The sequence below is a fragment of the Rana temporaria genome, chromosome 9 (assembly GCF_905171775.1).
Source record: "Rana temporaria chromosome 9, aRanTem1.1, whole genome shotgun sequence".
In the NCBI taxonomy this organism is placed as follows: Eukaryota; Metazoa; Chordata; class Amphibia; order Anura; family Ranidae; genus Rana; species Rana temporaria.
Genome location: NC_053497.1, coordinates 151,918,138 through 152,062,316, shown reverse-complemented (window position 1 = coordinate 152,062,316; position 144,179 = coordinate 151,918,138).

The following is a 144,179-nucleotide window of genomic DNA, read 5'->3' as shown; positions in this document are numbered from 1 at the left end:
TATCTCTGCGCTACCAGAGGGACAGAGTGGCACAGCAACAGACACATTGCAGACGTCACTTTTGTTTAAACCAGACTGTGGTAATACATTTTTAACCAGAGCAGGCTGCAATACCACACTCTCACCACCTTGCTCTGGTGGCGCTTCATTAAACACATGAACACCTTCACACCTGTCATTGCCAGACAGCATTAAGACACGTCCATCATGAGTGTTTTCAAACATATCAGTTTTAGCATTTAACATTTTGTCATCACCATGTTCAGGTACTGTCTTATCCCTCAGAGCGGCACCATAGCTGTCCCAGGCAACCTCCGGCTCCAAAACGCAGAGCTCCCTGGGGGTTTCTAGGGACACCTCTGTGGCATTCATCATGGTTGCTAGGGGAGATAACACATCTTTAACTGCATTCATAGCAACATTGTTATCTCTAGTGAGCTGCACTAGCCCATTAGCAGCTGGGCCATCAACTTTAGCCAATACAATATTATCAGTTTTACCTATCACATTGTCATATTCAACTTTACCACTTGCCTCCCCACTGAACAGGGCACTGCAGCGAGGCAAGTCCTTTTCCACACAGACAGTGGATCTCCCATTTGGGGTCACTGCAACTCCAGTGTGCACATTCACATAGAAAAACTTTTCCATGCATTTACCAGCAACAGTCTTACCGATCACTGTAACGGGGGCTGCCATGTTCATTTTAGTACGTTGTCTGTCCTTTATCGCACTTACACTGGCCAACTCTCCCTGGGATGAAACTGCAGCAGCCACTGCTGACTCCTTAGCACCCCCTGCAGGCACAACGGGTACTTCCTTACTGTTGCCAGAGGTGATTGCAAACACACTTGCACAAGGATCTGGGCTTGCAGACAAAGACTTGTGCCCAGTAGCCATATCTCCAGCCAAGTTCCATAATCTGGGACAAGAAAAAATGCCATGCCCCAGCTGACCACATTCCAGGCATGGTACATTTTTGCACACATCTTTAGTGGGACGCCTCTCCATATCTCCACTGTAGCTCCTCCTTCCGGTTACCATTTGATCTCTCGTTGCTAAGGGAGACGGCGCTCTTCCAGCTGTACTTTGCTGACTCTCCCAAACGCAGCGACTTTGCGATCCTTGACGCCTTGTTGCTTTCAATTTACTACGCTCCTCTGTCGGCAATACGTTTCTCACATGGTTTGCAGACTTGATATCACCACCGTTGCTACGGGCAACCACATACCTCTCAAACTTCTGATCCGCCTTTTGGACACTCCCGGCACTCAAATCAGGTTTTCCAAACATTGTTGCAGACCTTTGTCTGGCTGTGTCACTTTGTATTGGAGACTGAGACAAAGGGCATTTGGAGACAACATGCCCCCACTCACTGCACCACAAACAGCGCTCTTGCTTCAGAGCCTTAGCAGGGCTTCCCCAACTGCAGCCGCTTTCAAACTTAGGACTTTGCACATTAACAGCTGGCCTGCTTGTACTAGCGTTACCAGGGGCAACCACATGCACTTCCCCTTTAACTGGCGTTGGTTTAGCAAAAAACAGTCGGCAATGCTCTCCAGCAGGCTCAAACCCTTGCATCATCTTTGCAGTCACTCCACCAAACTTTTGCACCGTCCAGCAAAAATGAAGCACTGTCACTTTAAAGCAAGTTGCTTTTCACTTCATGCAATCTCTCCTCAGCTGCACACACAGATTGTGCTGTCTCAAGCACACAAACACAGTTCATATAACAGATGAACTTACTTTTGCAGAGATCTCCAGTTCTGCCAAGATTCTCCTTTCACAGGTACATAACCTGCAATGCCTTTTGCCTGGCTGCACTTCCACACACAGCCAACAGTTCCTGACGTGAACTCACTGTAGAGCAAGGACCCGGATACCACCGTCTTGTGCCCGCTGAATCCACCACTTGTAATATTGGGGGTGTTTAGCTCAAGTGGGATTTTAAGCGATTCACGCCAAACCGGAACTATGTTTAAGGGCTTGTTGGCCCACTTTTATTGAAAAGGCAAAAATAAACAAAATCCAAACATAGGTTTCCCACGCAGGGGGTTTTCACTGTCCACACAGAATGGTACCTTCAGCCTCCTGGCTTATACGTGCCAAAGAAAATACCAAGCCATCTGGCTCTTGTCAGCAGTAGCACAACTGCTCAGGCTCCAGCATGGAGCTCTCCTGACTCCTGTCAGCAACCTTAGACTCAGGTCTCTGGGGTTTCACAGTGCAGCCTGCACTCTCCAGCTTCTCTAGCCACTTCACAGTGCACACCTGCACTCTCTGAGTTCCCCCTTGCAAGCCTGGACTCCTCGGGAGGGTGGAGCCCAGAATGCTGGTCCTGAGTCTCCTATCAGGCCCACACACACCTGCACAATCAGTGTGCTGATCAGCTCTAAAGCCTGAACCCAGGACTGGGGATTTTTATTAACAATTGAGGAAACTTGAATGCCAGTTTCCTCTGTAAACTGCAAGCTCCCTGGAGCCCCTCAACCAGTTCAGTTGAAAACTCTGGGTCACCACACCCCTGGGGTACCACACTACTACAATATATATATATATATATATATATATATATATATATATATATATATATATATATATATATATATACATACTGCTCACTTACCCAGAGTAGTACAATGTTACTATGGTAACATTATATTGCTCTGCTCAAGTGTGTTAAAAGAAATAGTAAAAATTATATATAATATAAAATAGAAAGACAAATTAAAAGCCACCAGTTAGTGTCCCAATCACTGCCCCATATGATGAAATTGTACTGTGCTTGTGACATAATATAAAAATAAATAAATTATAAATAAATAAATATTTTATTTCTCTATTTTCCAAAATATTATGACAAACATTTTTGCTTATTCATCAAAAAATAAAAATTCCAGTGCTGATTAAATACCACCAAAAGACAGCTCTATTTGTGTAAACAAAATTAAAATAATTTAGTTTGGGTACATTGTTGCATAACTGCGCAATTGTCATTGAAATTGTGAGATCGCTGAAAGCCGAAAATTGGCCTGGGCAGGAAGAGGGTAAAAGTGCCTGGTATTGAAGTGATTAAAGCCTAAAGTATATATATTAAATGTAACTCGTAGGCCCTGTAAAATGTAGATTAGTTTTTCATAGATTATTATTACTCTTAGTACTATTGTAGTCTTTTACTTAAAGTGGTTGGACAAGTAAAAGTTTTTTTACCTTAATGAATTCTCACATAAAGGTGAAAAACTTTTCAACAGCTGCACCCCAACCCCCCCCCCCCCTCCCCAAACACTTGGGGCCAAAGTTTAAAAGGAAGTCACACTGGAACGCAGCTACCACACTCAAATGATCAAATGAGACAGAGGCAATAAAAAACTAAATTGGGGAGCGCAGATCCAGGGAGTTATAACAGATCAAATAAAGATGAAAATCCATGCAAAATTAAAGACAGTGGCCCGGATTCACATACATCGGCGCATATTTATGCGGGCGTGGCGTATCTAATATACGCTATGCCGAGGCAGCGCACAGAGGCAAGCACTGGATTCACAAAGCACTTGCTCCCACTCGCTCTTAAAGATACGCTGGGTTTCCTCTGCGTAAGCCAGCGTAGGTGGAAGTGGGCGTGAGCCATGCTAATGAGGCGTGACCCCATGCAAATGATGGGGCAAGCGCCATAGAAGTACTTAAAATGAACGGCGCAAGCGCCGTCTAATGGCCGCATCCCTGTACGCATGCTCAGAATCACGTCAGAACTACTCCCTAAGATACGACGGATCACTGCCTACGACGTGAACGTAACCTACGCCCAGCCCTATTCACATACTACATAAACGACGTAAAATACGACGGCTGTGTTCCCTGGTCCATACCTTAGCATGAGTTGCGCCTCATATATGGGGAATAACTTTACGCCGGACGAACGACTTACGCAAACCGCGTATATTATGCGCCAGGCGCAAGTACGTTCGTGAATCGGCGTATCTCCCTCATTTGTATATGTGCATAGAATATCAATGGGAGTGGCAAATGCGCCCAGCGTAAATATTCGCCCGCAATACAACGGCGTAGGCAAGTTACGTCGGTCGTAGGAAGCCTATTTTTAGGCAGATCTCAGATTGTGGGCATGGCGCACAGATACGATGGCGCATAATTACACTTACGCGGCGTATCTCGAGATACGTTGGCGTAAGTGCTTTGTGAATCCGGGCCAGTGTTTTTAAAGGTTTAGAGTTACAGAGGGGATCTAGTGCTAGAATTATTGCTCTCACTCTAACATTTGCGGTGATACCTCACGCGTGGTTTAACTGGCTCGTGGGGACAGGGGGGGCTTTAATTTTTATCTTATTTTGTCTTCTCTTATTTTGTTTATTGTTGGATTCTAACATTTATAGGTAAAGTTGATGCAGGGAATATCTGATTGCCTCTTGGGGGATCAGGAAGGACATTTTTCCTCTGCTGAAGCAAATTGGATCATGCTTTGCTGTTTTTTTTTTTACATCCTTGTATCAACTGTGGGTAAAGGGTTGTATATCTATTATTGTATATTTTCCCCCTTTTTATTGGTTGAACTAGATGGATTTTTGTCTTTTTTGACCAGACTTTAACAATGTAAATAGCTAGCTATGTAACTATGTAAGAAGCAGAATTACAAACATTCATCTACCAGCAGGTGGGTAGCTGTCTGATCTACGAAGAAGTGGATAGGGACTTGCACAGTTTGGTGCCAACACTTGACCAATTGTGAGCCCCTTACAACCGGGACATTTTTCCTCTGCTGAAGCAAATTGGATCATGCTTTGCTGTTTTTTTTTTTACATCCTCGTATCAACTGTGGGTAAAGGGTTGTATATCTATTATTGTATATTTTCCCCCTTTTTATTGGTTGAACTAGATGGATTTTTGTCTTTTTTGACCAGACTTTAACAATGTAAATAGCTAGCTATGTAACTATGTAAGAAGCATAATTACAAACATTCATCTACCAGCCGGTGGGTAGCTGTCTGATCTACGAAGAAGTGGATAGGGACTTGCACAGTTTGGTGCCAACACTTGACCAATTGTGAGCCCCTTACAACCAGACTGGTGACTGTAATAACATTTCTTTGCAATGATGGCTCTATGTGTATTGTAGCATCATCCCCGCCACTTTATCAGGAGCTGAAAGATTGTAGGGCAGGTGTATAAATACCCTAAAGGAAAGTGTGACACAGGCAGTGCTGGGACAAGGCCATTTGGTGCCCAGGGCGAAGATGGCAAACTGTGACGCCCCCCCCATTTTTAAGAAAGAATCAATGTTGTTTCAAAACATGGCTCAAAATAAAACAAACACTTTTTTTTTTATCTGCCATTTTTTATTAACAAAGTGCTGGTCACCTCAGTCAGCCTCCTCCACCAGCACACTGGTGGCAATTGATAGGGAAAACTGGCTGCACACTGGCGGCAATTGATAGGCACACTGGCGGCAATTGATGGGGCAAACTGGCAACAATTGATGGTTACAGTGGCTGTGTTTGATGGCACAGTGGCTGCGTTTGATGGGCACAGTGACTGCGTGTGTTGGCACAGTGGCTGCATGTGATGGCACAGTGGCAGCGTTTGGTGGCATAGTGAGGCTGCAATTGATGGTTTTTTTTTGCTAGTCAGAGAAGGCAAGCATGGCTCAAAATAACACAAACACGTTTTTTTTAACTGCCATTATTTATTAACAAAGTGCTGGTCACCTCAGTCAGCCTCCAACCCCCCCCCCCCCCCCCCAAAACAGCCATTTAATTATTTGCTTTAACAGGTTCTGTTCTGCTTACTTTTTAGACAAGTTCAGTAGTCTTCTTTGCAGTAGCACACTGCAGGCTCCTCGTGACTAGTCCTTGCCTTGCCGGCTCAGCAGACACAGCTCTTTGCGCAGTGCTCCGTGTCCTCCCTCTCTCACCTCGCCTCTGGCCGTCACGTCACGCGGCTTACGCCACTGGAATGGACCAACTGACTCCTCCATAGGGGCAGTAAACAAACAGGAAAGGGAGCCAGGAGGTGACGTCCCAGATGCTGAGGAGCGCACTCGGCAGCCAGTCGGCACACAATTTGTACAGTGCCACTGCCGCTGCCCGCGCTGACTACTAGTCTGACACACACAACAAGTGTACTGGTCTGGCGGCCGCGGCTGCCTGTGTGTCAGAACTGCGCCCCCCTCCTATACGAAATGGTAGAGCCCAGGGCACTCGACCCATCCGCCCCCTGCCTTATACCGGCCCTGAACACAGGTCTGTTGAACGTGAACTCTCCTTCACTACATGAATGATGTGATTGTAAGGCCAACTGTGACCAGTTGCTGAACCAAGTTCAAGATTTTGTATCCAGGGTTTATATGGTCATTTTACTCAATTTTTTTAACCAAAATTAATCCTATATGACTCTACTCTATCAAATAGTAAAGACCTGATGGGAATCTTAGAAAAATACATAGGCTTATAATCGATTAGATCAGGGGTCTCAAAGTACCGGCCCGTGGGCCATTTGTGGCCCGCGGACTAGTTATAAATGGCCCGCAGGCAGGGCGGGGGGTGCCGTGGAAGCGCCCCCCTCTCTTCGCGTCCATCCCTATTTGCTTGTGATATCACCTGGGATGGACGAGAAGAGAGGGGGGGGGCGCCGGAGGGCGGGGAGCAGCTGCAGCGGGACATGAGAGAGAAGTGAACTTATGACAGACGCTTCCTGCTTTACTCTGCACGTGAAGAAAACCACAAGTAAACACTGACCTGTGCCCCATGTACCCTGATTGTGCCCTCATGTGCCCCATGTACCCCTCATGTGCCCCATGTACCCTCATGTGCCCTGATTGTGCCCCATGTACCCTGATTGTGACATCATGTGCCCCATGTACCCTGAGTGTGCCCTCATGTTCCCCATGTACCCTGATGTGCCCCATGTACCCTGATGTGCCCCGATTGTGCCCCATGTACCCTATGTACCCTCATGTGCCCCATGTACCCTGATGTGCCCTGATTGTGCTCCATGTGCCCCATGTACCCTGATGTGGCCCATGTACCCTGATGTGGCCCATGTGCCCCATGTGCTCTGATGTGCCCCATGAACCCTGATTGTGCCGTCATGTGCCCCATGTACCCTGATTGTGCCTCATGTGCCCCATGTACCCTGAGTGTTCCCTCATGTTCCCCATGTACCCTGATGTGCCCCATGTACCCTGATCGTGCCCTGATTGTGCCCCATGTGCCCTGATTGTGCTCCATGTGCCCTGATTGTGCCCCATATGCTCTGATGTGCCCAATGTACCCTGATTGTGCCCTCATGTGCCTTAATGTGCCCCATGTATCCTGATGTGCCCTGATTGTGCTCCATGTACCCTGATGTGGCCCATGTGCTCTGGTGTGCCCCATGTACCCTGATGTGCCCCATGTACCCTGATGTGCTGGGCTCTGTACCCTGATGTTCCATGTGCCCTGTCCTGATGTGTTGTGTCCTGATGTGCCATGTGCCTTGTCCTGATGTGCATTGCCATGCCCCGTACCCTGATGTGGCCTGTTGTGCTGTGCTCTGATATGCTGTGCCCTGTACCCTGATGTGCTGTGCCCTATACCCTGATGTGCGCTGTGCCCTGTACCCTGATGTGCACTGTGCCCTGTAGCCTGATGTGCGCTGTGCCCTGTACCCTGATGTGCGTTGTGCCCTGTACCCTGATGTGCTGGGCTCTGTGACCTGATGTGCTGTGCCCTGATGGTGAGTGGTCAGTGTGTAGTGTAGTGGTCAGTGGGGTGTGTAGTGGTCAGTGTAGTGGTCATCGTGCAGTGTAGTGGTCATCGTGTAGTGTAGTGGTCAGTGTGTAGTGGTCAGTGTGTAGTGGTCAGTGGTCAGTGCAGTGTGCAGTGTAGTGGTCGGTGTGCAGTGTAGTGGTCAGTGTGTAGTGTGTAGTGTGCAGTGTAGTGGTCAGTGTAGTGTGCAGTGTAGTGGTCAGTGTGTAGTGGTCGGTGTGCAGTGTAGTGGTCGGTGTGCAGTGTAGTGGTCAGGGTTAATGCATCCACTGACACCAGTGCTGGGGGTAATAATGCGTCCGCTCACACCAGTGCTGGGGGGTTAATAATGCGTTCGCTGACACCAGTACTGTTGTTTTTGAAGTTTGAACGTTTGCATGCGGCCCCCCATGGGATATGAAAACTCGTCTTGTGGCCCTCAGGTAATTTGAGTTTGAGACCCCTGGATTAGATAATAAATATTTATCTTGGTTTCTCAACAAGTGATGTGATACTCCATTGTTCTTTTGTCCCCGTTTTGTTCTTTTGGTTGTCAGGGGTGGGAAATATGCCCCTCAGGAGGTTTATTTTTTTTTAAATACATAAAAGAAGAAAGATTTAACAATTCCTTTAGATCAGCAGAAGTGAACCCACTGTATTGCTGGGGTGGATCATTGATATCATGAATTGCCATTCAAGTTAGATTTAAACACATTTTATTTCCTATTCTTGCTGGATTTTAGGTACTTTTCAATTAATCCCCAAAGGAAAATATAACATTTTTTAGGATGACAGAATTTCATAAACGGTAAAACAGAAATGGCTTCAATAATGATAGCAATGCCAGATGAGACGACTGTAAATACTGTTTGTGAGTTGTTGCAGCAATGTATCACTGTCTCTAGATAGGAAGATTATTATGGCTATTGATTACTTTTCTTGTGGCAGAGGAGTTTTAGCAATTATACACAGCACTCTCCCCAGGTATCAGAACCAGCCAATTTACTCATTACAGGAAGAAATTGGATGGAGGGTAAGTGTTCTAACAGCAGGTTACTTTATCGTGTTATCTGTAGGACAGACACAGAAAGGCACATTATTGCTAAAATGAATGGAAACTGTATTTAATGGCACCTTACCATTTACTTTATTTCAATTTGGTTTGGTAAATTTGAAGCTCTTTCATAATGTATTTGTAATTACGGTACATATAATGCCTTTTCACATTATGTTCCTATCAGCTGTGCACTCTAGCTGAATTTTTAAACCAGTTGAAAGGATGAGTACCTGTACTGGGTGCTGAAATAAGAGGAAAGGCAAAGAGCTAAAGTGAACGATTGCTTCATTTGCTCCAAATCTTTTACAGACAATAACTAAAGGTAATACACTAAACATTGAAGATAACCATTCTTAAGAGCTAAGAAGCAGGGTTAAAATAAAGGAATACAGCTAAGAAATAGAGATATTTCAGGCAATATTTAAATATTGAAAATTGAACAATAGCAAATTCAGATAATATATGTGGAGGGTTTAGTATCTGTCTCCAACCTGGGGTAAATTATTTTGATCGTATTCTGAAGCAAACTTAACATTTTTGTACTAAGCATATGAATATGAAACATTGGTTCTCTACCTAATGTTAATAAACAGCAAACAGCTGCCACCATCTCACATGTGATTTTAAATATGAAAATGTAAAGGTTACAATCATTGGCAGTACGCTTACAATTAGAGCAACATCACATCAAAAGTAGCTCCCTACCACTAACTATTAGCAGCCAATAACAAATGTACTCGTGATTGTGCAATACAATGTTTCTTGAAGTGCAAATCGTCTTAGTTGTTTTAGCTATATAATAACTGAAACCACAAACAAGCAACAGGCATTTATTAAATCTTGAAGCCCCATTCCCTCAAGAATTGCACTTCATGCAATTACTTTGTATTACATTTTATAACAATATTAATCTCATTGATTTAGGCCTCATTTATACTTCCATTGCCCTTAAAATAGCAATCCGCATTTACACTGTTTTTTAGTAGGTATTTGACAGATGGTGAGAAGGCAATAAATCTCTTCCTCCAATAAGTAATACTCTACTGTATATTCTAACTTCACTGACACTGTAGGAAAAGCCCCACTTAACTCTCAGGTACAGTTCTGTTCCTGTTCGGTTCGCACCAGAACTTTTGAACATTGCAAAAGTTTGGAACCGATTAACAAACCCCATTGAAGTCTATGATGTAAAATTTGCCCATTTTGAAGGCTTATATGCAAGTAATTGGATATACAATAGTTATGGGTGTAAGGGTACTGCCCTGGGGGACATATATCGATGAAAAAAAAAATTGTAAAACATTTTTTTTTAAATGAGCAGTGATTTATTGATGCTTGAAGTGAAAGCATAAAAATCAAAAATTCCTTTAAATATAGTGTCTTGGGATCCCCTTTGTCTACCTGTAAAGTGGCACATCTGTACTGTGTATAGAAGCTGCTGCAGAAATAATTGCATTTATAAAGCCAAAAAAAATAAATTTTCCCTGCAAGCTTTCTTTATTTTATACGCAACTTGCAGAGCCAGTCAGTATGATGAAGCCACAATGTAGTGCACTGAAACAATATTAAAGATTTTTTGGATGGTGCAGAAAAATTGGTCTTTGGGTGTCGGTGGCGCCTTCACACCGTAACCCTATAAAGGTACTCTTGATGAAAGCAAGAATCGGCCTTGCTGTCAAAAATTTTAATGATATGCACCTGTCAAACAGGTGAGGAAAAATTGGTCTTTGGGTGTCGGTGGCACCTTCACACCGTAACCCTATTGAGGTACTCTTGATAAAAGCAAGATTTAGCCTTAGTTAAAAAATTGCAATGATGGGCACCTGTAAAACAGGTGTGGAAAAATTGGTCTTTGGGTGTTAGTTACATAGTTAGTCAGGTTGAAAAAAGACACAAGTCCATCAAGTTCAACCACAAGAAATAAAACAATAATAATATCGTACAATCACATATACCCAATTCATTGTGCATTGTGTGACTATTTATAAAAATGTAAAATGGAGTCCAGTTTCTGTAATGGCTTCTAAGGACACGTTGCTTTAGCTCTTCTAGTTCTATTGTTTGTTTTACTTCCTTAAATCAAACTTTGCTAAGAGTTGTAAAAAGGCACTGGATTGGCAAATAAAGCTGTTTGCGTCATGAGCCACCGGTGGTCTTTAAGCCAATAGTACACTTTCTGTTGACCATATAAGAAGGGCATACACCTCGTGTCTGTATGGGACTTTTGCTTTTTCACTTAGCATGTAGATTTCCATCCAGTTGTACCGGTGCAACTGAAATAAAGTTATCTTGCTTCTGGAACACTTGAAGTTTGACTGATCACAGGGGAAGAATTATACTATCATTTTGGTCCTTCGAGCCGCAACCTATGCGTGAAGCCCCGGTCCAATGGTTCTGATCGATCAGAAATCGGTGAGTATCGGATCTCAAAACTCACTGAGAAAATATGTCCCCCCACTTAACATTAGTGGTCAAATAGGGGTCGATTGCTACCAGGACCCGGGTCCAACCATCTGGTTCCGAACCTGCCATGATCCAGTCCTTCTAGTGTGTTCTGGAGGTAAGATACTTTAAATTACATTTTTTTTCTCTCTCTAAGTCTATTCTTTTTTTCTCTTTTTCTCTGCTTGATTCTGGTTATGAGTTATAGATCAGACATTGGGACTGATTGTATGAAATCTTAATAGTTCGCTGATGAGTTGTGATAACAGACATTGAGACTGATTGTATGACATCTTAATAGTCCACTGTAAAACAGGCATTTGGGGCATTGCCTGAGGTAAAAATGGACGTCGCCTGCTGTCCAGGACAGATAAAAAAAAAGATTTGAAGGGTATACCAAATGTCGTAGGTTGCGGACCCGACAATTTAAGCGCTAAAAGTAGCTGAGTTATCTAAATAGATTGCGAGGCCTACTGTTTTCTTGGTGATCACTTTTTCTCCTTTTATCTCTTTTAAATAGTTAACCTTGCTAACTTTACCTTTTGTTTGAACAACAGTACTGCTGCACACACAGGTTTTAACTATTTTTTTGTTTTTCCCCATAGTGTGGGGTGTTTTGATATATATTTTTTTCCCCCTGTATTCTTATTGTTATCGTGGCCAAGGATTGCTACATCAGTGATTTACAAATTATTGGAAACCCCAATTAATGCTAACAACAGGGACATTTTTTGTTAAGGCAGTGTCTGCAATCTGGTGTTTAAACACTGGGCTCCCCCCCCCCCCATTCAGACATTGCTAAGTACACTTGATCTTTTGTGTGTGTGTGCACGTGTGAATTTAGACCAGGTCATTTTTTTTTCTCTCTTCTTTTTTGTTTGTTTTGTTTGTTTTTGTCTGTGTTTGTTTTAAACAAACTGTGCTTCTAAAAAAAAAAAAAGAGGGGAAAATGGTATAGGAAATATATGTGTGCATAGGTTTCCTGTTTGGGGAATTTAGACTTTGTTGTTTTATATAGATTTTGGTGGGATTTGTATTCTAAACTCAACACTGAAGCAAAAGAAGTATTGTGTGTGTTGCTGTTGTGTTCCTAATGCACCATTAGAAGGTGATAAGAAATGTATGCATAACAAAGACCCTAAAATTGTGATATACTGTGCTAAAAGGAAAAGAAAATGTGTTTTTTAGAATAATTTAACTGTAAAAGGTTGCCAGAATTTGGTGAAAAAAAGCTTAAATTGTTAAGATCAGAGAAGGTGTAAGTTAGAAATGGCGGCATGCTGGCTTGAACATGCTAGAAGAACAAAAGAAAAATACCAAGCCCAACTCCCCCTGGTGGACAAAGAGGATAATTTAATTTGTAGCACCCAGAGACCACCTCCTTATAATGGTCCTCCCCCTCAGGTGCAAGCCACTGCCCAGAGTACCACCCTCCCTGTGACATCCACCCCTGTCAGAGGAACTGCCTCTGAACAAGACCCTGACCCTACTTCCTTAATCTCTCCAGATAGCAGCATGATCTCGGAGCTGAACAGATCAATCCTTGAAACTTTAACTGACGCCATAACCTATACACTAGGTGTCCCTGCAGGTGCCAAGACATCAAGTAAACCTCCTATTAGATATGGTGTAGATGATGGTGAAGTATACCCTTTGATAGAAGTCCCAAACCCCAGGGGAGGACAGGCTGACGGGTTGGGAGGACAGCATCCCCTGACAATGACTGTTTTCAGGCCATGGACTGAGAAGGACATACAAAAGGCTACAGAACACATAAAACATCCAAAATTAGGTCCAGTGGAATTTATTGAAAACATAGAGGGATTACGGAACAGTTACAAGTTGAACGGGTGGAGGTAGAGAGAGCCCTGAGGAGAGTGCTGGGATCAGATTGGGCTTCCGTAAAGGGGGATTGGGACCCTTGCGGCCTAGCAGACAGACAGGGGCGAAGAGATCCATTACCTCCAGATAGCCCAGACTTGGGAAACAGGTTGACTGCATTACTGAATAGATGTCAGCTTAGATGGATTCAAAGGACTGATTGGCAGAAAATAAATATGACAGTACAAGAAGACAAGGAGAGTGTCAGTGACTACCTAAATAAACTACAAGAGGTTTTTAAAGTGTTCTCCGGGATCCCCGAAGCGGAGGATGTGAATAGTGCATATCAGCAACAGCTAAAAATAGCTTTTGTAAATGGATTAAAACAGGATCATAAGGATTACATTGTAAAAAATATGGTTACTTACCGAACTGTATCAGTTCTAGATGTTTTACAATATGCTAAACATTCAGAGAAGTATCTGAAAACAATGGGAAACAAATTTGAAAGTAAAGGTTTTTGTGCAAAGTGTTGAAGGAGATGAGGATGTAGAGGAGTACACTGCCGAGGCGGAAACAGAGGAGTCCCATAGAAGGAAGCAGAGGAGGGTATTGCCTTTGTAATAGATACATTTTTACAAACAGGGGTGGTTATTCTGTGTCCTGACAGCCCCTGTAACACCCTTCTTTTCCCTGTTAAGAAGGCTCCGCCTTCCACAGGCTGGAGAATGGTACAGGATTTACAAGCTGTTAACCAGGCAGTTATACCAAGAGCTCCTGTGGTACCAGATCCACACACACTATTGAATGATTTGGATCCAGGGAATGAATTTTTCTCTGTGATTGATATCAGTAATGTTTTTTTTAGCTTTCCAGTGCACCCCGACCATCAATTTTGGTTTGCCTTCACTTACCGGGGGAAAAGGTATACCTTCACCAGGTTGCCCCAGAGCTATTGTGAGTCCCCCACCATCTTTTCACAGGCAATGTCCACAAACTTGGCTCAATTTGTGCCCCTAGGGGGAAGCCAACTTCTCTATGAAGACACATTCTAGTGGCGTCTCCCTCAGAGGTTTGTAGGACTGATACAATGGCTCTGTTGTATTTTCTCCATGATCAAGGGCATAGGTAAATAACACAAACTCTAGTTGTGGCAACAGCAGGTCAAATACAATACAATAGGGTATAATATCTCAAAAGAAGGTCGGCACCTGGATGAAGCGAGAATTCGAATCCTCCTACAGGTGTCGAGACCAAAAAAACTAATTATGTATTTTTTGGGCATGAGGAATTTTTGTAGGGTTTGGATCCCTGGGTATTCAATATTGACCGCCCCGTTGGTCCATGCCTTACATGGTAAACCCATGGCCCCACAGGATGCTATTAAATGGAGTGAGGAAACAGAGATAGCTTTTACTGACCTAAAACAAGTCCTTTCTAGTTCATCAGTGCTAGCCTTAACGGAATATGATAAACCTTTTTCAAACAAACAGTAGATTTAAGGGAAGGTCACATGACATCAGTACTTACACAGTCACATGGTGAGCGCCAGAGGCCAATTGCTTACTATTCTACAAAACTAGACAGTGTAACTAGAGCACTTCCACCCTGTGCACAGGCAGTGGTAGCTGCAGCCGAAGCAGTTAAGGCCTCAGCAACTATAGTGCTATATCACCTGCTGACACTCATAGTACCTCATGCAGTATCTGTTATTCTTTTACAACAAAAGATATCACATTTGAGCCTAGCACGACACCTTTCCTGTATGACAATACTCTTAACACAACCTCACATAACAATACAGAGGTGTACTACATTAAACCCATCCACACTACTACCACTCCCTACTGATGGCCATAAACATAACTGTACTGCTGCCATCGCTGAAAAGGTACTGCCTCGAAGTGATTTGAAAGATGTACCTTTATCTAATCCTGACATGACACTTTTTGTTGATGGCTCCAGTAGGAAAAATCCAGATGGCACAAATGCAACTGGATATGCAGTAGTGACACTGGATGAAATCTTGGAAGCCAGGCCATTACCAAAACATTATTCAGCACAAGTATCAGAACTTGTAGCACTGACAAGAGCATGCATAATTACAAAAGGAAAATCTGTAACCATATACACAGATAGTCAATATGCATTTTCAACTGTACATGTTTTTGCACAACAATGGAAAAACAGGGGGATGGTGACCTCTAGTGGTAAGCCAATTTCACACACGGACTTCATTCTAGAACTTATAGATGCAATACAGTTACCAGAAGAGCTTGCAATATGCAAATGTCAAGCACACACAAAACATACAGACCCCATCTCGGAGGGAAATAAAAGAGCAGATGAAGCGGCTAAAATAGCGGCACAAGAAACACATCAAATAATGACAGAACTGGAAATCATAGAGATAAGATCATACAGTCCTTACTGATATGCAGCAGAATGCTCCCCCCGGGGAGAAACAATATTGGAAAACAAAAGGTTGCACATTGATAGAGAACATTTAAACATCACCTGACGGAAAACAAGTATTGCCAAAATCCCTATTTAGGTATGCAGCAGTGTTGACACATGGAGTAACTCATGTGTCAAACAGGGGGATGACTGAGATGTTAAGTAAGGTATGTACAGCCTATGGCTTCACAAACTACTAAAACACTTTTTGTTCTCAATGCATTGGATTTTTATTGAATTGGACAAATGTGGAAGGAATAAGGATTGCAGACAGGTCTACCTGGACTCACCAGTCCCATTGCAAAAAGGTTTTACAGGCAGGTTTTGTATTGTGTGACTATTTATAAAAATGTAAAATGGAGTCCAGTTTCTGTAATGGCTTCTAAGGACACGTTGCTTTAGCTCTTCTAGTTCTATTGTTTGTTTTACTTCCTTAAATCAAACTTTGCTAAGAGTTGTAAAAAGGCACTGGATTGGCAAATAAAGCTGTTTGCGTCATGAGCCACCGGTGGTCTTTAAGCCAATAGTACACTTTCTGTTGACCATATAAGAAGGTCATACGCCTCGTGTCTGTATGGGACTTTTGCTTTTTCACTTAGCATGTAGATTTCCATCCAGTTGTACCGGTGCAACTGAAATAAAGTTATCTTGCTTCTGGAACACTTGAAGTTTGACTGATCACAGGGGAAGAATTATCCTATCATTATCACAGGCAATTTTTGGATTTAATCAAAATGTATTTCATGCAGTATTATATGTTAACTCATATGTTATATGTTTTTCCCTTCCTTTAGACCATCCTGGGTCCTCCTCCATTTCTCCCTCCTTCGTGTTCACTCAGATCGATCCATTCAGCCAGAAATTTGTGGTGAGTACCATTTCACTTATAATCTATCATGGCACTTTGAAACATTCTTTCCCTGAATGTTCAGGGTATTAATATACCGCAGAAACGCACTAAAGGCTTCAGTTTCTTTCAAACACAGAATGCACATATAGTATGCTTACAGGAAACTCACTTTACAGTGAGTTCCATGCCTAAATTTATGAGCTCCTCTTACCCGCAAATTTACACGGCCTCAGCTACCACCAAACAGTGCTGAAACCCTTATAGCTTTTCATCGCTCTATCCAATTTACTCCTAAATCAAAGTCCCCAAAGGGAGATATATTATTCTCAAGGGACATATTATGGACACAACTGTCACAGTTGTCTCATATTATGCTCTAAACAAACAGCCAACACCTTTTCTATCTCACCTTTTACAAGTGGTATCCACACACAAGATGGAAACAATTATGTGTGGAGATTCGAACCAGGTCCTCCTCTCATTCCTAGACAAATCACCTTATATCCCCCCCAAGAAGCCAAACCAAGCTATCCTTTTCACAGCCTCTCTTGAGACATAACCTAGTTGACCCTTGGAGAGAAAGTTACCCGACTAAAAGAAAATATACTTATTACTCGCATCCATACCAAACCTTCTCTCGTATTGACCACATTATTCTAACTATTGGCATGATACCTGAGATTCTTACATCAAACATTATCCCAATCCCTTGGTCAGATCACAACACGTTCTGTACTACTATAGCCTCCACTATACCTAAAGAACATGACCCATCTTGGTACCTCCCTAACATCTTGCTTAAAAACCCATTTCACCGACCTAATCATCTAACAAGCCCTAAAAGAATATCTGATACACAACCGCAAGTGTGGATACCACTTGCCTTGATATTTCTCCACATAGGCCCTGTACACATGATCAGTCCAAACTGATAAAAACGGACTGAAGTTCAGTTTCATCGGTTCACCGATGAAGCAGACTGATGGTCTGATGTGCCTACACACCATCAGTTCAAAAACCGATTGAGTTCAACGCGGTGACGTAAAACACAACGACGTGCTGAAAAAAATTAAGTTCAATGCTTCCAAGCATGCGTCGACTTGATTCTGAGCATGCCCGGGTTTGGAACCGATGCTTTTGCGTACTAACCATCGGTTTTTGACCTATCGGTCAGGCGTTCATCGGTCCAATTTTAAAGCAAGTTCTCTGTTTCTGGACTGAAGGACTACAGACCGATGGGGCGTAGACACGGTCGGTTTGAACTGATGAAACTGAACTTCAGTCCATTTTCATCGGTTTGGACTGATCGTGTGTACGAGGCCTAACTCTCTGGGAGGCACATAAGCCAGTTCTACGTGGGGTATTTCAGCAACAATCTTCAGTGTTTAAGCATGAACGAATAAATCTTGCTCAAAAACTAGAACTAGAATACAACACTTCTTTTGTAATCTTCAAAGATAACCCCTCAGCAACAAAAACACGATTAGAAAAGGCCCGTCTGGAATATGATTTATTTCTCACAGAAACTGCTGATAAATCCTTGCGCCATTCTAGACATTACGGCCTGGATTCACAAAGCACTTACGCCAACGTATCTCGAGATACACCGCGTAAGTATAACTATGCGCCATCGTATCTATGCGCCGTGCCCACAATCTGAGATACGCCTAAAAATAGGCTTCCTACGACCAACGTAACTTGCCTACGCCGTCGTATCATGGGCGCATATTTACGCTGGGCGCATTTGCTGCTCCCATTGATTTTCTATGCACATATGCAAATGAGGGAAATACGCCGATTCACAAACGTACTTGCGCCCGGGGCATAATATACGCGGTTTGCGTAAGTGGTACGTCCAGCGTAAAGTTATTCCCCATATATGATAAAAGCAATATGGGGTGCAGGTATAGCTTGCTATACCTGCACCCCATATTGCTTTTATCCATTTTTATGCTGAAGTGATCACTTTTATGTAATTTGGTTTTATTACAATAAAACCTATCCTCTTTTATCTGCACCATCCGGAGCATTGTCTTTTTCTTTCTCCTGCATGACTTGCTTGGACACAAAGTTTTTTACACTCCACGATTGTGCTCACCTTCCTTCAGTGGACAGCACTGTCTACACCATTGTTTGTCGCTTTGAACAAGCTGACCTTCTGTTTCTGTCTACGAATCTGAGTTATAGCAAGTACACCCACGGTGAGGTTCCAGTCCAGGCTTACAGCCATCCATCGGGATATCCTGTGTGGAGTCTACTATTGGGCCATCGTCCAGCCGAGCAGATTCGAGTGGAGTCCTTCCATGCGTTTACGATCTGTTGTCGCTGACAAGCAGATCCACGCTATCCGGTAAGAGTATTCCATCTACTCCTGTCTTCACCGTGCAGAAAGTCTTTCCTATCATGAGGATGTGGCCATATACTTTCTATTAATGGACTTTTGTTTTGTGTGTTTTTTTTCATTTTTATGGACACATATTCACAGGTCACTGTGATCCTATCACATTGATGCATGGTTTTCATTTATATATTCCTTATAAGTGTTTTTTACTAGCGCTGCATATATTTTCCACAATTATCTGCATGATCCCTAAGCCTAATTCCGATAACACTTCCTGCACAAATTATCACCCCATTTCCCTTCTAAATCTAGACATAAAAATATTTGCAAAAATCCTGGCAACTCGCCTCAACAAAATCATAGGCAATCTTGTTCATCTGGATCAAGTAGGCTTTAGCCTACAAGCCAATGGAGTGACAATGTGCGCCGAAAAGTCCTTTTGTCACATTCCCTTTTGCTTCCTTTCCCTTGATATCAAGAGAGGCTTTATGCCTACAAGCCAATGGAGTGACAATGTGCGCCGAGAAGTCCTTTTGTCACATCCCCACTTGCTTCCTTTCCCTTGATATCAAGAGAGCTTTTGATTCTGTTTCTTGGCCCTATTTGCAACACACCCTCCAAAAATGGGGGTTTGGCCCCCACTTCACTAAATGGATAGCTGCACTTTATGATAGACACCTCAAGCATATATAAATAAAATACGCAGGTTACAAATCTGACTCCTTCAATATAGAAAGAGGCACACATCAGAAAAGCCCGCTCTCCCCCCTTTTATTTACCCTTTTAATAGAACCCCTTGTTTAATATATCAAGTCAGATCCAACGATAACTGGAATAGAACTAGGAGGCTATCAACACAAACTTTGTTTATTCACAGATGATATTCTATTATTTTTATCGTCTCCTCATGTCTCAGGCCCCAATCTCTTACCTATCCTCAGCAGGTTTGCCAACATCTCAGGACTAATAATTATTACCAAAAAGTGCCTAGCACTGAATATATCTCTATCTGACTGAGCAAAAATAGCGCTTCCCTTTACCTGGGCGGAAAAAGCAATCCCGTATCTAGGAATTCACCTAACAGCTTCCATTTCAGATCTCTTTTCAGCCAACTACCCATCTGCCCTAAAGCATGCAACAAATTTAATGAAACAATGGTCATACCTTCCATTATCATGGCTAGGTAAAATTATTACTTTAAAAATGTCGATCCTACCCAAATTATTATATTTACCGATCACAATTTGTAGTAGAGCTATTGACCTTTCGCCCTAGACAATAACTTCTTCCAATTTGATTGCACATTTTATCAACAGATCAAAGGAACCTCTATGGGGGCCCCTTGGGCTCCTGCCTATGCGTGTCTACATTTAGGATTGTGGGAGGAGGACCTTGTGTTTACTCTTCCGATGTACATGAGCCATGTACATACCTGGCTCAGATACATCGATGATATACTGATGGTGTGGAGGGGTGATGTTACCTCCCTTGAGACTTTCATGTCTGAACTTAATTGCAACGACCGCAATATCAAACTAACTTTCACACATGACAAAGAATACATTGCATTCCTGGATCTTAAAATAAGTGTTGGATAACAGACTTTGACGACTAAGACATTTTGGAAAGATACAGCGGCGAACACCCTACTGAGGGCAGATAGTTATCATCCAAAAAAACTGAAGGATGGGATACCTATAGGCCAATTTCTTTGTATAAAAAGAAATTGCTCTAATCCCAAGGACTACAGAGATGAGAGTGACGCTCTTTATCTCAGATTTAGAGAAAGAGGATACTCTCATAGAAAACTCCGTAGAGCAAAAAGCAAAGCAGGGAATCGTGATCGTAAGGATCTACTCTCTGATACCAAAAAAGAGGTCTCTGAACCCAGTCCTGTATGGGTAATTACCCAGTTTGGCACACAATGAGAGTCAGTGAGAATGATCCTAAAGAAGCACTGGAATGTACTAACTAATACCCCAGGTCTAGCGAAAATAGTCGGACCAGCTCCTCTTATGACGGCTAAAAGAGCCAAAAACCTTGGAGGTATTTTGGTACATTCTGAGTTTACGAGATCAGTGGAAGGTAATTGGCTTTCAAGTTATCCAAGAAGTAAGGGCATGTTCCCCTGTGGACATTGCCAGATCTGCCCATATGTGGATAGAACTGATACCTTTCATGACTCTAAGAATGAACATAGTTACAAAATTAAAGACCTGATTAACTGTTCTTCCTCTAGAGTCATTTATATGCTAACTTGCCCATGTGATAAGATCAGAGTAAGACTTGGAGAACATATGAGGGAAATAGAATAGAATAGAAGGAAAAGAATCCCGAAAAACCTCTAGCTAAACATTTTGCGCTTTTTCATGATGGTAAACTGAATGGAATGAAATTGAAAGGTATATATTCCCTCAATCTCCCCCTCAGAAGAGGGGACTTTGATCAAATTCTCCTCCAGAAGGAGAAAATGTGGATATATCGCCTCGATTCCCTCATTCCACTAGGCTTGAACAATGAACTTAATTTACAACCCTTTTTACCAACTTGACATATTTGATCAATATATATTGTTTTCTAAGAATGTTCTCCAGGTATACCTGTTGCAATCTTGGAATAATATCCATTCAAGTCTATGTGATTATACTGGCAAGGATGTATTTTAGCTGGTTATACGACAATATCTCCTCGATATATCCATGCTAAATTTATATGCAACTTTAATTGCATCGGAGTTCACTACAGATGCAATGAAAGTATTTTTTAGTATCATATTGAGCTTGAATGCTCTAAATTGTACTATACACTTTATTTATTTATTTTTTTGTGAATACTTTTTGGTTTATTTTAAGTAAACTAATGCTCAGATGTCTTTGCGTACCTCTGAGCATATCTGGAAACTGTTCCTTCTGTCTTTTGATTTTTGATTAAAATATTATTTTATCTAAATGACATATACTAATCTATTTTTGTTCAGTTTAGAGAATATCTGTATGTCTGTGATCTGTCTGGTCTTTGCTGTATAATCTTTAACTATCTTAACTGTTATTTCCTTCTACTGCATTATTTCTCCTCTTGCTGTACATATCTCTTCAAGAATGTCTATTAATCAAAATGTGTATATATTAATGATACACTGCTACTATGTTTATCTACATATGGGATAGATTTTTCTACTGTTTAAACTCGGATGATCTTATTGGAGAAGCCGTTATCCTGAGCGAACACCTGTGCTAAGCATACACATTTCTTTCTTTTCCTCTTCTCTAATTAAAATACAATCAAGACGGCTTTCAGGAAAGGACACTATAAAGAGGGAATCCCTGTATCCCGTCGCTACGTCCAGATGAAGCAACGCATTCCCTTGCGAAACTAGTCAACGTCATATCTGGTTGTCCGCCAGTCATGCAATACAATGTTTGCACGATACCCCTATAGAGACGCCGAGCCCCAAGGAGATGAAACCACTAGTGGGTTTATAGACGGAGACAGCTAATGAAGCAGCCTTCCACAGAGCAAGCTATCTCTGCCCCAATTTGGGACTGACAACTTTGCTGCTCGATCCGCTTTGGGATTGGTCTTAATCATCATATCTATCCACTCGGCAGCAGGCCAGCAATCAGCTGCCCTGTCTGATTTAATTCACGGAGCACACCCGCTATTATTGAATTGTGCCATAGACACTATGTGGTCATGAATTTCCATTAGAGAATAATCTCTGGAAGTAACACAATCTTCAGCAGGTGAAATGTCTGGAATTCTCCAGGAGTGGTAATGTACTATCCATGAGACTGTGCGTTATTTGAATTAATTTTCTGATCAGCTGCTGACCAGATGTCAAACACGCTGCACTATTAAGACTTTGATGATAACAGCCCAGGAAATAGAATCAACTTTATTTAACTGGTTCCCTATTTTCCACGGATCCCCAGGAAAAACTACTTCAATTAGTTTACAACGCATCATATATTTTGGAACTTGTACAGTATACCATACTTAGTTTCATACTCTATGGCTGCAGCCAGTACTGTCTTCTCTTTTACTTAATTTTCCTCCTTACCTTTAGTGGCTCGAGCCTCCAGGGGGTTAGGGAGGTGGCCCTATCTCTTCATTATACAGTTTGCTGTTTTCTCGGGAATTCCCGTAGCAAGAGATAGACATCCATCCACAGACACCTGACGTTCGGACTCTTTCTAATTGTTTTATGTCATGTCTTTTGTCCTCTATGTGTATGCTCTCTGTTGACCTGCCATAAACTCGTTGGTTCAGGCCTCATTGTATTGTTTTTAAGCCCCCCATCACATATATCCTTCCACCTACCATGTTTTGCTACAATAAAATAATTATATTTTTAATAACTTTAACAGTCAGTGTGTTTATATAGTCCCTCTTGTTTTTCAATCATCTTGGATTGGAATATTTTTAATTTTTTTTGATAATAATAATAATAATAATAATAATAATAATAATGATAATAATAAAAAAAAAGATAAACAGAGTAAGCGTAGTCAAAACATAGCCAGAGTTCAGGAACCAGATCGGATACTCAGACAGGCCAAAGGTCAGGGAGTCAGCGATGAATGTAGTAGAACAGCAAGCAGGATCAGGAGCCAGAAGGAATGTCAGCCGAGCAAAGTTTTCCTCAGGAACGCAGGAGAAAGTCTCTGTGATGTTGACCAAGGCGAAAGCAGAGAGCAAATGCACTGGAAGGCTTAAGTAGGCAGGACTGACGAGTCGGATCATCAAGAGGTGAGTCACTGTGGAGAGATAAGAACTGGATTTTAGCCAACAGCTGAGCGGCCAGCTCAGAGAAGGAAGGGCTGAGCCCAGCCCTGACAGTACCTCCTCCTCAATGACCCCTCCCCCTTGGAGGACCACAGGGCTTGAGGGGCAAACGTCTATGAAAATCACAGAGGATGACAGGGGCATGCACGTCCGAGGATGAGACCCAAGAGCGTTCCTCCGGACCCGTACTCTTTCCAATGCACTAGGTACTGTATGCGCCCACAGAACCTATGGGAGTCAACAATGGACTGTACTACATACTCCTCATGGTTCTCAACCTGTATAGGGGGAGGACGTGGCACCGAGGTGGTAAAGCGGTTGCAGACTAAAGGTTTCGATAAGAAGACATGAAACACATTTGAGATACTCATGCTAGAAGAAAGGTCCAACGCGTAAGCCACTGGGTTAATCCTGCGAAGGATACGGAAAGGCCCAATAAACCAAGGTGCGAACTTCAGAGAAGGAACATGAAGTCGGAGGTTACAAGATGACAGCCAGACCCTGTCCCCAACCTAGTAGGAAGGCGCAGGCAGGCGTCTGCGGTCAGCATTGAGTTTGTACCTATTGTACAGGATTCCAAGGTTGGGTCCTGGACAGGTGCAATACAGCACCAGTATTTGGGTTGTGGTCCCTTTAAAGAGAGCTGTGAGAGTGTTCAGGGGGTCACCCAAAATTGGTGAGGGATTCCCGGTGAAAGAGTTAATCCATAGAGGGCTGGCTCGCAGTCCTCTCTGTCTTGATAGAGTCATTTTGGGCCCGGAATATCGGAGGCTCTAAAGTGCTAGTCGGGTGGGAAAGAGCCTCCGCCCCTGACCACTGGGAGTCAGCACACAGGGGGTTAAAACCTCCAGAGAACAGCTCATAAAACAGGAAGTGGTGCTAGAGGTGTGATGAGGAGGAGTATGGGATTGTACCTGTGGGGATGAGCTGTGCGTCTGCTGGGAGCTGTTAAGGATACAGCAAGGACTTTTGAAGATCTGGGGCAAAGACTCATCTACAAACAAACTGTGTTTTTTCTTTAATTTATTTTTGTGCTGAAGACAAGAAGACTTTTTTTATGCTGAAGCCAAGTGGACTGTTTTATAGTTTTCCCTGTGTTCTGAGTGAAGCCTTATTTACACTATGGTTAGCATGTCGAAAAGCCTCCTGGACTTGTGCCCAAGTAGAACGAAGACCACGGAGATGCTCCTCTAACGCAGGAATGCTCTGCGGAACAAACAAGTCAGGCAACATGGAAGGTTGGAAACCATAGTTCGCCATAAATGGGGACAATCGGGAAGCAGAATTCAAGGCACTATTGTGAGCAAACTCCGCCCACGGTAAGAGGTCTGATAAAGATGTTATGATGGTCAGAAATATAGCAACGTAGGAATTGCTCCAAGGACTGACATTCTGCGACCCCATTAGACTGCGGGTGATATGCAGAGGAGAAAGGAAGCTGAATTCCCAACTGTGCACAAAAAGCTTGCCAGAACCGGGACACAAACTGACTACCCCTGTCTGAGACAATCACCTTGGGTAGCCCATGTAAGCAAAAGATCTCCGAGCAAAAATGGAAGCCAGTTCCTTAGAAGTGGGCAACTTCTTAAGTGGAATACGAGACATTTTCGAGAACCGGTCAACCACCATAAGGATAGCTGTATTGCCCTGGGAGTTGGGTAACTCCAGAATGAAATCCATAGACAGGTGAGTCCAGGGCCTCTCTCCATTGGGTATGGGTTGTAAGAGGCCCACTGGAAGGTGTCGTGAAGTCTTACTCTGAGCACACACGGAACAGGCAGCTACGAATTCGGTTATATCAGCACGTAAACTAGGCCACCAGAATTGTTGGGAAATGGCCCAAAATAGCTGATTCTTCCCAGGGTGTCCAGCAGCCTTGGGAGAAAGGTAAGTTTGGAGCACAGCAGTACGGAGACTCTCTGGAACAAAGCAGCGGTCACACGATTTCTCAGGAGGAGCATCGACATGAGCAGCAAGAATTTTGTCACCCAAAGGAGAAGTGAGACTGGTGTGAACCGTCGCCAGAATACGATCAGGAGGAATCACAGGAACCGGAACTGACTCCATCTTGGAAGTGGGGGAAAATTGTCTTGTCAAAGCGTCAGCCCTTACATTCTTAGTACTGGGTAAGAATGAGACAATGTAATTAAAACTTGACAAGAAAAGAGCTCATCACGCCCTTCTGGGAGAGAGGCATTTAGCCTCAGACAAGAATGTAAGATTTTTATAGTCAGTAAGCATGAGAACCGGAACAGTGGTACCCTCGAGGAGATGTCTCCATTCTTTCAGGGCTAAAATGATCCCCAATAGCTCTCGATCACCAATCTCGTAATTGCAATCCGCAGGTGACAGTTTCTTGGAAAAGTAGCCACACAAATGCATTGTGCTCTCAGAGCTAGGACATTGAGACAGAAGGGCGCCAACTCCAGTCTCTGAAGCATCAAATTCAAGAATAAAAAGCAAGGGGGCGTGGCCGGGATGGCGGACTGAGAAGACGTGTGTCCAGAGCTCTCCTGGAGTTGAATCCGTCTATGACATCCGTGCACCGTGACTAAAGGGATCTAAGGGTTCCAGGCACTGCTGAATGCCTTCTAAAGCTTCCGGGCAGCATAGGAGGAGCAGGCGGATAAAATTTGCTCCGTGTAGCCCGGCGGAAGCATCTCCGGTCGTCTCCGAGTTGCGACCTGCTGCGCGCCATCACAACATGGCCTCACAAACAGACCACGAGGAGGACTCTCCCTCGGCGGCTCCCGGTATACCGGAGGTCATGGCGGCTATTGCTTTGTGCCAGACTGCTCTCACGACTAAAATCGAGGAAGTGCAGCTGGACATCAGCCTAATTCGGCAGGACTTAGACAAGATCCGCTCCCGGGTGGCCGAAACTGAGCGGTGTGTCGGCGAGGTGGAGGATGTGGTGTCTGATCATGCGGCCTCCATCCGGGCATTGCAGACCAAGGTCAGGGCGCTGGAATACAGGGCGGAGGACACCGAAAATAGGAGCCGCAGAAACAACTTACGGCTTGTCGGCCTCCCGGAGGGGGTCGAGGGCGGTTTCCTGCCCTGTTCACCGAGGAACTCCTCCGTTCGCTGCTGCCGGCGGCGCGGCTCTCCCCCTATTTCGCGGTCGAACGAGCCCATCGTGTTCCTCCCAAGCCAGGGCCGGAGGGGGCCCCGCCGCGCACCTTCATACTGAGGCTGCTCAATTTCCGTGACCGGGATGAACTGCTTCGGGCGGCGCGAGCGGCCGGAGACTTACCGTACCATAACGGCAGGATTCTGATGTTCCCGGACTATACTCTTGAAACCCAGCGTCAACGCAGGTCATTCGATGGGGTGAAGGCGGCTCTCCCTTCTAAGGGCATCAAATACAGTGTTCTGTTCCCGGCGAAACTGCGGGTGGTCGATGGGGAGACTGTTCGCTTCTTCACCTCCCCTAAGGATGCTGCGGCCTGGCTGGAGGCCCTGCCGGCCTGATATGGTTGGAGCTGTGCTGCTTTTCCATGGTGAGGACGGGTGTCGGATAATCGATATGGGGGATGGCTGCTGCGGGCCTATGGATCTTCATGGCGTCCATCTACCGTGATTTTTTCTTCCCTCCATCTAATGATGATCCGGCTAAGGGGTGTTTTGTGCTGGGACTATCTGGGATTGTTTTTTCCATCCCCCCCCCTTTTTTTTATTCTTTTTTTTTTTTATCCCTGTTTTTCCTTTTGCTGTATCTTGAAAAACTACATTCCTTGCACACACCCAGCAATGCTCCTGTCCTCTGAAACTGACTTAAGTGTTTGTGCCCCTGCTCAGTCAGGTGTCAGATAGTGCTGTTTCTGTTTACTCCAATGAGTAGCTCGAGACTGACTTGATGTTTAACTCCACTGCTCTCCATGCTGTCAGGTGATCGTGACGGTTCCTAACCTGGTGGCACGTCCCAAGCCAGTGGCTGTGTTCCTGTTGAAGGGGGGTTATGGGTCTTAAATGTGCCTCTTTGTTCTGGGGTGCATGGGGTGGGGGGGTGGGTGGGTTGGACGTTGCCGACCCGGGAGCTTCAAGGTTTTTCTGTTTTTTTCTTGTTGTTTTTTTGTTTTTAAAGTTTAGTTGGTCTTTTGGAAAATATGTGCATCTATGTCATTTCATGCCTGGGTTTGACTTGTGGACGGGAGGCTGGAGCACTGGTATCTTACGCTGCACCTGGGGGGCCGGCTGGCTCCGGGGGGTTCAGGGTCCCTGGGAGGTTTTCCCTCCATGCATTCTTCTGTTATTTTCTTGGCAACAGCCATGGCCAAGTGCTTGATAGTGTCCTGGAATGTGAGGGGGCTTAATTCGGCCGTTAAGCGTTCCTTGGTCCTCAATTACTTGCGGCGGCTCCACCTCCAGATCTGTATACTGCAGGAAACACACTTGACAGGCTCTAAGGTTCTGAGTTTGAAGAGGGCATGGATCGGTGCACATTATCATGCACCCTATTCTAACTATGCTAGGGGAGTGAGTGTCCTGGTGCACAGATCCCTGCCCTTTCAGCTCGTGGCTGTCAAGTTGGATCCTCAGGGCCGGTACCTCATTTTACATGTTATGATTTCAGAGATCCCGTATGTGTTGGTGGGGGTTTATCTCCCTCCCCCAGCGGATGTTGGGGTACTTCACTCTCTAATGCAACAGATTGTTATGTTTAATGTAGACAATGTTCTGTTAATTGGTGACTTTAATCTTGTGCCGTCTAGGGATTTGGACAGACTCCGACCAACTGGTCCCACGCAGCATGGTCTATCTCACTGGGCATCTGCCTTTCACATGACGGATGTCTGGCGACACTTCCATGCGTCGGACATTGAATTCACCTGCCTTTCCGCCACCTACCGCACCATGTCTCGGATTGATTTGGCCTTTGCCTCCCCGATGCTACTACGGAGGGTGATCTCTACTGAGATCCTTTCCCGGGGTATATCCGACCATGCTCCATTGTCCGTTGTTCTTCGGACTTCGCAGGTGGAGGGGACAGGGGTTTGGTGGCTGTCTAAGTACTGGATTGCAGACCCTGAAATTCAGGAGGTAATGCCAGAGGCTCTATGTAACTACTGGGTGGACAATGATGGTTCTGCAGGCCCTGAGGTGCTGTGGGACGCTTTCAAGGCATGGATACGGGGGGGAATTTATCACTCGCATAGCTCAGCGGAAGAGGCATTCTGTGCAGTCTCTGCAGTCCTTAGAGGATCAGGCGAAGCTCCGGGAGGCTGAATATGTGAGGGCGCCTATTCAGGCTAATTACATTACCTGGCAGGACTCGGTGAGGGACATATCTCTCCTTAGAATTGACCTTACCAAAAAATCTATGCTTGAATCTTCCCAGAGGGTGTTTGAGTTTGGGGACAAAAATGGCAGGCTGTTGGCATGGTTGGCGAGGGGGCAGCAGGGGGTGACCCACATTGCCCGATTGAAGGGACCAGATGGCCAATTGTTGACTAGCCAGGGGGAAATCAGGGAGCGCTTTCTGAGCTTTTACCAGAACCTCTACGCCTCTAGAGCTTCTTATAGTCCCGTGGAGCTTCAACAATATTTAGATCGAGTCTCTCTCCCTTCCTTGGACTCGGACACTAGTGGGAAGTTGGACAAGGATATTTCCTTAGAGGAGGTGCAGGAGGCGTTGTGCTCCATGCAGGCTGGGAAGGCCCCCGGCCTGGATGGGATTCCTATTGAGCTGTATTCCACTTATCAAGAGCTGCTGGTCCCTAGGCTTACCGCCTTATTCAAGCGATTCACTACTTCGAACACTTTGCCTGACTCAATGTATGAGGCGATAGTGGTTCTGATTCTCAAGACAGGCAAGGACCCGGAGGAGTGCGCCTCCTATAGGCCTATTTCATTAATCAACGCGGACGCTAAGTTGTTGGCAAAAATTCTGGCTCGTCGGCTTAGTGGGGTGATGGAAGATCTTGTCCATGTGGATCAGACGGGGTTTATGGTTGGGAAGGGGACCGACATTAACATCCGCCGGTTGTTCCTCAACCTGGCTACCACCCAAAGCAATAGTGGATCTAGAGTCATAGCCTCATTGGATGCCGAGAAGGCTTTTGACTCTGTGGAGTGGGGTTATCTGTGGGAGGTACTGTGTCGGTTCGGGTTCGGTCCGCGATTCTTACACTGGTTGGGTCTGTTATACCGGGCACCTAGGGCAAGAATACGGGTAAATAACTCACTGTCAGATTTTTTTCTGCTCGGGAGGGGAACCCGCCAGGGGTGTCCGCTGTCGCCTATCCTATTTGCCCTGGTGCTGGAGCCCCTGGCGGTTTTGGTTCGGGACTCTAATCGCATAGTGGGTCTACGGGTGGGCCCCCCGGAAGAAAAATTTCGCTATACGCGGATGACATCCTGTTGTATTTACACGACGCAGACTCTTCGTTGACTGCTGCCTTGGAGATATTTGATGTATTTGGGAGGTTTTCAGGGATCCGTATTAATTGGACCAAATCTTTTTCCCTTGGATGTACAGGCTGGGGCACCGGGGACACAGACTCCGCTTCGGTGGGTGGACGAGTTTGTCTACCTGGGAATTAGGGTGGCGAGGGACCTACGGTCCTTCCAACGCCTCAACCTTTTGCCTGTGATTCAGCTTTTTAAAGATCACTGCTCCCGCTGGGATGACCTTCCTCTTAATCTCCTAGGATGTATAAATGTTCTGAAAATGATCTACCTTCCCAAATTAACATATATTTTTAGGAATTGCCCGGTATGGGTGCCCACGTCTTTTTTTAGAGAGGTGGATAGTTGCATCGGCTCCTTCCTGTGGCGGGGTTCTTCCCCCCGACTGGCTAGGACGACCCTCCGACTCCCTGTGAGTTGTGGGGGTCTTGCCCTTCCCGACTTATTGACTTACAGAAAACAAAAAATGCAGCGCTGAAAAAATAAAAAATAAACAATGATGTCTATATAAAACACTTATATGTGTAAACGTAAAGTGTATAAGTCCATAAATTGGTGGAAATAATCTTAAATTGAAAAAAGTCAATCAGTATATATGAAACACTTTAGACGTATATTCCAATTCCATAAAAAGACAAGTCCACAAAAATAAACGTGAAAAATAAGAGTGAGATGATCAGTCAAATAATAGTGACACGACACCCGCGGTGATCCAAAATGAACTGTAATGAAAGTGATATCGCCCGCCACCAATGGAGGCTTACCGGATGCGATGGACCCAAATGAGCTTATGCCCAAAGGATCAATAAAGCTTATAACTCGGTTGAGTATGGAAATGTACCGAACCACGCCAAACGTTCGATCAGCAGACAACGGTGAAATCCTCACTAAATAACAGGTGAGCAGGATGACTCCAGTTGAAAGATGACTCATAGAAGTGGAAGTACTTGCACGGAGTATGTGGAGGAAAATAAAAGGCACATAGCGTAACTCCGCAAAAAAGGGGAAGTTTAATAATGGTTAAAAACACTTACAATTATGTAGGCATTAAAGGACATCAATGTAGGATAGTGCATGGCAGCAGTAGAGTCCCGACGCGTTTCGCTACAACTAGCATCGTCTGGGGTAAGACTCTACTGTTGCTACCATGCTTAAATGAGAAATATGACCTGTTTGGGAACACTCCCCTGGGGGATCACCCAATGAGAGTGCACTTCCGGGTCAACACACTGTCTCACACAATGCTGAATATATAGAACCTGTATTGTACAGAGTCTATAATAATATATTTTAAAATTGAAATATGGCCAGTTAAATGGTTAAAATTGACAAACCTGGTGTATATAAAATAAATGTCTGATGGCGCCTGGTGCACGAGTTGGATGGAAAACACATATCATGATCTCGTGTACATCTGAGGCTAGTGACTAGGACCAATAGAAAGGGTCTACGTCACTGCACGGTGCCACAGTATGGACGGCCAGCCAATAAGCGATGCTGAGGTCCCGGTCACATGACCGTGTCTGGAGGGCGTATAAACAGATCGTCCCCCGGTGCGTCATTGGTCACATGGATGCAGCGTAACGTCGCATAGTGACGATAATGGTGGGCGTGTTCACAATGATATAGAACAGTCAACGCGTGCGTGCGTGTATACGCATACACACGTTGCGTTCCAGAATGGTTAAACGTGGAACGCTGCGTTCCACTATGCGTTCCGGAAGGTCAAAAAATGACAAACAGCATAGACGCCATACAGTGGTAGATGTTTGTAACAGAACACCTAGGGAAAGGAAAGTGGAATCAGATTTTAACTGCCACAGCGTGTAAATATTATATTTAAAATATTAAAAAATATATATATAAGAGCATGTCTGCTGCATTATAATTATAGCGCCAAAAGGGGAACAACAGGTCTTTTTAAAGAAATGTTATATATCAAAATCCCTGGATATTAGACATTACAATTCCAATAAGAATGCATTGAATATAAAAAGGGATAGAAATTAAAAAAGGGAAAAAAATGTTTCATTCAATTATTAATTTCTAGAAGGGCTGTTGTTTATGTATACAAAACATAATGTGTGCAATATTGTGTCCAGAAAGTGACTCTGCAATGGACGAACCCCCAAGAAGGGTGGTACAATATAAATATAATACACACCATTATATGTATTTACATAAGAGAGAAATATTAAAAAAATTTAAAAAAACAATTAAAACATATATGCAAGAAAGAAAAGAAATAGATCAAATTTCACAGACCCACATTATATGGACCGCAAATAAACCCAAGTGTGCTGTAAACGGCACCGATTGGGTTTAATTTATGGAAAAAACTTGAAAATAATGGACTAAGACATTATCAAAATATTTAGGATTTGTTAATAAAAGAATTGATGTCCCACTCTACATTAAGGCCTGATGGTGTGTGAGTACATAGCTCATAAATCCAGAATGTCTCGAGTTGGGACACCTCGCGAGTTTTTGGACTACCTCTCCAGGGGGACACAAATTGGTCTATAATGAGAAATTGTGTGCCAATGGGGTTTTGGGCATGATGTTTTTTATAATGCCTTGGTACAGTATGATGAATATCGCCAGCTAGAATGAGAGCTATATGTTCAGCAACTCTAACAGAGAATTTCCGAATGGTGCGACCAACGTATTGTTGGCCGCACGGACAAGTGATAAGGTATACCACGTACTTGGTTGAGCAGGTACAAAAATGTTTTATGGGGTAGATTTTCCCGGTTACTGTGGAACGAAATTCAAGGTTTTCAGTTCTACTGGAGATGTTATATTTACATACTGTACACTTTTTACAGGGATGATACCCAACTAACTGGAAAAAGAAAGATGGACGTGTTGGAGGGTTGATGATATTCGGGGCTATCTTACTCTGAAGTGTTGGTGCACCCCTGAATATCACTTTGGCTTGTTCAGGTAGAACCGTTGCTAGAACTCGGTCATTTCTTAATATGTTCCAATGTTTAGACACTATGGACTTAACCAGTTTGTGTTGTTTGGAGAAAGACGTCAGCAGGGCCCATTTGTAACTCTCGTCTTGTTCCCTTTTGGGTTTGACCTCTAGAAGAGAGCTTCTATCAACTTCAAGGGAGGTTTTGAGAGCAAGTTCAATGTTGGCAGGATCATATCCCTTATCAATGAATCTATGCTTGAGAATGTTAGCTTGCATAGAAAAGGTGTCCAAGTCTGTGCAGTTCCTTCTCAACCTAAGAAACTGACTTCGAGGTATCGAGTTCAGCCATGACGGATGATGACAGCTGTCAATAGGGATAAAGCTGTTCCGGTCAGTTTTTTTGAAAAATGTTTTGAATTGAAACCGGTTGTCCACAATGCTAATCTCCAGATCCAAGAATTGAATTGTATCTGTACTAGCTGTGTGGGTGAGGGATATCCCCCTATCATTAGTGTTCAGATGGTTTATAAAGGTCTCGAGTGTTTCGAGACTGCCATCCCATAGGAGGAGGATGTCGTCTATGTACCTTGCCCAGAAAACCAATGAAGAGGTATCATAGGCATAGACGACATCCTCCTCCCACTTGGCCATGAACAAGTTAGCGAGGCTTGGGGCGTATTTAGCCCCCATAGCGACACCTCTCTGTTGTAAATAAAATTGATCATTAAACCAAAAATAACTATGTTTAGTGGCAAATTTTAACAATTCCATTATATAATCTGTCTGAAATGAAGCTAATGTAAGATCCTTTTTTAAATAATAATGTACGGCTTCAAAACCTATATCATGTGGGATACAGGTATAAAGGGATGCCACATCGGCCGTCACCATAATAAAATTACCCTTTACCTCAACATTATCCAATTTATTTATGGTTGCCCTCGTATCTCTAAGATAAGATGGGGTGCGTTGTACCAAAGGTTGTAAAAAATTGTCGATGTACCGACCAATTCTAGAGGTTATTGAGTCGATCCCACTCAAAATGGGTCGACCAGGTGGGTGTACAGGATCTTTATGGACCTTTGGCAAATAATATATCGTCGGTATCCTAGGGACCGTGGGAACTAAATATTTCTTTTCTTTCAAGTTTAAAATCTCTCTTTCAAAGCCACTATTGACTAGTGTTTGTAGCTCTGTTTTGAACCTGGATGTAGGATTAGAGGCCAACTTAAGATAAGTGTTAGGCTCATCAAGCAATCGGAGCATCTCAGTTTCATAGTCAGGTTTGTCAAGGATGACTATACCGCCTCCTTTGTCCGCTGGGCGGATAATGATGTCCTTATTCTGACATAAGGATTTCAAACCATTGCTTGATACCGGATGATGAGAATTGCGTCTATCAGGTATCTCTGCTAGATCTTTCAAAACAAGATCTCTAAAAATGTTGACTGCGGCCGCAGCAGGAACAGATGGATTAAACAATGAAGGGTTCTTAAGCCCTGAATGTACTGTACCAGAGGTGGCCGCTCTAGGTTCATTTCTAATGGGATTAGTAATTAAGTACCGTTGTATATTAATCTTACGGATGTATTTTTGGACGTCAATGAACGTTCCAAATTTATCTAGACGTTTCGGAGGGGCAAACTTGAGGCCTTTATCCAAAACGGATAGTTCATCCTGCGTGAAGATTTTTGTACTCAAATTAAAAACTCCTTCTCCTTTTATGTGCGTCTTCTTTATTGATCCTTTGGGCATAAGCTCATTTGGGTCCATCGCATCCGGTAAGCCTCCATTGGTGGCGGGCGATATCACTTTCATTACAGTTCATTTTGGATCACCGCGGGTGTCGTGTCACTATTATTTGACTGATCATCTCACTCTTATTTTTCACGTTTATTTTTGTGGACTTGTCTTTTTATGGAATTGGAATATACGTCTAAAGTGTTTCATATATACTGATTGACTTTTTTCAATTTAAGATTATTTCCACCAATTTATGGACTTATACACTTTACGTTTACACATATAAGTGTTTTATATAGACATCATTGTTTATTTTTTATTTTTTCCGCGCTGCATTTTTTGTTTTCTGTTTGTATTGCTTTCCTTTTTTTCACTGGACTGTATGCAGCTGCTCAACCACTTTGATAGCGCAGATTTATTTTTTATTTTTTAATTCCTTTTCTTTGTGATTGAATTTTTGCTGCTATCACTTCTCCGAGTCCACTTTTCACATGGATGTATTTGATTATAGAGCTTCACGTAAGGTGGATACCGATGGCGTCTTCACCATTACGGGAAATGATTCGGAGATAGGGGGTCTGTTCACCAGACTCAAGAATGTTATGTCATCCGAGTTGCATCTCCAATGGGATCTTGTATTTTTGGATCAGTATCTCACTGATCGAATGGTACCACGGAGTCTCAGGTGGGAGGTACAACCGCAACAAGGGGATCTAGAAATAGACTCCTGGTTCAAGTATTTTAATGATGCTGGAATAGCCTTTTTAGGTGTCTTGATCTCTAAAAAGAGGACTAGGTTGGCTGTGCTCGATAAAGAGATAAAGGAGCTTAGGGAGAAATTGTTATCTCATAAGAAATCTATCGAGTATATTTCCCTTTCAACCAGCCTCCAATCTTTCTTGGAGAAGGAAGATAGAGACCAAAAGTTAAAAAAACACAAAAAGTACGCCAGAGATGCAGGCGATTATAGAAATCATACTGTTTTCCATTGGCAAAAACTTTTTTCAACAACATCAGGTGTTGATATGGATTTAACTCCAGCTACAGCATCTCCTTCTGGTATTGCCTCCAATTCAAATGAAGCCCCTTCCACCAGCCAAGGCATTATTGGCACTCTACGAGTTCCATCCATGCAAGTGTCTCGAGCAGGTGAGACATATTCCTCCCAACCTAGGGCTCAACACTCTTCTCCTCATGTCTCTGGTCAGCCCCATCGAGGGAGGGGCAAATCCAGAGGCAATAGAGGAAGTAGAGGACAATCCAGAGGTAATTCCCATCCATCCTATCATCAGTACAATTATGATGATAGATCGTATGGACCTTCCCCCGCAAGACATAGAGAGAGATTAGGTCCCTATAGAGAACCCTCTCCCTATTATGGCTTTCAACACATCCCTGTTCATAACAGGTTCTCCCCTTTGGGTGAAGTTCATAATGATAGCTACTATAATCGCAGCTGGGACCATTATGAACCACCTAACCGGGGGTTTACCCCAGTCCATCAAGATTCGTATGTTGAACGGGATTTTCATGTGGACCAAGCCACAAATGTAAGGGGTTCCGATCAAAGAGAGGGACCCGAGGGGGGAAGAGAGTTCAGAAGAGGAAAACGAAGACGCACATAAAAGGAGAAGGAGTTTTTAATTTGAGTACAAAAATCTTCACGCAGGATGAACTATCCGTTTTGGATAAAGGCCTCAAGTTTGCCCCTCCGAAACGTCTAGATAAATTTGGAACGTTCATTGACGTCCAAAAATACATCCGTAAGATTAATATACAACGGTACTTAATTACTAATCCCATTAGAAATGAACCTAGAGCGGCCACCTCTGGTACAGTACATTCAGGGCTTAAGAACCCTTCATTGTTTAATCCATCTGTTCCTGCTGCGGCCGCAGTCAACATTTTTAGAGATCTTGTTTTGAAAGATCTAGCAGAGATACCTGATAGACGCAATTCTCATCATCCGGTATCAAGCAATGGTTTGAAATCCTTATGTCAGAATAAGGACATCATTATCCGCCCAGCGGACAAAGGAGGCGGTATAGTCATCCTTGACAAACCTGACTATGAAACTGAGATGCTCCGATTGCTTGATGAGCCTAACACTTATCTTAAGTTGGCCTCTAATCCTACATCCAGGTTCAAAACAGAGCTACAAACACTAGTCAATAGTGGCTTTGAAAGAGAGATTTTAAACTTGAAAGAAAAGAAATATTTAGTTCCCACGGTCCCTAGGATACAGACGATATATTATTTGCCAAAGGTCCATAAAGATCCGGTCGACCCATTTTGAGTGGGATCGACTCAATAACCTCTAGAATTGGTCGGTACATCGACAATTTTTTACAACCTTTGGTACAACGCACCCCATCTTATCTTAGAGATACGAGGGCAACCATAAATAAATTGGATAATGTTGAGGTAAAGGGTAATTTTATTATGGTGACGGCCGATGTGGCATCCCTTTATACCTGTATCCCACATGATATAGGTTTTGAAGCCGTACATTATTATTTAAAAAAGGATCTTACATTAGCTTCATTTCAGACAGATTATATAATGGAATTGTTAAAATTTGCCACTAAACATAGTTATTTTTGGTTTAATGATCAATTTTATTTACAACAGAGAGGTGTCGCTATGGGGGCTAAATACGCCCCAAGCCTCGCTAACTTGTTCATGGCCAAGTGGGAGGAGGATGTCGTCTATGCCTATGATACCTCTTCATTGGTTTTCTGGGCAAGGTACATAGACGACATCCTCCTCCTATGGGATGGCAGTCTCGAAACACTCGAGACCTTTATAAACCATCTGAACACTAATGATAGGGGGATATCCCTCACCCACACAGCTAGTACAGATACAATTCAATTCTTGGATCTGGAGATTAGCATTGTGGACAACCGGTTTCAATTCAAAACATTTTTCAAAAAAACTGACCGGAACAGCTTTATCCCTATTGACAGCTGTCATCATCCGTCATGGCTGAACTCGATACCTCGAAGTCAGTTTCTTAGGTTGAGAAGGAACTGCACAGACTTGGACACCTTTTCTATGCAAGCTAACATTCTCAAGCATAGATTCATTGATAAGGGATATGATCCTGCCAACATTGAACTTGCTCTCAAAACCTCCCTTGAAGTTGATAGAAGCTCTCTTCTAGAGGTCAAACCCAAAAGGGAACAAGACGAGAGTTACAAATGGGCCCTGCTGACGTCTTTCTCCAAACAACACAAACTGGTTAAGTCCATAGTGTCTAAACATTGGAACATATTAAGAAATGACCGAGTTCTAGCAACGGTTCGACCTGAACAAGCCAAAGTGATATTCAGGGGTGCACCAACACTTCAGAGTAAGATAGCCCCGAATATCATCAACCCTCCAACACGTCCATCTTTCTTTTTCCAGTTAGTTGGGTATCATCCCTGTAAAAAGTGTACAGTATGTAAATATAACATCTCCAGTAGAACTAAAAACCTTGAATTTCGTTCCACAGTAACCGGGAAAATCTACCCCATAAAACATTTTTGTACCTGCTCAACCAAGTACGTGGTATACCTTATCACTTGTCCGTGCGGCCAACAATACGTTGGTCGCACCATTCGGAAATTCTCTGTTAGAGTTGCTGAACATATAGCTCTCATTCTAGCTGGCGATATTCATCATACTGTACCAAGGCATTATAAAAAACATCATGCCCAGAACCCCATTGGCACACAATTTCTCATTATAGACCAATTTGTGTCCCCCTGGAGAGGTAGTCCAAAAACTTGCGGGGTGTCCCAACTCGAGACATTCTGGATTTATGAGCTATGTACTCACACACCATCAGGCCTTAATGTAGAGTGGGACATCAATTCTTTTATTAACAAATCCTAAATATTTTGATAATGTCTTAGTCCATTATTTTCAAGTTTTTTCCATAAATTAAACCCAATCGGTGCCGTTTACAGCACACTTGGGTTTATTTGCGGTCCATATAATGTGGGTCTGTGAAATTTGATCTATTTCTTTTCTTTCTTGCATATATGTTTTAATTGTTTTTTTAAATTTTTTTAATATTTCTCTCTTATGTAAATACATATAATGGTGTGTATTATATTTATATTGTACCACCCTTCTTGGGGGTTCGTCCATTGCAGAGTCACTTTCTGGACACAATATTGCACACATTATGTTTTGTATACATAAACAACAGCCCTTCTAGAAATTAATAATTGAATGAAACATTTTTTTCCCTTTTTTAATTTCTATTCCTTTTTATATTCAATGCATTCTTATTGGAATTGTAATGTCTAATATCCAGGGATTTTGATATATAACATTTCTTTAAAAAGACCTGTTGTTCCCCTTTTGGCGCTATAATTATAATGCAGCAGACATGCTCTTATATATATATTTTTTAATATTTTAAATATAATATTTACACGCTGTGGCAGTTAAAATCTGATTCCACTCTCCTTTCCCTAGGTGTTCTGTTACAAACATCTACCACTGTATGGCGTCTATGCTGTTTGTCATTTTTTGACCTTCCGGAACGCATAGTGGAACGCAGCGTTCCACGTTTAACCATTCTGGAACGCAACGTGTGTATGCGTATACACGCACGCACGCGTTGACTGTTCTATATCATTGTGAACACGCCCACCATTATCGTCACTATGCGACGTTACGCTGCATCCATGTGACCAATGACGCACCGGGGGACGATCTGTTTATACGCCCTCCAGACACGGTCATGTGACCGGGACCTCAGCATCGCTTATTGGCTGGCCGTCCATACTGTGGCACCGTGCAGTGACGTAGACCCTTTCTTTTGGTCCTAGTCACTAGCCTCAGATGTACACGAGATCATGATATGTGTTTTCCATCCAACTCGTGCACCAGGCGCCATCAGACATTTATTTTATATACACCAGGTTAGTCAATTTTAACCATTTAACTGGCCATATTTCAATTTTAAAATATATTATTATAGACTCTGTACAATACAGGTTCTATATATTCAGCATTGTGTGAGACAGTGTGTTGACCCGGAAGTGCACTCTCATTGGGTGATCCCCCAGGGGAGTGTTCCCAAACAGGTCATATTTCTCATTTAAGCATGGTAGCAACAGTAGAGTCTTACCCCAGACGATGCTAGTTGTAGCGAAACGCGTCGGGACTCTACTGCTGCCATGCACTATCCTACATTGATGTCCTTTAATGCCTACATAATTGTAAGTGTTTTTAACCATTATTAAACTTCCCCTTTTTTGCGGAGTTACGCTATGTGCCTTTTATTTTCCTCCACATACTCCGTGCAAGTACTTCCACTTCTATGAGTCATCTTTCAACTGGAGTCATCCTGCTCACCTGTTATTTAGTGAGGATTTCACCGTTGTCTGCTGATCGAACGTTTGGCGTGGTTCGGTACATTTCCATACTCAACCGAGTTATAAGCTTTATTGATCCTTTGGGCATAAGCTCATTTGGGTCCATCGCATCCGGTAAGCCTCCATTGGTGGCGGGCGATATCACTTTCATTACAGTTCATTTTGGATCACCGCGGGTGTCGTGTCACTATTATTTGACTGATCATCTCACTCTTATTTTTCACGTTTATTTTTGTGGACTTGTCTTTTTATGGAATTGGAATATACGTCTAAAGTGTTTCATATATACTGATTGACTTTTTTCAATTTAAGATTATTTCCACCAATTTATGGACTTATACACTTTACGTTTACACATATAAGTGTTTTATATAGACATCATTGTTTATTTTTTATTTTTTCAGCGCTGCATTTTTTGTTTTCTGTTTGTATTGCTTTCCTTTTTTTCACTGGACTGTATGCAGCTGCTCAACCACTTTGATAGCGCAGATTTATTTTTTATTTTTTAATGACTTATTGACTTACTACTGGGCAGCTATGTTGGTCACGATCTGGTGGTGGTTTCAGCAGTCTAGGGCCAACGCAGCTGTCTGTTTGGAGGCAGCCATAGTGGGTTCCCTCACTGAGCTTACCAATCTCGTGTATCGCGGTCCCTCGGCCTCCCCTCTGTTACAGACTTCGACTGTAGCGACCCTTCGGGTCTGGGGGGTGGCTAGGAGACGGTTTCTAAGTCCCGACCGGCGGTCCCCCTTTACCCCCCTGTGGGGCAACCCTGCCCTACCTCACTTCAGAACCATACCGGATCCGCAGCTATGGGCCCGGTTTGGCATTCAGTTGCTACGCGATGTATACAGCACCTTGGCTCTTCTCTCTTTCCGTGCTCTGGCGGATAGGTTTGGCCTCCCTCCCTGGATGGCGTTCAGGTATCAGCAGCTCCATCACGCAGCCAGGGCACAGTTCCCGTCCCCCCCTACCCTGAAAGCGGATCCCATAGAGGACCTGTTGGCGCAGGAGACTCTGGCTAAGACTTTGTCTGAGCTGTATTTTGCTCTCCAGAGGAGGGACTCACCAAAGATGGAGGCCTTGTGGGAGAGATGGAGGGAGGATCTGCCCGACTTAGATAGGGAAACCTGGGAGGACTGTTTTGAGGCCAGTTCTAGGGCAGTTATATCTTCCAGGGACAAGTTGATCCAAACAAAATTTCTGCATAGGGTGTACTTTACGCCTCAGAGGCTGCACAGAATTTATCAGCTCCGCTCTCCGAACTGCCCTTGATGTCAATCTTCTGAGAGCACCTTTTTACACATGTTCTGGACCTGCCCGAAGCTGGCGAGGTTCTGGGCTGCAGTGGGTGAGACTATTAATTTCCGCCTTCAACTGGAACTACCCTTGTCGGCGGAATTGGCCCTATTGGGTATACAGGATGATGAGCAGCGCCCTAGATTTACCAAGACGTTGATTTCTTTGCTGTTCTTCTATGCAAAAAAAGAGATTCTGTTGAAATGGATCTCCCCCTTGCCCCCCACTGTGGGCTCCTGGAAAAGTGCGGTTAACGCAGTACTCCCATTGTATAAATTGACGTACATAAGTAGAGGGTGTCCTATGAAGTATGAGAGGGTGTGGCGGCTATAGACTGATCCCTCATATGTTGCTAACCCCTGAGTTGCATGCGGATGGGCTATCCCTGGCACCATGGGCGGGCCTTCCCCCCCTCCCTACTTTAGGGCGTTAGCTCTTGTGCCTGTGGTGTCGCTTATTGAGAAGTTGCCTGCTGTCTTATTTGCTTGGTATGACCTCCTTCTCTCAAAAGTGTGCCTTATTAATTATTACCCTTTTTTCTTTTAAGTCGTATTGTGCCTTGTCAACCCGTGCACTTCTTTGTTTTTTTTCTTTGATATGTAATCAATGTATTGTTCTGTTCTTACCCAGAATGATTTGTCATGTACCATTTTTGTGTTTTTTCCAATAAAGACCAACCTTGTTGTTAAAAAAAAAGAATAAAAAGCAACATAGGATCAGGATGTGCCAACACAGGAGCAGAAACAAAGGCAGCCTTTAGACTTTCAAAGGCCTTAATGGACTCGAGAGACCAACTCTGTGGGTTACTGTCCTTTCTGGTCATATCAGTCAGGGACTTGACCATAGACAAGAAGTTACGAAAAAACTTCTGATAATAGTTGGCAAAGCCAAAAAACACTGCAGAGGCCACTGTATGACTGCAGAAAGTTTCTCTGGGTCCATCAAAAAAACAACAGTGGAAATGACATCACAACAGAGAAAGTTTCCCGAATGGGGTTTTTAGGCAGCTCAATTAGACAAGTAGGATGCAATTTAAGTGAAAAAAGTATTTATTCCCATGTATCAAAAGGGGAAAAAGGGAATAAATAGGATATGAGTTGCGGCAATACAAAAGACATAAAAGATTCATACAATATTATGCAGTACACAACAAATCATTTATACAGCTGAATACAATTATTGCATGTATAAACAATATCCTAACGCGTTTCTACCATAATGGTCTTCTTCAGAGGTTTAATTGGTTGAGATTGAAAGAGAATGTATAAAAGGTTACATAAAGTGTTTCACATATTTTAGTCCAATCACCTACCCTGCCCACAGCTCCATTTGTATAGAGACATCTTCCATTTGGAAGGAGGGGTGGGGGGTGGAGGACAGAAAACATAATACTATATCAATAAGGCAAGAAAGATTAATTAAAATCGATCATTACCGATAATGAAGTAAGAAAGTAGTCTCGATGAGGCTTTGCTGTCACAGAACAGGGGGGTCCAGCCGTTCTCCCACGAATCGATTTGTTGTGTACTGCATAATATTGTATGAATCTTTTATGTCTTTTGTATTGCCGCAACTCATATCCTATTTATTCCCTTTTTCCCCTTTTGATACATGGGAATAAATACTTTTTTCACTTAAATTGCATCCTACTTGTCTAATTGAGCTGCCTAAAAACTCCATTCGGGAAACTTTCTCTGTTGTATATACCAGGATGAGCAGCACATTCTCTCCACTCTATGGGCCAGATCCACAAAAGAGATACGCCGACTTAACTCGATTTTTCTAATTTTACACGGCGTGTATCTTTGCGCCCGATCCTCAAAACGAGAAGCGCCTGAAATTCCGGCTTTTCCGTCCTACCTAAAATAATTACACCGGCGCATTCTCGGGCGCAAATTACGCTAGGCACGCCGCTTTATTTGATAGGCAAAGATGCAAATGAGGGAGATAGGGCGATCCACAGAATTAAGTGTGTGCGCCGTAGATTACGCCCTGTGCGCACCTGTTAGTTTCCCGGTGGGAATTTACACTTTATAAAAGCAGCCCTAATTTTACACATGCCGTCTGAATGTCTGCTGAAGCAACACCATTGAGGAAGAGCTCAGCACACACACACTTTCAGGACTAAAATCTGTCTGCCAAAATGCCAGGACCATCAATGATCCTAGCTGCATTAGTGTCTATAGAGGCACAAAGAAGGAGGAGGGCACAGAGGAGGAGGAGGAGGGCACAGGAGAGGGTATACCGCCCACGCCAAGATTTGTTTGGCATGCCTGCTTCTGAAGTATTCCGCAACTACAGATTTACCCGTGAGGCCATCCTGGAATTAACAATACTTCAGGATGATCTTACCAGCCCAACACAACGCTCCCATGCACTGCACTCACCAAAGTACTGGCAACTTTGCATTTTCTTGCCACTGGCTCTTTCCAACGCACAAGTGGAGGCGTGGCTGGGATGGCACAATCCTCCATCAGCAGGTGTGTGCACCAAGTGGTCCCTGCAATCCTGCGGCGCATGGGAAATCAATTTCAAAAACCCACCCAGGAGGACCAGCGTTTAAAGACCATGACAGACTTCTATCACATTGCCAGATTTCCACGCACCATCGGGGCCATTGATTGTACCCATGTGGCACTACAACCACCCCATGATACTGAGCACTAGTGTTGCTCACGAATATTCGTATTGCGAATATTCGGCTCGAATATGGCATATTCGAGTATTCGCGATATATTTCGAATTTCGCGGTGAATATTCGCAATTCCGAATATTCGCATTTTTTCAATTTTATTTTTAAAACAGATCACATCCTATGGACGTCTAAAAGCATTGCTGGTATGATTAGAGACCCTGGGCCGAGTAGCTAAGCTGAGGCGATCCTTTTATGTTGCCGAATTGAAAAAAAAAAATTGTGAATTTTCGCTAATGCGAATGCGAAAATTATTGCGAATTTTCGATAACTGTGGTAGGAGAACTCTGATTGTCTCTGATGCAAAAGTGGGGGGCTTTGTGTATGTTTCTGTTATGAATATTTGTATGTTTGATATTATTTTTTTTTGTAAGAAGGAAAAAATTGCGCATACCTTAAAAAAAGGGGAGAATACAGCAGCAACTCAAAAATGTTATACAACATAAATTAATACAAGACAGAAAATGGAGTCGCTCTACAAGAATAAAAAATATGTCTAGTGACAAGACATGTGGGCAAATTATAAAATAAGCAAGCACAAATAACTTGTGAAATACACAGTGAAACAAATATATAAAGAAATATAGTCCCAATAATAGAAAAATAATCTTTCATAAAAATGTCTTTGATATGTGAAGTGAAAAAAAGTCCAAAGCATGCAGCATGAACGTGTTCAATCTTCAAGGTGTTTGATTGACAAACGGCTGTGACAGATGGATAGAGTAAAGAATCACCACCAATGCAAAACACTTTTTATTTTCTATTGTAAAATATCAAGAATATTCTGAGCCAATCAGAGTGCTCCTTCCGCATTTGTCGAATATTCGCAATTATTTTGTATTGTAAAATATCAAGAATATTCTGAGCCAATCAGAGTGCTCCTTCCGCATTTGCCGAATATTCGCAATTATTTTGTATTGTAAAATATCAAGAATATTCTGAGCCAATCAGAGTGCTCCTTCCGCATTTGCCGAATATTCGCAATTATTTTGTATTGTAAAATATCACAAATATTCTGAGCCAATCAGAGTGCTCCTACAGCATTTGTCGAAATTGCGCAGTAAATATCGCATTCGCATTTTGCGAAATTTCGAAAAAATATCAAGAATATTCTGAGCCAATCAGAGTGCTCCTACCGCAGTTATCGAAAATTCGCAATTATTTTCGCATTCGCAATAGCGAAAATTCGCAATCATTTCATTTAGATAAAATATCACGAATATTCGAATTTAGCGAATATATCTCGAATATTCGACTATATATTCGAGATATATCGCGAAATCGAATATGGCGTATTCTGCTCAACACTACTGAGCACATGTTCCGGAATCGTAAAGGCTGGCATTCCATAAATGTGCAGGTAATAGTAGATGCCCATGGCCTCATCTGGCACGTCTGTGCTAAATTTCCGGGATCCTGCCATGACAGCTATATTTTCAGGCAAACACAGATCTCCAGAGATTTGGACCAGAACATGTATGGAGACAGCTGGCTGATTGGTGAGTGACATGTGTGTCAGGTATGTCCCCCCCATGATGCTGACATCACAAGGGGCACATGCATGACTAATATCCTCCTGTCTTTTCCCTTACAGGTGACTCAGGATATGCCTTGGGACCTCACATGATGACCCCATTCAGGAACCCCCAAACCCCAGGAGAGCAACGCTACAACCAGGCGCACATACGTACCCGGGGAGTGGTTGAACGTACATTTGGGCTTATGAAGTCCCGCTTCAGATGCCTGGATAAGTCTGGGGGTACACTGCTGTATTCCCCTGACTTTGTGTGCCAAATAATTGGGGCATGTTGTATACTCCACAACTTTGCCCTCAGAAGGGGACTGCATATTGACTTATGTGATGACCTGACCCCTGACCCAGGCAATACCCCCCCAACCAACTCTACCCGGTCTGCTGAGGGCACAGCAGCCAGGAGACGCCTTGCAGAAGGCATTTTTTCCCAGTAAACGTACATGATTAATGTCACAATAAGAATGTATCTTTTCCCTGTAAATGCACATCAATAAAGTCACAATGATAATGCATGAATGCACACCACTGTGGTTCCTAGCACAGACACATCACATGCACATCGAATTGGATTAGATCCAAGTCCCCCCCCCCTTTGGGACTTGGGAGCAGTAACGCCACGCCACGGCTCCAATTATGTCACTGTGCATTCATACACCATTCAGGAACCTGGGATTGCACTTCTCCCTGGTCCTGGGGATCCCTACTCCACCAAAACTGAGGGTGACACCCTTAATTTCTCAAGAATGCCACCCCCCCACATTCACACATCATTCACACACATAAATCAAATCATAAGTACAGAAGACCAAATTAAATAATAAAAAAAAAAAAATGCATAAACCCAAAAAAAAAAGTATCCCAGCAAATTAATTAGCGGCGGCGATTGCTACGCCTTGGCTGGGCAGGGGCACGGGCAGGGGCACGGGCAGGGGCACGAGCAGGGGCACGGGCACGGCCACGGCCACGCCGTCGCGGAGGATGTCCATTGGGGGGGTGAGCTGGGGAAGGAGGAGCCTCCTGGGGGGGGGTGAGCTGGGGAAGGAGGAGCCTCCTGGGGGGGGTGAGCTGGGGAAGGAGGAGCCTCCTGGGGGGGGGGTGAGCTGGGGAAGGAGGAGCCGCCCCTGCTGGCCTGCACTCCATGGCCCCTGCAATGCGAGTGAGACAGGCAGTGAGGGCAGCCGCATTGGCCTGGCCAGACCTAGTATTGTCCTGCACAGCCTGGGTCAGGGCACTCAGCTCATGGGCCACGCGTGTTGTGGCGGTCTGTATGTCGTTCAAACATGTAATGACCGCCGTTGAGTTGGTGGCCACATCACCGAGTGCCTCCATCATTTCACCCTGGCTGTGCTCCATCTGCGTAATTTTTTCAAGTATTTTCCCAAGAGTGCGGGTCTGCCGGGCATTGTCCTTCACCACACTGGCCGACAGACGCTCGCCCACAGCCACGGTCTCCTGGGTTGGCCCCCTGGCTGCCGCTGAGTCTTGCGGGCCTGGAGGAGGGGAGAGAGTGACCCTGGTGACTGGAGGCCTGTTGGGGGAGAAGTGGGAGGGGCTACCCCTGATGGTGGCCTGACTGGTGCCAGCCTCAGGGGTAGCCTTAGGGGAAGACTCAAAGGTCATCATATCAGTGGCCAGGAGGACTTCCCGGCCAATCTGCATATTTTCGTCCTCCTCCCCCTCATCATCCTCCTCCCACTCATCCTCCTCCCCCTCAACCTCCTCCCCCTCAACCTCCTCATGAGTGGAGGTTTGGCCAATCCCCTCCCCTGGGGAATCCTGCCCTTCTTGGGACTCATCATCAGCCTGTCTTGGGGGTGGTGCTGCAGCCTGGCCCGATGGGCCTGCAACCTCCTGGCCTGCAACCTCCTGGCCTGCAACCTCCTGGCCTGCGAACCCCTTGCGTGTAACCTCCTGGCCTGCAACCTCCTGGCCATCTGTGGAGGACACAAAACAATCACATGTTTGAGGAACCACACACTTGGCACATCTTCCCTTCCCCCACCCACACATGCTAATCAACAGAGAATAAACAAAAAAACGTACCTGTCCTCCTAGGAACATCTGACGTATAGCCAGGCAGGCCCACCACCTGCTGTGGGTGGAAACACTGGGCCATTGCCCATTCCTCCTCCGCCAGTCTGACTGGGCAGGGTCCCCCTCCTCCAGTGCCCCTGATATGGGCGTCGATCCTTGCCATCTTATTCCGGACGACGCTCCTCAGATCATTTATTTTTTTCTGTATGCCAGCGGGGGTCCTGGTCTCCCCCCCCCGCCGCATTGATCTGGTCCGTGATTTTTTTAATAAGCTGCCTCCTCCTGGCCGGGGTGGTGTTCTGGCTCTCAGGGCCATGCAGAAATCACCCATATTTCACAATGCCCCGAGCAAGAATTTGCTTCTCTCCCAGGGTGAAATTAAGCTTCCTGCGTTTGGGGGGCATCACATACACCACCCAGCAACAACAAACACACCCGACAAACAATCTACAATACACACCCAAAAACCAGACAAAAATATACACCACAAAAAACTAACCAAAATCACAGCTAATAGTAATTCAAAAACAAACACGCACCAACAAACAAACAAAAAACAAACACCAAAAAACAATCAGCAAAAACACTAACAAACAAATTAAATAAAGACACTTCGCAAAAACAAACAACAACTAGACTCTCCAACTCCTCAAACACTTTTCTCACAAACACAACTTACCAACACACAAACAAACAGAGCAGAAGCATGGAAGGGAAACAATGGGATATACTTTTGCAAGGAAAGTGTGTGTGTGTGGTGCTTTTTACACACAGGGCGATCCTCAAACTAAGTACACTTGGCCTTTTACCTATCTCACTGATTGCGCCGAGACCAGTTCTGCACATGCCCAGTGAGGTCCCGATTCGTGCGCGCATGCGCAGTACGGCCGGCGCCTCATTTGCATGGGGTCACGGCTCATTACAATGAAGCACGCCCACTTCCTTCCCACTTGCAAAAACCCCGCCTTACGCCTCTGAATTTAAGTTACGCTGGCGCAAATTTAGACGCAAATGCGCTGTGGATACGGCACTTACGACACCAACTTAGGGCAACGTAACTTAAATGACATAAGTTAGGACAAACTAAATTTGCACCGCTGGCTGAGGATCTGGCCCCATGTGTTTTGTCCCTTCTACAGTGGAAATGACATAACCCAGGAATTTAACCTGTTCACGATGGAATTCGAACTTCTCCAATTTACAATAGAGATTGTTCTCGCTTTGTTTCTGAAGCACATGACAGACATCTGTGTTGTGGCATTCCAGGGACTTGGAAAATATGAGGATATCGTTGAGATAAACCACCACACATAACTGCAACAAATTTCGGAGGACATAGTTAATAAACTCCTGGAATACTGCCGGAGCATTACAAAGGCCAAAAGGCATTACGAGATACTCATAATGACCTGTTCTGGTATTAAACGCAGTTTTTCACTCATCGCCCACCTTAATCCTGATGAGATTGTTTGCCCCTCTCAAATCAAGCTTCATGAAAACCGTTGCTCCCTTTAGGCGGTCAAATAACTCCCATAAGACCCCTATAATCAATACAAGGTTTCAGTTCATCACTCTTCTTCTTCACAAAGAAGAACCCGGCATCAGCAGGAGGCGAGGATTTTCGGATGAAACCTCGAAAAAGTGTCTGCGACATACTCCTCCATGGTCTTATTCTCCAAGACTGACAAAGGGTAAACCCGGCCATAAGGGGGTATGGCACCAGATTGAAGGTCAATTGTACAATCATACGACTGATGTGAAGGCAAAGTGCCGGCTTTGTTAAAGACATCACTAAAATCGTGGTACTCCTCCGGCAGGGAGGAGAGCGAAGAGGTACACAGGACCTTGGCTACCTTCTGGAAGCATCCCATACTGCATTGTGGTGACCAGGACAGAACCTTGGCACAGAGCCAATCAAAAGACAGGTTGTGCCTCTGTAAACAAAGAATAACCATTAACCAGTGGAAACTTAGGAGAGCAAATAACTTGGAATTGGATTATCTCATGGTGAAAAGCCCCTACGCCATTTGACAACGGAACCGTCTCGTGAGTCACATGGGTAGGCTGTAGAGGTCTCCGGTCAAGAGCCTCAATGGCAAGTGGAGTGTCACACAACTGCAGCAGAATTGAGTGCTTTGATACAAAGGCAGCATCAATGAACAGGCCTGCAGCCCCAGAGTCGATTAGAGCCTGTATCTCGACGAACGACTCAGCCCAAGAAAGGGGCTTATCCTTCTGGATAGCTGGAGACGAAACAAAGCCACCTAAGGTCTGTCTGTGACATGACCTCAAGGTTCGGGTGTAACCTGGACGGGTAGGACAAGACTTCAAAAAGTGACCAGACTGGCCACAATAGAGGCACAATCTTTCCCTCCTCCTAAGGGTTCTCTCATCCGCAGAGAGACGCGTGAAGTCCAAGTGCATGGGTTCACCTTCACTGGCTGACTTGGTACCAGGAGGCATGGATGGTGAGGGAGGCAAGGGTGGGACTGCAAAGCTTTGCTGTGTCTGCAAATTAAGCCCTGTTACAGCACCTGTGTCCTTTGGCTGTCACTTTTTCTCTCCTCTACTCCTTATGAAGCCACTCCTCTGCTCACTCACTGGCAGCCAGGGTGGGGTTACAGCTGTAGTGTGCTCCCAGCTACCACCCACCCCCACGTGTAAGAGATAACTATACCCCTACTCATTCACAAAAAAAGTGTAAACAGTGAAAAAAAGACACAAAGTTGTTGATAAGTCCTTTATTAAGAAATTAAAAACAAAACAAAAAAAGGCTCACAATGTATATCCATCATCAATCACACCGCCGATGCAGATCCACATTAAAAGCGAGGAATGACACCCATCAAAAGGAAAAAAATACTCCAATCAACAGACAAAACAGATCTCGACTACTGCTTGTGCCAAATGACAGATTTCTAGAGCCCCAACAATAAAAGTAAACACAAAGGTGGGGTCTCCTGTAGGATGTCATTCGACAAATATGGCCATGTTTGGACAGTGATGTAGGAGCTATCCCTATGCCTTTATCTACATTGCCAGAGATTCCCAGCCAGTAGAAAAATGGGGCCAGGTGACCTCACTAGTTTCTAAGACAGAAGGTAGAAATCGGTACTATATATGACTTTTAGTTCCTGCTGAATGGATGCAAAGATCAGTGTTTGAATGATCACCCAACTTCGGTCTGAACCTTTGAGTTCATCCAAACATTAAAGAACCAATATCGGTTACCAGTAACTGATAGCTAGCTCTTTAGTTTGTCAACATTTTTAGCTATTATTTCTCTTAAGGCATGTTTCACAAGGGCTTCAGCTTGTATAAGAACAGTGTGACAAAGCATTTGCAGTGCTTTTGGCAATCTTTTTTAAAGCTTTTAAAGTACTATTCATATCCAGTTTGTAAATGCTGAACATAGAAACCTAATAGGAGTGTTGATTGCCACTTTAAGCAGGCTGCTAGCAGGCTTCAGCAGGCTTTCAACAAGCTTCAGGAAGTTCCGAAGCCTGCTAGGAGCTTGTTTAAAGTATCAGTCAACACTCCCATTTGGGATCTATGTTCACAGTTTCAAACTGGAGTGATACTTTAAAAGCTTCAACAAAGCAGTTACAGGCATCATTTAGATATTGTCTTTTTCAGCCGGTAATTCCCTACACCATAAGAATGATCACAGTGGGTGTTCATGCGCTTGATAATTACGGGCGGTGAGAAGGGACCCCCCCTCCTGCCCCCCATGGTGATTCTACCGACTCACCGCTGCCATCGGTGAGTCGGAGACAGGATCCGCTGGACCAGATGGTCCCCAGAGTCTCTATGATCGTTTAGTGGCTTATGACGTCACGCCTGGCCTCTGCATTAAAAAAAATAGCGCCGCCTTGGCTGGGAAGCCGAGATATTTTTTTCATTTCAGGATTCCCAGCCTAGAGGTAAGATGTGGGGTCTTATTGACCCCATATCTCACTGTAAAGAGGACCAGTCATGCCATATTCCTATTACAAGGGATGTTTACATTCTTTGTAATAGGAATAAAAGTAATCAACATTTTTATTTTTATTTTTTTAAAGTGTGAAACTAAAAAAATTTAAGTAAAATTAACCAAAAAAATGTAAAGTACCCCTGTCCCTGTGTGCTTACACACAGAAGTGAACGCATTTGTAAGTCACGCCTATATATTAAAATGGTGTTCAAACCACGCATGTGAGGTGTCGCTGCGAACGATAGAGCAAGAGCAACAATTCTAGCCCCAGACTTCCTCTGTAACTCAAAACATGTAACCAGTAAAAAAAAAAATTAAAGCGTCGCCACGAGCGCGTGCAATTGTGAAGCATGACATGTTAGATTTCTATTTACTTGGCGTAACATCATCTTTCACATAATGCAAACAAATTTGGGCTAACTTTACTGTTTTTTTTTAAAGCATGAAAATAACGCATTTATAAAATTGCTGCTCAAATACAGTGCAAGATAAAAATTTGCAATGACCACCATTGTATTTTATAGGGTCTCTGCTAAAAAATATATATAATGTTTGGGGATTCTACATGTAGGAGAGAAATGTCAGAATTGGCCTGGGTGGCAAGTGGTTAAAAGAGGCTCTAAAAGTTTGATATAATGGCTTTAAAATAACAGAGCTCAACTCTTTAAGGACATATGGGTGTAAGCCATCTGTTCCAGGTACTTTTTCACCTTTGTTTCCTCCACAGGAATGTGCTTTTGAACGATATCAATTTTGAGTTATTGTGGTTCATTTGGGGCTAGGTCAATACTTTCCCATCTATGAGCTTGAGCTTCCCCATCCCCTTTTTTATACACAGAACTGAACTAGGTATTTAATAAATATTGCCTTCTCTTTCTCCCCAATCACTAACACTAGATTATTTTGTGAAGGGTCTCCATGCTCAGACCTGACATTTTTACTAATAATATAATTAATGAAAGTCTGGAGGGTTCTCCTATTCTTTTTTGCAACCCGTTATTCCTTTTGAATATTTGTAATCTTGATTTCCTTTTTTTACAGTATATCCTGTTATATTCTATGTAGCCTTTAAATAATGATAGTGTCCCTTTCATTTTTATATTTTTTAAATGCTCTTTTCTTATTACTTATAGCTTTTTAACTTTGGACGTAATCAACATAGCTTTTGTTTTTAGTCTTTTAAACCTCTTGACCATGGGTCTTCAAACTACGGCCCTCCAGTTGTTCAGGAACTACAATTCCCATCATGCCTAGCCATGTCTGTGAATGTCAGTGTGTTACAATGCCTCATGGGATGTGTAGTTCTACAACAGCTGGAGGGCCGTAGTTTGAGGATCCCTGCTCTTGACCATGGGAAATGTTCCCTTGATTCTTGCCCCATTTCTTCTTCCTCCTCACTGCCAACAGCCCAATTCTCCTCATATTCTTTCTCTGTTTTCCCGTTTGCCCCCTTTTATTCCACATGCTGATGAAGGATTGGGATGGACTTTTGGGCACAGTAATACTGACTGTATACTTGCTACTGCTGAGAGAATTAATTCCATGAGTTGGAATTAGATCAACTGCAAAACCAGCTGGACATAGGGGCAATTTGTGAACATTGTTTTCTTTTTCTGAAGCAGTTGTGGAAGAGACCACTGCCTTGGGAAGTATGCTGATAGAAATGGCAGGATGTGATAGAATAATTCTGAAGAAGTTCAAACCTTTGTTTGACCCTCAGCAGCATGGTCTCTGCTTGACATGGGTTATGCTAAGCCTGTGAAACCTCTCGAGAGACTTTTCTGCATCACTAAATGCTGCAAATGTTGCTAGGGATGAAACAGTAGACTGTTGTGTAGAAAATAAGGAACAAGGGTGTGGGCCCTTTGCTGCTGACATGTCTCATTAAGGTACTGTTCACACCAATGTGATGCAAAGTTCTGCGTTTTCCCATAGATGTGAAACCAAAATTGCCAGTACATTTAGCATTGTATACCATTCTTGCATTGCTGAAGGGAGGGCAGCCTATGGCCATATATTTTTCCCCTGAAGTCAGTGCATTGGCTATTATGAAATAAATACATATAAAATGAAATATAGAACTGCCTTCTGAGTTAAAGATTATGCTGGCAAAGCAGAGGACATGTATCAACACCAAAACATATATAAAAATATAAATACCGTACATACAAAAAATAATAAATAATATCACAGGTAAAAAAGAGGAAATTGCAGATGGCAATCTGCCTTTTTTTGAGCAAACCAGATCAGGAAATTTCCACAAAGTTATATAGATGAGGGGTTGCAGTGCAAAGAACTTGAACAAAAGTGGGGCTCAGACCACCAGGCTTGGGAGGGGGGTACATTTCTTGCAACTTCAAATGGCAGTGATGCCCCATTTCATCTGAAGTTGTGCTGCCCAACCACTGTGCAACATTTGTAGCTATTGTCTCTCAGATAATACACTCTCATTTTTATTGCAAGATAAAACCTGTATTGTCTTTCTATTTGCTGCCTATTTAAATTCTCTCAGTTTGGGAATATTTGGGGTTTTGATATATTTTTGCACACTCTGTTATGACATTGTATACACTTTTAAGACCATGCAGCATGATACTAAAAAAAAAAGTTCACAAGCTATACTAATAAATTTTTTGCCAGTGGTCAATTCGTAGTAGGTTGAGCACTTAAGCGTTTTTTTAAATAATTTTTTAATCTTTTTTTAATTTGGTCCTTTGTGGCTGCTACTTTCAATGGTCAATTCATGCCTACTACTGCTAGATAAAAAAAAATAGGTGACACAGCTAAAACTACCTTAAAATGTTGTAATGGATCAAATTGAGGTATTTGGCCTAAATACTTGACTGCAATTAAGCCAAGTTAAATGTAACAGTTAAAAGAAAATCAATGATACATCCAAAAGATATGATTCCAGAATATGGTGTTGCTGACATGTTTGTGAAAATTCTTTCAGAACACCATAAACAGTCTAAAAGCAACTCCAAAGCATGTCAATTAGAGATTGGTGTATTTTCTCACATCACCCTCTAAGTCACATTAAAAGTACTCTCTCCCCATTGTTCTGTACTTGTCACACACCTGGTTGAGGCCGAGTTGATGAGAGGGCTTCCCTTACATTTCCCCTGGAGTTAATGACACGATATAACAGGGCACAGTTTGGCACAGGTGCCTGTAGTAGATTTGGGCCATGATATCTTGTAGTAGATTGTAGAGCTAAAGAGTTTGCAGCAGGCAAGCTGGCGGATGGCAGATGCTGCATCCCAGATTCATGGTCAGGCAGGCAGAAGTCATGTACAGAATCAGGAACCAGGAGCAGAGTCAGAGCCAAGCAAGGAAATTATCGGGTGAGCAGAGAAGGTACCAGAACAGCAGGCAGGAATCTAGGTCGGGTCACAGGCCAGAGTCAGCAACAGAGTTTCAGGAGTGAGTGGAGTCAAACAAGCCAGGTGAGAACATAGACGTAAACACGGGATAAGGTCACAGGCAGAAGAGTCTGACAACCACTGAGCAATGATCCTAAGTCTTGTAGTGCTTTAAATAGGCCATTAGGTACCAAAGTCCATACAAATATACATGCTCACACTCATGTGATACACTTACGGTCCTGATTCCATGTACAGTTCTGTGTACCTCATGTGCACAATCGCATTTCTTTGAGCACCGGCATGAATTTGAATTTCCTGCCAGTAATTTTTTACTTTGCTTTGTTAAATCTCCTCCATGGCATTGCCAAACTACTCATCCTTTTTTTTTTTTTTGCCTATTAACTTTGAAAGTATACAGAATTTAGTATCAAGGGTGTCCCTCCACTTTAGACTTTATTAAGTGCCGATGCTGCTTAGTAAGTGCCATATAGCCATATTGTGAACATACTGTTATGCCCCGTAAACACGATCGGTTTTCCAGGCGGTAAAAATTTAGCCAGGGAAACCAAGGGGAAAGCTGAGAACCTGCTTGGCAGCTTTTTCCCCCTACGCACGGCCGGTTTTCCTGGCAGGAAAACTGCCATGAGAGCTTTGGCTGGGAATCCCGGCCGTGTGTATGCTCCACGCAGTGTTTCCCATAGGAAAACTGCCAGGAAAAACACCCCCGGGAGTCCCGGCAGGAAAAAAGAAAACATGCTCTTATTTTTCCCACTGGGACTCCCAGTGGTTTTCCTGTCGGGAAAACTGCCATGGAGCATACATGGAGCATACACACGACCGTTTTTTCCGGCCAAAAGCTGTCATGGCAGTTTTCCCAACGGGAAAACTGGTCGTGTGTACGAGGCATAAGTGTTAATTGCTGTGAGCTCTACAGCACCTACGGTGAGATTGAGTCAGGAGCAGGGTGATAGATAAAGTGCTTGAGCCAACATGGGTTAGAGGCATTGACCAGAAACATGATGTGCAGGGGGAGGATAGGGAGGGAGTTGCACAGCAGCAAGATCCTAGGAGAAGGCACAGGGTGCTAAATAACAACATTGTTCCCAGGCAGTGCCTATCAATTAGCAGGTGCATCAGGCCATTCTCATATTTCAGCAGAGGTACACAGGAACAGCTGTGGCTCATGGCTAGGTCTGCTTACAGGACCTCTGCTGTTTTGGAATTCTGTCATACCTTGGCTCCTGACATCTGCAACATCTGTGCTCAGCACTTGAAATGAAGTGAGAGTCTTAACAACCTGGGCACCACATATGTAATTAACCATATGAAAAAAACCTCACCCAGCTCCGTGGAGGGCCTAGAGAGCAGCTGTCTCCCCCTGCTTCTTCTCTTGCCACTGAAGCTGCATCTTTCTCCTCTATCTCCCCCCTTTCTCACATCAAACAACTAGCCTCTGCTGCCATTTTTTAGACGGAGGCAACTTTGTCTAGGGAGTTTGGCAGGAATGTAGCCTCCTCAACCTCCAACAGTGATTAAGGGGAGGATGGCAAGGCTTCCACTCTATTACTGGTCTCCATCCCTGTGACACTGATGGAGGAAAATGTGGAGGAGGGGTTTGTTGGTACAAAAGAAGAGGAGGAAGGCTATACAAGAACCATTCAATTTCCTGCAAAACCCAGCTATTGTTTATGGATGGGGCTCCCAGAGGATATTGCTGAGCTGACTGAGCCACAGGAAATTGGGTCCTCAGCAGAAGACAGTTTGAGTCACGTGAGTTCCTATATGTTCCTGTGCTTCTAGAACAACCCTCTTAGATCCATTGTACAAGAAGACCAAAAAAGCTGAATTTACCTCAACAGAGGAGGGTGAATCTAAAATAAAATACTATGAGGAGGTAATTTTAAGGTGCTTGAGCAGAGCCTTTCCTGATGGCAGCGGGGATGCATCCCTACATACGTGTTGCAGTGCCACAACTCATAGCAAGCAAGCAGGAAGCATCAATAGCACCACCATCTAACAAAGGTGTCGCAAAGTTTTTTCAGGCCACAGAGGCCAGAACTAGCCCCGCTAGTCTCCACTTGTTTATGATAGTTAACGAGTATTTCAGCTTCAGCCTGAATACTTTTGATAGCTTTAGAAGTAAAGAACCCATTAACTGCTTAGTGTCCGTTAGTGTGGTTGGAGCTTGCAGAAAATGTGCTAGAGTTGTTTGCCTGTCCTGTTACAACTATCTTATTAGAAAGGGTGTTCAGCGCAGCTGGGGGGGGCTGACACATCTGCTTATCCACAAGCAATGTGGACTGCCTGACCTTTATCAAGATGAACCAGGCTTGGATCCCAAATGACACCCCCAATGATGGATTCCAATGATTAGCTGCAACACACTACCAAGTCTGTCTATGACCGAGCAATTAAAAAATGGCAAGCATTTATGCTATTATTTATTAAGCTATTATGGTCACTGCCCTTATTGTGCCCATATCCCCCTTGCTACAGCTTATATGTATTAATTGTGATTAATTACTTGTGCTGCACTGACCACCAATCCCAGTGTCAACCTAACCAACTCCTGGCATTGCTTTCATTCTTCTCCTTTCAACCCATCCTCTCCCCTAAAAAAAAAAGATTTTTAAAAGTTCTATTGTGGGGATGGTGTGTTCAGGGTGATGCACAATGTTAGTTTTCCACCTCACATCATTTTGCTTTTAAGACAAAAAGTTTAAATACAGTCTCATCTGACCAGAGCACCTTCTTCCACATAGTTACATAGTTAGTCAGGTTGAAAAAAGACACAAGTCCATCCAGTTCAACCACAAAAAAATAAACAAACAAAATAAAAAACATAGTACAATCCCATACATCCAACTCCATACCCACAGTTGATCCAGAGGAAGGCAAAAAACTCCAGCAGAGCATGACCCAATTTGCTACAGCAGGGGAAAAAATGTCTTCCTGATCTCCCGAGAGGCAATCGGATTTTCCCCGGATCAACTTTACCTACAAATCTTAGTACTCAGTTATATTATGTACATTAAGGAAAGTATCCAGTCCTTTCTTAAAGCAATCTACTGAGCTGGCCAGAACCACCTCTGGAGGGAGTCTTCCACATTTTCACAGCTCTTACTATGAAGAAACCTTTCCATATTTGAAGATGAAATCTCTTTTCCTCTAGAAGTAAAGAATGCCCCCTTGTCCTCAGTGTTGACCGTAAAGTGAATAACTCAACACCAAGTTTACTATATGGACCCCTTATATATTTGTACATGTGGATCATATCCACCTTATTCTCCTCTTCTCCAGAGTGAATAAATTCAGTTCCTCTAATCTTTCCTCATAGCTAAGCTCCTCCATGCCTCTTACCAGTTTGGTTGCTCTTCTCTGCACTTTCTCCAGTTCCCAGATATCCTTTTTGAGAACTGGAGCTTGGCATTGCATGTTATTATTGAGCTCATGATCTACCAAAACCCCCAGATCTTTCTCCACTACGGATCTCCCCAGTTCTACTCCTAGTATGTATGTTGCATGCATATTCTTAGCCCCCAAGTGCATAACTTTACATTTATCAACATTAAACCTCATCTGCCACTTAGTCGCCCAATTAGACAGAGCATTGAGATCGGCTTGTAAATTGGAGACATCCTGTAAGGACGTTATTCAACTACATAGCTTAATGTCATCTGCAAAGACAGAAATGTTACTTTTGATCTCAGACCCAATATCATTTATAAAGATATTAAAAAGTAAGGGTCCCAGCACTGAACCTTGAGGTACACCACTGATAACCTTGGACCATTCAGAGTATGAATCATTAACCACTACTCTCTGAATTCTGTCTTTCAGACAGTTTTCTATCCAATTACTTTTTTTTTTTTTTCACTTCAGACTCAACCAAAGATAAAAAGGATCCATAAGGCGAGGAGAGGACCACGCTCCTGGCCCACACTTCACTTGCCGATATAATCTCCTCTATGGTGTCGCATCATAAGTGGATCACGATCATTTTTGTTAAATTTATCATTTATATTTCTTTCGTTCCTTTTTTTTTTTTTCACTTAAAATATTTTTCCTTTTTTTTTTTTTTTTAACTCAAACGAAAGATGAAGACAACACAACACTCCGAATCTGAGTGGAAAAAGAATACCCTTTCTACCCCCCCCTTCCCCCGCCCAAACCTCCCCTGCCTGCATCCTTTTCATAGTTTCGGTGCCAATAATAGTCTAAAACTCCCTTCTCTTTATTATATCTCTGTCTCTTGTGCCCTGGCTCTCACAGGCCTATATGAGAGAGACCGCCCGGGCTCAATTGTGCCCGCTCGATCTCTCCCCCTCCAGTCATCCCACATACGGGCCTATCCCCTTCATATCCAACGAGAGCCAAGGCCTCCCGTCCATGCATTATATGCCCATAGCGTCAGCAAAACCCATTGTGTATTTGAACCTTTTCCATTTTTCCCACCTCTCTTCAAATTCTTCCCATTTCTCTTTGTCTCTAAATCTTAAGTGTTCTAAGTTATAAATTTCCGCTACTCTGCTACACCACCCTCTTAATGAGGGACTCTCTTTTTCCCGCCAATTACACGCTATCTGATATTTTGCCGCATTCAAAAGTTGTGGGACCAAAGTCTTCAAATATTGTTTTGTTGGAATTTGGGATCCGTGCAATACGCATACCCAAGGGTCATCCGGAAGTTCTTTATTTGTAATTTCTTGAATTTTTTTCCTGTTCTTATTTTAGAGCATATCCACCAAATATGGGACATAGAACCAATTTTGCCGCAGCCCCTCCAACATCGTTGTGAGGCAGATCCTGAGAATTTATACAATTTATCCAGCGTGAGATACCATCGAACCAAACATTTATAGTTTAGTTCTCTGGTATCATTATTGATTGAGGTTTCATGGACCCTAGTTATTATTTGGTTAATCTCAAGCTTGTTTACCCGAGAGCCCAGATCCTCCTCCCACCTCTCGATAAATGGCAGGGCATTCTGTGTTCTTGTATCATTTAATATCTGATATATTTTAGAAATTATGCCCTTTTCAATTTTCCCTTCACATAATCTTTCGAGGGGGAGTAGATTTGTCTCTGCTCTAACTGGTTTGGGAAGACTGTCGAAAAAATGTTTTAGTTGTATGTACCGCCATTCGTTAATATGTATCATTTTCTTTTTGTTTTTTAATTCTTGAATTGTTAAAAGCCTATTGAACTTCATGACGTCTTTTAATTTTGTGTTTTCGTGTAATATCCATTTTCCAAACCTATTTTTTATTTTTTTTTGGCCAGAACCACCTCTAGAGGGAGTCTTCCACATTTTCACAGCTCTTACTATGAAGAAACCTTTCCGTATTTGAAGATGAAATCTCTTTTCCTCTAGACGTAAAGAATGCCCCCTTGTCCTCAGTGTTGACCGTAAAGTGAATAACTCAACACCAAGTTTACTATATGGACCCCTTATATATTTGTACATGTGGATCATATCCACCTTATTCTCCTCTTCTCCAGAGTGAATAAATTCAGTTCCTCTAATCTTTCCTCATAGCTGAGCTCCTCCATGCCTCAACCAAACTGATAAGAGGCATGGAGGAGCTCAGCTATGAGGAAAGATTAGAGGAACTGAATTTATTCACTCTGGAGAAGAGGAGAATAAGGTGGATATGATCCACATGTACAAATATATAAGGGGTCCATATAGTAAACTTGGTGTTGAGTTATTCACTTTACGGTCAACACTGAGGACAAGGGGGCATTCTTTACGTCTAGAGGAAAAGAGATTTCATCTTCAAATACGGAAAGGTTTCTTCATAGTAAGAGCTATGAAAATGTGGAAGACTCCCTCTAGAGGTGGTTCTGGCCAAAAAAATAAAAAATAGGTTTGGAAAATGGATATTACACGAAAACACAAAATTAAAAGACGTCATGAAGTTCAATAGGCTTTTAACAATTCAAGAATTAAAAAACAAAAAGGAAATGATACATATTAACGAATGGCGGTACATACAACTAAAACATTTTTTCGACAGTCTTCCCAAACCAGTTAGAGCAGAGACAAATCTACTCCCCCTCGAAAGATTATGTGAAGGGAAAATTGAAAAGGGCATAATTTCTAAAATATATCAGATAGCTCTGAAAGAGAGCATAGCCAGGAATATTAATAGCCCAGTCATGTGAGGATTGAAGCCAATTTTCAGCAATACCGATTACATCATAGCTCTCATCATGCACCAGAGCTTCCAACTCACCTATTTTGCTTGGCAGACTTCTGGCATTGGTGAACAAACACAACAAATGTATTATTACATTTTTCTCTGGTGTTTTTCATATGATTTTTAGTAGTACAAATGGCACTATAGTTTCCAATGGCTGTTTGTAACATGGGAACTTTCTTGTCACCTGCCATAACCCTCCCCCATCTATCCCCATTCCACTCTCCATTAATGTCTGACCCCTAACTTACCTATGTGCCCGATGTAATGCTAGTTCACCCTCCCCTTAAACCTAGTTTAAATACTCCTCCAGCATTCCCATAAACCTCTCCCCCAGCACAGCAGACCCCCTTCCATTCAAGTGCAAACCATTTTTAGCATATAGGTTGCACCCCAATGAAAAGTCGGCCCAGTGCTCTAGAAACCCAAATCCCTCCTTCCTACACCAGGTCTTTAGCCATGCATTCAGCCCTCCAATCTCCCCCTGCCTTTCCTGTGTTGTGCATGGCACAGGCAATATTTCAGAGAATATCACCTTGGAGGTCCTTCCCTTCATCTTGCAGCCTAGTTCTTAAAATTGATTCTTAAGGAGCCTCCACCTTCCATGTATACTGTCATTGGTTCCAACGTGGACCAAGACAGCTGGGTCATGCCCAGCCCCTCCCAGTAATTTATCCACCCTGTCCACCACATGCCGAACCCTGGCACCAAAGAGACAGCAAACCATTCGGTTGAGGCGATCCTGGCGACAAATTATTCTATCAGTCCTTCTGATTATAGAATCCCCTATTACCACCAACAGTCTAGGCCTACCTGCACTCCCCTCACCACCTCTACTAAATGGATTGCTCTCCCAGCTGTTAGGGGTAGCAGTGACATCTAGGGCTGCCACCTCTGTGTTTGCCACCTCCACATCTTCACCCAACTTGGCAAATTTGTTTTGATGCACAAATACAGGACTGGCCTTCCTTTTCTGCAAGCCCCTTCCACTCCTTCTAACTACATTAACCCATCTTCCTATCTGATAATCCTGACTTGCCCCTTCACCCTCCACATCAACCTTACTGACCACCTGCTCAGCAAGCAGAGGACCCCTTTCAAGGTTGTCCTTTCTGCCCAGTGTTGCAACTTGCTCCTCCAAATCTCTAATGCAAGCTTCCAGAAGGGCAACCTGCTCACATCTGTCACAGCGGTATCCATCCTGGAGCTGTTGCACCAATGTTGCATACATGTGGCACACTGTGCACTGAGCAAAACCTTCAACCCTGCTAGCACTCATTTCCCAGTTACAATATAATTACTTGTAGGAAGTTTAAGATGTTACTCACAGTTTAGAAGACGCCTGTCTTAACTCCTGTTTTCAACTCCTGTTTTTTTAACTCTCCACTTTAGTTCAAAATTCTATTTGTGTTCACAAAATCCACATGCAAGCCACCATCAGCAGGGAGCAAGCTCCTATGGGAGTTTGTACAGACACTTATATACTCACCTGTGAACAATTAACCACTCCCCTTAACTAGCAGTAGGAAAAAAAGCTGTTTAAAAACTGTCAGAGAAAGGAGGGAACAGAAAGTATTTTTAAAAAAATGATAGCAAACCTATCAAATAAAGGAGGAAGAAACAAACAAATCAACACTTGTAAGCAGAAGCAGTTAAAAGCAAACTCCTGTTTTTTTAACTCTCCACTTTAGTTCAAAATTCCACTTGTGTTCACAAATCCACATGCAAGCCACCATCAGCAGGGAGCCACATGTTTGCTGTGCCCCCCCCCCCACGGCTTCTCACAAACTGTAAATGGGGATTCTTATGGATTCTTTCAACAATGGATTCTTTCCACTTTTCCATAAAGGTCAGATTTGTGGAGTGTAAAACTAAAAGTTGTCCTGTGGACAGATTCCCCCACCTGAGCTGTGGATCTCTGCAGCTCCTCCAGAGTTACCGTGGGCCTCTTGGCTGCTTCTCTGATGAATGCTCTCCTTGCCCGGCCTGTCAGTTTAGGTGGACGGCCATGTCTTGGTAGGTTTGCAGTTGTGCAATACTCTTTCCATTTTCGGATGATGGATTGAACAGTGTTCCATGAGATGTTCAAATGTAGGATATTTTTTTATAATCTAACCCTGCTTTAAACTTCTCCACAACTTTATCCCTGACCTGTCTGGCGTGTTCCTTGGCCTTCATGATGCTGTTTGTTCACTAAGGTTCTCTAAAAAAAACATGTGAGGGCTTCACAGAACAGCTGTATTTTATACTAAATTTAATTGCATACAGGTAGACTGTATTCACAAATTAGGTGACTTCTGAAGGCAAATGGTTCCATTAGATTTTAGTTAAGGGTAGTAGAGTAAAGGGGGCTGAATACAAATGCATGCCACACTTATATTTATTTTGAACATTTTTGGAAAACCATTTATCATTTACCTTTTACTTCACAATTATGTGCCACTTTGTGTTGGCCTATCATATAAAATCCCAGTAAAATACATTTAAGTTTTTGGTTGTAACGTGACAAAATGTGGAAATTGTCAAGGGGTATGAATACTTTTTCTAGGCACTGTATATATGAAGGATTCAGCAGACCTTAATCAATGACACGTATATAGAACATTGTGTGTTGATTAAAGTGACTAAGTAAATCATGCGAGTAGAGGTGCCCGGGTTAATCTGAGAAAGCTTTTTCGATCAGTAGTGAAAACTCTTTAGCATTACTAAACGAGTCCAGTTGAAAGTGGTTTGCTACTACTGGACATGATATGACCTTAATGACAGAAGACCTTTATAGACATATTGCTATTTGCATTAGTTATATAGAACTCCAGCCAAATCTTTTTCTTTAAACTTGTAGAGAGTGGGGAAAGGTTGGAGCTTTTGTCAGATGTCCAATGTTTTGTTCCCACCACCAGTAACATTGCCCATAATTTCGTTTGAGTAAAAATCATTTGCCACAAAGTTCAGATTTTCTTATTGATAACATTTTGCTGAAGCAGAAACGTGGTATTTAGGACAGTTACAATTTTCATTTAATGTCCCTGTGAAAATGTCATTTAATGTTAAATTTTCATTTAATGCCCTTGTGCATTTTGATTGAAATGTGTTTACTGTTGTTTAGCTTTTTAATTTTCTTTTTTTAATATTGTATACTTAAAAAAAAATAAAGGCTGTCAAGGGATTTTTAGAAAACCAGGTCCAGCATAGTGAAAATGTGTATCTTCTACCCCAGAGCCCATTGCACCATTATATAATAAAATTGGAGACATTCACTATCTGTCTCAATACAACAGTAAGTGAAAAGAAATTTCCCCAATGTGGACAGAAATAGTCCTCCTTCTATAGTCACACAATCAACCCCAGTGTTGAAACCCTGCAGAGAGCAACCATGATCCATTTACATTTCTGGGGAGCTACCCTTTAATAAACACAGACCTGATACCATTGAGTCCTTCTGCTTCCAACTGTTCTGTGCTACAATAAAGATGTCTGTGGCTTGGTTGTATCTGAACTTTCTACCCTGAGGACACAGGCCCCTCCTCATGCACTGACACAGGCAGCAAAGCAATGTGTCCAGCTACTTCTGCACATGACTAATGAGCTACTCAATGGAATGTAAAGGTCCATCACAGAGACAGCTGAAAGGAGAGATCCACGTTTGATCAATGATGCCAGCTTAACTCAGCGTCATCATTAAAATTGTGAAAATCAATGTTAAAACAATCAGAATTATGCTGTTGTTGGAGGAACGAGGCCAGACGGCCGAGCCGTGACATGCAGAGAAGGAATTTGTAAGATCTGCAAAAATTAAATTAAATCCCAATTATAAAACCTCTCAAAAGAGAGATCAGTGAGGATTTAATTAGGTACAACCTTAACATCAAAATGGCCACAGAGGTTCCACTAAACATTCCTGTTTATTATCTGCATATTGGCTGAACAAAAGAAAGCTCTTAAAATGACTATAGATTAAAAACCTACCTGATGGTGAGTTTTAGAAAAGGGATGTCATAAAAATAAAGAGAAACAATAATAAATTTACTGTTTTACAAACTTAAACAAATAAAATACTTTCTTGTATCATATCTAGCGAGTTTTACAGATATTTATATAAAGCAACGTGGATCAATCATTTTGAACTGGTAACAAATGTGTTGATCATGATGCGTAGATCATCATAAAATGTTGATCATGATGTGTAGATCATGATGAAATGATGATCTACACACTTATACCACATCCCACTCACATACCGGTTTGGTACAGTGGATTTAGGTGCTGCAGGATAAAAGTGGCACCAGGCAGCAAAGAAATGAATAATGCCAGTATAGAACATTCTTTGTATCTTGAATATTAATGCCACTTATCATATGGTTTAACTCTGGTATCTGGCTTTCTGAAATTAATTAATATGTGAATAATATGTTTCAATTCAGGAATCAACATAGGGAAAAATGAATAAAGCTTGAAGATAGATCAAATAAATACATGGAAGTGAATGAAAAGAATGTTCTTTACATCAGTGGTCGATGGAAAGAATACCCCTTACATTGGTGGTTAGTAGGGATGAGCCGAAGAACCCCCGGTTTGGTTCACAGCAGAACATGCGAACAGGCAAAAAATGTGTTCGAACACGCGAACACCGTTAAAGTCTATGGGACACGAACATGAAAAATCAAAAGTGCTAATTTTAAAGGTTAATATCCAAGTAATTGTCATAAAAAGTGTTTGGGGACCTGGGTATTGCCCCAGAGGACATGTATCAATGCAAAAAAAAGTTTTAAAAACTACAGTTTTTTCCGGAGCAGTGATTTTAATAATGCTTAAAGTTAAACAATAAAAGTGAAATATTCCTTTAAGGCCTCGTACAGACGAGCGGACATGTCCGCTAGCAGATTTTGGTCTGATGGTTGTACACACCATCAAACCAAAATCCCCGCGGACAGACAGCGCGGTGACGTGATGGCGACGATGACGCGGCGACGTGCACGAACCCGGAAGTTCAATGCTTCCACACATGCGTCGAATCACTTCGACGCCATGCGCGGGTTCTCGGGCCAGCGGACATGTCCGGTGAGTCGTACTGACCGTCGGACATGTCCGACGGACAGGCTTTCAGCAGACATGTTTCTTAGCATGCTAAGAAACATTAGTCCGCTGGAAACCTGTCCGGTCGGCCGGAAAATTGTCCGGTCGGCCCTACACACGACCGAACATGTCTGCGGAAACTGGTCAGCGGACCAGTTTCAGCAGTCATGTTCGGTCGTGTGTACGAGGCCTAAGTTTCGTACCTGGGGGTGTCTATAGTATGCCTGTAAAGTAGCTCATGCTTCCCGTGTTTATAACAGTCTTTGCACAAAATGACATTTCTAAAGGAAAAAAAGTAATTTAAAACTACTCGTGGCTATAATGAATTGTCGGGTCACGGCAATACAGATAAAAATCATTGAAAGTCATTGAAAAATAAAAAATAAATGCCCTTCAGGTCTGTTATGGATGTTAAGGGGAACCCTGCGCTAAATAAAAAAAATGGCGTGGGTTTCCCCCCAAAAATCCATGTCAGACCCTTCAGGTCTGGTATGGATTTTAAAGGGAACCCTGCACCAAAATAAAAAAAAATGGTGTGGGGTTCCCCCCAAAAATCCATACCAGACCCTAATGCAAACACACAGATCCACATCCTGTCAGGGAGAGGAGACCGATGCAAAAATACGAAGGAAACTTGGACAGCCGCACTCCTAAAATGTTCTTTTAATTAAAATCAATCACAAAATCAGCATACCACAGCAAAAAAATTGGAACAAAAGCTAACGTTTCGGACTGTAGCTTCAGTGCTTAGTCATAGCTAGTACACTAGCTAGTGCACTAGCTATGACTAAGCACTGAAGCTACAGTGCGAAACGTTAGCTTTTGTTCCAATTTTTTGCTGTGGCATGTTGATTTTGTGAACGATTTTAATTTAATTGTAATTAAAAGAACATTTTTGGAGTGCGGCTGTCCAAGTTTCCTTCGTATTTTTGCATTACTATTGCATTGTCGGCACCCATGGTTTTGTTCCAGTGAGGAGGTTCTTTGAAGACTACTGAGCGGTTATTTTCTCTCTCTACTTTGTCTTGGAGAGGAGACTGATGGTGTGTCCCTTGTACATAGGGACAACCATCGGTCACCTCCCCCAGTCAGTCCCCTCCCCACACAGTAAGAATCACTCCCTAGGGAACGCATTATCCCCTTGATCGCCCCCTAGTGTTAACCCCTTCCCTGCCAGTCACATTTATACAATAATCAATGCATTTTTATAGCAGGGGTCGCTGTTTAAATGTGAATGGTCCCAAAAATGTGTCAAAAGTGTCTGATGTGTCCAATCAATATATGCTTATTTTTTTTATTTTTTTTTGCCAAAAATATGTAGAGGAATACGTATCCGCCTAAACTGAGGAAAAAAATTGTTTAAAAAAAATGGATATTTATTATAGTAAAAAGTAAAAAAAGATTGTGTTTTTTTCAAACTTGTCCTTCTTCTTTTGTTAATAGCGCAATAAATAAAAACCACAAAGGTGATCAAATACCACCAAAAGAAAGCTCTATTTGTGGGGAAAAAGTAATAAATTAAGGCTGGGATTCAGAAAGATTGGCGTTTCTTTAGAGCGGTGTAGCGCATCTGATATGCGCTATGCCGGCGTAACCTAGAGTGGCTCGTACTGTATTCACAAAGCACTTGCTCCCTTTCTTACGCGAGCGTAACGTAAAATGGCCGGCGTAAGCCCGCCTAATTCAAAGTAGGCTGGTAGTGGGCGTTTTGTATTATAATGAAGCGTGACCCCATGTAAATGCATGGCCGAACGAACAGCGCATGCGCGCGCATGCTCAGAATCACGTCTAATTTACTCCCTAAGATACGCCGGGTCCATTCATGCGACGTGAACGTAACCTACGCTCAGCCCCATTCACGTACGACTTACGTAAACAACGTAAAATACGACGGCTGTTCCGACGTTTCCGACGTCCATACCTTAACATGACTTACCCCTGCTTTATGAGGGGTAAACTTACGCCGGATGTACGCCTTATGTAAACGGCGTAGCTTACTGCGACGGGCGCAAGTACGTTTGTGAATCGGCATATCTAGCTCCTTTACATATTCAACGAGTAAATCTAGCGGCCAGCGTAATTATGCACCCAAGATACGACGGCGTAAGGAGACTTACGTCGGTCGGATCAAGCCCAAATTCAGGCGTATCTGGTTTCGAGAATACGGCACAGAGATACGACGGCGCATCCTACAACTTACGTGGCGTATCAACAGATACGTCGGCGTAAGATGTATGTGAATCCGGGCCTATAATAATATATAAATATATTCATTTGGGTACAGTGTTGCATGACCGCGCAATTGTCATTCAAAGTGCGACAGTCAAGTGGTTAATAAAAAAATAATTAAAAACTCCGGCGCCGTAATCCTTCCACGATCCTGGTTCCAGACCCGCCATTACAAAAGATACCGCCTCCACCGGAGGCTCCCGGCCGAATGATGTGTGAGCTTTTTGACCTGAAGGGTCTGGTATGGATTTTTGAGGAGAACCCCACAGCATCTTTTTTATTTGGTGCAGGGTTCCCCTTAATATCCATACCAGACCTGAAGGGCCTGGTAATGGAATTTGGGGGGACCCCCACGCATTTTTTTTTTTTTATGACTTTCAATGACTTTTATCTGTATTGCCGGGACCCGACAATTCATTATAACCACGAGTAGTTTTAAATTACTTTTTTTCCTTTAGAAATGTCATTTTGTGCAGAGACTGTTATAAACACGGGAAACATGCGCTACTTTACAGGCATACTATAAACATTCCCAGATACGAAATTTAATGGAAAATTTCACTTTTATTGTTTCACTTTAAACATTATTAAAATCACTGCTCCCGAAAAAACGTCAGTTTTTAAAACTTTTTTTGCATTGATACATATCCCCTGGGGCAAGACCCAGGCCCCCAAACACATTTTATGACAATAACTTGCATATTAACCTTTAAAATTAGACTTTTAAAGGAGGTTCCGCGGCTTTTCAAATTTGCCCCGAACACCTCAAATTGTTCGCTGTTCGGCGAACGGGCGAACAGACAATTTTCGAGTCAAACTCATATTTGACCCGAACATAAAGCTCATTCCTAGTGGTTAGTGGTAAAAATTAGCCTTACATTGTTGGTCAGTGTAAAGAATGTTCCTTACATTGGTGGTAAGTAAGACGAATGCCCCCTACATTGATGATCAGTGTGAAGAATGTTCTTTACAATTATAGTCAGGGGGAAGAATGCAACTTACGAGGGCGTGGCCTGGACATGGCTGAGTGAGGCTGCTTTTGCTTTGAGCTCCCGGCCTAGACTCCCCAAAAACCGGTAAAAATACATCTATATACCGGCATGCACTCAGTGAGAAGGTACAGCACTAGGGCAACAACGAGCAAGACACCCTCTGGAGCAAAATCGGGTGAAATCCTCAAATATTTTCACAACTTACAGGACAAGTCCCCCGGAGCTAGGGTGACCGCACCACGAGGCTCGACCCGTGGATCCCTGCAGAAGGCCCACACCCAGGCTCTCGACGCTGGCTTACCTGACGTCGGCCGAATCCCCTGAGCTGCTCCGGTGCCCCATCTGTGCTGAGACGTCCGAGGCCCAGCAGCTTGATGTTGTAATGCAGGACCAGGAGATCAGGTCCCTGCTGCTGGCCCTCCCGACACATGCGGACATGCATCGAGGCACTTCCGACCCAGTCAGACATTGAGACTCTTATCCTCCAGCTGGAGGAGACGCATAATCGGGACATCCAGGAGGTTCCAGGAGAAGTCTCCACGCTAGCAGAGCGAGTGACATCGGGGGAGGCGTCCGTATCCTCCCTGGAGGTCAGAGTGGCGGCGCTGGAGCACTCTAGAGACCTGCACCGCGACACGGCCATTGAACTGCAGCTCCACCTGGAGGACATTGAAGACCGCAGCCGCCGTAATAACTTGCGGCTGCGGTGAATGCCGGAGAGGGCGGACGGTGAGAACCTTAGGGAAACTGTGGCGGGGCTGTTCCGAACTGTCCTGGGAGAACCTGGGAGCTGATTATCCTGGACCGCATACACAGGACCTTAGGCCCGAGGCCAACAGACCCGGATAGGCCCCATGATGTCATATGCAGACTGCACTGCTATGCCCAGAAGGAAGCTATCCTCCAACGAGCCTGGGATCATGGAGACGTGGATCTGGCGGGCGCACGGATCAAGATACTCCCGGACCTTTCCAGAGCGACACTGCACCGCAGAGCCCTACTACGCCCCCTCCTGGACCTGGCCAAGCAGAAGGACCTGACCTACAGATGGGGATACCCGCTGTCGGTAACCTTCCGGAGGGACTCTGGATCCTTTACTCTGCAGTCTGCGGCGGACCTCCCGGCGCTATTCCGCTTCCTGGACGCAGACCCCATACAAGTTCTCAACTGGCTCCAACTGCTCCCGAGGCCACCTGGAAGATCTGGGCCCTCAGCGCGGCGTGGCCCACTGCCGCCCCGCCAGCAGCGTGGAAGACGGAGGAACTGATCTGCATTTCGGGAGGAGCCACGTGAGTAGGCCTTGGGCCATGTCTTCTCTTCTCTGACCCCTTCCCCTCCTCCCGCTGACCTCCCTCGCCTGCTGTGTCTCCCCTTGACCGCTCCCTTGTTGCGCACCACCATGCCTGGCACCAGGTCGTGGAGCTGATGACCTCAGATCGGCATGGGTTGTCCAAACATGGCCCCCCTCACCCCCCACCCCAACAATAGCACAAACCCTCCGACTGTGAGAGGTCAGAGGGTTTGTGCTATTGTTGGGGTGGGGGGTGAGGGGGGAGGGGGGCCATGTTTGGACAACCCATGCCGATCTGAGGAGCGGACGGGCCATCACTAGGTGTTGGAACCGTCACATTACTGACTCAGGAAGGCGAGAACTGGGAAGCAGCACCGTGGAGGGTTTTTTCTGTCACCTGGAGAGTCCCTCATTAAGTTCCATACTTCAGCTGGCGAGGACAGACCTACCATCCAGTTGGGACCGTGGGAGGCGGGTGTTCTTTATCTGCTTAAAATCAGAGAGGGAAGGAAGACTGCCATGTGTGTATATTGTTAAAAATGGGCTGATGATGATGTTTTGCACTATATTTTTTTGCACTGTTATTCTGCTTTGGTTCGACTGTTCGATTGTTGTTTGACCTGTTTTTATATTATGTTCTTCACTATAACTGTACTTCATTGCACTGCCTATATATGTTACATTATACATGCAAACATGATGGGGAGGGTAGGCCGGGTAGCTTATGCTTTGGCTTTGTACACCTACTACCCTGTGTAGACAGCGCTCCATACCCCGGGGTTCTCTTTGTGAAGGGGCTCCGGCGATCGCCACAGCCGTTAGGGCTACCTTAGATTTCTCCTACTGCTGCACGATCTCGTGACAGCTCCTTGTTCTTTCTCTGTCTGTCTTTCTTCTTTCTGGGGTCTAAACACCCCATCTCCTGCTCTCATCACCCCAACCCCTCTGTCTTTTAAACACCCCCCCCTCCTCCCTGCCCCGGGTGCGGACATGGATCCGCTCAACATAATATCCCTGAATGCGAAGGGATTAAACACCCCTGAGAAGCGACGGATGTTGCTCCACGACATGCACCGCTCAAAAGCGGATATAGTCATGATACAGGAAACACACTTCAGACACCTTAAACTGCCACTACTTAAGAACAGACATTACCCCCTAGCCTATCATTCAGTGTACGCGGAGGCCAAAACCCGAGGGGTCTCCATTCTTACATCGGCACAGATACCCTGGAGACTAGAAGACGTTCAGACGGGCGGTGAGGGCTGTTTCCTGTTTTTGAAAGGCCTCATTGGCGACAAAAGGGTGACGCTGGCGAACCTGTACGCCCCCAATATACATCAGGCACACCCTGTCTCTGATGTATGGCATACTGATCACACCGCCCGATGACAGCCCGATCCCATGTCTTCTCAAATGGGAAAGAGACCTGAACTGTCTTTTCCCCACTACTAAAAAACAGAGCATTCTCAAGCTCACCCATAAGTCCTCCATATGCTCCAAAACCCAGGAAACGAATTACAAGATCCTTACTCGGTGGTACAGGACCCCGGCGTTGCTACGCACCCTCTTGTTGGCACTATCAGGAGGAGATGGGTACTCTCCTACACATATTTTGGTCCTGTACCTGGTTACGGGGGTTCTGGAGTGAGGTCCGTCGGGTGACCCAGAATTTCACTGACTGTGTGATACCAGATGACCCGGCATTCTTCTTGCTGCATGCGACGGACATTCCGTCAAGTGTCTACAAAAAGTTGGTGGTGCACCACTTACTGGATGCGGCCAAGCCTGCATCCCACTCACCTGGAAGTCCCAACACCCACCGACCCTGGCCCTTTGGCTTAAAAAAGTGGATAACATCAGCCGGCTGGAGGATCTTATCCTTACTAGCCAAAATAGACAGGAAGCATTAAAAAAAAACTGGCAACTGTGGAACGTGTTTAAGTACTCCACTGAAGGACAGAGTCTCATAGAAGAACAAACAGAGGGCTCCATTTAGGGTGCACTCCTGAATCCCTGGCCGCACCCTCAGGAATCCCCCCTCTCCCCCCTCCCCCTCTTTATTTCTCTCCTCTTTCTTTTCCTGGAATCTTTGTAACTGCTTTTTCAATACTCTCATCACTCTAAAAATCTAGATAATGGAAGGGAGGCCGGTCCTGTGCGGGTTGGGCAACCCGGGAAAGCCCCAAGTTTGGAGGCCTACGGAGCCTCGAGGTTCAGGACTGGGCAGGATCCTAGGGGGGGGCACCACATGCACATATACACGCAATATACTGAGATCTCCCCCAACATACCCACCTTTACGCAGGACAGACTGACATTAGGGGGACACTAGAGATGGATTACACTTTAATATACCTTGATGATGTCATTGCTATGTTGCATAGACCCATGTAACTTGATCTGTTATACTGCATGTTGATGTATTGTGTTGATTTGGCCTGATGGCCATTCTTACATTGGTGATCAGTGGAAAAAATTATGTAAAGTGATTAGGCTATTTTCTCTCTAGGTTGAATGCTATTCATTCATACAGAATAGAGTGAATTAGGAAAATACCTCAATATGGCCACTAGAAGGAGCTGATGATTATAGAAAATACCACAGTTCTGCATGAGGTAATAACATAATAACATGCGACCTGGAGAGAAAACAGCATGACGATTTCCGATTTCCTTACATTTGCAAAGAACAAATGTACAATATGTGCAGTTTCAAAAGACGAATAGCTCTGCAAGTTTTTTTCTTTTAACCCTATGGATTTCAATACTACCCTACTGGGGAACCTTTTACATTTCAATGGCCGCATTGCTTTCTACTTTGGATTTCCTAATCTTTTTGGTGTCTGTTTGTGGCTTGTCTGTTGTCTTGCTTGTGACCTGGAGCACACCTCTAGCTTATGGCTCTTGGTTTACCTTTGGTGTTCAGCTTTTCACTAGCAGTCATATTTCACCCACAATGGGGCAGATCCACAAAGAAATTACGCCGGCGTATCTCTTGATACGCCGTGTAATTTCATATTTTGCGTGTCGTATCTTTGTTTTGTATCCACAAAACAAGATACAACGGCATCTCGGCTAGATCCGACAGGCGTACGTCTTAGTACACCGTCGGATCTGAGCTGCAATATTTCAGCGGCCGTCAGGTGGCGTTTCCGTCGAATTCCGTGTCGAGTATGCAAATTAGCTAGTTACGGCGATCCACGAACGTACGTCCGGCCGGCGCATTGTTTTTACGTCGTTTGCGTTCGGCTTTTTCCGGCGTATAGTTAAAGCTGCTATTCTGAGGCGTACTCAATGTTAAGTATTGCCGTCGTTCCCACGTACAATTTAGAATTTTTTACGCCGTTTGCGTAAGTCGTACGCGAATAGGAATTTGCGTAGAATGACGTCAACGTCGTAAGCATTGGCTGGTTTCGGTTTAATTTTGAGCATGCGCACTGGGATACCCCCACGGACGGCGCATGCGCAGTTAAAAAAAAACGTTGTTTACGTCGGGTCACGACATATTTACATAAAACACGCCCCCATTACATCCATTTGAATCCCGCGCCCTTACGCCGCCAGAGATACACTACGCCGCCGTAACTTATGGCGCGAATTCTTTCAGGATTCAAAATAAAATAAATAAGTTACGGCGGCGTAGTGTATCTTAGATACGCTGCGCCCGGCGCAAAGGTACGTGGATCTGCCCCATAATCTTTTCCCCCTATCCATTATTTCATATTTGTCAGCTATTGTACTGTGGCCTGTGGGAGTAGAAAATGCCCTGGCATCATTCAAAGTGAACATTGCCTCAGTAAGAGGCAGGATAGTGCCTTTTCATTGGTATAAGTGGAAGGAACAGATCCCCATAATTAGTATCAGTGGAGGAATATTGTTCCATTATTGGTATTTGTGGGAGGAATATAGTTACATATTTAGTCAGGTTGAAAAAAGACATCTAGTTCAACGAATAAAAGGGAGAAAAAAAATAATCATACAATCCTTTATACACAATCCTATACCCACAGTTGATCCAGAAGAAGGCAAAAAAAACAGAAAAACATGATCCAATTTGCTCCAGCAGGGAACAAATTCCTTTCTGATCCCCCGCAAGGCAATTGGATATTCCCTGGATCAACTTTACCTATAAATGTTAGTATCCAGTTATATTGTGAATAGAATAGTGTTCCATCATTGGAAATCAGTGGGAGGAATAGTCCCCCATCATTGGTATGAGTGAGAAGAATATTTTGCCTCATCATTGCTATCAGTGGGAGGAATAGTGCCCCATCATTGGTATTAGCGTGAGGAATAGTGTTCCATCATTGTTGTCAGTGGGAGGAATTGTGTCCATTGTTTGTGTTATTAGAAGGAATAGTGCCTAATCGTTTGTATTATTTTGTGCCCCGTTGTTGGCGTCAGTGGAAGGAATGATGCTGCATCGTTTGTATTATTTTGTGCCCCGTTGTTGGCGTCAGTGGAAGGAATGATGCTGCATCTTTGTATTATTTTGGGAAAAATAGTGCCCCATCCTTGGCGCTATTGGGAGGAACTATGCCCCATTGTTGGTGTCAGTAGAAGAAATAGTGTTGCATCATGAGTGTCAGTGGGAGGAATATTGTCTCATCACTATTGTCAGTAAAAGGAATGGTGCGTCATTGTTGGTGTCATTGGGGGGAATAGTGACTTGAACAGTGGGAATAATGGTGCCCAAATAAAGGAAAGCAAAGGGCCACAGTTTGAAGACCTATAATCAAAATGACTAGAATATATTCTCTTAATATGATGATGACAAATATAAAAATATATATATATATATATATGTATTACCCGTATCAGTTTATTTTGTATGGGCTTCACAGCTCTTTCTTTGCAAAATGGAGCAGTTTGTTCTCTTCAAGATCATCATCACGGAGCTATTTTTGGTTCAATAACCAGTTTTAAAGACAGTCGAGGGGAGTTGCCATGGGGGCTAAATATGCCCCCAGCCTGGCGAACCTCTTTATGGCCCTATGGGAGGAGGATGTCGTCTATATCCAGCAGCGACCAGAGGTTGTGTTATGGGGCAGATATATTGACGACATCCTCCTCCTATGGGATGGCGACCGTGATGCATTAGATCTTTTCATTTCAGATCTAAACATTAACAACAGAGGTATCATTATTAAGATCAATAATAATACCTTCACCATGTCTACTTTCTTCAAAAGTACCGATAGGAATTCCTTTATTCCTATCGGAAGTTGCCACCATACATCTTGGCTGAGGTCTGTACCCAAAAGCCAGTTTATTAGATTAAAAAGGAACTGTTCTAATGATTTAGAATTCCGAGATCAGGCCAATGTATTATTCAAGCGTTTTGTAGATAAGGGGTACTCGGAGGACTCCCTTAGACACACTTTGGAGGAAGTTACTCTACTCATTAGACATGTGCACTGCCAAAAAAAATGTTTTTTTCGTTTATGTTATTTTCGTTTTTTTAATTTTTTCGGAAATTCGGGAAAATAAAAAAAATCATTTTCCGTTTTTGTTTCATTCGTTTATTTTTTATTTTTTCGGAAATTCGGGAAATTCGAAAAAATATTTTTTTCCGTTTTATTCGTTTTTTTGCTTTTTTCGGAAATTTGTAAATTCGTAAATTCGGGAAATTCGAAAATTCGGAATTCCGAATTTTCGGATTTCCGAAAAAGCAAAAAACGAATAAAACGAAAAAAACGAAATTTCCGAAAAAAACGAATGAAACGAAAATTAAAAATATAATTTTCGGAAATTCAAAAAATTCGTAAAATTTCGGAAATGAAAAAATTCGGAAGTACGAAAAAATTTTAATTCGAAATTTCTAAAATTCTAAAATTAAAAAAAAACGAAAATTCCACAATTTCGAAAACTCCACAATTTCGAAAATTCGAAAATTCTGATTTTTTTAATTTTCGAATTTTACAATTTTTTATTTTTCGAATTTTTCAAAAATCGAAATTTCGAAAATGAAAAAATTCCAAAAATCGAAATTTCGAAAATGAAAAATTAGAAATTTCGAAAATTCGAAAATGAAAAATTTCGAAAATTCGAAAATTAAAAATTCCAAAATTCTAAATTTCGAAAATTAGAAAATTCGGAATTTCGAAAATTAGAAAATTCGGAATTTCGAAAATTTGAAAATTCGGAATTTCGAAAATTAGAAAATTTGGAATTTCCCGAAAATTAGAAAATTCGGAATTTCGAAAATTAGAAAATTCGGAATTTCGAAAATTAGAAATTTCGAAAATTCATAAATTCGAAATTTCGAAAATTAAAAATTCGTAAATTCGAAAAATAAAAAAATAGAAAATTCGAAAATGTAAAATTTCGAAATTCGAAAATGTAAAATTTCGAAATTCGAAAATGTAAAATTTCGAAATTCGAAAATGTAAAATTTCGAAATTAGAAAATTCGAAAATTTAAAAATTCGAAATTTGAAAAATAGAAAATGAAAAATTCGAAAATAAAAAAAAATGAAAAATTAGAAATTTCTAAAATTGAAAGATTCGAAAAATTTGAAATTGGAAAATTCGAAATTGAAAAATTCGAAAAAAAACGAAAATTCGAAAATTGAAAAATTCGAAATTTGAAAATGAAAAATTCGAGGTTTTGAAAATCGAAAATGAAAAATTCGAACATAAAAAAAATTAAAAATTCGAAATTTCTAAAATTGAAAAAATCGAAAATAAAAAATGAAAAATTAGAAATTTCTAAAATTCGGGATTTTTTAAATAAAAAAAACGAAAAATGCTCGTATTTCCAAATTTCCGAAAATCCGAATTTCCGAAATTCGAAAATACGAAAATTCGGAAATTTAAAAATTCGGAAATACGAAAATTCTGAAATTAAAAATTCCGAAATTCGGGGATTAAAAAATTCGGAAGCTCGAAATTTCGGAAGTCGGAAAATTCGGAAATTAAAAAATTCGGAAATACGAAAATTCGGAAATTCGATAAATAAAAAATTTGTTAAGAAGAAAATTCGAAACTAACGAATTTCTGAATTTTCGTTAAAAAACGAATTAGAAACTAAATGAATTGCACATGTCTACTACTCATTAGGAGGGACTAACTCACAGAGAGGCCACCAAAAACCAATAGGGCACCTATTGTCCCCTTTACAACTACCTATTCGGTGCAACACTTCAACTCTTGGGGAAACATTGGCACATTCTTACTAATGACCCAGTACTTAAACCTGCACTTCAAGACAGACCACAGGTCATTTTCAAGGGAGCTCCATCTCTTAGAAATAGAGTGGCGCCAAACATCTTGGATCCCCCCTATTAAGAGAGGGTTTTTTGAGTATATCACTGGGTTATACCAGTGTAGAAAATGTAGAGTTTGCACACTAAGTGGATGCAACCATAGACGTACTCATAAATTCATCTCCTCCAGCACTGGACTCGAGTTTGAAATAACATCTTTCATAACATGCTCAACTGAAAGAGTCGTCTATCTGCTCCAATGCCCGTGCGGGCTTCAATATGCGGGCAGAACTAAACGACCCTTACGTGTGTCACTAAACGAGCACATAACTAATATCCTCACAGGTTTTCCAAAACACCCAGTCTCTCGGCACTATTTGGAGGTCCATGACAAAAACCCAGATAAAACCATTTTTCTAGGGATTGACAAATATGCTTCACAATGGAGAGGCGATTCAATGGTGCGTAGTATATCCAGGCTAGAAATGGCCTCCACAAAATTAAGTGTTTTACTCCATTTGGCTTAAATGTTGAGGTTGACCTTAACGCATTTATTGATAACTCGTGATTGCTCTTTTATTCACTGTTAACCACTTAAGACCCGGACCAAAATGCAGCTAAAGGACCCGGCCAGGTTTTGCGATTCGGCACTGCGTCGCTTTAACAGACAATTGCGCGGTCGTGCGACGTGGTTCCCAAACCAAATTGGCGTCCTTTTTTTCCCACAAATAGAGCTTTCTTTTGGTGGTATTTGATCACCTCTGCGGTTTAAATTTTTTGCGCTATAAACAAAAATAGAGCGACAATTTTGAAAAAAAAACAATATTTTTTACTTTTTGCTATAATAAATATCCCCCAAAAACATAAACATTTTTTTCCCTCAGTTTAGACCGATACGTATTCTTCTACCTATTTTTGGTAAAAAATACGCAATAAGCGTTTATCGGTTGGTTTGCGCAAAATGTATAGTGTTTACAAAATAGGGGATAGTTTTATTGCATTTTTATAATTTTTTTTTTTACTACTAATGGCGGCCATCAGCGATTTTTTTTCGTGACTACGTCATTATGGCGGACACTTCGGACAATTTTGACACATTTTTGGGACCATTGTCATTTTCACAGCAAAAAATGCATTAAAAAAGGAATTGTTTATTGTAAAAATGGCAAATTGCAGTTTAGGAGTTAACCACAGGGGGCGCTGATGGGGTTATGTGTGACCTGAAGTGTGTTTACAACTGTAGGGGGGTGTGGCTGTAGGTGTGACGTCATCAATTGTGTCCCCCTATAAAAGGGATCACACGATCGATGACGCCGCCACAGTGAAGAACGGGGAAGCTGTGTTTACACACAGCTTCCACGTTCTTCAGCTCCGGGGACCGATCGCGGGACTCCAGCGGCGATCGGGTCCGCATGTCCCGCGGTCCCGGTCACAGAGCTTCGGACCAGGCCACGGGCGTGTGCCCGCGACCCACGGCTGGGTACTAGCACAGGACGTACCTGTACGTTCATGTGCCCAGCCGTGCCATTCTGCCGACGTAAATGTGCAGGAGGCGGTCCTTAAGTGGTTAATGTCATAATTATCATATTTTTGTTCTTATTGTTGTACACTTGGTGTGACTTTGAGACTTCGCTATATTTTTTATTCTATATATATTATGCAGGAACTTAGATTCTATGCATTTTTTATATATCATTTTTATTAAAGTTTTTTCATTATAACATCCTATGAATTAATATATTGTTTTAGTTTGTTTAGGTGTATATACATTATTCTTATAAGATCTTGTATTATCATCTAATTGCATTCTCCTATTCAACCAGTGGAGGTGCAATTTTTCCTCTATGAGTATCATAAGCTGGTTTGTTCCAGCCTGTGTAATCATATTTTAGTTAGTAATTTCATATTCTCTGGTCCTCGACTCCTCATCTATTTTTATTTATTTTTTATTTGTTTTATATTTCACAGCTCTCTTTCATTTGGAGATTCTGTTTGATCGTATTGTCGTGGTTCCGTCGTCTCAAAGTCACATCGAGGTGTGGTTCCCGTTGTTTCCTTTATATGCGATGCGTCAGTGCGTCACCTGATCCCCTGTGACAACGTCTTTGTGAGACGAAACGATCGTCGGGAAGTTGATGTCTTCGCCCATAGGACGGGTGTCTGCTTGCCGGCCGGCTGTTTGTTTTTATACGTGATTTTATTCAGATGCTTTTGTGAGTATATCTGACTTTTGTACATTAAACCTTGTGCATACAATATTATGCTATGCGAGTATTTCTTCCCTCGGTACTGTACGAGATACCTGCTGTGAGTGAGGTGATCGTCGGATTACTTCCCATCTGGACTGGTCGGATTACTTCGGATTACTTCCATCCATCCTCCAGTTGTCTAAATTGAGGAGATCGTTTTTGGATCTGCTCGGATTTTCCGCGTCCATCTTCCTAACGACCTATTCCAGTCCAGAGTGTGTTTGACTTCCAGGCTTAATTAGCCTGTGTTCTGGTAAGCAGGCTTGTACTTCGGGTAAAGGGACATGTGTGATATTGGTGCCATTAGGCGTTTCTTCACGTTTCTGTCATTGTCCCTATTGGATGCCCAGCACTTTGGCGGAAGTGGGACAGAGTGGAGGACTGGAGAGGAGATGCCGGAGAAGAGGACAGCTCATAAGCGCCGGACCTTCTGCACGGGGATCTTTGTTTTTCTTGTGCTGTGACCCACCTGTACTGTGAGTGGAGTGTCCCGAGACCCACCAGAGGGGGGTTTGCATTGAGCGGGGTGCCCTGCGATCCATCCACGGGGGGGTGCTGTGAGCGGAGTGTCCTGTGATCCATCCGCGGGGGAATCCTTTGAGTTGGGTGTCCCGTGATCCATCCGTTGGGGGGTTGTGCTGTGAGCGGGGTGTCCCGCGATCCATCTATGGGGGGTGCTGTGAACAGAGTGTCTCGCGGGGGGGTATTGTCATGCTGTCAGTGTCTGTGGTGCTGATCTGTATACCGTATCTGTGGTGCTGAGCTGTATACCATATATGTGGTGCAGATCTATATACTGTATCTGTGGTGCTGATCTATATACCATATCTGTGATGCTGAGCTATATACTGTATCTGTAATGCTGAGCTGTATACTCTGTTCTGTGATTCTGGGGCTATATACTCTGTCCTGTGATGCTGAGCTGTATACTCCGAACACTATGAGTGGAAAACAGGGGACGGAGTGGGTGGATCCTTTAAGGGGTGGGGCTTATGGGAAGTGGGAGGGGCCAGTGTATGGTGCCCCCCATCCTAAAACCAGCCGCCACTGCCCCTGGGGGACCCCATAAGAGAAGGATTGGGGCCACTCTGTGCAAAACCAACTGCACAGAGGAGGTAAGTATGACATGTTTGTTATTTACATAGTTACATAGTTATATAGTTACATAGTTAGTCAGGTTGAAAAAAGACACAAGTCCATCCAGTTCAACCACAAAAAATAAAAAAACAAAATAAAAAACACAGTAAAATCCTATACACCCAACTCCATACCCACAGTTGATCCAGAGGAAGGCAAAAAACCCCAGCAGAGCATGATCCAATTTGCTACAGCAGGGGAAAAAATTCCTTCCTGATCCCCCGAGAGGCAATCGGATTTACCCTGGATCAACTTTACCTACAAATCTTAGTACTCAGTTATATTCTGTACATTTAGGAAATAATCCAGGCCTTTCTTAAAGCAATCTACTGAGCTGGCCAGAACCACCTCTGGAGGGAGTCTGTTCCACATTTTCACAGCTCTTACTGTGAAAAAACCTTTCCATATTTGGAGGTGAAATCTCTTTTCCTCTAGACGTAAAGAGTGCCCCCTTGTCCTCAGTGTTGACCGTAAAGTGAATAACTCAACACCAAGTTCACTGTATGGACCTCTTATATATTTGTACATGTTGATCATATCCCCCCTTATTCTCCTCTTCTCAAGAGTGAATAAATTTAGTTCCTCTAATCTTTCCTCATAGCTGAGCTCCTCCATGCCTCTTATCAGTTTGGTTGCTCTTCTCTGCACTTTCTCCAGTTCTCCTATATCCTTTTTGAGAACTGGTGCCCAAAACTGAACTGCATATTCCAGATGAGGTCTTACTAATGATTTGTACAGGGGCAAAATTATATCTCTGTCTCTGGAGTCCATACCTCTCTTAATACAAGAAAGGACTTTGCTCGCTTTGGAAACCGCAGCTTGGCATTGCATGCCATTATTGAGCTTATGATCAACTAAAACCCCCAGATCCTTCTCCACTACAGATCCCCCAGTTGTACTCCCCCTAGCATGTATGATGCATGCATATTCTTAGCCCCCAAGTGCATAACTTTACATTTATCTACATTAAACCTCATCTGCCACTTAGTCGCCCAATTAGACAGAGCATTGAGGTCGGCTTGTAAATTGGAGACATCCTGCAAGGACGTTATTCCACTGCATAGCTTGGTGTCATCTGCAAAGACAGAAATGTTACTTTTGATCTCAGACCCAATATCATTTATAAATATATTGAAAAGTAAGGGTCCCAACACTGAACCTTGGGGTACACCACTGATAACCTTGGACCATTCAGAGTAAGAATCATTAACCACGACTCTCTGAATTCTGTCTTTCAGCCAGTTTTCTATCCATTTACAAACTGATATATCCAATCCTGTAGACCTTACCTTACACATGAGCCGTGTGTGTGCGGAACTGTATCGAACGCTTTTGCAAAATCCAAATATATCACGTCCACAGCCACTCCTCTGTCCAGGGTTTTACTTACCTCTTCATAAAAGGAAATCAGGTTTGTGTGACAACTTCTGTCTTTCATGAATCCATGTTGTCTGCTGCTTAAATAGTTTTTTTCCAGCAAGAACTCATCCATGTGGTCTTTTATTAAACGTTCCAGTATCTTCCCAACTATAGAAGTTAAACTAACAGGTCTATAGTTACTTGGTAAAGACTTTGTTCCCTTTTTAAATATGGGCACCACATTGGCCCTGCGCCAATCCAGTGGTACTATTCCTGTCTTTAATGAGTCCCTAAATATTAGATACAGTGGCTTTGAAATGACAGAGCTCAACTCACCTAGGATCCGTGGATGGATGCCATCAGGTCCAGGTGCTTTATCCACCTTTATTCTGTCTAAATATTTCTGGACCATATCACTTTTGAGCCATTGTGGATTTGGGGCTGTGTGACTCCCACCCCCATTATGGACATGAGCTCCCCCATGCTCCATTGTATACACAGAGCTGAAGAAAGCATTTAATAAATTTGCCTTCTCTTTGTCCCCAGTCACCCACTCTAGATTATTTTGTAAGGGGCCTACATGCTCGGACTTCACCTTTTTACTATTAATATATTTAAAGAATTTTTTGGGGTTTGTCCTACTATCTTTTGCAATCTGTCGTTCGTTTTGAATTTTTGCATCCTTGATTTCCTTTTTGCATATCCTGTTATATTCTTTGTAACATTTAAACAACACTAGTGTTCCTTCATTTTTATATTTTTTAAAAGCTAAAAACAAAAACAAAACAAAAAAAACAAACGTTTATTTATACTTTAAGCAAGCTAGGTTTTCTTCTGTGTAGCAGTAACCAATGCCTTCCTGATTTCAGCCACAGAGCTGTTAATATGAGAGGTATACGCACTAATAGCTGGATTCAGGTAGGGTTACGCCGGCGTATCAGTAGATACGCCGTCGTAACTCTGAATCTACGCCTGCGTAAATTTAAGCGTATTCTGGAAACCAGATACGTTTAAATTAGGCTAAGATACGAGCGGCGTAAGTCTCCTACGCCGTCGTATCTTAGGGTGCAATTTTTCCGCTGGCCGCTAGGTGGCGCTTCCGTTGAGTTCGGCGTAGAATATGCTAATTATTAGATACACCGATTCACGAACGTATGTGCGCCCATCGCAGTAAAGATACGCCGTTTCCGTAAGAGGTACGCCGGCGTAAAGATAAATCTGCCCCCTAGGTGGCGTAGCCAATGTTAAGTATGGCCGTCGTTCCCGCGTCGAAATTTGAAAATTTTATGTAGTTTGCGTAAGTCGTCCGTGAATGGGGCTGGACGTAAACCAATACGTAAAAACCAATACGTCCTTGCGGCGTACTTTGGAGCAATGCACACTGGGATATGTACACGGACGGCGCATGCGCCGTTCGTAAAAACCGCCAATCACGTCGGGTCACCACACATTTACATAAACCACGCCCCCTCATCCTCATTTGAATTAGGCGCGCTTACGCCGGCCCCATTTACGCTACGCCGCCGTAACTTAGGAGGCAAGTGCTTTGTGAATATTTAGGGACGAAGATACCGAGGAAATTGGGCAGGATCTTTGAATTAAACTTTATACCCCTGATAAAACAAATAAAGCTAGATTTACAAAAATGGGATAAAGAAACATTCTCATGGTTTGGCCGAATAAATATAATAAAAATGAACACGATGCCAAGGCTAATCTATCTTTTGCAGACCCTTCCCATAACATTGCCGATGGGTTTCCTGAGAGACATACGAGCAAAGTTTATGAAGTTTATTTGGGCTGGAAAACCGGCCAGAGTCCGGAGAAATATACTGACTCTACCCAAAGATAAAGGAGGAGTGGGCCTCCCAGATCCAATGGGGTACTATGATGCCTCTCATCTAGCACGAGTAGTGGATTGGTGCACACAACAGGCTGACAAACCCTGGGTCAATCTGGAACAAGAAGCCAGTAGTATCCCTATAGAAGGTCTGGCGTGGTTGGGGGAGAATAAGATACCTCAGAGCGCAAAGAAACACCCGATGATAAAGGCTACACTTAGAGTTACCAGGCGGACGTGTAAGAATACGAATCTGGTGAAATGTATCGGCCCTATGACACCTATCCTAGGAAACCCGAGCTTTGGGCCAGGGTTAAAAGACCGCTATTTCAATAACTTGAGACGGAAGGGAGCCTGCAGGCTGATACATTTCATGAGAGAGAACCAAGTAATGCAGAACGAAGATTTAGAACTGGTATATGGGGAAGACTTAGATATATGGAGACGTAATCAGTTGAGAACGTTTTTAGGATCTCTGAAGACCCACGAGGCAGAAATAGGGACTCCGTCCAAATTTGAGGAAATCTGTTTAAAAAAAGAACCATCGAGACATATGCTATCATATATGTATACCTTATTGATCGAATCAAAGGCGCCACGAGAGCTTGTCTTCATACAGGCATGGGAAAGGGATCTGGGCGTTAAGTTTTCAGATACTCAGAAAAATAAGATCTTTGCATTTATACATAAAGCCTCAATCGCATCTAGGTACCAGGAGGGGGGATATAAAGTTATGACAAGGTGGTACAGGACACCAACAATACTAAATCGTTTTTTTCCCACTACGTCAAAAATTTGCTGGAGATGTCAGAAAGAGGAGGGCACCATGGTACACATATTCTGGGAATGTCTGGTGATAAGAGAATTCTGGAGGATGGTCTCGGAGACAATCCGGGAAATTACCGGGATAAACTTAGGAGACAGACCTGCGGCGTTCTTGTTACTCGACATTCCCATATCAATGGAAAACTATAAACAATCTCTAATCCGTCACTTGATAACAGCCGCAAAGGCGTGTATACCTATCCTATGGAAGAGTACCGCCTCCCCAACAAAACTGCAATGGCTTAGCAGAATAAATGAGATACAGATGATGGAAAACCTCACAATGGGAATACAGGAACGAGAGGAGACCTATTGGAGAACCTGGACTCCACTCATTGAATATAGGGAGCGGAGCTTATAGGGGGGGGAGGGGGGAGAGACGGGGGAGAGACCGGGGACAGATGCATTTCTTCTTTTTTTTTCTTGTTTTTTTTTTTTTTTTTTGGGGGGGGGAGGGAGGGAGGATTTTTGGGTGGACGATTAACATTTCCTCGGGCTTAGAACACCCCCTTGGAGGATAGCAGACGAAAATAGTGGGTTCACCAAGGATAGGGGACCTGGGCCAGTACAGAGGAGATTAGAAATGTAATAGGAGGCGGAAATATAGAGTATATGAGATGCTAAGGTGAAGATTACAAGGAATGTTATAAGGTTGTAAAATAGAGTTTATGAGATGTTAAGGTGAAGATCTCAATGAATGTTATAATGATGTAGAGATTGTAAACGCTGTACCTATTGTTTCATGTCTGTGGAAGGAACAGAGGAAAAGAGAAAAAAAGATATACAAAATAAAGAATTATAAAAAAAAAAAATACAGCACATGCCTCTCTGATTTACGGCGGCGTAGCGTAAATACGATAAGCTACGCTACCTGAATCCAGCTATCAGACATCATTCACACCTGAGCATTTTGTAGCTTGAAGCCTGAAGCTACAAAACGCTGCAGGGGAAAAAAATCTATTATTCTCTATGGAGATGTTTCACATCTCCACTCCAAAACGCCTGAAGCCAGAAGCTCCAAAACGCCTGAAGCTCAAACAAGTTCTGGAACTTTTTTTTTAGGCAGATTTGGACGTTTTTCTGCTTTTTACATTGGTGACCTTTTGACCTGTACAAAATCGCGACAAAAACGCGGTAAACAACGCCGCGAAAATCACTGTAATACTGCGCAACTTTCTGCCTGGAAACGCTATGCTCAGCCTGAAGCTACAAAACGCTGCAGGGGAAAAAAATCTATTATTCTCTATGGAGATGTTTCACATCTCCACTCCAAAACGCCTGAAGCCAGAAGCTCCAAAACGCCTGAAGCTCAAACAAGTTCTGGAACTTTTTTTTTAGGCAGATTTGGACGTTTTTCTGCTTTTTACATTGGTGACCTTTTGACCTGTACAAAATCGCGACAAAAACGCGGTAAACAACGCCGCGAAAATCACTGTAATACTGCGCAACTTTCTGCCTGGAAACGCTATGCTCAGGTGTGAATGGGGCCTTACTGTCTTCTTAGAGGCAGTTTCTGCCCACTGAAGTAATTTTCACTAGAAAGAAAATGAGAAAGAGAGCGAGCCACTGGTATTTCAGTGGCAGTAGGCCAATTTCACCCTAGTTATCCTGTTGCTGGTTAATATGGGTCAATATGCAGAAATATTTCAATGTATCACTACCTCCCTGGCTGGATGAGCAAGTTATCACTCGCCCAATAAGCTGTTCTGGAAGTGATGGGTAGAATCAGGTGAGTATTTGTTTTACTCTGCATTGTGAACCCACCGCTGAAAATGTGATGCCAGTGATGGGATCGCTAGTCCCTTATTGTAAGGGAGCAGCAAGCTGGGCAGGGAAGTTAAAGTTCACTTTAACATGATCTCCTGTATGGTTTATTTTAGAGACCACCCTAGCAGATATTATTCAACAAGAACAAAGAGCACTTTCCTTTTTTAAAAGATAGAAGTGTGCTTCAAGATATCAACATTGTCTGCCTTTGCTTGTTCTGTATGCAACCTATACTTAAAGTCTGGTTAGGAATCAGCTTGCAATGACTGATTTCAGTATGAAAAACAAAGTGCTGCTTGGTTTGTCCTTTATTCACTAGGTATTACATAAGTTGCACATGTTCAGAAAATCATTCAGGAAAATAAAGGGTTCATATGCTGGAGATAAAGGGGTAGATTCAGGTAAGAGATACGACGGCGTATCTCCAGATACGCCGTCGTATCTCTGAGTGTGCGGGGTCGTATCTATGCGCCTGATTCATAGAATCAATTACGCATAGATTTGACTAAGATCCGACCGGCGTAAGTCTCTTACGCCGTCGTATCTTAGTTGCAATTTTAGACTGGCCAGTAGGTGGCGTTTCTGTATATTCACGCATCGAATATGCAAATTAGGTAGATACGCCGATTCAGAAATGTACGTTTGCCCGGTGCATTTTTTACGTCGTTTACATTAGGCTTTTTACGGCGTAAAGTTACCCCTGCTATATGAGGCGTATCCTATGTTAAGTATGAATGTCGTTCCCGCGTCGAATTTTGAAAATTTTACGTCGTTTGCGTAATTTACGTTCACGTCAAAAGCATTGGCTTTTTGCGGGTTAATTTGGAGCATGCGCACTGGGTTACATTCACGGACGGCGCATGAGCCGTTAGTCAAAAACGTAATTTACGTGGGTCATGTTTTATTTACATAAAACACGCCCACCTCTTCACAATTTGAATTAGGCGCGATTACACCGTCAGATTTACGATACGCCACAGTAACTTAGGGCGCAGGTTCTTGGTGAATACAGAACCTGTCTCACTAAGTTACGGCGGCGTAGCGTATCTGAGATACGCTACGCCCGCACAAAAATAAGCAATTCTACCTGAATCTACCCCAAAGTCTATCATCATTCAGCGTACTCAGCAGGACCCCTTTTTCAATGTACAGAATTGTCTAGAGCAATGGGGGACACTGAGTACAGATATCCCATTAATTTTATAGGCTGTGCAAACTTCTCTGCTGAAAGTATTGGAATTAATACTACATATATTTATACACATATTTATTTTAACAAATCATGTGTTTTTTGTTGTTTTCACTGACTGGTTAATTTAAATGTTACTACCTTTGAAAACCTAAATTGTTCTGTTTTTAATTTAATTTAAAGGATATCTTAATATAAGCGTCTTCAAATTACCCCGTCATTAGTACATTATTGTTATGTAATTGCTAATATACAGTAGAATTGAGTAAGATTTATATGCCACATAATTACCAAAATGACCTATTTCTTAGTGACTTCTTCATATTTTCTTAGAGCCATTTTCCAATTCAATGAACCTGATGTCAGTAGGTAGTTGATAGATCCAGTTAATTAAATTAATCCAGGTTAATTAAAATGCATGTGAGATAGGAAGGTATAGGGCTGTCATTTCTAATAGGTTAGCCATGAATTCTATAGTACAGAGTAGGCAATATTTAATTGATTTTCATTTTCACCTGGAAAATAGATTACAAGTAGTAGCTTGTGAACATGTTATTACATATATAGCCTATGTTGTAATTTAATGCCAAAAATGTTTTCTAATCATATTTTAGAAAATAAAACAGATATTTCTTACCTTAGTGTGTTTTGTTTTAGTGCATTGCTAAATTTTGCTGCTTTCAAATTATAACTGGATATACTAGTATTTATAGGTAAAGTTGATCCAGGGAATATATATTTGACTCGTGGGGAATCTGGAAGGAATTTTTTTCCTGCACTGGAGCAAACTGGATCATGCTTTATTGTTTGTTTTTTTGTCTTCCTCTGGATCAACTGTGGGTATAGGTTTAGTGTGTGTGTGTGTGTGTGTGTGTGTGTGTGTGTGTGTGCGTTTTTTTATTTTTTATTTCTTTATATGTTGAGCTGGATGGTCTTTTTTCAACCAGACTAACTACTGTGTAACTATAGAAGGAAACATTTAAAAACCTGAACTTTCTAGAACTAGGCAAACCAACAAGGGCTTCATCCTTATATCCCTTACCTGGTGGATTTGGGGATCTGTGAAGTTAAGTTGCCAAAATCTAGGTAAGGTAGCAACATTGCAATGCTGAAGCTGAGCCCTCCTTAGACATGTTACGTCCACTCCCCCTGATGAAGTCTACTACAACATAACGCTTTGGACAGGGCTTACGGACTTGACGTCATCATGCACACTTATTTTAGAGGCCAGATGGGATGTTTCTTAATTGGATGCATGTAATGAAGTACTGTATTACTTTATGATTACCCTATGTGAGTGCACAACTTGTTCTCTAATAAATTGGATGTGTTAACTTTATTATCCTATGCGAGTTGCAGCAGTATTTTCTTGCCCCTTCAGAAGGTGTCACAGAGATAACTTTCATTCAACTAATGGGTCCAAGAGGCATGTTGACGGTGTGCTGGAGTATTTTATTATGTCCAGCGGACATTCCCTTATTGACAACTATCCTAGAACATCTTTATTTCTCTATGACAAGGTTTCACAATACAACAACCAGCTAATTTTTTAAGTGCACAACCAATACAAATAAATTAATATATGAAGCGCTCAAAAAGACAAAATCCACATCTAGAGGTGTAGAAATTCGGAAAAAGTCCATAAGTGCTCTTATTGTGATCTCAACTAAATCCATGCTTAAAATAGTGCTCTCTACCACAAGAAAGAAACAATGTGCCTCTTACCAGAAGGAATGGATCCCAGGTAATAGGGATCTCCAGGGGCGGACTGACAACTCATGGGGCCCCCGGGCAATAGAAGATTATGGGGCCCCTGGGCTTACAAATGGCCACCACGCTAGGAGGCAGTGCAGAGCTCAAATCTCAGGATTTTCATATCAAAAGCATGTCGGTTTCAGACATATCAGGGACAGATGTAAAAAAAACACAGATTTTTACATACTGTCCCTGGCTTTACTGATCCTGGCAACCTTAAGGGTGCCCCCTAGTGGCATGAGGCCCGAGGGCCGTGCCCGAGGGCCTCAATGGTCAGTCCGCCCCTGGGGATCTCACACGCTTTGTTACAATTAGAAATCAGCAGCTATGTTCAGTAGTACCCTGTTCTCATTATACAATTTAGAGCTCATCAGACCTTTCTATAATGAAGCAGAATCTTTGAAGGCCAAATGTTATCATTCGAGTGAACAGCTTTACATCTACATATCAAACCATACTGAACTATAAAATTATCACCGTGGGTTATCCTAAATAACAAATTTTCAAACCTAGTACATGATATATGAACTTGTTCATCCACTTGAAAAATGTGTACTTATGACAAAACATACATAGAGGAGGGGATTAATACAAGATTTATGTTTGTGAGGTTTTTTTTGCTTTTTAATAAAAAAAACACTTTGTCATAGCAGCACTATGGCATATATTGTTTTATTTCCCGTGATCTTTGATGTGAACACTGTGAAGTGAAAGAAGGTGGAGGTGATCTGCTAGCTTGAGAATTGGATACCTAGGATCATAGAGATGCATAGTGTTTTTTTACTGTTCTTTTTCTACGCAATATTAACTAGTGAGTGGGTGTACAAGTGGTGGAGGCACAACTGGATGTGGAATTTTATGGCACTTGCAGGTTTTACTAGAGGGATAGTGTTTTTGCACACTGCTTCACATACTTTGTGATCTTCTTTACACAATACAGTTTTTGTTTGTGGGTATATCTGCTTTCTAATACACAAAAACTTGGTCTAGCAGTACTATTCCATATAATTTTTTCTCTTCCCATGATCTTTGATGTGTATACTGTGGAGTGGGAGGAGGAGGAGTTGATCTGCTCGCCTGAGAAGCAGCTTTCTAAGATTATGCGAACTCTGAGCACTTATCTTTGAGAGAAGAAATTTTAGGTGAATGGATGTCCAATTGGTTTGGTGGAGGGAAACTTGGATGTGGAATATACTGTACACTAAATGTTATGGCACGTTTTACCGAAAGGATAGCGTTTTGCACATTACTTCACATACTTTGTGATCTGCTTTGCAAGAAATATGTTTGTGAATATGTCTGCTTTATAATACACACAAATCTGGTCTAGCAGAATTATGCTATGCATTGTTTAATTTTCCATGTCCTTATGATATGAATGCTGTGAAGAAAAGAAGAAGAGGAAAAGACCTCATAGCATGAGAGAAACATTACACTGAATAAAAGGAGTTTAGAGCACTTTTTTGCCAATCTTTTTTAGCCCTGGTTCACACTGATGCTACTTTGAAATCGTGCTACTTTACTTGAAGTAGCGCGATTTCAAAGTAGCAAGGTCAGCGCGATTTCAGGTGTTGCTTGATAGACATTTGAGTGGCTTCATACACAGATGTCTATAGAAATTGCACCTGAAATCTGCAAAAGTAGTGCAGGAAATCGGTGCGGCGCCGCAAAATCGGTGTCGCACCGATTGGAACAGTGCCATTGCCGCCAATAGGCTGCAACTTGTCATGCGATTTGATCTCTCAAATCGCATGACAAATCGCTCCAATGTGAACCTAGGCTTAAAGAGAGGCACTACTATCTAGTGAGTGGCTGTCCATTTGAATTGGTGAAGGAATGCATTGCACTGAATTTATTGAACACAATGGTCTATGGATGAACTTAATACAAAATAAAAGGATTTAACCACTTAAGGACCACCCCATGTACATATACGTCCACAATATGGCACGTACAGGCACATGGGCGTATAGGTACGTCCTCCCCTATTAGCGGGTGGGGGGTCCGATCGGGACCCCCCCCGCTACATGCGGAGGTCGGGTCCGCTCGGGGAGCGATCCGGGACCACGGCGCGGCTATTTGTTTATAGCCGCTCCGTCGCGATCGCTCCCCGGAGCTGAAGAACGAGGAGAGCCGTGTGTAAACACGGCTTCCCCGTCCTTCACTATGGCGGCGCATCGATCGCGTCATTCCCTTTATAGGGAAGACACGATCGATGACGTCATTCCTACAGCCACACCCCCAAACAGTTGTAAACACATACTAGATGCACCCTAACTCCTACAGCGCCACCTGTGGTTAACTCCCAAACTGCAACTGTCATTTTCACAATAAAGAATGCAATTTAAATGCATTTTTTGCTGTGAAAATGACAATGGTCCCAAAAATGTGTCAAAATTGTCCGAAGTGTCCGCCATAATGTCGCAGTCACGAAAAAAATTGCTGATCGCCGCCATTAGTAGTAAAAAAAAAATAAAAAATAAAAATGCAATAAAACTATCCCCTATTTTGTAAACACTATAAATTTTGCGCAAACCAATCGATAAACGCTTATTGCGATTTTTTTTACTAAAAATAGGTAGAAGAATACGTATCGGCCTAAACTGAGGAAAAAAAATGTTTTTATATATGTTTTTGGGGGATATTTATTACAGCAAAAAGTAAAAAACATTGCTTTTTTTTCAAAATTGTCGCTCTATTTTTGTTTATAGCGCAAAAACTAAAAACCGCAGATGTGATCAAATACCACCAAAAGAAAGCTCTATTTGTGGGGAAAAAAGGACGCCAATTTTGTTTGGGAGCCACGTCGCACGACCGCGCAATTGTCTGTTAAAGCGACGCAGTCCCGAACTGTAAAAACACCTTGGGTCTTTAGGCTGCATATTGGTCCGGGGCTTAAGTGGTTAAATACATACAAATATGGATATTTGGGGGGACCCCACGCCATTTTTTTATTGGTTTTTACGGCGGGGTTCCCCTTAATATCCATTCCAGACATGAAGGGCCTGGTAATTTAATTTGGGGGGACCCCCATACATTTTTTTTTTTTAGTTTTAATGAGCAACGCCTGTATTCTTTATAGCCATGAGTACTTTAAAATTACTTTTTGTTTTTCACTTCAGAAATGACATCTTGTACAGGGACAGTTCTAAGCACGGGAAACATGCCCCCTGTATGAAATTTAAAGGAATATTTCACTTTCATTATTTCACTTTAACCACTTCCATACCGCGCCTATTCTGGCACTTCTCTCCTTCATGTAAAAATTATATTTTGTTCCTGGGAAATTACTCAGGACCCCCAAACATTATATATAATTTTTTAGCAGACACCCTAGGGAATAAAGTGGCGGTCATTTTTTATTTGATTTCCAACGGTATTTGCGCAATCATTTTTCTAACGCCTTATTTTTTTGGCCCAAAAAAAAAACACGGTCCATGAATTAAAAAATAACAAAACAGTAAAGTTAGCCCAATTTTTAGGGATAATGTGAAAGATTACACCGAGTAAATAGATACCTAACTTGTGTTTGTGTTTGTACTTTTTTTAGAAACAGATACAGATGTTTTAAGTTTGCTTTTAATTTCTTCCATGTAGTGTACAGTAGCAGTAAAGTAGCAGTGCAGTAGTACTGTATTGAAGGATGAATCTTTCACTTTTTTTGCCCGGTGGTTGTGGGGGTCTGCGGGCGGGGGGCTTATCAGAATCTGGAAGACCCCTTTAACAAAGGGGACCCCCAGATCCTGCCCCCCCTATGTGAAATGGTAATGGGGTACATTGTACCTCTACCATTTCACCCCCAAAAAAATGTCAAAGTGTTAAAAATGACAGACCCCCACAACCACCGGGCAAGGGTTGTGGGGATGAGGCCCTTGTCCCCATCAACATGGGGACATCCTCCCCATGTTGAGGGCATGTGGCCTGGTGCGGTTCAGGAGAGGGGGGGGCCGCACTCTATCCCCCCCTCTTTTCTGCGGCCGGCCAGGTTAACGTGCTCGGATAAGGGTCTGGTGTGGATTTTTAGGGGGACTCCACGCCATTTTTTTTTTAATTTGGGGTGGAGTTCCCCTTAAAATCCACACCAGACCTGGAGGGCCTGGTATGGATATTTGGGGGGACCCCACGCCATTTTTTTTTTTTGGTTTTTACGGCGGGGTTCCCCTTAATATCCATTCCAGACATGAAGGGCCTGGTAATTTAATTTGGGGGGACCCCCATACATTTTTTTTTTTTAGTTTTAATGAGCAACGCCTGTATTCTTTATAGCCATGAGTACTTTAAAATTACTTTTTGTTTTTCACTTCAGAAATGACATCTTGTACAGGGACAGTTCTAAGCACGGGAAACATGCGTGTAAACCCCCTCCCCCCCTGTATGAAATTTAAAGAAATATTTCACTTTTATTATTTCACTTTAACCACTTCCATACCGCGCCTATTCTGGCACTTCTCTCCTTCATGTAAAAATTATATTTTGTTCCTGGGAAATTACTCAGGACCCCCAAACATTATATATATTTTTTTAGCAGACACCCTAGGGAATAAAGTGGCGGTCATTTTTTATTTGATTTCCAACGGTATTTGCGCAATCATTTTTCTAACGCCTTATTTTTTTGGCCCAAAAAAAAAACACGGTCCATGAATTAAAAAATAACAAAACAGTAAAGTTAGCCCAATTTTTAGGGATAATGTGAAAGATTACACCGAGTAAATAGATACCTAACTTGTCACGCTTTAATATTGTACACACTCAGGGAATGGCACCAAACTTCGGGGACATAAAAATATCCATAGGCGATGCTTGTTTTTTTTTTATACAGGTGACCAGTTCAGAGTTACAGAGGAGGTCTAGGGCTAGAATTATTGCTCTCGCTCTAACGCATGCGTCAATACCTCACATGTGTGGTTTGAATGGTGTTTACATATGTGGGGACTTACATGCATATTCACTTCTGAGTTCGAGCTTCTAGGGACAGGGGCGTTTTTTTTTTTTTAGCTCATATTTTTCTGCTTGCACTTTTTTGTCACTTTTTTGATTTTGGATCACTTTTCTTCCTATTACAAGGAATGTAAACATCCCTTGTAATAGGACTAGTGTGTGACAGGTCCACTTTATGGAGAGAGGCGGGGTCAATAGGGCTGGAAAGCATGGTATTGAAAAAAAAAAAAAGATCTCATGCTTTCAGCTGCAATCTTGTTCGTTCAGCACAGTGGTGTAGTGTATAGCACTTTGACCTAGCAGCAAAAGGGTCGCTGGTTCGAATCCTGCCCGTGACACCATCTGCATGGAGTTTGCATGTTCTCCCTGTGCCTGCGTGTGTTTCCTCCCACACTATAAAAACATGCTGTAAATCAGATCCGGTCTAAATAAGCCCTAATATGCAGTAGTATATTTAGGTTTTGTGCTGCCCTAGGCCTTTTTTACCTCATATTTTTCTTCTAGCACTTTTTTGTAATTTTTTTTGATTTCAGATCACTTTTCTTCCTATTACAAGGAATGTAAACATCCCTTGTAATAGGACTAGTGTGTGACAGGTCCTCTTTATGGAGAGAGGCTGGGTCAATAAGGCTGGAAAGCATGGTATTGGAAAAAAAAAAAAGATCTCATGCTTTCAGCTGCAATCATGTTCGTTCAGCAAAGTGGTGTAGTGTATAGCACTTTGACCTAGCAGCAAAAGGGTCACTGGTTTGAATCCCGCCCCTGACACCATCTGCATGGAGTTTGCATGTTCTCCCTGTGCCTGCGTGGGTTTCCTCCCACACTATAAAAACATGCTGTAAATCGGATCCGGTCTAAATAAGCCCTAATATGCAGTAGTATATTTAGGTTTTGTGCTGCCCTAGGCCTGACTACATTTCTGCACCTCCTAATAGAAAAATGACCCACCCCTTCCTGTCAGGGCACACACACACACACTAGTTCTGGGGGGGAGGGGGTTACTGGACTCCCTTAATTTGCATAGTTTTTCTCTCACTTCCTGTTTGGCTATGGGGCAGGAAGTGAAGGCAAATCTCCCCAATTGGACACAGATAATACAAAATAAACTGACAGGGCCTATAACCCTCCCTCACTCTATCCAAAATTAAAGAAAATAAAAAAGTGTTGATTATAGTTCTAGACTTCTAGTTTAAGCACAAATTTCATAGAGTTTTATTGAGAGGCCTAAGAAAATATAACCATGCCAATAGGCCAGGATACAGCGTTGCTAATATGTATGAATGTGTGTGTTAGAGCACCCCACAAACACCACCCAATGTTAACTTAAAAATTATTAATTTGCAAATAAGTATTATCTGCTCATTTTTTGGGGGATGTCTGCACCCCTGATAGTGACAACATTTGTGAGGTGTCTTCACCCTTTCTAATTCAAATTCATTCACTTCCTGTCACATAGCCAAACAGGAAGTGAGGGTAAAACCTTACTAATATCTTTTCTTGGGGACACAGAGATCAATCTAAATAGTTTCCCATTATGTAAATTGCACTCTAGCATTTTGCTGTGTACACCCCAAATTATTAGGGATATTAACTTTGGGGTCCATTTACTAAAGGCAAATCCACTTTGCACTACAAGTGCAAAACAAGGAAGAAAACAAAACAACTTTGCTTCTACAGGATTGGATGTTAAAACCATCAGTGCTTCCTCTCTGATTTTCAGCAACTATGCTTGTACTTGCAGAGTGGCTTTGCCTTTACTAAACCCCAAACTAAATAATCATTTGGGGCAGGGATCCTCAAACTACGGCCCTCCAGCTGTTGTAGAACTACACATCCCATGAGGCCTTGTAATGCACTGACATTCACAGACATGACTAGGCATGATGGGAATTGTAGTTCCTGAACAACTGGAGGGCCGTAGTTTGAAGACCCATGATTTGGGGTGTACACAGCAGTGCTGGAGTGCAATTTGCTTAATGGGGACACTAGTTAGATTGACCTGTGTCCCCAAGAAAAGACACTGGTAGGGTTTTAACCTCACTTCCTGTTCAGCTGTGTGACAGGAAGTGAAGCTAATTTTAAGAAAAGGGACACAAAGCTCAACCCCAAAAAAAACACAAGCAGGGGTTCTAACACTCACTTGGCTTCCCTCAAACACCCACAATTAGAATAGGATTGCCTTGCGCTAGATTTAAGCACAGTGCTGTAAATCAGCACGTCAAGCCTGTCCACCAATAGCAAACCCCCCCCCCCCCCCCCCCACACAGGCCATGTTTGCAGGTTTTCCTTCATCTTGCACATGTGCTTTAAAATACAGTCTGGACAGCAATTCTTGATAAGAGAAATCCACAAAACATGTCCTGTCAGGGGTACTTGAGGGCTGAGGACCACTGCAGAAAAAAGAAAATACTTACCAGTTTGTCTTTAATTTCCTCGAGATTAAACATGGCAAATATTTCATGCCTACACACCAGAAAAGAAGCTTAGACAAAAATCGCACATAATTTGTTAGGCCCAACCCGATTTCAGCTGCAGCTGTCAAAATATGTAGCATGAAAAAGTAACAAAAGACAAACTTCAAAATTTTAAAGTAATTTTTATTGGTCAACAAAACAAGGAAAGCAAAAAAAGACAAACAAACAAACACACACAAAAATACATTTCAAAAATCTAAATAAACATAGGTTTAACATCGCAACATCTTCACACATTTTTCATAAAATAAGGCCACAGAGACAAATACATCAAAGTGAACATCATTTAAAAATAAACAAAAACCATTGGCAAAATAAAAAAAACATGCAACAAACCACATTTGTGTTTAGCAACAGCATTTCTGCCAGCCTGCCCCTTCTGAGAGCAGCTGAGGAATGATCGATCCATGCTTTTTATAACAGTGCTAGTAATGAAGCAATTGAAATCACATGAACAAATTGCAGTCTCTAGTTTGGGTGAGCTTGTAATTGCTTACACCTGGTATTAACCCAACCATGCTTCTATGACCATCCAAGTGATTTTCACCTTTTAAAAAGAAAGGATATTTTTTTTCTAAGTGTCTGAGCAGACTCAGTTCATCACACATGTAGGAACAAAGCTGCAATGGCATGAGAGCTTTTTTTTTTTTTTTTTTTTTCCTGATCTGATGCTTTCCAGCCTGAAGGGGAGGTGTTAGTGAATTATTACGTAACAAAACTAAAGAATAATAATTAAAATGCCCCTGTCCTTAAAGACAGAAGTGAACACGCACATTTAATAATCTATTTGTGGGAAAAAAAAGGTTGCCAATTTTGTTTGGGAGCCACGTCGCACGACTGCGCAATTGTCAGTTAAAGCGACGCCGTGCCGAATCACAAAAACTGGCCCGGTCATTGACCAGCAATATGGTCCGGGGCTCAAGTGGTTAAAAATTAACAAAACACTAAAGTTAGCCCAATTTTTGGTGATAATGTGAAAGATGATGTTACACCGAGTAAATAGATACCTTACATGTCACCCTTTACTATTGAAAACACTCCTGGAATGGGGCCAAAATTCAGTACTTGAAATTCCCCATAGGCGAACTTTTTTTTTTCAGGTTACCAGTTTATAGCTACAGAGAAAGTCTAGTGCTAAAAGTATTACTCTCGCTCTAACGCACGCGTCAATACCTCACATGTGTGGTTTGAACGGTGTTTACATAGGTGGGCGGGACTTACGGAGTCCCGCCCACATATATAAACATCGTTCAAACCACACATGTGAGGTATTGACGCGTGCGTTAGAGCGAGAGCAATACTTTTAGCACTAGACCTTCTTTGTAACTATAAACTGGTAACCTGAAAACAAATAAAAAGGTTGCCCAAGGGGAATTTCAAGTATTGAATTTACCCGCGGGTTTCTGCGGTGCCTTCCGATTCTGCCTGGCTCCTCCGCGGAGCCCAGGGCTTGTCTTCTTCCTTCTCTTCCATTCGATGTTGACACGGCGAGGTCCGGCGCTGGAGTGCCGTGTGAGCGATGGGCATTGACTTATATAGGGCATATAGGGCAATGCCACCATGTGACCTCAACCCATGTGACATCACATTCCCATCATGCCCAGGGAATGTGATGTCACATGGGTTGAGGTCACATGGTGGCATTGCCCTATATAAGTCCATGCCCGCCGCTCACGCGGCATGTCAGCGCCGAACCTCGTCGTGTCAACATCCAATGGAAGAGAAGGGAGGAGCCAGGCAGAAGAAGGAACAAAGAAGAAGGAAGAAAGCCCTGGCTCCGCGGGGGAGCCAGGCAGAAGAGGGAGCAGAGAAAAGACCGGGGAGTTGGCGCACCCCCGGCAGAAGACCAAGAAGACCGGAACCCTGGCGGAAGGCAAGGCACCGGAAAGACCGGGGGATAGGCGCCATCCTCTGCAGAACTCGCCGAAGTCCGGATGCCCCCCCTAATGTAAAAGAGCTTAAATGGGGTGGGGGCTCCCGGCAGAAGGCTCCGGAGAGGACCGAGGGATGGCGCCCTCCCCCGGCAGAAATCACCGAAGCCCAGGGTCCCGGCAGAAGATCGGGAGAGAAGAAACCCCCCCTTCTAAAATAGCTAAAGAAGAAAGGGGGGGGCTCCGGAGCTGATTAATAAAATATTTTATTGTGTGGTGTTTTATTTTACTTTACATTTTCCCCTATGTGAATGGGTAGAGGTACGATGTACCCCATACTCATTCACATAGGGTGGAGGGACGGCATCTGGGGGCCCCCTTATTAAAGGGGGCTCGCAGATTCCGATTAGCCCCCGCCCGCATACCCCGACAACCAATGGCAAAGGTTGTCGGGAAGAGGCTCTTGTCCCTATCGACATGGGGACAAGAGTGCTGTGGGGTGGGGGGGCAGTGCCCCCTCCCCCACAGCACACACTCCCCCATGTTGAGGGCATGCGGTCTGGTACGGCTCAGGAGGGGGGGGCGCTCGCTCGTCCCCACCCCCATTCCTGTCCGGGCCAGACTGCGTGCCTGGGATGAGGGTTTGGTTCGGATCTGGGGGGAACCCCGCGCCGATTTTCGGCGCGGGTTTAACCCCTCACGTTCCGGACCAAGCCTAAGAGCCTAATGTACCCCTGGAGGGGACCCGCGCCGGTTTCAAGTTTGAAATTTGGCGCGGAGTTCCCCTTCATGGTCAGCGCAGGCTGAAAACAGGTCGGAGATTCCCGTGCGCCGCGTCACGCAGCGCAATCACGGGTACGCCGCTTGGTATTTACCAAGATTTTCACGGCGTACTGACAAGGCGCATGGGAATCCCTGACATTTCTCTCTACGCATGCCCAGTATGCAAATTAACCTCCCGAGGTTCAGGCGCACTATGTAAGCGTACGGGGATCTGTTTTCAAAAAACACTTTCACTTTCAATTCGGCCTGCCAAACACTTTCAAACACATGTCACTTCACTTCCCCTGCATCACCCCACCTCCCCCCCTAATAAACTCCCCCCCTGAATCCCCGATATTTACATTTCAATGTGCCGTGCGCCAGGTCTATCAGGCGCACCATGCGCCCTCTCCTGGGCGCACTGAGCACATTAGTAACTAGGGAAATACACTGCACTAGCAGCGTATTTCTTTACTAAATGGCAAAACGGCTGCTACTCCTGCTTTTACTCCATGAGTCATGGAGTAAAGGCTTTGGTAAATCAGCCCCATACTGTAGAGAGTATGTAGTAAGAGGAAAACTCACCCAAGCTCTACTGCTATATAGTATAGTTGGTGTATAGAGTAGTTGGTGCTCTGGCTAATTAAGCACACAAGTGATCCAAAGAAAGTACAGGCCTTAAGCCTTCATCAAAGCAAGGCCTAAACAGCATTTTTGGATGATGTTATTGCTATAATGCTTCAATAAATATTTTCTATGGAGAAGCTGTCAAGTTGCCAGCCTGTACTTTTTGCAGAGAGTTCACTAGTGAGGAATTTTGGGTTCACGGTGCATAGTTGGGGTGGTTTATATATACTATAATCTTTTTGTACAGCTGCTGCACATCTTCCATACCCCAACTGCCCCAGTGCAGCTCCTCTGGAACAATCTTCAGCAAAATTTCTTCCAGATGTTTAAGGGAAGAAGAAACAGGAGGAACTGCACTCTAATCTTACTACTGTCATATAAAGGATGGTAGTAGAACTTTATGAATTGACTTTGGCCACTCAAACACACAACGTACTGGTCACCAAATCGAGCAGTCCATGATAAATCCAAAACCAAAATTCCATCTTATGAATCTATAATCATTATTATTGATAGAAAAGTGTCAATGGGAAGAAAACAGTATCCAATGTATTTTGGGGGCCAAGCGATCCCCCCTTCATAAGGGCTTGTGCTTAATAGAACGGTTTCTTACTAAAGGGTCATCTTATCAAAGAAAATCGGCAGACAGGGTTTTCTCTTTTTTGCTCTTTTTTTGTCATGCTACACATATATTTTGTTCTGTGTTATAAAGTGTAAGGCACATGTAGATGTATTAGTGCACTTGCAACTACACACTTGGGTTACACATAGCAGCCAAACTGATAAATGTGGTCCATTTCCAGTTAAGTTTAAAGGACATAAGGGGAAAGTAATTGCCTGATGCACATAACACAAAATGCTTTCACTGGCATATCTAACACACCAATAGGGAGCAAATAAAAAAGTTCACATTGTATTGCTCTTAGTAATTTTAAAAGACATGCATACTCATCATGGAATGTTGCTGTTGATAGTACATTGTAATGCAGCTTACAAGCACGTTGTAAGCATCACTGGCTGATTGGACAGAAACTTCTACTTTTTCAGTAGTAGAGCTATTCATAGAAATGGAAAATGCACCAACGAAAGAATATATTATATAGTCTACATCCCCTTCAAGCCATAGCACACAGGCATATAAGTTAATATAATTCCTCTTCTTGGTGATATTGTAAAAAAAAAAATGGCACACAAGCTGTCCATCAGGAATCTGTCAGTGAGGAAGTGACAGGGAACGGTAACTAGCCTTTGTTGTGGAAGCACAGAGAGTGACATGCAGAACTGCTAAGAGAAAACTGCCACAATCGCACAGAGCCGAAAGATACAAACTGTCTGCATGCTTCACTCATGCTCTGTTTATTAGTATCCGTCTGCACTGATCTTCTGCTTGATAGGCAAATGAAGCAAGCAAGTGAAGCAAACGTGCTTGCCCCAATCTTACAGGGGTGTGCAGGGGATATGGCCTTATAAATAAATTGTATTTTCCTTTTCTCACCATGAAACAGATTATATAAGGTAAAACATTGTGAGGCTTAAAGGAAAACCAGCTTTTAAACCAGAAATATTGTTTTGCTATTTTGTTTTTTAGCAGAGACTATAAGGAAAACTCAATTACTACGAAGATATGATAATTACATTTTGGGTGCAGATAAAATATATGTATATTTTTTTGGGATGGATCTACCCCCTTTCAAAATGAGCAAAGCAGTTTCAGTGAATGAACCTACCTTGGGAACTTATTCCATGGGTTTATTAAATTGCAAAGTCATAAAATCAGCTGGTGGTGGCATTGGTGTCTCTTCTGCAATTTCTACTGCATCCAGGTAAGTCACCAGTGAACAACAGTAACATTAATGTTAATGGTCCCTTTTCCACTGACCATTGTGCTGGTTCTCTCTCCACTGGGAGTACTCTTAAAGAGACAAGGATTCTTTCATTAAAATCAGTTAAAAACATTTTTTTTTTTTTTTTTAGAAAATTACTTAGAACCCCCAAACATTATACAGAGCCAAAAGTATCTTCTGTCCCTCCCTGCCTAAAACCTACTATGGTGTCTGTCTGACAAATTGACGCTGCCAAGGGTTCAATCACTAAAGTGAGCATAGGAGGGGAAAGATTCGGATTGGGAACAATTAATCAGCATAGATGCTTTGTGGATTAGAGTAAAGCAATTGTACCCAGCCCATAGAACAATCTCCCAACCCAAAGAGTTTTAATGCTTCCCATAAGTAAGGCCATTCCACGCTACCAAATGCTTTGGCAGCGTCTAGGAAAAGAATGACCCTGCTACCCACATTATCTCATTGAATTTGCTGATTAAGAAAAAGCCTTCGGATATTTATTGCCATCGATCGAGCAGGAATAAAGCTTGACTTTTAGGGATACACCAAATGCTGCATAACCTTAACGAGTCGATTGGCCAACACCTTTGCAAGGAGTTTATTGTCAAAATTGAACTGCTTGTTGACCAGCCGCCATCATTATACTGTGGCAGGTTGGCACGATCCCGCGAGCCATCATAGCTGTATGTTGGCTCCTTTAAGTGAGATAGCAGGCGCGCGTGTGCCACCGCAGACGCACACACACGCCCGTTGCACTGCTGAGGTGCCGATGCGTGTGACCGGAGGTCGCGATGAACACTGGCCACGCGCGATTGTGGGCATAATAGCCAGAACAGGGACGTGTGTGTGTGTAAACATACTTATCCCAGTTCTGTGAGGAGAGGAGATGCAGATTGTTAGTTCCTACTAGATAGGAACAGCGATCTGTCATATCCTCTAGTCAGTCCCACCCCCCTACAGTTACAACACACACTAGGGAACAAAGTTAACCCCTTGATCGCCCCTAGTGTTAACCCCTTCTCTGCCAGTGACATTTTCACAGTAATCAGTTCATTTTTATAGCAATGGTCCCAAAAGTGTGTCAAAAGTGTCCGATCTATCCCCATAATGTCGCCAAAAGTCTCAGATCATCGCCATTACTAGTAAAAAAAATAATAATAATACAAATGCCATAAATCTATCCCCTATTTGTAGACCAATAAGTGACCTGTATTCTCCCCATCAGCAAAATACTGGCAGTGAGTGAAAAGCTGTTTGCTTTCAGATTTTTTCCTGTAAGCACTGCTTATATACCAATCGAGCACCTTTCCAAGTGTTATCAAGAAATGTTTGATGTGAGCTTTTGGTTGGAAATTCCGACCGTGTGTTTTCCTTGTGTGAACTTCCGACAGCAAAAATTTGAGAGCTGGTTCTCAAATTTTCCGACGGGAAAAGTTCTTGTCAGAAATTCTGATTGTCTGCGTACAATTCCGACGCGCAAAAAAGCATGCATGCTCTGAATTAATTTGACGCATGCTCAGAATCATTGGACTTCATTTTTCTTGGCTCGCTGTAGTATTGTACGTCACCGCGTTCTTGACGGTTAGAATTTCCGACAACATTTGTGTGACCATGTGTATGCAACACAAGTTTGAGCTAAAATTCTGTCTGAAAAAAATCCATGGTTTTCTTGTCGGAATTTCCGATCGTGTGGGAATGGTCTGAGAGGCCTCTAGCCTTATAAGAAATATCAGTGTTTTCTTGGTAGCAGAATATCTATGCCCAGGACCAAATCAATTCTGTATAAGGATTGGTATGTGCTGGAGCAACAGGAGTACTGGAGAGCTTTTGCATTATGCAATCTCCAGATATCTCTAAGACCTAGTTCCATAAACTGTCGGTAGAAAGGGGTTTTAGAGTGAGTGCCTGCTGGATATTTATCCATTTTCCGGTTACATACAGCACTGAAATCCCCTACCGCCAGATAGGGAACTTCAGGGTTATCTACCAAGAGTGTGGCCATCACCCGTATTCTCACTTTTATTTAGAACCACTAACCCTCAGGGATGACTCCTAGCATTGATGCTCAGTTTCCGTGGAGAATAGAGAATTTGACATCAGACTTGGCATTGATCTCCATTGTCTATTCTCTTTCTGGAGATATAACTGGTCCAAACAACTTTCTGTACATCATACTATAGCAATATTTGGCATTTAACTTTCTATATTTGGATAGATGCTTGATATTACTGCAATTTTATCATGACCAGATTTATAGAATTTGAATAGATTTTAAGAGCTAAGTGGTATGAAAAGAGCAGATTCAGGTCATGTAGAGCCAGACTCTAGACTCATAAGCCCCGTACACACGGTCGGATTTTCGGCCAACCAACTTCAAAATCCGGCACTTTTCTAATATCTCCGACCGTGTGTACGTTCCATCGGACCAACTTTTTAGGCTTCAATCGGACAAAAAGTTGGGTCTGTGAACGGACCAACTTTCTGTTCTGAAAAGTCCGATTGTGCAAAGTGCGACCGTGTGTACAGAAAACCATCGGATTTTTCAAAAAAAGCTAAATGCGCATGCCCCGAAATAAAGAGCACCCGGAAGCCAGCTGTCTAGTAAAACTAGCGTTCGTATTTGAAAATGCTCATTCGTCACGCGGCAAGTTTCGAAATCTCAAATAGCAGCGCATATTCTATTTTTCTTTAGAATGTCCTAATATGTACATCTGCTCAACTGGTGATACGGACGGATTAAAAACAAATGTATTTACTTTGGATTAGTGTATTTTCTGGATATGAATCCAGCCTTTTTTTTCTTATTTATTTGAAATGCAAAACCAATAAATATCCCCAATTCTTTATGCTGGGCAAAGTAATAACTACCCTATTTATGTCCCTTCAATTTTAGCAAAGGGCCTGCCTACTCACAAACTTACATTTGACTTTCCACACATAATCCACAAGTTTTTAGCATCATCATTTTATTTAGCAAAAAATGGGAAAAATAATAACAGATCCAAATACAAAACAACAGGAAGGCAGCAATTGAAGAACTGGTTGAGTTGGCAAAGCCTCTGTACCCCAGGGCATACATAAATTAGGTTATAATCTCCAAACTTGGGGACCTAAGCATTAACTAAAATATAAGGAGCCCAAGAAGATTGTGGTCTCCAAAAGATGGGGAGCAGCAGCAGCAGACATATTTGTGCCCAGGCTGTGGTACTTCAACAGGCTGATATTTCAGCATACCAAACTGGCCAACACTCTCCACACTTCACACCTCATCAGCTGAAGCGTTATAATTTTTAACACTCACACCACAATACCAAAAACAATAATATCTAAAAAATAAAGATTTTATGCCATAATTCGAGCATTTTTTCTTAAGCCAAACCAAACAAAACATACTCAACTACAAATAATAGCAAAAATATGTTCAAAATCATAGATATTTAAAGATAAATTAGTATCCCCTAAAATCGGGGCTCTGAGTTGGCCACTGACCCCCATGCTGCTGTGGTGGGTTGGCTTGCTGGGGTGGGTTGGCTTGCTGGGGTGGGTTGGCTTGCTGGGGTGGGTGGGCTTGCTGGGGTGGGTAGGTTGGCTGGGGTGGGTAGGTTGGCTGGTGTGGCTCGGCTTGCTGGGGTGGGTGGGCTTGCTGGGGTGGGTAGGTTGGCTGGGGTGGGTAGTTTGGCTGGTGTGGCTCGGCTTGCTGGGGTGGGTAGGTTGGCTGGGGTGGGTAGGTTGGCTGGGGTGGGTAGGTTGGCTGGTGTGGCTCGGCTTGCTGGGGTGGGTGGGATTGCTGGGGTGGGTAGGTTGGCTGGTGTGGCTCGGCTTGCTGGGGTGGGTAGGTTGGCTGGTGTGGGTAGGTTGGCTGGGGTGGGTAGGTTGGCTGGTGTGGGTAGGCAGGCTGGTGTGGGTAGGTTGGCTGGTGTGGGTAGGCTGGGTGTGCTTGGAAGCTTGTCTGTTGTTGGTAGGCCTGTTGTACATTGGCTGGAGGTGTGTGATCTATATCACAGACATGTGAAATAGGGGTTAGCTCCCGTTTCCTGGCCTTGCTAAGGAGCTGGACCATGATCCCCTCACATAGCTCCCTTTGATCGGCATCAATCTCCCGTAGTTTGTTTGCTATAAAACAGCCAAACCCTTCTGCACTATCGGGTGCTGTGGTGATGACCGATGTGGCCCTACTTAGAAAATCAGCCGTGGCATCATCCAGATGTTGCCTCTTCTTGGCCCTTTTCCTAGGAGGGTTCAGTGTAGGGATTCTACATTGTGTGGACTGTCTGCTGGGCCCAGCCTCTTCTTGGCTGGCAACGTCCTGTGTCTGAAAAAGGAGCATCATTTTATTTTCTTGCCATCATAACAACACATTAACATCATAGTCAGGGGCGTACCTAGAGCATTTTGCACCCGGGGCAGATCCAATATCTGGCCCCCCCCCCCACACGTTAAAATGTACAAACACCCCACTGTGCCCCCTGCATACCTCTGCATCCTTCAATATCATTTTGTTACTACTGTGTACCCCTCTCCACAACTGCACGTCTGGACCCCTTTACATTACCCAGCACCCTACACCTCTGGTCATGTCACCCCCCTAGCAACGCCACTGATCATAGTATATCTGAATGCACATATTTTCAGGAATACTATACCTGTGTCAAGCTGAGCTCCTCCTCCTCCTCCTCCTCCTCCTCCTCCTCCTCCTCATCCTGAGTTGGTTCAGCCTCAGTATCTGTGGCCTCTGCTGATGCGGATGCAAGTGTGGACAGATGTTTTCTTGGCTCTGTTTGGTCCTTTAAAAACATCAGGCTGCTGAAGTACCATAGCTTGGGCACATAAACATCATCTGCTGCCGCTCCCGATCTTTTTGAACACTCAATCTTCTTGAGCTCCCTCTTAAAAGTGCTCCTCAGGCCCCCAATTTTTGCTTTTATTTGGGTCTCGTTGGCCCTGGGGTACACAGTCTTTGCTTCTGCCACCAGTTCATCAATTGCTGCCTGCCTTTTATTTTTATTGGAGTAGTCTTTATTGGTGACCTGCCACAGACATGTGTGTGATCTATAGAGATCAATAAAAGCAGTGATGAATGCTTTGGAATTAAGCTTTCCACCCTTTGCTTTCGGCATTATTTGGATGAGATATCTGCAATAAAGGATACAATACGACCAATAAGTGCTTGCTGTAACTTCCTAACCTGCTTATACAATCTCTGTTTGCTCTAAGCTAAATCATGCAGTAACCACTAGTGTCCCAATGTATTCACCTACCTTCGTTCCGCGTAGACCTTCGGCTGCACGTAGAGTCGTTCCGTTAGGTTCGTGCATGCGTCCGTGACATCGAGCGCTCGTTCTTGATTTATATAGCCTACGCATGCGTGAAGCTTCGCTCTACGTGCGTCATGACGCTGGGGCGGGACCACAATCCTTTTTCTTCATGCGACATTCTGGGATGTGTGAGGGAGAATGTGATGGCGGAACCCACGAAAACGAATAGGCCCCGCAGTGGAGGCGTTTATAGAAAACACAAGGCCACCCCCATGAGCAAGGGGGAGATGGTGGAGATGGTTCGCATCTTTGAGAAGTACGATTACGATTGTAAACTTGAAAATTATGATAGGCCCAACAGCCATAAAGACTGGGTTCTGGAGAAGGTCCTCGCGGTATTGGAAGGAGATTATGGTATCCAACGAACGAAAGACCAAATCCGCAAACGATGGTCAGATTTGAAGCACAGAGAGCAAGAAAATTTAGAAGCCATTCACCGCACCATTATCAAAAGAAGTAAGTAAATGTAATTTGAGAATTATTTGTCTGTACATTATAGATGGATGAAATTTAATGATTTAGTTTTCTGGTGGGGCCTACAGAAGAAGTTAATGGAAGTTTAAAAGCAGTTCATTAAAATTGTAAAGTTTTTATTATGTCTTGGCTACTTTTGGCAAATCCTTAATATACTGTATTCTAATTTTTTCAACAGGACAAAGGCACAGAGAAAGACACCACAGGGGACAAAGGGAGGCTTCCCTTGGCCGGGCTCCAACAGGGGAGAGAACAGGGGAGACAACAGGCCCCAAATCTGCCCCAAAACGTAAGTTAATAAAAATGCTTATGTGCTTTTGCCAGTGACAGGGGTGTTTAGAGATAGGACAAACGCCATGGTGTCAGGACTGAACTTAAGGGGTACATTACACTTTATGTTAGATGCGTGGCTCATCACTGACCATTAATGACGCATTTACAGGGTAGAGATGGGTAGAGGAGAGTCCCTGGGGATCAGAGTCACACAGAGTCACGCCTGCTAGATTTCACATCATATAAACCATATTGCCATAGCAAACAAGAGTGATGGGTGCCATCTGCCTGAGTTGTTTAATGTGGCCTAGATATAGACATGTCTTCATAGATTTTATATGACATCATACTCCTGTTCCCTAGCATAGCGTTTATTGTAATAATGCATAGTGTAGTACACTAGTGTGGCGCAAACTGGTTCACCAGGGCAAGGTTGGTGGACTTTAAAAGCAGCACATGTGATTATGTTAATATAATGTAATTTTGGCAACGATTCATAGATGATTTATTCTTTCATTTTAGAGGATTGTGAGTGTGCTCAACACCAACCTTTGCAGGATTTGGAGGATAGTGCCGGACCCAGCAAAGAGCCACCAGTCGACAGCACATCCCCAGACACCAGATATGCTGAGGGTGAAGGAGTGCAAGAAATGCAAGATGAGCCTTCGGAGGTTGTTGTTTGCCCCAGTAAGTTTTTGGAACATGTGCCTTGCAAAATCAACACCTGTTTTTTTTTTCTAGGTCCACACCACACACGCCTACACCACAATAGCAAATTATTGAGTGTATTCAAAATTTGAGCATGTAGAAGGGAGAGGTGGCAGTGGTGTTTAGGTAGATGCATTTGAAGACACATGGATATGCACCTGGCCCAAGATTTACAGAGTATTATCTGTAGTGTGTACATTCACTAGTAGTGTAGGTGTATTATGAAGATAAAAAAGGTTGTTAGGACTAATTGAGTGTCTAGGTTTAGGTAAGTATTTCAAGAAAATAGACCCCATTGTAACATTTTGGTTTATTTTGGGATTGCCTCAGTCACTTCACCATCAAACACATACTAAATTTTTGTCTTTTTCCAAGGCCACCAACTACCAGGATGCACTATTGGTCGGATCAGTGCTGATATGCTGCAGGCAATGACAGAGCTGGAAAATCTCAAGGAGGCTGCCACTGGTGTTCAGAGACGAATCCGGGATTATTACGACCTGTTAGCAAAATTTTAGTTTTTTTCTATCGTTGTTTTATAATTACAAATGTTCCCTCGTGTTCAAGGTTTTATCATGGAAATATTTGTAATTAGCCTTGTTTGCACATGCTCAGTTTGTGATAAATGAAAGAATTTGCACTAATTCTATTTGCACTACGCACATTTTGTAAAATCTGAGTTTTTTCTCCAAAAAAAAGTGTTCATGGTAGGTCATTACCACAAAATGACTATCTTTATGTGTGATTTCAGGGTCTCAGCTGAGTGTTTATCCACTCTTCTTCTCCTGGTGCCTACAAATGTCATTTTGTTATATTTTAAGGGCTTGACCTTAAAATCATACAAAAATGCACATATAGAAATGCCCAATGTATCGAGGCCAAAAGTGGAAAAACTTGTCATTCTGACCCTGGGATTGCACCAGGAGAATGAGAGTTGGTAAAGACTGTGCTAAGGGTCAGTTCACATCAGACGCAGTTCCATTCATTTTGGTGTGCATTTTTGTATGCGACAAAGATGCAGGCACAGGGTTTGACATGCACTCCATTATGGTTCCGGTTGGCTCTAGCTCACAACATGGTAGTCCGTTTCCGGTGATAAGGCTAACTACATGTTGTGAGCTACAGCCAACCACAACCCACGGGGCGCATGGAGACCACTGTGCATGCATTTTTGCCACACCCAAAAATGGAACACAGAATGAACAAAAGTGCATCTGGACAGACATTTACATTGCTAATTTTTTATTTGTTGCGTGAAGAAAGCTGAAAAAGGAAAAATTTTGATGTAAAAAAGTTTGCTATGTCTAGGGCTGAGTTTGAAAAGATGCATGTTTAGCATTTTACCCAAATAATACACAATTGTGTTATTCCTGAACTAACAATGTTTTTTGATTTTGTAAACTGCCAAAAAGTGACATTGGATTGTGCAGGATTGAACAAATATATTTTTTGAAACATTTTGTGGATTATTATTTATCTGATCACTACTACCAGTATATTTGCATATGGAAAAGGTGTGTATCAGAAACAAAAAGGCATAATAATAATACACATAGCTGTTTGTAACTTTAGAAAGGCTAATTAAACATTTGGTTGTTCTAAAATATTTAATGGTAATCACAGCAACATTTCATTAATCAGTAAAATAATAGTAATAAACAAACATAACAGCATCTTGTAAACAAATTTAATGTTTTCAAAAGGAACATCCTAAAGGTTCACAAAAAACTAAAGGACATCTTGCTGCCAAGGCACTGCCCCTCTACCCACAAAATACTCCATATATTGCTCCCGCACCAGACGGGCATTCTGGGAGGAGACAGCAGGTCGAGTTTGTTGCAGGGCTGGCATCACTGCATCTTCAGCTGGACGTCCACCTGAGGGGTCATCAGTATGCCCGGAACCTATGTAGTTAGCAGCATTCCTCCGTAGAAAATTATGGAGGATGCAGCAGCACAAAACAACATGATTTAGTTTGTATTCCGCCAAGTGAATGGCAGTCAGAAAAAGCCTAAAACGACATGACAAAATGCCAAAGGCGTTTTCAACCACCCTTCTGGCACGAGATAGTCTGTAGTTATATATCCGTTGCTCACGAGTGAGGTTCCTCATTGGAAAGGGCTTCAAAAGATGTTCCCCAAGAGCAAACGCCTCATCTGCCACAAATACAAAGTTGAGGCCCTCCACGTTGTCCTGCGCAGGTGGCAAATGTAAGGTGCCAGACGTAAGACGCTGATAAAATTCGGTATGAGCCATGACACCTCCATCAGAATGACGACCATTCATACCGACATCAACATATAAAAACTCATAATTTGCTGAAACAATAGCAAGCAGAACTATGCTGTTAAAGCCCTTATAATTATAAAAAAAAGAGCCTGAGGCCGGTGGAGGAACAATTCGGACATGTTTGCCATCAATGGCACCCCCACAGTTGGGAAAATTCCACTGATTGGCAAACTGGGCTGCAACATCCTGCCATTCCTCACGGTTTGAAGGAAACTGTGGAGTGAAGCAAAGAAAAATTAGTTAAGACTTGAGCAGAAAATATTATCAGCATTTTGAAAACATACATTATAGGGGCAAGAGAACACTAAAATATATCAAAACATTTGTGGAATAACAATTAAGAAGCAGAGCAAATAATATGCTTCATGACTCCCTCTGGTGGCAGATTAAATACATTTTGTGTAGATAATGTTAAATGCTTAAAGCTTGGCAAGTGGTAAGAACTCTCTCCTTTGCCATGGGACCAATATGGTGAACCAAGGAAGGATCAGGTTGCAACCGACTTGGGGTTTTGTGACTGTCACACCAGAGGGTAGACAATAACATAATATATACAAATAAGACAAAGTACTAATAAAATATTTTGGAGAAATCATGAAGTGTATCAAATGTGAAAACAAAGAAAAAAACTTACCCGAATATAGTCCTTCTGCAGGACTTGAATAATGGCACAGCAAGTGTCCGGAATTATGTGTCCCAGAGCCTGGGGAGAGATCCCAGTAGTAAACTTTATGTCCTGTAGATTTCTCCCTGTCGCCAAATATCGCAAAGTGGCTATGAGCCGTTGCTCTGCAGGAATAGCAGGCCTCATACAGGTGTCCTTCTTGCTAATATATGGGGACAGCAAGTTTAGAAGACGCTGGAAGCAGGCATCGGACATCCGAAGATAGTTCCGAAAATCATTCGGATTATTTTCCTGCAGCTCCCTCAGCAATGCCATATGTGAAAATTGGTCCCGATGAAGCAACCAATTTTTGGTCCAAACAGTCCTCCTCTTCCTGGTCCTGGTCCGGGCTTGAGCAATAGCCAGAACTCCAAGACCATAAATAGCCCGTTCTCTCGCTGGATTCCGCAACATCTCGTTATCGAGCGAACGCACGCAAAGTAACGAGCAAAAAGGCACGAAAATGGAAATCGGGAAAGCACTCACACGAAACGTAAACTAACTATATAGTAGCTGATGGAACGCAACGCGGGACGTACGAAACTTGAACTTCCTCTTTGAATCGCGTGGCCGTACGTTAAAACGTCACTACGTTCGTGTTGGTTGAGGAAAAAGTCCGAGTGTGTGTATGCTATGGGTGTGATCGGACAAATCAATTAAGTCAAAAATCCAAGGGAAATTTTGTTGGATGTCCGACCGTGTGTACGAGCCTATAGAATGCATTAAGGTGAAAAAACATGAGACTTTACAACCCCTTTAATGGGAAGTTGTTTGAAGCTTACAGACCACCTAAGTTCTATGTATTCAACTTTATCTGCTGAGCTGGTTGTTGTACTGCAGAGGGTTATTGTCAGGGACATGCTGGCCATAGTGCAGTGGATGTGCAAAGGCAGAGGCCATTGAGCATGCGTAGGCACAATTTCAAAGATACCCTTCCTGGCAGGCATGTCCACGCACCGTGGGCACGCCTATGCGCATGCGCGAATGTGCGTACGTTAGTACGTGAAAACGCACACGCATCCATTAGCATGGGCACCCAAATGCCATATATAGAGATGGAAGATGCACTAGGGCCTTGCTGTCTGAGATGCAGCTTTCCCCTGTATCCTGTACCTGCCTTTGATCTAATTGCGACCCGGCTTTATGACTACTCTGATTCTTGCCAGTCCTGATCCCAGCTTGCTTGACCTTGATTTTCCTTTATCTGCTTGATTCTCTTTTGCCAAACCTCTGCCTGAACTTTGACCATTCTTTGCCTGATGTCTTTGATGTACCTGATCTTCCATGCATAACCTGACTTATCTGACTCTGCACCAGTTTCCTCTACTTGCTACAGCCTTTAAGTACTTGCATCCACAGCAGCGGCAGTGCATCCATAAAGGGCGCAGAAGCGCTGCCCCCTCTCTCCTGCACCGCTCTATTGCCATAGATAGATTCATGCATTGCATAAATCTATATTTGGTCGCTGCTGACACTCCCTATTCAGGTGTCCGGACCCTTTTCAGGTGCCGGGCAACTGAATTACACTGGCGGGGGTGTTTTTTGGAAGCTCCTGATTAGAGCCATAGGCTCTAATAGGCACCAAAAAATTTGAACAGCAGGCGCCATGTTGGGCGTTCGCTGTTCACTCAGCTGTGTGTTAGCAAAGGAAAGGAATTTGCTTTGCTAACACTGAATCTGCCTCTCAGCCAATCAGGTTGCCGGGTCTGTTACCAGTCACCTGATTGGCTGAAACGTCAGGCGATGTGATTGGACGCCTGAAAGAGGACGGAAGAAGACATGGAGGACGTGCAGGAGACTGCTGCGAGATAGGAATGTGCTGGGCAGCATCTGATGTGGCACACTAGCAGCATCTGATGGGGCACACTGGCAGCTTTCTTATGGGGCACAGTAGCGGCAATTGATGGGGCACAGTCGCAGCATCTGATGGGGCACATTAGTGGCATCTGATGGGGCACACTGGCAGCATCTGATGGGGCACCGTAGTGGCAATTGATGGGCACACTGGCAGCATCTGATGGGACACAGTAGTGGCAATTAATGGGCACACTGGCAGCATTTGATGGGGAACTGTAGTGGCAATTGGTGGGCACACTAGCAGAAATTGATGAGCACAGTGTCAGAAATTGATGGGCACAGTGGCTGGGTTTGATGGGCTCAGTGGCTGCGTTTAATGGCACAGTGGCAGCATTTGATGGGCATAGTGGCTGAATTTTATGGGCACAGTAGCTGCACTTGATGGCACAGTGGCTGCGTTTGATGGCACAGTGGTTGCGTTTGATGGGCACAGTAGCTGCGTTTGATGGCACAGTAGCTGCAATTGATGTTTTTTTTGTTTGCGCCCCCCCCAAATGTTGAGCATCAGCCACCAATGATCCACAGTACCCCCCTGCACCTGCAACCTACCTGCGTCTACAGCACCCCTGCATCCACAACATGCCTGCATCCACAGCCATACCCCGCAGCTCCACCAACGTTGGCTGCTTCACCTGCTCACCTGCTATGGAGAACATTGCAGGCACTCCTACCTCACTGTGCTCTTGCAGCCACTGTGGTTCGTGAACCGGGGCTGTACGAGAGGCCTTCCTCTGCTCATCAGGCTCTACCTGAAGGAACATGACAGTTATATTAGGTGTGTCTCACATGCAGACTTTATTTTAATCTTCTGCTGCTGCATTTTGGAGAAAAAAGGGTGCACTGTGTTCACTATAACCCCTATTCTCTTTACTAAGTGTAAGAGAAACCCGGGTAACAAGCGCGCAGTGGCGCACAGGCGTGGACATTCTCAGAGATGCACAAGAAAATACATGTACTGGCGCATGTGTGAGCACGAGCCGGCACGCACACGTATGCGCATTGACGCCTATTTAAACCTGCATGTGACATGCATACTTTGCTGAGTGGTCTTTTCAGCTAGTGCCTGTTATCCCAATCTGTACCAGTTTCCTGTATCTTGGCCCGGCTTTCCTGAACCTTCCTGTTGACCTCCACCTGCCTACTTCTGACCCCGGCTTGTGCTTGACTCCACTTCTGCCTGATGTTCCTGTGCCTCATTGCCCGACTGTGTACCAAACCTGGCCTGTGTCCCGTCTTTGTCTCTGCCTCACGTCTCGGTACCTGCTCTGTCCGGCTGTTGATGACCCCTTGGCTCACGTCCTGGCTACGCTTCCAGTTGCTGACCCAGCAACACAGGGCTCCTGTTCTCAGTTCCGGCCCAGTGCTCTCCAGTCACCAGGTTTTCTGCCAAGACCCAGCCAGAGCCATCTGCTACAGCGGCCCTCATGCCACTCTGTGTCCTCCACTCCTTGTCACCGCTACCAGGGGTGTTGGACAGGAGGTGCAAGAGAAGCCTCCTCTACAGCTTGATCTTCACAAGGTATGTGACACTAAGTTTGGGGTTCATTTGACCTTGTTATTGTCACAACTATCAAGGTATGACATCACTTTTTACTGTCCATTAATGCAAGAGAGACCTTCTCCTACTGGCCACCATTCTGCTCTACCCAGCAAGAGATGTTGATTGGTGTTCTGTAGCACACCAATGTAGTCCCTGCTGCGAATGTTTGATATAATGTCTCCTGCTGCTGGTTTATATAATTTGCTATTACTGTGCAATATGTTATTGGCAAGCCGAGGGCCAAATAACTCAAGAAAAAGTTTAGGGCTAGCCACACATGCATTGACTGGAACCTCCCTGCTTCACCTCTTTTCCTCAAGACCATATTACCTAGGCTTGTTTTTGTTTTTGTTTTGTTTGCCTCTACCAAGGCAGCCATCTTGGTAGAGGAGCGGGGCTTTGCTTCCTCCTCTCAGACCCACCCCTCTCATGACTCATGAGCTAATGAACTAATGACTGATGGGGTAATGATCAAGAAACAGCAGGGGAGGGGGGAGAAAGCATGTATTGTAGACACATAATAAAGTAGGGGCAAAGGGTTACAGTTCTTAGGAAAACAAAGGTCCCCTTTTATTAAAGACACAACCTAGTAAGTAATAGCCCTCTATAGGGCTAAGGGTCAGCACTGAAAGGGGAAAGAAACAGGTGGAACATCATATCATAGAGAAATATGGGGGGAAAAAACAAGTCTGACAGCTAATATATGAAGAGCTGCCTGCACTATGATAAGTGACAACCTGCTGATCCACTGATGGGAGCTCTGAAGTGGGCATGGAGTGTGCCCAGTATATGTGAAGGGGGAGGGGGTGCATGGTGGGGTATATTCTTTGTATATTGTGCTGAACTCAATATTCTGTAAAATGTCCTATTCTATGAACAGTGGCCCAGATTCAGGTACGACTTGCCCCTTTCTTACGGAGGCGCAGTGTACCGTTTTAACACTGCGCCTCCGTAAATTTCCTGCGCTACGCTTGATTCACGGAGCAGTAGCTCCGTAAATTGCGTGTGCGCTCCGGAAAACTGCCCGGCATAAGGGCGTGTAATTTAAATGATCCCGTAGGGGGCGTGGATCATTTAAATTAGAAACTTTCCCAACGTGCATTGCGTTAAATGACGTCGCAAGGACGTCATTTGCTTCAAAGTGAACATGAATGGCGTCCAGCGCCATTCACGATTCACTTACGCAAACAACGTAATTTTTCAAAAACGCGACGCGACGCGGGAACGACGGGTATATGTAGCATTGGCTGCCCCTGCTAATAGCAAAAACCGACGTACGCAAATGACGTAAACTGCGTACACAGGGCTCGTGTAGGGTTGTGAATCGGCGTTAGTATGCAATTTGCATACTATACGCTGACCACTACGGGAACTCCCCCTAGCGGCCATCGTAAGAATGCAGCCTACGATATGACTGGCATAAGAGCCTTATGCTAGTCATATCTTAGGCTGCCGTCGGTGTAACAAGGTTCCTGAATCAGGAGCATTCGAAACGCCGGCGCAAGTAAGCAATTGCGCTGCGTAACTATGGTTACGCAGACGCAATTGCTACCTGAATCTGGGCCAATGTGTAGTATGTTTCATACTCCACTGTGCTCCTTTCTGAATTCTGAGCTCTGTGCTAGCTAGATACTCCATACCACTAATCATCACAATATTATTAGACACATTTTTCGTACCTGAGACTTCGAAATTCCACCTTGCTCAATGAACGAACACATATTTGCTAGTATATTTTACAGCACAAAATGTATTCTTGTAGAATCCGTTTTTACGACTTGGAAACAACATAATATATTATCATTACTGTGCTTTTAGTCTGTCCTTTCTCTGCAAAGTGACTGCACTGTATAAAATTTATCACTATGATACTGCTCTTTAGACTTGAAGGTCTGCACTGTAATGGAAACCTGCACATTATTTCTGAGACACATTAGCTCAAAATCTCATAAACACCCATTAGAGCTGAATGATAGCATTGATAGTTTGACACCCTTCTTGTTTTCCCCATTCTACTGGTGACATTTACTCCTCCAGATATACATAATAAGCAAATAAAGGACATGTTTTAAGGTCAAACACAGCTGCGAAACAATGTGTGTCAGACTTATTTTTACATTCCTTCTACCTAACAGTTTGCATTTTTGAAGGCAAGGATCATTTGACACATAGCTGTCAATCATCAGTTACAAATTTGTGTCCATATTCTAGTTTCAAGCTGTAATGAGTGACAGATATGCTTGCTTTCGTTGAAAATATTCAAGCACAAGTAATACCGCTTTGTACATCTCTATTGCCATATTTTTACAGTTTCAGCACTAGTGCTCACACCACCAATAAAATAACATATAGGTGCCGAAACCTGCTTGATAAATAACCTAAATAAATACAACACTAACGTATCCTACTAACTTACTTGATCTATTATCCTACAATAGTACATAACACAATAATGTGGGCAGCACAGTGGCTAAGTGGTTAGGACTTCTGCCTGGCAACACTAGGGTTTAAAACCCAACTATGGCACTACCTGCATGGAGCTTGTCTCCCTGTGTCTCTGTGGTTTTCTCCAGGTAATCCGGTTTCTAAACTCCTTGAAGGCAGGGACCGATGTGAATATATTAAAGTAAAGTGCCATGTAAAAATATAAATAAATATAAACATAGCAATTTCCATATTTATCTAACACGCGCAGGCGTATAACACACACCCTGGGCCGGATTAAGAAATGAGATACGACGGCGTATCTCTTGATACGCCGTCGTATCTCTGAGTCCGGCCGGTCGTATCTATGCGCCTGATTCAGAGAATCAGTGGGCCGGATTCAGAGAATCAGTGGGCCGGATTCAGAAAAGAGATACGACGGCGTATCTCCTGATACACCATCGTATCTCTGAGTGCGGTCGGTCGTATCTATGCGCCTGATTCAGAGAATCAGTTACGCATAGATATCCCTAAGATCCGACTGGTGTAAGTGTCTTACACCGTCGTATCTTAGGCTGCATAATCACGCTGGCCGCTAGGTGGCGCTTCCATATAGTTAAGCGAGGAATATGCAACTGAGCTAGATACGCAAATTCAGAAACGTACGTCCCGCCGGCGCATTTTTTTTTACGTTGTTTACGTTCGGCTTTTTTCGGCGTATAGTTACCCCTGCTATATGAGGCGTAGCTAATGTTAAGTATGGCCGTCGTTCCCGCGCCTAGTTTTGAAATTTTTACGCTGTTTGCGTAAGTCGTTCGCAAATACGGCTGTACGTCATTTACGTTCACGAAAGCAATGACGTTTTGCGGCGGATTTTCGAGCATGCGCACTGGGATTTTTTCACGAACGGCGCATGCGAGGGATGGCGGGCGGCAGGACATGTACGGTAGGTCTGTACAGACGACCGTACATGTCCGGGCGGACAGGTTTCCAGCGGACTGTTTTAAAGCAATGCCAGGAAACAGTTGTCCGCTGGAAACCTGTCCGATCCGCCCGAAAATGGTACGCTCGGGCCAACACACGGCCAAACCTGTCTGCTGAAACTGGTCTGCGGACCAGTTTCAGCAGACATGTTTGGTCGTGAGTACGGGGCCTCAGAGGGAAGTTTCAGGAAAAAAACTTTCCACAGCCCCCTGCGTATAACACACAGGCACAGTTTACCCTCTATTTTCAGGGTAAAAAAGTGAGTGTTATACGCCAATAAATACAGTATATCATAATTCTGACATATAGAGATGGGCAAACGTTATTTTATACCTTGTCTCTCTTTTGGTATATAATGCCGCGTACACATGGTCGGACATTCTGACAACAAAACCGCGGATTGTTCGCTCAAACTTGTCTTGCATTCATACGTTCACACAAATGTTGTCGGAAATTCTGAACGTCAAGAACGCGGTCACGTACAACACTACGACGAGCCAAGAAAAATTAACTTCAATGATTCCGAGCATGCGTCGAATTGATTCCGAGCATGCGTAAGATTTTTGTGCGTCGGAATTGCATACAGACGATTGGAATTTCTGACAAAAACTTTTCGGAAAAATTGAGAACCAGCTCTAAAACAATTGTTGTCGGAAATTCCAAAAGCAAATGTCCGATGGAGCATACACGCGGTCGGAATATCCGACCAAAAGCTCACATCAAACATTTGTTGTTGGAAATTCCGACCGTGTGCACGCGGCATTAGTGGAGCAATTCGCCTTAAAGCGGTTGTAAACCCGCATATACTTTTTTTTTCTTGCACCTGCAAGGCAAAAGCCATAATGAGCTAGTATGCACCGCATATTAGCTCATTATGAAATACTTACCTCGGAACAAGGTAGGGAACTTGCCTGGTCCACGCCGAGCCGAGCGTGTCTTCCGGGTATCGCCGCTCCAGCACTGTGATTGGCTGGAGCGGCGATGACGTCACACCCACGCATGGGTCGGCGGGGCTGGCCCTTCAGCCGAGGATCCCCCCTGCGCATGCGCCGCTGCAATCAGCGGCGCATTGCGAGGGGAATATCTCCTAAACCGTACAGGTTTAAGAGATATTCTTTATACCTACAGGTAAGCCTTATTATAGGCTTACCTGTAGGCAAAAGTGAAAAAAGTGGGTTTACAACCACTTTAAGCTGGCCATGCACCATTAGAACTTTGTTAGAAAATTAAAATTTTTGGAATGTTTGATCAATTGTCTAACGGTTAATCAAAGTTGGATGGAAATTTTTCTGGAATCAACAAAATCTTTTACGCTGAATGTGATTTTCATTTGGGAAAAATCATACATATTGTAATGAAATCTGGTTCATTTTTTTGGTATTCCATTAAAAAAGCAGACCTGAAATACATTTTAAAGAGGAAGTAAACCCTGATGGGTTTTTCTTCCTCTTTGTTTCCTTGCAAAAGCAAAGCATAATGGGCTACTATGCAGCGCATAGTAGCCCATTATGTGTCACTTACCTGGAAACAAAGCCTGCAGTGTCCCAGATTTCCTCACCGGCTGGAAGTGTCCATCTTCCTTCCGGGGTCACAGACTCCAGCTCTGTGACTGGCTGGAGTCACATGACGTCACTCCCCCGTATTCTCGCGGGAGCCGCCAGTCACGGCATGACCTTTAATCGGAACAGCACAGTGTGTCCTATTTTTTTGCTTTTTTCGGAAATTCGTAAATTCTAAAATTCGGAATTTGGAAATTGGAAAATTCGGATTTCCGAAAAAGCAAAAAACGAAATTTCCAGAAAAAAAATTAAACGAAAATGAAAAAAACTAATTTTCGGAAATTCAAAAAATTCAGAACATTTCGGAAAATTCGGAAATGAAAAAATTCTGAACGAAAAATGTTTAATTCGAAAATTCGGGATTTCAGAATTTCTAAAATTCGAAAGTTATAAAAATCGAAAATTCCACAATTTCGAAAATTCGAAAATTCAGATTTTTTTATTTTCGAATTAATTTTTTTTTTATTTTTCGAATTTTGGAATTTTTCATTTTCCAAAATTCGAAAATGAAAAATTCCAAAATTCGAAATTTCGAAAATTAAAAATTTGAAATTTCGAAAATTCGAAAATGAAAAATTTCGAAAATTCGAAAATGAAAAATTCGAAAATTAGAAAATTCGGAATTTTGAAAATTAGAAAATTCGGAATTTCGAAAATTCGAAAATTCGAAATTTCGAAAATAAAAAAATCGGAAATTTGAAAAATAAAAAATTCGAAAATTGAAAATTTCTAAATTCGAAAGTAAAAAATTTGAAAATTCGAAAATTGAAAAATTCGAAATTGAAAAATCGAAAATGAAAAATTCGAAAATGAAAAGAAAAATGAAAAATTCTAAATTTCTAAAAATGAAAAATTCGAAAATAAAAAATGAAAAATTCTAAATTTCGAAAATTCGGAATTTCTAAAATAAAAAAAACGACATTTTTTGTATTTCCGAATTTTTACATTTACGAATTTTTGTATTTCCGAATTCCGGAAATTCGAAAAATTCGAAAATTCGAAAAATTCGAAATTGAAAAATCCCAGCATGAGCCCCTGAGATATAAGATCTAAGCTCCTGGGTTCATGTTGGGACCTGTATTCCTTTACTAGTTATCGGGGGCGGGGGTGTCACATCTTCAGCTGTGAGAGGTTCATGCTTGGACTTGTAGTCCTTCACTTTTGGGGTGTAACATCCCCCAAAAGTGAAGGACTACAAATCCCAGCATGAACCCCTCCTCTTTGTATGGGTCTCTGCAGACTGCATATGATGATAATGTCTAAAACTGGGCTGCGCCTTTCAGGATTCACACAGAGTTCTCTTCTTCCCTCATATCATAGAGGATGTGGGAGGACCATAGAGCGCACTTGGTGTGGAGGAGGAGAAAGTAAAATCCTCCCCTGCTTTGAATGCTGGGGCTACCATGCTCTGTCTGCAGGGCAGGGAGTCAGGCCATGGCATCACTGGTTGCTAGACGCTAGGCGGTTCTAGCAACCAGTGACCAGTAATAGCATCAGTCAGCAGTGGAGGTGGGGGCGGAGATGGAGCCATGGCGGCTCTCTTTCCGGTAAATCTGCGGCTAGGTTTGGGGAAGCTAAATGCCTGATCAGTGGCCCAGTCTGAGCCAGACTGCCTGACCACTAGTGTCCCTTCTATGAGTGGGCGGGCGAGCTGACGGACGGGTGGGCGGGGAAGCAGCGGCGCCCCCCTGCAAACGCTTTGTTTGTCTCGCAGCAGATATGCCCCTGCATAGAACTGTTACTTTCTATGCATTTCTCAATAAAAAATCTAGGTTAACGTTTTGAAGCAGCATTAGAAGCTGTTTTAGGTTTTCTTTATGCCTACTGTATGGTTGGTTGTTCATTATCATGCTATTTTAGCATGTGTGAAATCATGCGTTAGTAAAACCCTTTGACACACATTTTTCCTGGTTTATATTTTGTTCATTATTTTTTTGTAACACTAATATGCAGATTATGCAGGTTTCTCCTGTAGACTTTTATTTTCCCCTGTGCTGCTGTGAATCAAGAGAACCTCCCAAAAAGTTGTAATCTCACTTTCTATTGAAGTTTCTGTGTTGAGAACATTGCCATTTAGACCTGAGAGATTTTAATTGTTTCTTTAAAGTGGTTGTAAATGCAGAAGTTTTTTTTATCTTAATGCATTCTTTACATTAAGATAACAAGCCTTCTGTGTGCAGCAGCCCCCCTCAGGGCCCCCTAATACTTACCTGAGCCCATCTAGATGTTGCACAAGAGACTCGGCTGCCTGCTGACCCTTGTCATTGTCTGAGGCTGCAGCAAAGCACCAATCAAAGTCATTGAGCCGATGAGGGGAGAAAGGGGGTGGGACCAGGCCGTGGTTTCATGTCTGAATTGACACATAGAACTTTGGCTTGGCTCGGGTTCCCCCATAGCAAGCTGCTTGAGAGGAGGAGAATCTGAGCAGCTTTGTGCAAAACCACTAGATAGAGGAGGTAAGTATAACACGTTTGTTATTTTTAACAAAAAGAAAACAAGACTTTACCGCTTGCCGACCGCACTGCATGTAGATATACATCCGCAGAATGGTATGACTGTGCAACGCAATGTATATATATGCGTTGCTTTGAATTTTGCGCCGTGCGGGCGCACACGCGTCGGCATCGGCGTGCACATTCCTGCCACGAGTTCCGGGGAGAGGCCAGTGTACAAGGCATCTCCCTGTTCTGCCTAGTGACACAACACTGATCTTCTGCTCCTTGTAATCGGGAGCAGCGATCAGTGTCGTGTGTCGTGTCACTCGTAGCCCAGCCCCCACACAGTTAGAATCACTCCCTAGGACACACTTAACCCCTTCCCTGTCCCCTACTGGTTAACCCCTTCAGTGCCAGTGTCATTTACACAGTAATAAGTACATTTTTGTAGCACTGATATGGTATAAATGACAGTGGTCCCAAAAATGTGTCAAAAGTGTTCCGATGTGTCCCCCATAATGTCACAATCACGATAAAAATCGCTGATCGCCGCCATTACTAGTAAACATTTTTTTTATAAATATACCATAAAACTATCCTCCATTTTGTAGACGCTATAACTTTTATGCAAACCAATCAATAAACAATTTTTGCAATTTTTTTTTTATCAAAAATATGTAGAAGAATATGAATCGGCCTAAACTGAGGGAAAAAAAAACATTTTTTTTATATATATTTTTGGGGATATTTATTATAGCAAAAAGTAGAAAATATAGCTTTTGTTTTCAAAATTGCTGCTCTATTTTTGTTTATAGCGCAAAAAATAAAATACCACCTAAAGAAAGCTCGATTTTGTCAGTGCCGCAGTGCCAAAACACAAAAAGTGGCCCGGTCATTTGGCAGCCAAATCCTCCGGGGGCTGAAGTGGTTAACTACCTCCCGCCCGCCGTATAGTTAAATGACGGCAGGCGGAATCCCCTCTCGCTCTGGGGCAACATTATTGCCCTAGTGTCACAGCGTGGTGAACATGGTCACACCATGTCCCTCCCTATGACACAACGTGATCCCAATCTCTGCAAAGATTCACAGACATGGCTCTTTACCCATGTGATCAGCTGTGTCCTTTGACAGCCAATCATATGTAAACACGGAAGTGCTGGTTATCGGCTCTTCCTGCCTCATACAGAGTGTGAGGCAAGGAGAGCCGATCAGCGCCATTTCCTCGTAAGGAAGACTGTACGGGTAATCAGAGCACTGAAAATCAGTGCCTCCCCAGCAGTGCCCATCAGTAACACCAATCAGTGCCCATCAGTGACACCAATCAGTGCCCATCAGTGATGCCAGTCAGTGCCCATCAGTGCCGCCCATCAGTGACCATCAGTGCTGCCTATCAGTGTGGCTCTCATCAGTGCGCCTATCTGTGCTGCCCATCAGTGCCCACCAGTGCCACCTATCAGAGCCCACAAGTGCCACCAATTAGTGCACATCAGTGCTGCATATCAGTGCTGAATCAGTGCAGCATATTAGTGCCTCCTGAACAGTACCCTTTAGTGCCGCTGCTTCATCACATATGGCTACCCATCACATTTGGCTACCCGCTGGAGTGCTCATGCGCGACGCCGCCATATGCGTTCCGACACTTTTACAAATGTGATGGGTAGTCGAATGTGACAAAGAATATAGCTAGAGAATTTAGCTGAAAGGAATTTATGAACATTTTAGTAATTGCTATTTGATGAAAATTTAGCATTTGTAAAAGTTTTGGAACGCATATGGCGGCGTCTCGCATGCACACTCCAGAGGGCTACCCATCAAATGTGATGGGTAGCCATATGTGATGAAACACTGCCTCACTAGTGTTTATAAGTGCCGCCTCATCAGTGCTCATCAGTGCAGCCTATCAGTGCTCATCTGTGCTGCCTCATCAGCACACATCAGTGAAGAAGAAAAATTACTTACTTACAAAATTTACTGACAAAAACTAAAAAAAAAAACATATTTTTGTTCAAACTTTTTGGTGTTTTTTCGTTTCTTAAGCAAAAAATAAAACCCCCAGTGGTGATTAAATTCCACCAAAAGAAGGTTCTATTTGTGGAAAGAAAATGATAAAATAAAAAGAATTGTGTACCGTGTTACATGACCACGCAATTGTTATTCAAAGTGTGACAGCGCTGAAAGCTGAAAATTGGCCTGGGCAGGAAGGGGGTGAAAGTGCCCAGTATTCAAGCGGTTAAGAAATCATGTATTGGGTGAAGAAAATTCCTCAGGCAGGAAATCCATTCATATCATACAACCATTAGTTTTTTTTACAATAGCTTGCTTTGCATCTTGTTATAATGCTTTTAATATACCAGCATAGCACAGTAAAGCTGACTTGACATATAAATAACCTGTATGGTTATACTGTCTCGATGGGTCAGGCCCCATACACACGAGAGGATTTATCCGCAGATACGGTCCAGCGGACCGTATCCGCGGATAAATCCTCTCGAGGATTTCAGAAGATTTCTATGCGATGGCGTGTACACACCATCGCATTGAAATCCGCGCTGAAATCCTCTGCCGATGACGTGTCGCGCCGTCGCCGCTATTATGACGCGGCGACGGGCGCGACGCTGTCATATAAGGAATTCCACGCATGCGTCAAATCATTACGACGCGTGCGGGGAATCCCTTTGGACGGATGGATCCGGTAAGTCTGTACAGACGAGCGGATCCATCCGTTGGAATGGATTCCAGCAGATGGATTTATTGAGCATGTCAGCAAATATCCATCTGCTGGAAATCCATCCCAGGGGAGATTTATCCGCGGATAAATATCCGACGGAGTGTACACACCATAGAATCTATCCGCAGAAACCCATTTGATGGGATTTATCTGCGGATAGATTCTATGGTCCCTTCTAGATTGTAAGCTCTAACGAGCAGGGCCCTCTGATCCCTCCTGTATTGATTGTATTGTGACTGTACTGTCTTCCCTGATGTAAAGCGCTGCGCAAACTGTTGGCGCTATATAAATCCTGTATAATAATAATAATAATAATAATAATATGGTGTGTATGGGGCCTCAGAGGTCCTAATCCAAATAAGCCATGGTTTCCATATACTGCACTGATCATGACCAAAAACCCTAAAACAGCGGAATGTGGTTTGGAGTAAATATCCTCTAATATAAGGCTATATTTGCAGTGTACACCGGCAGTTCTAAAAGTGCATCTGGTATAAAGAAAATATTTGTATGGCTCTTCCCACTGTCCTGAAATCAGGAATAATCATCTTTTATTTTTTGATATTTGACTTGTGATTTCTAAGAGGGCTTTACTGTGCTGTGCACTGGTTCAGCTGGAGGGCTTTCTGATCCCTTTGGTCCCTGTATGGTTATTCCTGCAGCATAACGGCATACATATGCAGGTTTGTAGCTAAGATTTTTTTTTTTTTAACTAGCTTATAAATAATATATACCATACTTATTTATATCATTTTGCATAAAGAATAGTTTCTGTGAAAAAAAAAAAAAAAGAGAAACTTGAGCAGTACTTACAAAAGGCAATGTGTTTTTTGCACTTTGTATTTTGGTGGCTAAAATAAAGACATATTTCCAATATACACCAAAGAGTTAAGTGTCATTTACAGTAATTTTTCCACCTACATTGACAGGTAAATATAAAAATATCAGTAGAATATTCTGCTTAGGCAGCATTAGAAGCTGTCTTAGGGCTTCTTTACACCTACTGAAGCTGTTCATTATAATGTCTTTTTAGAATGTGTGATATCATGCGTTAGTAAAACACTGTGACATGCATTTTTCTTAGTTTTAGTTTGCTTAAGTAGAACACTGATATACAGATTGGCTTTTTGATTTTCTTCTGTATTGCTGTGAATAAAGAGAACCCCCAAATGTGATGTCTAAAAGAACATCATCTTTTACAAATCAGAGATTTCTAATGTTTCTTTAACCACTTACCCCCCGGACCATATTGCTGCCCAAAGACCAGAGTACTTTTTGCGATTCGGGACTGCGTCGCTTTAACAGACAATTGCATGGTCGTGCGACGTGGCTCCCAAACAAAATTGGCGTCCTTTTTTTCCCCACAAATAGAGCTTTCTTTTGGTGGTATTTGATCACCTCTGCGTTTTTTATTTTTTGCGCTATAAACAAAAATAGAACGACAATTTTGAAAAAAATGAATATTTTTTACTTTTTGCTGTAATAAATATCCCCCAAAAATATATAAAAAAACATTTTTTTTCCTCAGTTTAGGCCGATACGTATTCTTCTACATATTTTTCGTAAAAAAAAATTGCAATAAGCGTTTATTGATTGGTTTGCGCAAAAGTTATAGCGTTTACAAAATAGGGGGTATTTTTATGACATTTTTATTAATATTTTTTTTTACTAGTAATGGCGGCGATCAGCGATTTTTTTTTCGGTATTGCGACATTATGGCGGACACTTCGGACATTTTTGACACATTTTTGGGACCATTGGCATTTTTATAGCGATCAGTGCTATAAAAATGCATTAGATTACTATAAAAATGCCACTGGCAGTGAAGGGGTTAACACTAGGGGGCGGGGAAGGGGTTAAGTATGCCTGGGTGTGTTCTTACTGTGGGGGGGGGTGGCCTTACTAGGGGAAACACTGATCTTCTGTTCATACATTGTATGAACAGAAAATCAGCATTTCCCCTGCTGACAGGAACGAGAGCTGTGTGTTTACACACACAGCTCCCGTTCCCCGCTCTGTACCGAGCGATCGCGTGTGCCCGGCGGCGATCGCGCCCGCCGGGCACACGCACGGGAGTCGGGGGCGAGCGGGGGCGGCGCGCGTGCGCCCCTAGTGGCGGAAAAAAGGCAGGCCGTCATATTACGTGGTCTCGCCTAGGAGAGCCACCTTGTGGACGTATTATGACGGTGCGGCGACGGCAAGTGGTTAAAGAGGATGTAAATCCAACATTTCATATTCCTGATATGTGCCTGCTGCACCATGTATTTGTATGGCAAAGTATCCTCTTTGTATTGTTTCCTTTGTGTGAAATCCCTGGTGTTCCTGGCAGTCCCTTTGCTTTCCTATTAAAAATTGACCACACTGGGCAGGAGAGCACAGTATGGTTAGTTCTCTGGCTTTTGCTGGGAACTCGGCCTGCTCTCCTTCAAGGATCAGGCTTATCCTGAACCCCACTTTTGCACAGCCTTTTACTGGGAAGCTCGGTGTACTGTTGCTAGTACTTCTAATTTTTTTTTTTTTTTATACATCTATACACAAATGTGTTGCCTTTCATTTCTATTTTAAGCTGAATGGGTTGTTTTACAAGGTGATCATTTACAATCACTTTAAAGTGGTTGTAAAGGCTGAAGGTTTTTTGCTTTCATGTATTCTATGCATGAAGGTAAAAAAACATCTGTGTGCTGCGCCCCCACAGTACTCACCTGAACCTGTTTCCGATCCCTGATCCACGATCAATGTGCATGGGAGCCTCCGCTGTCCCAGGTCTCTCTCTCCTCATTGGCTGAGACAGCAGCGGGAGTCATGGGGAGAGAGTGGGAGGTGGGCTGAGCCATGGCCCTATGTGTCATTGATGCATAGAGCGGAGCTCAGGAGCAAGCACACACCAGTGCCCCAAAAGCAATGGACTTGCTATTGGAGGCATTGGTCAAGGGGGAGAAGCCAGAAGGGCCAGTGGGGGATCTGATAAGAGGAGCGGGGTTGCTCTGTGAAAAATTATTACACAGAGCAGGTAAGTATAGCATGTTTGATATTTAACCACTTGCTTACTGGGCACATATACCCCCTTCCTGCCCAGGAAATTTCAGCTTTCGGCACTATCACGCTTTGAATGAAATTGTGCGGTCGTGCGACGTGGCTCCCAAACAAAATTGACGTCCTTTTTTTCCAACAAATAGAGCTTTCTTTTGGTGATATTTGATCACCTCTGCGACAATTTTGACAATTTTGAAAAAAAAAACACAATATTTTTTACTTTTTGCTATAATAAATATCCCAATTTTTTAAAAAAATATATATATATATTTTATCTAAGCTTAGGCCGATATGTATTCTTCTACATATTTTTGATTAAAAAAAATCGCAATAAGCATATAGTGATTGGTTTGCGCAATTTTTATTTTATTTTACTAGTAATGGAGGTTATCTGCGATTTTTGTCAGAACTGCAATATTATGGCGGACACATCGGACACTTTTGACACATTTTTGGGACCATTCACATTTATACAGCGAACAGTGCTATAAATATGCACTGATTACTGTATAAATGTGACTGTCAGGGAAGGGGTTAACACTAGGGTGCAAGGAAGGGGTTAAATGTGTTCCTTGGGAGTGATTCTTACTGTGGGGGGAGGGGACTGACTGGGGGTGGTGACCGATCTGTGTCCCTATGTACAAGGTCTGTTTTCACTGTAAGGGGCTAGCTCGGTAGCGGGGTGTTTGACCCCCTGGATGGGTCACTACACACTGAATTTATACAGACAGGCAGTCGAAGACGGTTGAAAACAAAGATTTTGGTTTATTCTTCCATCTTGCTGGAAACAAGTGCAAGCATCCAAACAGCATAAACAAAATCAAACATAAAATAAACCCTGGCTGGCAGTGCGCATGCGCGCGGCGCCGAGGACGGTCATGAGCTGATCGAGCTCCGCACAGCCGCGGCCCTTCAAGCTATAATCAGCACCTGAGCGGGCGGATCGGACCCTGGCCAGCACACCCCACCCGGACCATGCAGCGGAGGACCGCCGGAAACAAATTCAATCAGCGCCGACCCTCACAGCATTCCCGCAAGACGCGCTCTCAGGCCCAGCAGCAATCTCCCCAGCCTAAGATGGCGCCGGGCAGGGGAGACACTACACGTGGCGGCTCCCGGGACAGGCCGGAGGATCGAGCGGAGGAGGTGAGGAGGGGAGGGGGAGACGCGGAGCGGGACACTCTGCAGATAAGGGCACAATCGCCCTGGGGACAGATACAGCCTGGCCATACAGCTGGAGGAGGAGATGGCTCTCCCTTGCATCAGGCCCCCCTAAGTGTGATGGCGCTGGGTGGCAAAGTAGCGCTGACAGGCGGAGGCCTAGACCCAGAGACTGACACTCATGGCCCTGGCAATATAATGTCCATCCAGGCTGAAGTACATAGAGACCCCTTCTCTTCACAGTCACAAGTTGGGACCCCCTCCCCATGCTTTGACCTGGGCCTAGGGCCTCACCATCCCACCTTGCCTGGTTCCCCTGATGAAGCACCACTGCTGTTTACCACATCCCCAGCCTCGTCCACAGACAGACAGATGGCTGAATTAGCTGAGATCACATTCAGCCAGGGAAGCCACACTACTACAGGATCAAGGAGAAAGTGATGCTGGAGGCCAGGCAGCTGGGCAACATAACTGTTATGGAACACCCGGTCCAAATCTTTGCGGACATTTCGCAATCCACGATCCAGAAGAGAAGAGCGCTTAAACCCCTCTTGAACCATCTTATTAATCGTCATATCAAGTATCGCTGGTCTTTTCCATTCAGACTCTCGTTCTCATATAAAGGCAGATCCTACTCTTTCAATTCGTTTCAATCGGGAGAAGCGTTACTCCAAGAATTGGGACTGATCACTATGGATCCCCAGGCTTCCACCAGTGCCCCGGGGGGTGGAGACAGGCCTGTGTCCCCCCTATGGTCCCAGCAGGGCCGCTCCAGGGCCAGAAGGCCCCCTCCGAATACTTGATGATTGGACACAGTCCGTGCCTACCTCTTTACCTAAATACCCCCCTGCAGTGCCCCCTCACAGATTTCCAGGGCTGACCCCTCCAGAAGTGGGGGTTGCAATAACGGGGACGAATAGTTCTGACGTGTCTGTTTTGTTATGCTCATTTCGTTATGTTATCCGCATACGAGTTGCCGCGAGAAGGGCCTTATTCTAAATTTTTTCTTCTTTTTTTTTTTCACGTTCGTTTTTTTTTATCCTCATGGTCACTTTTGTTTCGCGTTTTAAATTTTTTCCGTTGCTACGTGATAAGACCATGTAATCAGCTTATGTGCTGAGTTGGTCCGGTCCGGACTGGAAATTAGAAATTGCTTTATACACTACGGGTGTGCGGTTGGCGGGGGTGGCTCCGCCTGCTCGTATCGGGTTGCGAGGGTGAAGGGCCGGGGTGGTAACGCATGCCACGAATAGCGAACTTGCCTCTCCTGGTTGGGTGAGGGCAACTTCGCGCAGGTTAACGGGCAATTTTGTTCTCTTTATGCCCATGACTACGCGCCGTTTTTCGGCGGACCCGGGGGGGAGGGGGGAGCGTTTATTTCTCGCTCTCCCCTCTTCCTCCCCCTTCTTTCTATTTCGTAATTTTTTGCTCTATGGTTTATTTGGAATTTTTCCTTATTTTTGTTTTGGCAGCGATCGTCTTTTGGGCGGTCTTTGTTGAACTGTAATGTACTGAACTCAGATTTACTTCTTCCATGCCTTTTCTTTCTTAACCAGACTTTTTTTTCTCTCTCCTGGACTTGTCCTCCTTTTGGTGCATCCCCATCCCGAGATCAGATTCCACTACAAGGTCCGAGACCCTCGGGGACTGAACCCCTGTTTCTCCAGAACCGTGAGTACAGACTACCGAACCGACATGGCGAATAGGTCCCTTACTAAATACACTATCCTAACACACAATGTGCAGGGTATTAATTCCCCTACAAAACGAGCGAAGGCCTTCCAACAGTACCACAAAATGGGAGTTGATGTTCTGCTCCTACAGGAAACGCATTTCTCAAAGACCTCGGCCCCCAGGTATTTAAACGCTAGATACACAACGGTCTTTCTATCTAATGGGCCTGATAAAAAGAGAGGGGTAGCGATATGTTTCACAAAAAAGGTCCCATTCACGCCCGTCACCGTCATTAGAGATAAGGAGGGTAGATACATCATGGTAGTGGGGAAAATCAACGAGAGCGAGGTCACTTTCCTATCGTATTATGCCCCCAATGTGGGTCAATTGGCTTTCTTTTGCTCTATGCTGGAGGTCATAATGCCCCACGTGGCGGGCCATGTGATCCTCGGCGGGGATAGTAATACTTCTCTTGATCGGGTTCTAGATAGATCTAATCCCGGGAAAGCAATACTGAAACACGCAACTAGACGAAGCGGAGTAATGGCGCATCTTCTACATAGCTATGATCTGGTAGACGTGTGGAGAGACTCCCACTCTACTGATAGGGATTTCACGTTCTATTCCCATGTGCATAAGACATATTCACGCATAGATCATGTGTTCACGTTCTCTCCCCTGCTTTCATTCGTTTCGTCTGCTACGATAATCCCCATGTCTTGGTCGGATCACTCTTCGGTACAAATTGTGTTGACTGACCTCTGGGCAAAGTCAGGCCCACCATCGTGGCGTTTGAACGAGTCTTTACTGAATGACCCTGCCTTCGAAAAAGAAATCGAGCGAGCCATAAAACAGTTTTTTGAGGAAAACTCCTCGTCGGTCTCCTCTCCAGTGACACTGTGGGCGGCCCATAAGGCCACCGTGCGGGGAACGCTTATACAGCTTTCCTCTAAGGTTAAGAGGGAGCGTGAACACACGATTCGGCAGCAGGAAGATGAATTGCGTCGGGTAATGCGTGAACAGAAGTCTAACCCACACCTCGATTTTAGAACCCAAATAGACGAGGTGCGTACGGCTCTGAACCTGAGCCTTACTACAAAGGCGGAGAAATATCTTAGGTGGTCACACCATAGATTTTATTCTTTGGGCGAAAAGGCCGAATAAACTACTGGCGAGAAGGTTGACCCCTAGGCCATTTAACCCCGCTCTTCCCAAACTGAGACTGAAGAATGGCCAGGTTACCCAGAATCCCCACAAGATCCTCCAAGAGTTTGCCGATTTTTATTCTAAACTGTACGAATCTCCGGGGGACTTTAGCAGGACTCAGGCAGAGGCTTTTTTGGGTAATCTTTCTATCCCCAAGTTATCTAGCGACCACGTGGAATTGATGGAGGCAGAATTCACAACTGAGGAAATTGTGGCGGCCATTAAGTCTCTGAACCCTTCTAAATCACCGGGCCCGGACGGGTTCACGGGCCACTACTACCGTAAATATGCGGAAATCCTAGCTCCGCATTTATGTGCCCTCTTCAATGGTTTACGCGGAGGCTCCCCCCTCGCGCCACATGAGAATAGGGCGTTTATACATGTCATCCCTAAGCCCAACAAGGACCATAGCGACTGCTCAAAATACCGCCCGATCTCGCTGATCAATGTCGACCTTAAGCTCCTGACGAAAATATTGACCACCCGAGTGAACTCATTCTTAGCACGATACATACACCCTGACCAAGTGGGATTTGTCCCCCATAGACAGGCCCCAGACCAGACTAGAAGAATCATAGACATCATATCTGCGCTAAACTCGGGCTGGGATGGGGGAGGACAGAGAGGGGCTTTACTACTAGGGCTAGATCTGCAGAAGGCATTCGACTCACTATCCTGGGATTACCTTTTTTTTATTTTAGAGAGATATGGGTTTGGGTCACATTTTCTGACGACACTTAGAACAATATACAACGCTCCCGTTGCCAACTTGGTGGTCAAGGGCTATAAGTCTCAAGACATCCCTATACATAGAGGTACCCGACAAGGCTGCCCACTGTCCCCAGTGTTGTTTATCTTGGCTTTGGAGCCCTTGGCGACCAAGATTAGAGCACATCCGGACATATTGGGGGTCTGTTGTGGGGGACGGGAGCATAAATGTGCGCTGTTCGCGGATGACATACTGATGCTCCTCTCCGGTTACCTCCTTGCCAATCCTGAAGGGGGTACTGGGACATTTTGCGACGTTTACGGGTTTGCGGGTAAATCATTCCAAATCCCAGGCTCTCGGCGTCTCCCTGAGGCCCCACATAGTCCGAGCCTTGCAAGGTCAGTACACTTTTAGATGGCAAGAGGAAGCCCTCCCTTACCTGGGTATTTATTTAACACCTACTCTTACTACCCTATATAGGAAGAACTATCCCCCCCTGTTCCGCAAGTTGTTAGAGGACCTTCAGAGGTGGTCAACTAAACCCCCGTCATGGTTCGGTAGGCTGTATTCGGTCAAGATGATCATCTTGCCTAAGGTGTTGTACCTATTCAGAACTCTCCCATTAGCTGTTGTGAGTGCGGATCTTAGGAAGTTTCAGGCCAAACTACTTGATTACATATGGGACCATAAGAGGCCTAGGGTGAACAGGAAAACATTATACACACCTAAATCGGGAGGAGGATTAGGTATGCCGGACCTCCTTAAGTATTACCACTCAGCCCAGTTGGCTCAGCTGATCCGTTTTCACACGGGTCGATCCAAACCGCTTTGGATGGGATTGGAGTCTTCCCTGATTCCAGACAGAGAGATCAGCCACCTGATGTGGCTGAGGGGATGGGATAGGCCGTCTGTGATGTGTCCGTCTCTGTCATTCTCCCTGAGCCTCTGGGATCGCCTAGCAAAAACATATCGATTTAAATCGCCACACACCCCGATGGCTTCACTATTCCACAACCCCGTGTTCACATCGGGTCTCCGGCCCCAGGACTTTAATTGGTGGATCAATAAGGGTCTACTGAGGATAGCGGATCTATGCGACCACAAGGGGGCTTTGTCAAAGTCTGTTCTACAGGAGAGGTATGATCTTCCAAAAGCTGAATACTTTCGATACGCTCAGATTGCTCACTTTTTGGGGACTTTGAACCGCTCTTCGGACCTCTCCACATCAACGGCTATGGAACAACTTTGTAGAACCTTTGACAAACACTCCGGTCACATATCAATAATCTACAGCTTGTTGTCCTCTAATACTCAAAAGTTGGTTTATATGCAAAAGTGGGAACAGGATCTTGGCACGGCGCTTGAAATGGCGGAATGGAGCAAGCTGATACAGGGGGCATCTAGATCCTATATTAACACCTCTTTAATTGAGGCCAATTACAAAGTGTTGTTACGGTGGTACATGGTCCCTGCGCGAATAGCCACCTTTGTCCCAGGGGCGTCTCCGCGGTGCTTTAGAGGGTGCAATGAGGACGGCTCCATGTTCCACACTTGGTGGATATGTCAAAAGGTGAGGCGATTCTGGATACGCACCTACAATTTTATCTATTCTATAACCCAGGTGAACCTCGTTAAGTCGCCTCTGCATGCACTGCTGAGACGCCCGGTGGAGGGTACGTCAAAGTACTTGAAAAAACTGATAGCTTTTATTTTTGTGGCAGCTAGAATTTCCATCGCCAAGTCATGGAGATCCCCCACTGTCCCTTTTTGCCTCTTGAAGTCTAAGTTGTCATGGATCATGGTGAACGAGAGGTTGTCAGCCATTCTGAATGACAAAGTCAAGGTTTTTGATAAGGTGTGGGATCCCTGGATCACTTAACTTACGAATGTACACTGATCCAACTCAAGGCTGGTGGATGGGGATGCGCCATCCCTCCCTTTTTTTTTTTTTTTCTTTTCTCTCGCTCTCCTTTCCCTTCTCCTCTTCTATCCTTTTTCCTCCTCTTCTTCCTTTCTCTCTGCTCTACTACTGATATGTTACCAATTCAGAGGTAGTGGGCTGGGGTATGTTGGCCCTTTGGGCCTGGATAGCGCCACAACTGGGGGATCCCGGGCTAAGTTGACGATTATCCCTGTTAGGAGATGGTTCTGGGGGGAACGTTTATGGATACTGGATACTAGATATGTAACTGTTATGTGTAAATATGCAATAATCTGTATTGGATTGATGGCCCCCCAGATGTGGACTGTGGGTGCATATTTTCCCTCCCCCCCCCTCGCTCCTAATTTTCTTTGTATACCCCTCTCCCTGATTTTTGTTTCTCTTTGAAAACTTAATAAAAAAAAAATATTGGAAACAAAATAAACCCTGGCCACTTGGGGCGTCTACCTTCACCACACAGGAACCTATCTAGGGAGTCTGGCACAGCCTAGTGCTGGGCAGACATTGCTGGTCATACAGCAGAAAAACAATAGTCTTTTGATTTTTATCACACAGAAAATCACCTCCTCACCTCCTCAGAAGACTTTCAGTTACTGCTCTCCTTCACTCAGAAAGCCTCAGGATGCAGCAATTCAGTGGTGATCCTCTGGATTACTTATAGAGGCCTTAATTGCCTCATTCTGAACTGCTGAAGTTTTCCAACGCCCTTAAACCTTTTCTGGCTACGTTTGCAGCCGACGCCTAATAACAATTGGTGTAGTGTCTAAACAAGGCAGAAATGTATGTCCCGTCTGTGACAACACCCACAGATTTACTTGACTTCCTGTCACAACACACAGAGATCCACGTCCTTGGCTGTGTAATGGCCGATCGCGGGTCCCTGGCAGACATCGCGGCCGCCAGGCACGCGCATCTCAGTGATGCGCCCGGAACGCGAGTGCACCACCCAGTGGCCGGAGGAGCCGAGGCTGTAAAATGATGGCCTCCCGGACCTATAGAGCCATCTTGTGGCTGTCTTTTTACAATGGCCCTTGTCGGAAGAATGAAAAAAAAAAACTAACCTTTAATATGACTTTAAGGACACCCTGTCACCAGACCAATAATTTCAGCAAAAATCTTCCCATAAGATTATGGGAGAATGTAACAGCTAAGACCTCTTTTGATAGAATGGCCCTTTAAAATATAATGTGCTTAATTCAGGAAAAGTTTTGCAAATCTTTCCAGCACAAGTGCCAGATTCCATATTTCTTATAACTGCCCCTGAACCTGTCAACTACAGCTGGCCATTGGTGGCTCGTTTTTCTTATTATTCAGCCCACTGACTGAAAAGAACAGATTCCTCAATCCACACAAATGAAATGGATGAACGAATCCACCCCTTCACTTACTGGAACATTGTATTCTGACAGCAGGACACACTAATGGACAAATGTTTTTCAGCATGTCCCTTTGATATAATTCAATTAAATGATTGACTTCTGTTAAGCAGAGTCAGCTACACACTGATCAAGATGTGTCCAGTCCCTGGTGAACCAGCTAAATTCCAATCGGTGTATGGCCAGTTTAAGCCTGCAACAGGTTTCATTTTGCAGATAAACAAACTTGTAGTAACTAAGACCAACTCTGAGTTGGTGTATGGAGAGACACTTGTGCTTATAATGCAGAGACACCAGTGCTGACAACTTCCCACCCAGGGTTCTGTGGTTGCTACAAATCCAGTAACCACCAGTGTCATAGCAACTGATTACTCATCCATGGCCCTATTTATCTGCCGACCTGGGAGATTTCCAGGGGAATGGCTAAAACTAAACAAAAGGGCAACGGTACGTAAATAATACCCACATGCAGTTGCAAGTGCAGTAACCAGAATCATGTCCCTTTGTTTACTTTCAGCTGTTGGCTGGGGAACCTCCTGACTGGCAGCTGAAGAGGGCACTTCGGCCTCAGCACTGCCTCAGTGCTGCCCCCTCCATTAGAGGGGTTCATGGAGCTGTCCCTGACAGGTACATGAATCTGTCACCTGCACTAACATATGACAAGCATCGGAATTCTGAAAAGTGTCTATGACATTGTTTATGAATTCCACTGTATATAGGTATTTGGCATATTGTATGCATGCTATTTACCTGCAAAACTTCCCTTGTATAGACATTCAAAGCCTGGAGACTGCTGCTGCGTGCCAACATCTTGGATGTGATGTTAGCAACCTCAGGAGACTAAGAGCTGTTGCATAATAATTGTAGCATCCTCTAGTGTGTGCTAGATGTAGTGTAGGTTTGTTAGTATTGGTACATTTAGTTAGCTCAGGTCTAAGCCTGAGCTGTGATCCTGGGTCAGGGTTCAGAAAGTCAGGGCTGGATGACTCATCCTTACAGTCCCTCCGGTGCCCCCCTCGGTCTAAAGTGTTGTTGAAACTTCTAGAGCTAGTGGGTGGAGGTTAGGAGGAGCTGTCTGGAATATGTATGAGTGTCTCTGCCAAACCCCAGTAAAGGGCAGGCAGTGACAAAGGCTTACTTCATAAATAGGCATGAACCATGCCAGCAGGGGCAGTCAGGTGAAAGATGGATAATTAGTGCTGAGAAGGCTGTCAGTGGCCCTCCGGGTTACTCCCTAGTCTGGGGACAGGGTAACCTTGGGCCGGGGGGTCAGGTGCTGGAAGGACCCTGCCACAGTGCACAGAGGAAGCCCTTGCTGGAGGCACAGGAGCAAGAGAGAGGATGGTTTGTGTAGAGCAGCACTACTGGGGATTTACACAGGGGGAGACACATGTAGCCAGTTCTCCCTGAAGACAGCAGTGTGCTTAACTCCTCATCCCTTTTCTGAAAGATCTCCTGCAGAGTTAGCCAGGTGGGCTGGTGAGAGTCAGTCTGGAGGACTGTGGAGGAAAGTTTGGTTGGCAGTACTCATAGAGGTGGTGCTGGGACCAGTAGGCACAGGAGCTGATCAATGTATTCTGCTACACAACAAGGGGCTTCGAGTTCCTGCCTGAAAGGGCCATTGCTAAATCTGACTGTGCCTGTCAGATCCACTAACAGTGATCCAGCTGGAGACTGCAAGCAAGTGAAGTAAAGGAGGAGTGTCAAGGAGAATGTATATAGACTCTATATAGGAAGATGTCCCTGAAGTTGTTGCCAAAGTTTTGTTGCTGAAGTCAATTTGGCATCCTATAACCTCCCATGCCCATGGATAATTAGTGCTGAGAAGGCTGTCAGTGGCCCTCCGGGTTACTCCCTAGTCTGGGGACAGGGTAACCTTGGGCCGGGGGGTCAAGTGCTGGAAGGACCCTGCCACAGTGCACAGAGGAAGCCCTTGCTGGAGGCACAGGAGCAAGAGAGAGGATGGTTTGTGTAGAGCAGCACTACTGGGGATTTACACAGGGGGAGACACATGTAGCCAGTTCTCCCTGAAGACAGCAGTGTGCTTAACTCCTCATCCCTTTTCTGAAAGATCTCCTGCAGAGTTAGCCAGGTGGGCTGGTGAGAGTCAGTCTGGAGGACTGTGGAGGAAAGTTTGGTTGGCAGTACTCAAAGAGGTGGTGCTGGGACCAGTAGGCACAGGAGCTGATCAATGTATTCTGCTACACAACAAGGGGCTTTGAGTTCCTGCCTGCAAAGGGCCATTGCTAAATCTGACTGTGCCTGTCAGATCCACTAACAGTGATCCAGCTGGAGACTGCAAGCAAGTGAAGTAAAGGAGGAGTGTCAAGGAGAATGTATATAGACTCTATATAGGAAGATGTCCCTGAAGTTGTTGCCAAAGTTTTGTTGCTGAAGTCAATTTGGCATCCTATAACCTCCCATCCCCATACAAGTTTTTAACCCTCAATAAATGATGAAAATAAAGTCACGGACGGTTATCTGACTCTGGAGTGCCTGTGAAAAATGTTCCTTAAAAGTTACATAGAAAGGTAAAAGGAGAAGTGGAGGAGCTGGGCATGCACTGAGAGTAATTACTCCTGGGAGAGAGGGCTATGATATGCAAGGAGGGGCTGTGCTAAAGAATCATCTTGCCAAGAATCTCGTCAGGAAAAACAACGTTTTTTTTCCTGACGAGATTCTGGGCTGTGTGTACAGGGCTTTAGAGGCAAACCTACTGACCTTGCTTATACTAGGAAAGCATAGGGAGCAAAGCATAGCAAAGCAGAGCAAGCATAGTCTGCAATTCTTGTATGGCTCAAAGACACAAACAAAATATGAAGACTGCCATTGCAAACATTTTAATCTGTAATTCTAGGCAATATTTCTGGAACTATTCCTGTACCCCCACGGATGGCTTTCCAAATCTTCATGTATCTGCTGGTGACCTCTGTTTTTATCCCAGCTTTAATAGTTTTCTGGAGATTCTGGCTCCTAATTTGAAACTCTGAAACATCTAACACTTCTGGCTATGCTGCATTTTCTCATGCTGGCTTCTACATTTATCACTTCAGGATGTACAAGCTGACATGAGATACCTCAATGTAAGGCCGGAAAGCAGGTATGTGACATACTCAGAGATATTGGATATCTGCAGCAGCTGAGAATATGTGGTAAAGTTTCAAAACATGGCCGCCGCAAGGGTAAGCCATGACATTTTACAGGCTGCATTTACTTTCAATTGGGCTCCTTAGCAACAGAGCCCCTTTAACAAGGAGATTGTTTATTAGGACTGCCATAGACAACTCGAATGTTGCCTCATTCCTGGCCACAATATCATATGGATAGTCCTGGATAGTCATGTCAGTACCACCTAATCTGCCAAACCATGTTTTCAGTCATTGTTTGTTGAAGAAGTCAGGTGTAAAATTGTTGGCCAAACAGTGACTACATCCAATATCAGTCATAGCCAGTAGCAGAGAACAAGAGAAATATATATGTGCATGGCTAGCTGTCAGATAAGCTGATGGTCTTTCCAGCTGGGCAAAATGGAAAGGCAACAACATACTTTGGAAGACTTTACAAAGGTTGTTACAGCAAACCAAGACTGAGCATCAAAACCAGAGCAGAGAATTCCTCACAACTCAACAAAGGTGGGGCAAAAATAGTACTTTCAAGGTCAGGAGAAAAGTATAAGATCCATAGAGTTGAACAAGTCACAAGAAATCTTATTTAGGGAGTTTAGAAGTGGACAGGCAGACTGATATATGGAAACCAGTAACAGATAAGTCGAAGGGCCAAGCAAGTGCAGGAAAAGACAACTGGAATTAGGAAAAGACTGTTGCAAGGCAGTCGTGTAGGTTAAATGGCCTATAGAGTCTGCTGCACAAGAGCCAATACTTTATATGCAGTACCTCTGTGTGCTGAAGTGGGTTAAAAGAAGTTCTTTATAAATATTTAAATGAGGCTGAGATGATCTAAAGTTATCTTTTTCTGTCTTTTGCTATCCAACTGATGCTACACGTGGTGACCAGACAGGGTTCTCGGACACCCAAGGCAAGTGTGTCACCTCACTCAAGCTGAGACAGATGGAACTTGCAAATTCACATATACTGTGGCAGGATGCAGAAATTACATTTGCCGTCCACTGGTTCACGGATTATTACCTTTTCAATCCATGGAGAAACCAACCCGGATGGTGGAAGTCATTGCAATATGAGTTAAATCAGTGTGATTTAGTCATAATAAGCATGTTAAAACACAGCCAAGTTTCCATTGACATTATCACCAAAATACGATCTATGGAAGCTTATATTTCATCAAATTAAATTTTTTATTCTACAATCCTTTTAAAAATGCGCTCAAATTTTGGTTTTTGGTGCAAAGCATGTTTTAAATTGATGCTATTAACAAATGCAAATTCAATAATTTTACAAAAAAATAGGGAATAAAAACCCAGCAAACAACAAAAATAGAAAAGTGGGATGAAATAATTAATAAAACGGAATTACAGTTAAGTAAAGATAATAGGAGGCTTAACTCTCATTTAAAAATTAACAATTTACACATAACAGTAATTTATGCATGAAAGCTACAAAATTATTTTAGTTTATAAATGAATGCAAAGTAGGATTCACAGTAGCAGTAGTAGTAGAGCACACTTATGGTAGTGTTCCATTGATTACACCATAAGAGCCACTATCCAAGTGTTCTGTCCACTAGTGTTGCTCACGAATATTCGCATTGCGAATATTCGACTCGAATATAGCATATTCGAGAAATCGCGCTATATTTCGCATTTCGCGGTGAATATTCGCAATTCCGAATATTCGCATTTTTTCAATTTGATTTTTAAAACAGATCACATCCTATCGACGTCTAAAAGCATTGCTGGTATGATTAGAGACCCTGGGCCGAGTAGCTAAGCTGAGGCGATCCTTTTATGTTGCCAAATTTAAAAAAAAAAAATTGCGATTTTTCGCTATTGCGAATGCGAAAATGATTGCGAATTTTCGATAACTGTGGTAGGAGAACTCTGATTGTCTCTGATGCAAAAGGGGGGGGCTTTGTGTATGTGTATGTTATGAATATTTGTATGTTTGATATTATTATTTTTTGTAAGAAGGAAAAAATTGCGCATACCTTAAAAAAGGGGAGAATACAGCAGCAACTCAAAAATGTTATACAACATAAATTAATACAAGACAGAAAATGGAGTCGCTCTACAAGAATAAAAAATATGTCTAGTGACAAGACATGTGGGCAAATTATAAAATAAGCAAGCGCAAATAACTTGTGAAATACACAGTGAAACAAATATATAAAGAAATATAGTCCCAATAATAGAAAAATAATCTTTCATAAAAATGTCTTTGATATGTGAAGTGAAAAAAAGTCCAAAGCATGCAGCATGAACGTGTTCAATCTTCAAGGTGTTTGATTGACAAATGGCTGTGACAGATGGATAGAGTAAAGAATCACCACCAATGCAAAACACTTTTTATTTTCTATTGTAAAATATCAAGAATATTCTGAGCCAATCAGAGTGCTCCTTCCGCATTTCCCGAATATTCGCAATTATTTTGTATTGTAAAATATCAAGAATATTCTGAGCCAATCAGAGTGCTCCTTCCGCATTTGCCGAATATTCGCAATTATTTTGTATTGTAAAATATCAAGAATATTCTGAGCCAATCAGAGTGCTCCTTCTGCATTTGCCGAATATTCGCAATTATTTTGTATTGTAAAATATCAAGAATATTCTGAGCCAATCAGAGTGCTCCTTCCGCATTTGCCGAATATTCGCAATTATTTTGTATTGTAAAATATCACGAATATTCTGAGCCAATCAGAGTGCTCCTACAGCATTTGTCGAAATTGCGCAATAAATATCGCATTCACATGTTGCGATATTTCGATAAAATATCACGAATATTCTGAGCCAATCAGAGCGCTCCTCCAGCATTTCTCGAAATTGCGCAATAAATATCGCATTCGCATGTTGCGATATTTCGATAAAATATCACGAATATTCTGAGCCAATCAGAGTGCTCCTACCGCAGTTATCAAAAAATCGCAATTATTTTCGCATTCGCAATAGCGAAAAATCGCAATCATTTAATTTCGATAAAATATCACGAATATTCGAATTTAGCGAATATATCTCGAATATTCGAATATATATTCGAGATATATCGCGAAATCGAAAATGGCATATTCTGCTCAACACTACTGTCCACCAGACTAATATTCTGATTACCTGTATCTGTGTTGCTAAAAAAAGATTTAAGTGTTGTAATTTACATAAGACAATCATTTGCGGAGTGCAGGTGCCATCTAGTGTCTTTTTTTGGTATTGCTTCAATTCTGTTTCTTTGATTCACGGTGTGTTTAGTTAAGGAAGTTGTTAGTAAGCAGGGAATTCTGGGTAGATTCTTCACAGGAAGTGAAAACAGCCATCATGCTTTGAGAAGACACTGCAGGGAGAAGGGCATGTCTTGCTCAATCTATCGCCATCACCCCTTAGGCCTCGTACAGATGAGAGGATTTCCACTGGAAACGGTCCGCCGGACCGTTTCCAGCGGACATTCCTCCTCCGGATTTTGATCTGATGGCTTGTACACACCATCAGATCAAAATCCGCGTGGAAAACATCTGCGGTCACGTGTCGCGACGTGTCTGCGCCGTCGCCGTGACGATGACGGGGCGACGTGCGCGACGCTGGAAGGTAAATTCTTCCACGCATGCGTCGAATCATTCCGACGCATGCGAGGGATGGGGATCGGACGGACTTATCCGGTGAGTCTGTACAGACGACCGGATAAGTCCGAGGGACAGGATTCCAGCGGATAGATTTTTTAGCATGCTAAGAAATTTTTATCCGCTGGGAATCCGTCGGCTGGACAAATGTCCGCCGAAATCTGTCCGCTCGGGCCTACACACGACCGGATCTATCCGCTGGAACTGATCCGCGGATAAATCCCAGCGGATAGATCCGGTCGTGTGTACGGGGCCTTAGAGAGCTCAAAAAGTATGTTTTTACTATCTCATCTTGTATTGTATATTATTGTTTCTGCTATGTATGCTGTATTGTATACAATAGTGTACTTATTGAGGTCTATTTCTTATATTTTGTAGTTTCACCTTACTTGTTCTAATAAACTGAGGTCAAAGAAATATGGTATCTGAAGTTTATGGGATAAGAAGGTTTGTGTTTTACGTCACCGCGTTGGACACGATTGGATTTTTAACTGATGGTGTGTAGGGAAGACTGATGAAAGTCAGCTTCATCGCATATCTGATGAAAAAATCCATCGGTCCGTTTTCATCGGATGAACCGATCGTGTGTACGTGGCATAAGTGTTATCAGCAGACAGT